Below are 144,179 nucleotides of genomic sequence, written 5' to 3' on the forward strand. Positions count from 1 at the left end.
CCTTAATGAACTTTTAACATTACCGACACTAACCCTGATGACCTGCCCCCCTTGGGTCACGCCTCCAGCTTGTCATAATTACAGGTGGCGATATGCATGTTACACCTGTAATTAGCGCACTACCATATACCGCCACAATGTACACCACGCAGGGGGCGCTAACAAAGGGGATGCGATATTGATATGGAGAGAACATGAAAACAATTGTACTCTCAAGTGTTTGATGTTAAACGCCAATGAATTTCTTTGATACCTTGTTTTACGGTTGTATATTGTGTTAAAAAGAACATAGATATCTACCTCCGCTGTTGAAGACCTGGTGAACCGGAACACCCCGAATACACCAAATTATATGCGAAATATGTATACATATCCTTGTCATCTTTAACGGATATTCCTTTCTAAATAAAAATATGCCTTTTAATGCATTGATGTTGATAGGCATCATTAATTTCGTTTTCGTTTTATGGTACTGAGGAAATTAATGGAATTATTTCCACTGATGCATGTACATGTGTGCTGGCGATTAGGTGCCTGACTCTGAGGGTGTGGGTTCGAATCCCGGATGGGACTCAACCCCAAAAGTACTAGAATCTGTACTTTACAAAGAAAATGAAATCCCAAATATATCATATGTTACATTTGACCACTTTCTAAAATGGCATTGTGTATTTCATGTACATATCAGTCAAAAATGTCATTGATCTCTGTTTTACATGTTTACATTATGTGGCCGGGAACGATATTTGACCAATATACGTGTCAAATTGTTCTGAGTGTAGCTTGAAATTACATATACTTCAGGTCATAACCAATATGTATACGATAAAAAGTGACTTAGGAAGGTTGAACAAGCTAGTTTGATACCAATTTTGAAATACTATGTCAGAACAGCTTTCTGTAAACATTCGGAAAAATACTTGTATATCTCCACAAACTTGGGCTACCTAAATACACGAAAAGTTTATACCAGGATCCTTCTGGATAAGTCCGGGTAAAATGCAAGATTAAACGTCAGAATTGAACAGTTACAGATGAAAGAGAGTTTACACCGTTCTGTTAACCATCAATCATCACAGGTGTTGCCCACTTGAGAATACCCAACGGTTGTTTTTCTTCAGCAGTAATCGGTCTCTGATATCCAATCAATATTGTTACCTTGGTCATAATAGTCAGGATATAACACGACACATTCAAACATAATTAAAAATATCGTGCATGTATTTTGCCTATTTGTTATTGTTCATATATTGTAAAGCTTCTATACTACTCCAATATTGCATTTCTTAACGGGTATATCGCTCCTGTATATTTTGGTTTAAGAACTTCTGTCGTAAACATTAGAATATGTAGGACCTTAGAGCTGAGAACATGCAGGTGGTTCAATTGTATCCTGTTTAAAGCATTCTTCATCAAATCATTCGGTTCGGTGGTTAAGCATGAACACAGGTTCAAAATTGACTCCGGAATAGTAAAACAGTTCTGTTACTTTCTCTGTAGAAGAATGGTGATAATTTTATGGATATACAACTTCTTTATTGTGAAAGGCGACGTTGCGATATAGATTCTAATGTCGTTGCCAAGGTTTCGTTTCAAGTCTGAAATTTTAGTTTTCAGTAGATGCCACTGCGGTGTGGAACCTTCCACAGATTAGAAAAAAATATCTGTGAATCAGGCTACTGTTCATGGATCCCGTGCCTCCGTGAAGACCCATGGTTAGATTTGGTGCCAAAATATTCTGATAGATGTTATGGTGTGAAAGGTTATGCTCAATTGTAATATATATGTATTCCTATATTTCTTCATGATTTGTGATGTTTCAGATTTTAAGTGTTTCAACGTCTCTAATAACCTTTATGATGGCTTATACATGTTAACTCGTTATATATTGTATTTTAAACTCTGTAAATGTATTGGCGAGACGAAATATACAATCGTTTTTCTCTCTCACCTATGCTGGACGTAAAGATACTGAATGTCATACCCAAAAGGCATGCACTGTGGCTTATTTCTATCGCTTGGCTGTCTGATCCAAACTCCAATATTTACAATGTATACTAATATTAACATTACAATATATTATAACACTAATATTACAATATATATTGTATTGCTATGTGGCGTTCATCAACAAAGTTTGAGTACGTAAAAGCTAGATGGTGAATTTCGGTTGAGTGCAACCTGTATCTTGAATGCAGTTTAAACGGAATCGCTTATCTGAGAATTAAATTATGAATATTACACGTGGAAATGATAACTAATTGGCGTGGTCCATATGTGGCTAACACATTTGTTCATAAATATCAATTGTATGCTTGGTGTTTTACAAGCTGTCATAAGTGACATTATCGCTGCTGCCTGAAACTCAGGCGTTTTTTCCGCATCCTGTTGCAGTCATAAACTAGGTGTTATAATTCCTTGTCATCAATCTGTGCTAACCATTTCGTGAATATCCATTTCAGGATTACTTTTTAATTTAATTATATCCATCCAGCTTTGTGTTTTATCGCCATGGTTTGAGGTTATGTGGAAACAATATTCTGATCGGTGTATTGAAGATCGATAAAAGTTTCCCCCTTTGGGGATTCAAGAAACTTAATATTGTTGGGTTGGATTTACAGCTGACATAAACATAAAGAATAATGTTGGGGTGATAAAGATGTTATTTGTGGAGAAAACCCACACGCGTACAGGTAGCCTGTGGTTGAAACGTTCACTCGTCACGCCGAAGACCCCGGTTCGATTTCACATGGGTACAATGTGTGAAGTACATTTATGGTGTCCCCTGTCGTGATATTGCTGGAATATGCTAAAAGCGGCGTTGATGAGACAACGCTTTAGCATCACTCGTTTATTAATCAAAATAATCCACCATCGGTGGTACATGAGTACATACAAAATGTACAACAAGACGACTAAATGATACAAGTTTATGGAACTTTGACAAATTTGGCCAGGAACTATAAGGTTCTTTTAACAACGATTTACGTATGTATGCAAAATAATTACATTTAAACAAATAGTGAAACTCATCTCTAATCAATTGTGAATCACATAAGTTTCCAAATCTGTGTTCTTTTTGGCTATTTCCCATTTTCTATGGGAAGTTTATGGTTGCATGTTGTAACCATAAACGGTTTAGAAATATCATCTTAGAGAAGTAGGTATTGTTCAAATTTGGGAGAGCGCTTCTGAACTTTATAATATATTCCTTTAGAGGAATTTTGCATATCGCTAGTCCATGATTGTAAAAATCGGTCTTTTAAAATTGATTCAGCCTTTGAAATGATCCATGATTTTGAGTATAGATGAGGGTGGTGAAACACATCAGGCAATCCACACTTACAGAGGATATGTTTAATATGACTTAGCCAGACATAGTTATGTGATGTTTCGTTTTGTTTAGTAATATATTGAAGAATAAAAGCTGCTGTTCGTTATTTGGATGTGATAATGTCAATTCACACCAATACGAAATTAGTCGTTTCGAAATTTTAAGCTGAATAGGTTCTCTACCAAGTTCCCAGTACTGAAGTTAATTGAGTACAACCTGTACAGGTTGTGGCGGCGCGTGGTCCTGTGCTCAAAGCTCAGGTCACAAATCGGTGAAGTTAAGCAGCGTCAAGCTCGGAGAGTCCTTGGATGGGTGACCGTGTTTGGCAGCTTGACTCCTGAGAGTTTCTAGGACTTGAGTCCTGCCCCACAACGAAGCACATGTGACACATTGTGGTCTCACCTTGGGCAGTGAGTTTGTTCAAAATTGCCTCTGTTCAACCAGCAGGAGAATGGGTACCCGGTAGAAAAAAGTCATATGACTATAACCTTCTAGCGCCAACAGGCAGCTTGGGTTATCCGGGGTAATAATGTGCTATGAGCATACCTAGTGTCGAGTTTGGCGCTATATAAATGGACACATTAAATTAGGGGTGTTATATTTTAAACCAGTAGCTAATTTAAGAAATTTTAGATGTACTCTTTCTATCATGTCAGTCTTCTCATGTCCCCATATTTCACATCCATACATCAATATTAGTACTACTAATCTGTCAAATGCAGAAAGGAGCAGGTGCAGTGGCAATTTAACATTTCTAGCATGTTTTCGTAGCGCAATTGATGCCTTCATACCGAGATCGGCTATGTGTTTAACAGCAAAATTCATACGACCATTTCTGTGTAGTAAAGTTCCAAGGTATTTATACGTCTCTACAACTTCTATCGTATTATCATATAGTACAAACGATTTCTTATAACTAGCTGCAGGACCGGAACCAAAAACAATAATCTTAGTCTTACTAATATTTACTTTAAGTTTCCATGTAATATACAACAAATGTATTCAGTGTATGTTGTAAGTCATCATGAGTTTCAGCTAAGAGGATTGTATCGTCAGCATAAAGTAGAACTAGCAATTTTAAGTAAATAATAAACTCATCATTATTTGATTCTAATTCAATACCAACACATGCTTGTTCTTCTAGGTGGGATTCTAGGTCATTTAGAAATAAGGAAAATAAAAGAGGAGACAAACTTTCTCCTTCTCTAACTCCTGAAAGACAATCAAAGAAATCTGATCTTGCAGATTCTACCATAACGCAGGATTTTATGTCATTATACATATTTTGTATTTTACACTTGATACCAGTTTGTCTTAATTGGGTGTGTAATAGCTATCAAATATGTTGTTTCATTGTTTGGGGTTGTTGAACGCTGCAGTTCCAACAACATGACAACAGGTGTATAAACCGAGCGGTGATGAGACAATCCTTTGATTTACATCGTGAGTTAGTGAGTATGGTTTTACACCGCATTTAGCAATATTCCAGCAATATCACGGCGGGGAACACCAGAAATGGATTTCACACATTGTATCCATGTGGGGAACCGAACCCGGGTCTTTGGCGTGATGAGCCAAAGCTTTAACCACTAGGCTACCCCATCGCCCCGATTTACATTGTGAGTAAGGACCCACGCTCCGGGGAAAACACCAAGCGAGCCTGACCACCCGATCACTCTGGTCATATCATTCGACCAGCAAAGGTTACTGGGGTTCTATTGTAATCCGGATTCCCTACGGGTGTATTTAATCTGTTCTAAACCACGAGCAGCAGAATACACGTGGTGTCTGGTTTAATCTGTTATTTCATGGCTGTCTCTTGAGCCCTATTGTATCGAAACTTTTCCGTTTATTGATCGTAATAATAATCGATATCATAATAAGTCCATATTTGATATTGGAGATAAATAAAAGCACTATACTTCCTCTGAAACCCGGCAATTGGAGTATGTTCAACACTCCGGTCCGAAACACACACTTCAACATGTTGACACCGACTGGTTTATTGTTTAGACGAGATAATTTATAGGAACTGGTTGAAATAGTTCTTTTTTCTGTTTTATGACGAAGCAGATTGCGGTTTGTTGTGGAGCAGACTGAATATGATATCTCACAGCACCAACCACAATAGTTCTAGCTAAATAATCACTGAGATTACTGAGATAATGAACGATTGGTAAAGACCTGATTAGGTATGCTGTTGTCTGAATCCAGTTCAAATTCATTCACATTTATCCAATTTCTCAAAACCACTCACACTGATGCAGAGTACAAAGAATATTAGTATAATTATTATTATAATCCACTGAATGTCTAGGAAAGTACGTATTCCTTGCAATGAAAAACGTAAATCGTTTGTGTCACCAACTTAACCATGACTATTATTATACCACCTGTCAACTGTGCGGCGTTCCATCAGCATTTATATCTTTGTACAATGCACTGTATAATGGGCCTGTGGACCCTCTACTGCAATAAAGTCCTTCATATAGCGCCGAGTTCTATTTCTATAGCGCCGAGCTCCAGCTCGGCTGCCCACAGGCGCTTTGTTTTTCCCTCGATCACTGGATGTCAATCTCAACGACACTTCGTATTATCAATCTCAACTCCCTAGGGATCATACAACTCTTGCAGCCACTAGGCGTACTGAGTTAATGTGGCTTTCCCATCCTTACGAGGTACCCATTCAGAGCTGGGCGGACTGGGACACATAGTCACAGTACTTAGTCCACGTTTACTGCACGTTGCTGTACCTGCAACAAGGCATTTGCATGTGGCCACCATCTGGCCATTTACCAACCATTCCTGGGTTCTTGTAAGTGTACAGTAATAACTGACCTCAGATACAGAAAAAATGTATGTCAACTTCAGCCGCTTTGAGTGCCTGACTCTGTGGGTGTGAGTTCGAATCCCGGATAGGACTCAACCCAACAAAACTAGAATCTGTACTTTACTGAGAAAGCGTAATCCCAAATATATAACATTTGTTACATTTGACCACTTTCTAAATGACATTGTGTGTTTATATCAACTTCACAAGTGATAAGTGCTGTGGATGGTTGACACACACACGCACGCCCGCGCGCGCACGCACACACACGCACACACACACCTGTCAGCTTATGGGTATTGGGTAACTTCTAATAACATTAAGAGATGTATAAAGATCTATAGAAAGGCGAGAATTTATGGATGTCAACTTCTTTATTTTAGGTACATCAGGTCCTGTTGAAGGAGTAAGAAAATACTCCGAAACGTTGTGTTCCTCTAATAAATAAGTTGATTTCCATTAATTCACGCCTTTCTATGGATTTATAGAAAGTTAAAAAACAGATTTAAAGAAATGTATTTATCACTGCACAATGGGAAGTACACACGCTGTAGTTAATGTTTTCTATCTGTTCAAACAAGTTGTTTTCCATCTCCAGATCAATGTTTATCACTGCTCAAGGGGAAGTACACACCCTGTAGTTAATGTTTTCTATCTTTTCAAACAAGTTGTTTTCCATCTCCAGATCAATGTTTACAGTGTCAACATTTCTACAAGATGTAATATTTTAAGTAAGAGGTATTTTTAAAATATTCGAGTGATAAATATTATTTTATGCCACTTGTTTTACATGGCATACGCCATGGATAAAAGCTATCTGTGTGGCGAGTCTGTAATAGTATCATCCATATACCCACTCCTCCATCCATCCATTCAGCTACCCATCCATCCATCTTTAAGATAGTGGTGGTTGCCGTTATCCGATATACTAATGGGAGGAGAATAGATTTGAAGACTGTTCTGAATACAGAGATATCCCTTATCAGCATATTTATATCATATTTATGTATATAAATGAGAAGGAAATCAAAATATAAAGGTTGTGCATATTTTATTATTTCTGCAAAATGTGGTAAAGAAAACAGCCTTGCCATGGTGGGTGGTCTGAATATTGTGTTCGGTATTCCCTGACAGAGGAACAAAGTCAAAGTTTGTAAGTGCCGCCTAAAAATATATTCTATATCTGCTTGTTTCTCAGACCCTATAGCATGGTGGTAAAGCAAACCTCATCATTTCACTAACACAACACGAGACAAGGTAACACAATATTTCATCTCTGCATGATTCTGCGTTCCCCTTGTCTACACCTCACCATTACACTGACACAACACGAGACAAGGTAACACAATATTTCATCTCTGCATGATTCTGTGTTCCCCTTATCTACACCTCATCATTACAATGACGTATATAACCCATTATACAGTCACAGAATATTTCACTTCTTTAAGAAGTTAAATTTCCAATATTGTTTATGGCCGTCGCGATCTTAATACGTCAATACTCAACGTATTAACTCTAAGAGCTCCTATATTCAGATCTCTGTATAGAAAGAAAAAGAGAAGTCAAAAGCCCTGAGAAAATAGAAGTGCCCAATTCCAACACTTTCACTCACGAATCCTTGTAAAGATGTAAAACTAGGGGTCTGGGACGTCAATAATTCCTTGCTTACATGATAATACTTATTATCATTATTATCTCACTTGTCATACATTCTGTCGAAAATAAACTAAATATTTCCTGCAACGGATGAAAGAATTTTCCAAAACGCATGTAAAGACTTTCAAGATGAAAGGTAAGGTAAATTGTATTTTAATGGTAAAATTAAAGCACCGTACAAATGAGGCATGGCTGTTTCACACCTTGTTCCGTTGGGGACACAGGTAGCCATTGTCCCCATGAGCCTCACCCTCACTCACTCACATCACACACCTTTTGTCCCGCCCTTAACTTGAAATCACAAGGTTTTTGTTACCGCAAAGTGATAAATTGTCTCTAATGAGATCTTCAATACAGCGTCGAAAGGAGAAACAAAACTACCGCGTTGTTGTGTGAAACAAACCTGCGTAAAGTGACGTCATTGGTTCTGAGCAATTAGGCGCGCATATCTATCCCCGTTGTCCGCGGTCAACACTTGACCATTGTAATGCTGATGTTGGCCAAGACGGCGACGTTTGATCTGCCACAGAATCTTCTGTCATCGCAATGCAGTAATAAGCGCACTGATCGAGACGAATCGTTTGAGAGGGACTTATTTAACTTGTTCGAGATTTACAACGTGTTGCTCATTTGGCGGGAATTTGTCCCTCTTCATCGTGAATGAAGAGCACATGGGGGGGACCTAGCCATGTCATCGTCTCTGTACCAGGGATTTATGATCCTCTTCAAATCCCCATCCACTGTTCCACGCCGGCGTTATCTACAACACAAGCACCATGGAGCAGGCGGTGAAACTTTGGTAGCACTCGGGAACTAGTTTATTGGGTTTTGAAGACAGATCGACAGGAATATTATACAGCAACACTAATTTGTTCTCAATGAAATAATTAGTGGGACGATTTATGGGATATAATAAAATGTGTCCCCACACGAACCCTGTACAAAGATCGAACCTTGTGTACATCATTATATATAAATTAACGTGATATCGTGTTACACGTGAGTTTGTATATCTAAAAATAGTTATTACATGATTATAATGATGCTAATAACCAACTTGTCTCCAGTAAACTTGTTCAAAATCGACTTAAAAACACTTCATGCACCAAAACCCATTTCATCACCGCCGTCACTTGAAAACATCGTCTCCACTGCTTTTAAATATTATAGCGACGAGTAAGCACAACACGTGTTATCATTAATATATCTATTGATGGATGGCAGCTACAGCTGTTTCAGTGAAACCATACCGTTCCCAGTTAAATCGCCTGGCTTTCTGATTGAGAGTACGTTGACTGTCTCATTAGAGACTATTTTATATCACTTTCCTGTTACCAAAATTTTGTGATATGGTCATTCACTGCTTATGATATACTCAGAATCTTGCAACTGGTTCTTATTTAGTGGACATTTATTACGAAAAAGAAAAAATAATCATTTTATCTGTGCCATATTATGCTTTTGATATATTCCCGGGGAGTTTGTCCTCATGTATACATCTAGCTGTCCCTAAAGTTTACATTAGAGAGACGGGTTGCTTGATAAACGAGTTGTCACTTTTTCTGTTGTGTGGACAGTGTTATTTGTAAGACATATGGATCACCACCATCAGAACCGACATGTACATAGTGTCCGATATCCGGCGTCTCATGAAATGGTCGAACGAACGATTAAATGTATTATTTTAAATAGATATTCATTTTTTAAATTTTGAAAAATGTCTTGCTTTAAATATCATTTGTGGTTACCATTGTGGAACACACATTCTACTTGTACCGGTATATGATTTCAGATAATCACATTGTTAATAATCATATTTATACTCCGAAGCAAAGTGAGAGACAGACATAAATGTCTATAAAGTCTCACCTGATGTGCAGCTATATACACGCTTTAAACAGATGAAAATACACAGGCCGTTTCCTGTGGAACTGCTTGGGCGATGTACATACTTTGTAACCTAACATTTTTACAAATATAGGCATAAACATGATGGCAGTGTTCATCGTATATAGGTTATTTTGGCAGATATTGTAATATGTCCCTGTTGGGCGTTAAGTACAACACATCTGTACGCCAGACAACAACATATTCGTTATCAAAATAAGTTAAAATGTACAAACTCTCTGTTCAGTTGGTAGGTTATCATTGTACAAACTCTATCCCTGAGCTTGGTCAATGCGGGTCGATCTGCGAGACATTGTCTTGGCAAAAACTAACGCATAGTCTTTGGAAATATATAACTTTGTTTGAAAAAGGTCCTTGTAAATGAAAAGTATGCCCAGTCAGATGGGACCTTCAGAGCATGTGGACAAACTAGACATGATTCATTTAGGAGCAAGAATGACGGCGAGGGCTTGGCTGAATGGATGGAGGTTAATATGGCTCAGGGATTGTAAGATAGACTATTCTGGGAAGCACAATGTTCCACACAATATTCAGTTCTGAGCACGCTATATGTGCGTAACATGCACTATTGTGCACACTATTTGAAGGTCATTGATCAGTTGATCTATGTTTGATGTAATTTTGGTTGTAAAACGAATTGATATACATTACAATTCCCGTTCCTACATTGGCATGACTGACACTGTTCTGGCCATTGAACGCTGCTCTGTTCAATCTGATTTTTATTGACCAATCCCTTTTTTTAACTGAGGGACACAGCTCATATCTCAATGAAGTATTAAAGGTACATTTCCCCATCATCTAAAAAATATCAGCTTACAGTCAATCAGATGACTTCTGAAACCCGACAACGGTTGAGATTGGCTAACACAGCATCTCAGACCTGTCCCTTGGGAGAGGTTGGCGTCCGGGAGAGCTTATACGCTTCAAATTTTGCTGGTGCCGACAAACCGTCATATCATGTTTGAGATGCTAGTGTCCAGTGAGAGTCAAAGCAAATACAATTAACTGTGGATTTAACAAACTCCAAGGGTTGGTTACACGCATTTCGACCAAAACATACAACATGCGTTCTGTCATGCGTCTGTCACCCGACAACAAAACCTAACGCGTACTCCCGTAGCGAAGATGACGACCCATGCCTGCACTGCGAAAACAAGACATCCTCATCCTAACAAAGGGTTGGACCATATGTGAGTGAGAATGGGTTTACGCCGCTTTTAGCAATATTCCAGCAATATCACCAGAAATGGGCTTCACTCATTGTACCCATGTTGGGAATCGATATTGGGCAGGGGCGTGTGTGTGTGTGCGTACGCGCGCAGTTCATTTGCACAAATATGGAGTCACAAGCTCAACAAGGCCGCTAGAAGCAAAAGTCATCCCAGCACACCTATCCCGGGCCATAACCGTGACAGAAAGACTTTTTGCCGGGGTAATTTTTCTCAATTAATCAAATAACACCAGGTGGTAGATACCCACCGCAGTTTATCTATGTGCTATTTAGCTATTTAGCTGTAATAAGATTGATAGTTTGACAAGCTGCGACAGCACATGTTACACATTCGCCGCTCGCTTAACACACTCACTCTTACTTGTTTCCCGTTACACTATGAATCACTTCATCATGGGTTAAGGGTCAATGTATCCTCCAATCAAATGACTGATCTCATGATCGGTTACTGCTAGGCACATAACGGATGAGTGGAAAACAGATTCACATCTAGTAGAGGTTGTGTATCAGGGGTGAAAACAAGCTCACAAGTTGAACGTTTTTATACTCGCAATACATACAGTGGTTGCTACCAGACTATGATTCAGCGATACAAACTGACTTCAGCACAAGACGTATCTCCACTAACGTCAATTCAGTCTCACATCATACACAGTGCCAATCCTTCAATCTCCCCTTCATTTTCCCCTAACTTCTCAATCTCCCCTTCAGTTATCCAGATGTGGGAAGAATAATGACAATTATTATGGATATACAACTTCTTTCATTCTGTGGAGGCGATCCCCGACCGCATCATACCAAAAGACGTTAAAATATGGTACTTGTTGATCCCTGCCTGGCGCTCGGCATTAATGGGTACAACAAGGACTGGTCGGCTCGGAGTCAGTATAATGTGTCTGAGTGGGGTGTTCATGCTTCACTGCGGCATGGTATCTCAGTGGGCTAACACTATAAAACCAGCTTCAGTCTGGGCTAGTACAAGCGGCCGCACACACACATACACACGCATGCACGTCGTCATATGAGTGAAATATTCTCAAGCACGAGGTTAAACCAAATTTCACCTCACCTCACCTGTGGAGGCGACGTTTCGACATAGGTTCTAATGTCGTTGTCAAGCAAGTAATACATGAGTAACAAATTGAGAGAATATATACAGGAGTTGTTGTTACAGTTGATAGGGAATGAGTTGTTTATACAATAGATGAGGTTGATGTACAACGTTTGTATGAGAGATTGAGTAAATTGATAGGAAGCCAATTGTCATTATTCTTCATCAACTCAACTTCTAAAATGCCCATCAAAGAAGTCAGATGTGGGAGTTAACGACTTTCATGTTTTTCAGGAAGGCCAACCGGGCCTTCCTGGTCCCCTATAAAGACTGACAGGTAGGCCTAACTGGGGTGAGGAAATGAGGAATGCCAAACCCACGCAACGCCTCACCGTCTTGCGGTCCAAGGGAGATAACTAGCTACAACGGTTGACCCTTACTGTCACAACGTCTTTTGGCAACATTCAGAGAAGCGTTACGAGTTCTATTCATACTAAACCGTTTTTGATACACTCGGTACGGGATAAAACTATTATCAGTTCCTTGTTTAACATTGATCATTTGACATGTTATAGATTTCAGATATTCTTGAATGTTTTATGTGTTTCGAGGAAAGCGCTTTGACCTCTTCACTTCATGAATTCATAGAAACGTTTCCGTATTTCCTCTTTCCCAGATCGGCAAGGATGATTGATACAGAAACGCTAGTATTCTAGGAGAGATACAGGTTTTGCATTGTGCTGACGGAAACCCACAGAATCTAAACTAGAATATGACCTGAGACATACCAAAGTTTCGTGCAAGAGAAAGTATACACTTGAAAATTAAAGATTTGACTAAAAGATGTAAAAAAGTTATCAAAACGTTACAGGGCTAAAACAGTCGTGGAACACTGCAAACTTGGGTCAAAAACATAACTATAATATTAGAATTGGTTTTCAGCTACCTATCCTTTCGTAAGAAGCGACTAACGGGATCGGGTGGTCAGGCCCGGTTACTTGGTTGACACATGTCATTGTATCCCAATTGTGTAGATTGATGTTCATGATGTTGGTCACTGGATTGTCTGTCCCAGACTCGATTATTTACAGAAGAACAAACAAGCAAACAAACAAAACAAAACGTTCTGCTGTCCTGTAGTTTATACTACGAGGGAAATATTCTGAAACATTACTAGTACTGGGCCCGTCGTAAAGTGGGTATCCAACCAACACCAGGTGCTTGGTCTTACAAACATTGGATAAAATATACCAACATGGTGTATTCAAGATGACTGGGTACTGAGGAAGATGGGACACTTGCGTGCAGTGCTACCGTGGGATGTATGGCCTGGCGCGCATGGTATGTTTCCAAGGGAGTTGAGTCTGGTAAATCGGTTTTTGTATCGTATCATCATAGGAATCAAACAATCATTAGCCATTAGTACTTAAAATAATTTTTTACCCCACAAGTATTGGGTATTGGGTATTTCAAGCATTGAGAATCTGTGTAGGCAGGGCAGGGGGCGAGTTATCTATGATGTGCCGTGTTGATAGAGATTCAATGCTTTAACACAATTGCCTCTGAGGTCACCCTACTTCTGCCAACGATGACGATATGCCTGGATTAAACTGATGTAGAAGTCCTCCACACCAAACATTTAGTCATCATAATTTGCATGATGTTTACCAGACAGTTCTTTCTTCAAGCTGGGAAGACGTGGACACCGACACCGGCACATGTCAAGCTTCTGAATATGATGGACGATCATTAGGTCTAAAGCCACAATCATTCATTGCAGCCGTGGCCACCATCTGCAGTTGACACCATACCCTCATACTCAGTCAGTCCTGCCAGCATTGTAGTAAATACATCTGTAAAGGGCTTAGTATACATCTTTTATAGTTTAGGCTCAGGACTCTTCATCCAGCTAATGTTGCACAGCTGATCCAGGGAAAAGGTACAAGCACCGGCACAAAACATATCCTATGTATAGATGCCACCGATACTGTCCCATTTTGGACATCAACTTCCAGAAAGCATATCTACACGTGCCCCATGGAGATCATGCTTAGAATCACAGTCCTCAGCAACCCATGCTTGTCGAAGAAGCGACCAAGGAAATCGGGTGGTCAGGCTTTTGTTGTTGGTGGTGGTTTGTTGTTTAACGCCGCACTCAGCTTTAAGACCGCGATTTGTAAATAATCGAGTCTGGACCAGACAATCCAGTGATCAACAGCATGAACATCGATCTACGCAACTGGGATATGATGACATGTATCAACCAAGTCAGTGAGTCTGACCACCCGATCCCGTGAGTCGCCTCTTACGACAAGCATGGGCTGCTTTAGACCAATTCTAACCCGGATCTTCACGGAACAGGTGGTCGGTCTCGTCGGTTTGGTTGACGCGGGCCATCGTACCCAACAGATTGATGTTCATGAGGGTCTGTCACAGGACTGGTCCAGACTCGATTACAAACAGTCAGTGAGTGAGTTTAGTTTTACGCCGCTTTTAGCAATATTCCAGCAATATCACGGCGGGGAATACCAGAACTGGGCTTCACACATTGTACCCATATGGGGAATCGAACCCGGGTCTTCAGAGTGAAGAGCGAACGCTTTAACCACTAACCTACACCCCCGCCCCCGATTACTCACAGATATCACTATATGGCTGGAGTATTGTTGAGAAAGGCGTTAAACAACAAACAGAAATAGCTATTCTACCTCGTCCTTCTTGTGATCATTTATTGGCAGGGCTTTCATGTTTATACGCGCATTTTGATCAACATCCTTGCCCAGATGCAACACAAAAACACACATCCAAAATCCACGCATAGATAACGCCTTTGTAATGAATGTCCACATCAATCAACAAGCCCGTGATATGCCGTGGAATTGTTTTATTCAGTGTTAAATACCATTCTTTTCAAATCAGAAAAAGAGGTCAGTCATATATTTGGATATATAAAATAGATTGTGCAAACGGTGTAGATATAGGATTCTATAAAATAAACTTCATATGTGGCGATTGCTTTATATACAGACAGTACAAGAAACATGCAGGACGACACTGGACACAACTGCCTAGAACTAACACGATCAAGGATCAACCCCGTCTTCGTTTACTTCCGGTATCAACCCGCTCAAAGTAAAATCTACTGACTTAAAAACGGCTGGTAACTTTGATACTACGTATGAGTGAGTGAGTTTAGTTTTACGCCGCACTCAGCAATATTCCAGCTATATCGCGGCGGTCTGTAAATAATCCAGTCTGGACCAGACAATCCGGTAATCAACAGCATGAGCATCAATTTACGCAATTGGGAACCGATGACATGTGTCAACCCAGTCAGCGAGCCTGACCACCCGATCCCATTAGTCGCCTCTTACGACAAGCATGGGTTACTGAAGATCAATTCTAACCCAGATCTACAAGGGTATATACTATGTATGGTATAGGGTGTTGCCCGGCAACTCTTGCAAACAGTGGAGATAGAAGTGTGTGAATATGGTTAAATGTAGCTTGTGGCAATGCATGGGTCTTATGGAAGACATCCAAGTGGGGATTCGAACCCAAGTCTTTAGTGTGATAATGCCATTGCCTTTACCATAAAGCTATCTGGACAAATGTGGGAGAAATGAGAACAGGGCCTACTTTCACAAAGCACTAAGGTGTTCATAAGTCACTAAGGTAACATTAGTGCAATGCTAAAGAATGGGAGTTAAGGTTAACCTTGGGAAAGTTTGCTTCGTGAAAGGCGCCCCAGGGTGAAAAGCAGCTGTGTGTGAATACTGGTTGTGATTGGCTGCATAAGCTAAAAAGTACATGTTTGTTAACTGCTGTTTTTGTTGTTCCAAAAAGCAAACATCTCTCATTCCTTATTCATAATCGTGGAATTGTTATGATATCTTAGAGGAGACACGTGACAAAAACCAAAACCATATATTTATGCATATTTGGATCAAACAGGTGATTTAAATGCTGACATAGTTCATACTTAAAAACACCAAAATAAAAATGGGATCATGCAGATCTTCAACTCTGATCTTAAACTTCATACGACCTGTACTTTGTCACAAAGTAATGAGCAAATTCTAGGAAAACAAAACAACAACAAATACTATCAGTTCACATGCACACAGAGAGCATCTGCTCGGCTATATACCATGTATACAATGGATAACATCACTGCTGTATACCATGTATACAGTGGATATCATCACTGCTGTATACAGTGGATATCATCACTGCTGTATACAGTGGATATCATCACTGTATACAGTGGATATCATACTATGTATACAGTGGATATCATCACTGCTGTATACCATGTATACAGTGGATATCATCACTGTCCTGTATACAGTGGATATCATCACTCCTGTATACAGTGGATATCATCACTGATGTATACTATACATACAGTGGATATCGTTACTGCTGTATACCATGCATACAGGAGATATCACTGCTGTATACCATGTACATCGTGGATATCATCACTGCTGTATACTATGCATACAGTGGATATCATCACTGCTGTATACCATGTACATCGTGGATATCATCACTGCTGTCATCATCAACACATGTTCATATGGTTTAAAGTGTTGATATAAATCATTTCCAAAGACACACATGTGTTCTAAATTGGACATTTGGTCATCTGGAAACTTAATCAAGCTGACTCTTATTCTCAGAACCAGGGTTTGCGTGTATTGAAAACATCAAACCTTTTCAGGACATTGAAAATAATTGCAATAACTGATTTTCAGAAACAAACAGGTGAGAGTCACTTTCAGGTGGACAATGACAATATCAAATCCTGGTGAGATAATATAGGGAGACAGATCTAACACTCAACATTCCAGTTCCAGGTGTGTGTGTGTCAGTGATATGGGGTTATCTCCCTTTGAACAGTTACACAGTTGCCTAACATATCTTGGCTTACCATGAAGGAAAGATAAATGTAAGCAATAACCAAGGATAATGAGGGCAAATCTGGGATTTGAACACACAATCCTGGCACCCCCAAGGGACACAACTCAGCAAGCATATATGGTTTCTGAAGGACATGCTTTGGCATATATACATTCAGTTTTATAATAACAACTAGTGACAGATTGTTTACGAATGCATCTTAAATGTTATTTTGTAAAAGGTTGATAAGAGCGCATTACTTACCTACCATAAGACATCATCAGTAAGACAGTAATGCCTGCATTATGCATCTGATTAGACCACAACAAATGTGTCTGCATTATGTGTTACATGGTGATACAGATACAGTCATGAACAAAAATATGTCCCATGAATACAATGTCAACATAAACTAAACAGTATGTTTGTGATCTGTTGGATCACATATCTGTGAACCTTGTTTCTTCAAAACTGAAAAAAATATATCAGACTTTACACATGTTTATCTTGCCTACATGTTAAAAATGAAATAAAAAAACCCGTTAAGAATCATCAAGACAGATCTATTTTTACACTGAATATTATTTAGCCAATGAGTGCTCGCAAAAATCCTTATGTCCCTTGGCCAAAAAACGTCCCGCAGTTGTGTCCCCAAAACAATTTTCATACATTTTCCCCCTTCTACACGGAATGATTTTTGTCAGCTGTTTTAAAAATTTGTATGCTCTCTTCCAACTTTGTCTAAGATAAAACAAATCATTGATACAACAAATGTTTAAATAACGGTCTTATGTTGAGCTGACATAGCAGTAGAGTGAACTACTCACTTTAAGAGTAAAAACATCTTACATACAAATACTATATGTATTTAACAACAGAATAAAAATGTCCACAATCAAAACCAGTCACATCAACATATACATCCATTTATGTTAAAAAAACATCACTCACTGATCCAGAAGTGCAATAGTCCATTAGCATGAAGATCCATTAAAACAGATCCAGACAATTCCCAAACTCTGGAACTCAGAGAAATATTGAAGGTCTATTTTAATTTTAACCTTTATTCAATACTATTCCTTAAAATAATAGTTTCATGTATATTATTGTTTATATTCTATCATGTATGCATTAAATTAATTGTTGAACTTACAATTTACATCTTCAGCACTTACAAAACCATGTGTCCAACGTTAGAAACTAGGGCCAGACCAATATTATTTCTTGTTTTACGGATCTGCTGGTCGTATTTTTTCAAGAATAAGAAAAAAATAATACATTATCCCCCCTCGAAAAATAGAATCCTTCGACTACGCATGGCAGTTTGTTGGACACTAAAACACTGGTATCTGTTCTCAATATTTGTGTTACAAATCAGTGTTTTGAGCACCTCAGTGAGTGTGAACTTGAAAAACAACGCCTTTGAAAAACTCATGTGGGTCTTTGCTTTGATTGGTGATTTTTTTCCCCTCCTGCCTTTAAGTTTTCTGAGGACAAAAATTTGTAATGAAAGAAATTAAATTGGTCTTGCCTAATGGTTCTTTTGTAAATATTTTTCTTCAAGGATAAACATTTGTCAAAATGCTACAAATTGAAAAAACACAAATTATGTTTCAGACACCATCTCAGTGAATATGGAAGAGCAATGGAGTAAGTGGAACAACTGTGTGTGATGTAAGCACTGCACAGAAGGATATCACAGCTGAAGACAAGGAGTCAAGGTGTTACTGATGGGTGGTACAGCCTACTCCAGAAATTCACCACGCTGTACAACAAACATTCACAATACTTTCCAGGGACAGACTTCGCAGATAATATTCATATAGTTCTTAATTCATGTCAAAGAAGTGGCCCCTGAATACAATACAGCTAGATTTTAGGAGAAAGTCTCCCGGACCCCAGAGAATAAATTCAAAAAGAAATACCAACTCAAGTGTAGAATGATTGGGCAAGTCTATGTTGCCTCAGCTGTAGGGAAATAATAACTTGTGCTCTATACTTTAGTAAATTACTAAATACCTTTTTATTAAATAAGAAAGCTTATTTATTTTGACTAAATGTCAGTCTGAGGCTAATGGCTGTGTGAAGTCTGGAATGTACAAATCATTCAAATTTCAAGTTAGGATGAGTTGTCAGACAATTAGTATTATTCTTGTCTATAATTTCACGAAAGTATTTGATTCCAGTAAATGAACTTCATCAAGATTCAACACACTCAAGGGACAACAAGTTATGTAAAAACATATTGTTAAAACAAGTCACTCAAACAGAAAATAAATAAGACTGAACATAAAATAACCAGCAACAGTATGATCAGCCTACCAGTGCCATCACCTACATGGTACTTGCGTATGTAGAGACATTGTTGTTACCTGCAGGACAAGAAAGGTCCACCATACAGTATTGGTTAGCTGCACTAGTCATGTTGACTTCAAATGACAAACTGGCACTGATCAGCATGTACTGGCTGCGATGAATCAATAACCGGAATAAAATTTAATGTTATTGTGCAGCCAATATTTTGATGTTGGAACCTGATGAATTCACTTGGTTGCACCTGGTACAGGTATTGAAAAATAAAGAAATACTACCCTGGTGTTGAGAGCATGAGCTTGCCCAGATGAGTAGGAACTGGTTCTGATGAGCATGAACTGCCTCTGATGAGCAGAAACTTGCTCCAATGAGCAGGAACAAGCAATGGTGAGCATGAACTTGCCCAGAAAAGTATGAACTGGCTCTGATGAGCAGAAACTTGCTCCAATGAGCAGGAACAAGCAATGGTGAGCATGAACTTGCCCAGAAAAGTATGAACTGGCTCTGATGAGCATGAGCTGGCTTTGACAATCATTCACTGGTCCTGATGAGCTCAAACTTGCTCCATTGAGCAGGAACAAGCAATGGTGAGCATGAACTTGCCCAGAAAAGTATGAACCTTCTCTGATGAGCATAAAACATTTGTTCAGATGAGCGTGAGTATGACCAAGCTCTGGTTATCATGAACTTGCTCTGACGAGCACAAATTTGCTCCAATGAGCAAGAAATGGCCTAGACAAGTATGAACCGGCACTGGTGAGCTTGAACTTGCCCCAATGAGCATAAACTTGCGTAGATGAGGATGAGTGAGCCCATAACCATCACCTCACCCTGATGACCAGAAACTTGGCCGGATGAACATGAATTCACCCTGATAAGCATAAACTTGTCATGGTGAGCATGAATTCACCCTGATAAGCATAAACTTGTCATGGTGAGCATGCATTCACCCTGATAAGCATAAACTTGTCATGGTGAGCATGAATTCACCCTGATAAGTATAAACTTGTCATGGTGAGTATGAAGTTACCAGGATGAGAATGAACTTGCCCTGTCCAGATTGGCATGATCTGGCCCTGAAACATTTTCTTTAGCTTAAGTTACCAAAAAGAGTTTTCTGATATTCGCTGTGAAACATACTCACTGAATTCAGTGTCTGGGAAGTCAGAGGTAACAATTCTCTTCCCACAGAGGTTACTTGTCATATCTTCCTACTAACCTCTGTTCTAATGCAACCCTTTCATGGTGAGATGTTCAGGATTCGTGATTGGTTGCAATCAGATTTAGTTGTGCAATCAGCGATGCCGTTTCAAAAGTGATCATTCCCAAGGCCTCTGTAATTTTTGTATGCTTCAGGAATACTAGAACCTCTTCCCCTGTGCAATGCGTAAACATTTCTTCTAGACAGAACTCAGTCATGTAATGGCGGATCAATGGCGTCTCCACCACCCTCGTTGTACTTGCATTAGTCAAGCTGGATCTAAGTCAACGTAACACGTGCTCTGATTGGATAGAAAGAAGGGACATAATTCGTGTTGCAATTTTTTGCCGCTAGGGGATTTTAGGAGAACCGGCAAATATGGCCGTATTAGAACAGATGTTCGTAGGAAGATATGACAAGTAACCTCTGTGGGAAGAGGATGAGAGATAACATGCAGTAACAGTTAAGGTGTGAAATACATAAAAACAAAGAAACTTTCTCCTAGGAACCATGGTCTGGCAAACTGGCAGACATTGTAATTTGCATCTAGGCATTCAAATACCATGAAGCTGTGGTGGTTGAGCAGGTTAGGCGTCTGACTTTGCGTGCTGGCAATTAGGTGCCTGACTCTGAGAGTGTGTGTTCAAATCCTGGATGTGACTCAACCCAACAAAAGTACAAGAATCTGTACTTTACTAAGAAAGTGTAATCCCAAACATAACATGTGTAACATTCAAATACCACTTTGTACGCTCACTCCAATTCTGACATGTTGATCAATGTAACAATCAATAATTACCCTACTAAGAAACACACATTGTCTAAGATTCAAACATTCACAAACCTGTTAACATCTGATTTACATTTGGGACTTTGGTAACCACAGCTTGTCCTTGGAGCAGAGAAACAGGATTGACATTGTCATCATCATACACCAGTTGTGTTTATCACTGCTCATGTTGTCAATAATTTGATTGTCTCATTCAGACGTGACTTCTTGTAGACTGTCATCACATAGCTGGAATATTGCTAAGTTTTGTTTTAAAAAATTACACATTCACAAATCACAACATCTAGTCTTTAGTGAAACTGGGCATCAAACTGAGAAGCTCCTTAACTATAATCATGAACCGGACTGGGACAAAGAAGAAGCGCTACTAACAATCACTTACAACCTAGGAGCTACTGGCAAACAAGGATAAGTTGGACCAGTGCAGAGAACGCGTTACGAGAAGTAAGCGGTGCACGGCAATGAGCAAACCCATTTGGTTTGTGAAAGGTAGAGCAGATGTAGGCTAGTGCACATGCATTACATGATGATGAAATTGATTCCGCACGTAGCTGCACACGCCTTGCTCATAAGACTCTCACATCGGTAAAGAAAGTCTCACTACACTTGATCGCGGACAACCTGGGGCCCCTTCGCTAACAATGGCAAGCGACAGTGGGCAGCACTCATACATGCTAATTCGGGTCAATTGTCAGGTCGGTGCTCAACGTATCCTTGTTTGTCAGTAGCTAGTTGTGGATTTCCACCATAGCACACTATAGAGAGTAAACACATATAGCAAACACTACTGATGAGAATTCCCTGGATTTGCCATGTAAGCATAGTCACTTAGGGTCATCCCAAACTGGTTGGCAAGGTGAGAATAGTATGCATACATGGAGGGCCATGGTTGGGGCGAGGTAGGGAAGTTGTTACTGCTGCTGCCAGATGTAGATGGGTCAGTCCGTGTTGGGGGAGTGTCTGGGGGGTAGGGGGAGGGTCGCTCATCTGGGCTCTCCTGGGGGTACTGAGCTTGTCTGACCCCTCTGTCTCGGTTCACTGAAGAATAGTGGGGCACTCTGTCTCCTCGGTTTGAGGGTTCAGGGTAATGGATCGAGTTGTCAATTTTCTCAGGATCAGACACAAACGTTGCATGGAGACTGCTGCCATCTTGGCAGGTATCTGTTGTGTACTGAGCACCTCTGTCAACATGTGCATCATGGGTGTAGCGGTTGTTATGGTTACTGGTAAATCTGGAATCCTGCTGGAGAGGTAGATACGGATGTGCAGGACTATCTGTTCTACCCATCTGCCCTTCCACAGGTAATTCATGGTCTTGACTCTTCTGCTGCAAAGCTTCATGGCTGTGTGGCCGACTTGGGGTGTCTATGTAGGCTGTCTGAGAATGCTGCTGTTCTGTGTGCGGTGTTTCTAGGTAGGAGCTGGAATCATGTTTATCATGAGTGAAGTCCGGCTTCTGCAGCTGGTTGAGTTCTGGTTTGAGAGAAGGATACCACTGAGATGAGGAGGATGAAGCAGGATGGATGCTTCTGTGACCTGACTGATCAACACTATGTTCCTCCTGTAAACCAGGGTTCGACAGGCTAACATCAGCATATACATCAGATTTGTACACACTGTACCCCGAGTTGGAAGGTCTCACCACCTCTGGAGAGCCAGGTCCATCTGCCAGTGGTAATTCTACAGCCTTAGCTGCTGCAGCAAGAACATCCATCTCAGTAGAAGCCGTTGAATCTTGATGATCAATTTTTTCCTCGATTTCCGATATTTTCTCAACATGGTAATTCAGAGCCCCTTGCACTTTGCATATTATGTCTTCTCTCCATGTTTTGGCATCTTTGTGGATTTTATGAACCAAAATCATGTGGCGACGAATGATTGAAGCATCACTGAAAGTCCTGGAACACAGCTTACATATAAATGGCTTATCTCCCTTGTGAACCCTCTCATGTCTCTGAAGAGCTTGTTTTTGTGTGAACTCACGCCCACAGTCACTACACACAAACTGCTTTTTTTGTTCATGAATTCTCATATGCATTTTTAAACCAGATCTTTGACTGAATCCTTTGCTACAAATTTCACAGATAAATTGCTTAGCACCAATATGAACATATTTATGATCTCGTAGCGCAGATTCGTAACAAAATCCTTTACCACACACTTCACATATGTGAGGTTTAGCACCAGTGTGAGCATTTGAATGCTCTTGCAGTGAATGTTTAGTTGTAAAGCTCTTGCCACACACTGAACACAGAAAGCTCTTCTTCTGACCCAAATGTTCAGATTTCACGTGGCATGAAAGAATGTAATTACTACAGAATGACTTTGGACACATACCACACTGAAATGTCGGCCTCGAGTATCCTTCCTCGTGAGTCTTCTTATGCTCCTGCATTGCTTTTCGGATTTTATACATTTTCCCACAAACATCACAACAATGCTGTGGCTCAACATGAGATGCACGATGACGCTTCATGTACCGACGGTTAGGGAAGACTTTGTGACATATATCACATTTGGTTGGGTTAGCAAGGTGAACTCTATGCCGGTGATCTCCAAGTGTGTTCCGATTTTTGGCAACAAAATCACATTCAGGGCAAGGAAATTCCTCTGGATCTCCTTCAGGGAACTTTCGAGGTCGACCCCTTCCTCTACTTAATTTCACTCCATCATCATGTATAGTTCGCTTTAACCTTGTATACTTTTTCCTGTGATTGAATTTGGATCTGAATTTGGTGAATATTCTTTGACTTGGAAGACCAGGAGAATGCTTTCTAGGACGTCCTCGTTTCCGCTTGACCGACTGCTCGGTCGCTTCAACACTTTCCATGTTCATACTTTCAACATTTTCAGGTTCAGATTCATCAGCTGAACAGTTATTGGTGAAGTCTGTTACATGTTGTGTATGGTTTTTTGTTGTGGTACTAGTGGCAGTTGATTCTGACTTTGGTAACGTGAGTGATTTTATTGCTTTCCTCTTCTTCACATGCTTTCTAAATTTAGCTTTCATGACAGTCTCACCTGTGTCACATTCTCCCTTTAGTTCCATCCTATCATGATTTGATGCAGTAACTTCTGTCTTACTTTGGGTAACTGGAGTGAGTGTGTCCTGTTGTGAAATGTGGTTTTCTTCTGCGGCAGTACATGATCCAGATTTTAGAAATACACTTGATTGGCTGTGAAAATCTTGTGTGGGTGATGGTGAAGGCGTATTCCTTGGGACCACTCTGGCTCCGTACACTGCCAATGCTGTAGCAAGCAGGCTATGGACCTTCTCCATAGCGACCCACACACCATGCAGAGAAATGTGTTTACTATCACCACCATTCCCTGTCTGAATCTCCACCCCAGCGTCCTCGCTGACTTTTCTCACCATTGCATGATAATCAAAGTCTGTGGGAAATTTCCCTTGTAGATCTTTGTCAATATCTGCAACCACATTGGAAAATATTCTCGTCACCATCCTGGAATCTCATTGATTCATTTGCTTCGTTTCTGGTCAACACTGTCAAATTACACTATCGGAAATCGTGGGCGTGTTTCACTGTATGATTGGGACTTGATTTTAGTCTGAGATATTATTCTCACCGCCCATGTAACAATCTCTGATTTCATGGTAAAATGTTGAAGTGTTTTTGTCATCGTACCCGTCTGTACCCTCTCTCCAAATCATATATATATCTTTCAGGACTGTCACACAACTTCTCCGAATACTACAACATTTGCTTTTCGAGTGTTCCCCGGACACATTTATGAATCTCCATTGCAGAAGAGTGTTTGTTCGATTATCTCCCTTGAACGCTATCGGTTCGTGTGACATCTATCGTGTGAATGCTATCGGAAATACCGCTATGTGACATTCTAAAATAAGTACGAGAGTGTTGGCAGTGTATGAAATAAGCCAAAAATCCAGCCAGACATCAGGGCTGGTAACTTCAAAATGTTACCAGCCCAAAATGGATTTAACCAGACCAAATATGGTGAATTTACTCAGATGTATGGACGATCAAATTTTTTTACAAGACCATAGGGCTGGCTAGCTGTAAATTTAGACCGTCCGTCAGAAATCTAGACTGTCTCGGGCGGTCGGACGGGCCTTATTTCATACACTGGTGTTGGGGTCTATTTTGAGAGTATTCAGAGGTGGGGTAGTACCATTGTATTCAGTACGCAGATTCAAGGTCGAAAAACAGTACACATAAATTTATTATATTCTGTTTGTTTTTTCAATATATATTTTTTTCAGTCGTTCAAATTCAAGTCGCACATTGTATTAGAGTGAGTGAGTGAGTTTAGTTTTACGGCGCACTCAGCAATATTCCAGCTATATGGCGGCGGTCTGTAAATAATCGAGTCTGGACCAGACAATCCAGTGATCAACAGCATGAGCATCGATCTGCGCAATTGGGAACCGATGACATGTGTCAACCAAGTCAGCGAGCCTGACCACCCGATCCCGTTAGTCGCCTCTTACGACAAGCATAGTCGCCTTTTGTGGCAAGCATGGGTTGCTGAAGACCTATTCTACCCCGGATCTTCACGGGTCACATTGTATTAGAGATTCAGGGATGAGCCATGTGCTTACACCCACAGTGTATGTTAATTGTGCAATACATAACAGCAAATGTTATCGATCTGGCCCCGGGATCATGACGCATAGCAAAATTTTGGACATCATTCAGCAGTGTTTATTTCTCAAACCGCCGAGGTATTTGCATTTATATTTATACCAACGGATAGGAAATTTAATATGCCACATTTCTGTGTAAGTTTATAGCTGTACGCAGATCCAGGACCACGCGAGCGCAAATCTCGCACAACGTTCACTTTTCAAACCTTATGAAAATGTGCGCCTGAAAAAAAACTCGGCATCAAAAAGGGCTTAAGACTGGTAGGTAGCAGTCTCAGGATTTAAGACAAAAAATTATCTCAGTCTTAACTTTTAAGACTGAAAAATGTACGTGATCCCCGATTTAAGACAATATTTTGAACTTAAGATCAAAATGACAGACGTAAGCAATTTTTAGACTTAAGTCACTTTCATGACCCCGGGGCCTGGGCAAGTTCGGCAAAAGCCTGAGAGATAGTGACTTCTTGGGTGTGATGGATATCGGATGATACATTTTGATGACATAAAAAAACGTACCCGAACGCCATCAGTTAGTCTGTCATGTTTTAAAAAGGGAGTTCAAATACAATCATGAATCACAGGGCAACGCTAGCTCCTGGGCCAGAAATTGAGAACTGTTCTGGGTTCCTTTTAGGTTAATTTCTTTGTATCAATTTATTCTGTTAATTATACAAATATATATGTCAAGTAACTGACTTCGTGTACAGCCTACATCTAGATGTAGCTTACTTGCATGGGGAATCGAATCATGACCTTTACCCCTACCCTCCTCAACCCACCCTCCATCACACTTTAATATTAATTAGCACAGCGACTACTGAACTATTCATATCCTATTTAATAGTGATTCACATACGCACATACACACAGTCCCGGGGAAGACTCCGGTTCGAATTGGTCACCAACAAGCATGATTGTCGTAAGGGTTGGCATGAGGATGGGGTGGTGTGGTCAACTTCGCTGACTTGATACATGCCATCGTATCACAACTGCACAGATCGATGCTCACGATGTTGATCACTGGCTCGTCTTTTCCAGGATCGATCATTCACAGACCACCGCCATATAGCTGGAATATTGCTGATTGTGGCGTTTTAACAACAACCAACCAACCAAAACTGCCCTGTAGGTTATAATCTGAAGGATTAAAAATGTCAGTTACGGGATTGTCTGGTACAGACTCTTACAGACCACCGTCGTATAGCTGGAATATTGCTGAGTTCGGCGTTAAACAACAAACAAACATACGCACATGTTCATAATATAGCCGGACACGTACAATCATGTCTGCTTTCAGCAGAGCCTGGAAAGCAAACAGAGAAAATTGTAGCATAAACTGCTTGTTATTGACACATTCAATACAGCCAATGCATGTCTAGGATATTTGGCTAGGTTAGTTTACTGGAATTTCTGAAAATGAGTCTCATAGCTAGTTTTTATCAATTTAATTTGATAATTGAAAACGTGTGTGTGTGTACGTGTGTGTGTGTGTGTGTGTGTGTTCGTGAAATATGCATATTTCAGAGACCACAGATGTCTAACTGCCCATCAATGCGCCAATCTTGTTCCATTCCGAACTAATATAGCGCCTAATCTATGGAGTTATATAATTGTGACACCAACAAGGAGCCCCAGTGAGATGGGAGATTCAGCCTAAACTTGTGGAAAATGTACATGCAATTGCTTCGTTTGGCGCTAAAGCATCATTGTATGGGACATGGTAAACCCAAAGTCACTGTGTTCTTTAATCTGATGTCTTGTGTAGGGCTGGGTCGGGTCCAAATTTTCTACCAGGATACGCCATCTCCTAATACCCTACCCTACCCGGATGACCGATATGTTAATTCCTGAAATGGCAACATATTCTTCAGCTCGGAGGCTAAAATTTCGAGTTTTTCAATATCTTAATCATGTATTATATTCAAAATATATAGGTGACTGTAGATTATGTCTAAATCTTCAAAGACAATGCAATCTTTTAATCATGAAAGAATAACATATTACATTTTTTAATCTATTAGTCAAATGATCATAACGGGTCCGGGTAATGAGATGGGTACCCGGGTCCAACTCATTACCCACCCATCCCGGGTATCCAGGTTACCCGTCCCAGCCCTATTCTAGTGTATACCACACGGGTGGATAAATTCCAGTTCTACATGTCAGCTTTGCATCCAGACAACTGGGAAATAGCCAGATGGGGAAGGTCGGTGGTGTTTTTACTTTTAGTGAAATGCACGAGATAAGCGAAGATGTTGCCAGGCCATACAAGGATCACAATCGGTTTGAACCTGGGATTCGATCAGCGGACTCTGGTATGACTACAGGAGGAAGCCCTGCAACGAGAAGATGACCGCATCTTCATTAGTAGCATTCATCTAGGCGAGGTCAGTTTTGTACATTGACGTACTGGGAGTATAAATAACCTCATAACAACGTTTTAGCGGTATGAATGACGCACTGAGAGTATGAATGACGTACTGGAGGTAGGTACGACGTACTAGAGGTATGAATGACCCACTATAAGTATAAATGACCTACTACAGGTATAAATGTCATTCTATAGGTATGAATGACGCACTGGAAGTATGAATGACGTACTGGAGGTAGGTACGACGTACTAGAGGTATGAATGACCCACTATAAGTATAAATGACCTACTACAGGTATAAATGTCATTCTATAGGTATGAATGACCTACTACAGGTACGAATGACATTCTATAGGTATAAATGCCGTATTGGAAGTATGAATGACCTACTATACAGGAATGAATGACATTCTATAGGTATGAATGACCTACTGCAGGTATGAATGACCTACTATGACGGTACTAAAGGGAATGAACTACAGGTATGAATGACATTCTATAGAAGTATGAATGACCTACTATACAGGTATGAATGACCTACTAGAGGTATGAATGACCTACTAGAGGTATGAATGACCTACTAGAGGTATGAATTACTTACTAGAGGTATGAATGACTTACTAGAGGTATGAATGACCTACTAGAGGTATGAATGACTTACTAGAGGTATGAATGACTTACTAGAGGTATGAATGACTTACTAGAGGTATGAATGACCTACTAGAGATATGAATGACCTACTAGAGGTAGGAATGACTTACTAGAGGTAGGAATGACTTACTAGAGGTATGAATGACCTACTAGAGGTAGGAATGACCTACTAGAGGTTTGAATGACCTACTAGAGGTATGAATTACGTACTAGAGGTATGAATGACTTACTAGAGGTTGAATTGGCCTACTAGAGGTATGAATGACTTACTAGAGGTATGAATGACCTACTAGAGGTATGAATGACTTACTAGAGGTATGAATGACTTACTAGAGGTATGAATGACTTACTAGAGGTATGAATGTCTTACTAGAGGTATGAATGACCTACTAGAGGTATGAATGACCTACTAGAGGTATGAATGACCTACTAGAGGTATGAATGACTTACTAGAGGTATGAATGACCTACTAGAGGTATGAATGTCTTACTAGAGGTATGAATGGCCTACTAGAGGTATGAATGACCTACTAGAGGTATGAATGACCTACTAGAGGTATGAATGACCTACTAGAGGTATGAATGACATACTATAGCTATATGAATGACGTACTGGAGTGAGTGAGTATGGTTTCAGCAATATTCTAGCAATATAATACAGCATGGACCCAGTCGGACCGAACACAGACCAAACTCTTCTGAGTGAGTGAGTGAGTGTGTATATGTTGCTTTAAGCCCCATCAGCAATATTGTACTTATTCGTGGCGATAATCACTTCTGCTAGAGCCAACTTTGAGAATGTTGAGTGAGTTTAACCACTAATTGTCACTATGCATGTTTTTTGCCTTACTGCACTTCTTGCCCATGCGCGCCACAGTCGGTTCTATTGTCTGGCTGATGGGCCAAGGTTGGTTGGTTGTTGTTTAACGCCACACTCAGCAATATTCCAGCTATATGGCGGCGGTCTGTAAATAATCGAGTCTGGACCAGACATTCCAGTGATCAAAAGCATAATCATCGTACTACGCAAATGGGATATGATGACATGTGTCAACCAAGTCAGCGAGTCTGACCACACGATCCCGTTAGTCTCCTCTTACGAGGAGACTGAGTTACAGAAGATCAATTCTAACTGGGATCTTCACGGGTTTGGTGGGCCAACCGACCAAAGCCAAAAACTTCAAGGCCTCCGTTTTCAAAAACGTTTTATACTACCCAAGAGGAAGACATTTCCAAATTTGACACACAAGTGACAAAAATGATGTCCGGTGTAATTCAGTGCTGTACTATGGTTTCTGTCCTTGTTCAAGTGCACAATTGACTAGCCTTTTCATGTGTTTATGAGGTACAATGCTCCACAATACGCTCACCTTTCCGCAAACTCCTGGTACCATCACAGTATGATGTTGATTCATTTATTCATAAACACATGCTCACGTCAGTCAGAAAGTGTACCGACTCATATGGACTGACTCAAATGGGGTGTATGGTTTGTGGCCTGCAGATAACTTTCATGAAATGCACCCCTAGTTGAGGTGTTGATCCACTTGTAGGAGGATAATACAGCCAATGAATGAGGCTTTGGTGTGTACTAGCTCTGCACAGTGTAGTACACAAGTGGCATAAGTTGGCCAAAATGTTGTGTTGGTATTAAACTGTTTAATTTACTGTGTCTTTGCAAAGATGAATCTGTAAGACTTGGTCTGGCATTTGTCTAACTCTGGGTAACTTTTGAGTTGCCAGTTTAAATACCTGTCTATATATCTACTGAATATTCAACAGTGTTACATTACAGGTAAGCCTGACCTGAGTGGTGCCTGCAGCATCAGGAACGTTCTATCAGGTACAGATTAACCTGTGATTTAGTAGAAGCAGGTACAATCTACAACAGGCGTTATATAGTCTCCCTGGTAGAAGAGAACCTCTGACCAACTCAAAAACAAGGCTATTGTGTATCTCCAGTAAATTTATTCCACATATGCACAAAAAGCTTAATATTGAAATATAACAACAAAATGTACCAATTTCTGGTATAATTCAGACACCACATTATCAGACTATAATCAACAAAAAGATACATGCAAATTTGATTTGATAGGAGATGCATCAACATAGAAGTTACAACATCTCTTCTTTACCACAAACAAATAACATACCACTCACATCACATTCGGAATCTCTCTTTCTCTGCACATTATGACTAAATATGAACCGTGTTATGTCAAGATGAAATATCTTAATGTCTAATATATTGCGAGATTAATATTGTCTAAACAATAAGCAAAATTTATATCCTTGCAAACAACCTGACACCAACATTCAACACAGCATAGCAAGGATATGGAGACATAATGTGATAACTGTTCTATTATCTTTTGAAGACTGACTGACTGACTGAGTTTGGTTTTACGCCGCTTTTAGCAATATTCCAGCAACATCACGGCGGGGGACACCAGAAATGGGCTTCACACATTGTGCCCATGTGGGGATTCGAACCCGGGTCTTTGGCGTGAACGAGTCCTTTGAAGAGGAAATCATACAAAACAATCATTTCTTGACCATAAGAAACTATTTAATATTCATAATGGATTAAAATCCAACTTTTTACTTTAAAGCTTTAAACAAAGACTTAAATTTCATGGATAAATGCCCACATGATTCTGGAAAAGGCATCTTTAAGGTGATGTGGAGGCAAACAGCCATCAAGGTAGCAGTCCTGGACAAGGACAAGCCAGAAGGAAAATTATATAACTGATTTGTGGTCATCACAACATAATGCATGGTCAGTGATAGCTGATCAATAACCCATGTTTCCAAGAAATACACCTTCCCTCAGATATAACATACATACACTCACATACACACACACTCACACAACCACTCAAGCTGACATGCTGTTGATTTATTTCCCCATATTACTGCTCCAGCTAGAAGGCAACCTCAGACGGACGACTTGATCTCACTTGAACAGGAAGCTGAAATCATAGAAAGTACAGTGAGAAAGTGCCAGTATATTACTCATCCATATGTATCAAACAACGTGAAACACAAAAGCTATGTATACAGCTTGATGCCACTGTAGGCTCAGTAAACTGAATCAAACAACGTGAAACACAAAAGCTATGTATACAGCTTGACGCCACTGTAGGCTCAGTAAACTGAATCAAACAACGTGAAACACAAAAGCTATGTATACAGCTTGACGCCACTGTAGGCTCAGTAAACTGAATCAAACAATGTGAAACACAAAGCTATGTATACAGCTTGACGCCACTGTAGGCTCAGTAAACTGAGCCATGTCTGATCCAACTTGGTCATCATCATCTATCGGAATTACAGATGTCTGAAAATCAGAAAGTCGGATGACAGCTTGCCTCATCAGTTTGTGCTCAAAACAGCATCAGCAATATTCCAGCTACAAAGAAGCCTGTAAATAACAGTCTGGGTCAGAAAATCCAGTGTTTGCTATATCAGGCAATGACCCAACTATTCCGGGGACAATGACATCATATCAACCAAGTCACTAAAGCTTATTACTCCTCCTCCTTTCAGTTGCCTCTTATGACCAGCAAAGGTTGATGAGGACCTATTCCAACCTGACACCCCCCACAGATACATCATCAGAGTGCAGGAATATTCAAACAAACCAGTGATGAGCTCAACAGCTACATACACATGTGTCCCACAAGTCCATGGATACTAATAGTCAAGCTGTATGACAATCTGAAATGCCGGACTATTCTATCTGGTGATCTGCAGTGACAATGCAGTACATTCCTTTCAACAGTATTCCACAACAGGCCGTAACACGGAATAAATCTGGGGCAGGAAATCCAGCGGTTATCAAGATCAACACCCTCAGGCAGGACAATGCTGAGAGGCTATGTTGTGACAAACAGATCGTCAGCTACTGTAACATTCCTGGAGTACTGAGGCCAACCCCTGAACATCCTTAGGGATGCTGAAGCCTTACCTGTAAGGATAGCCCTGGTACTTCGACCGGAACACAGAGAGGAGGAGACTGAAGAATATTGCCACACACCCTAGACCGACCAGAGCCAAAACTATAAAGAAAACACACAAAACAATCAATACAATTAGTCCTAAAGAAACATGGCAATAATCAAGTCTTCAAGTGTATTATATATTTAGTTCTTTACGGATCACTCAGCACTGTTCCAGCAATGAGGGCAGCCTGTATTCAGGTTATTGATTTTATGAACAATGAGCAACACTGTTGGGATACAAGGACACATTGAACCAAGTCACAGAGTCTCACAACCCAATCCATTACATCCATGCATGACCATAGATGACTGGAGACTTACTCTACCCAGATTCCCCTGGGAACAACCAGCTTAGGTTGCTTTAAACCTGTTCGCAGTAATAGATGGCTCTGGCACTTAGAAAATGACACAGATGTGAAATTATAAACATGGAGATCAGAGAACAAGCAAAAGTGGAATGATTTTAATGATTGTTAACAATAAATATATGCCCCTTCTACAGTTCTGTTCATGTAACACAGGAAAATACAGAATGTCACATAACTGTAGCAGGGACTTACACAGATTACCTACTGATTGGTCTAGTTGGTTAGGGACTCTCAATAAGCTAAATGTGGAATTGCAACTTGCTATTACTATCTCCTCCATCTCTCCTATAACTTTAAGTCGAACGAGATAAAAAGGCATCATCAAAGAGAATAAGTAATTTTATCACTTTATCAATTCTACTGTTCAGACAAATCCTTCCTTTGAAACCTGGCTGAAAGGTGAACAAATACTTACTCCTCTTCTTCCCAGGGTCCCCCTTGAGAGAGTGAGCTTCGTTCATCAGGATGAAGCCGAACACAACAGCAGTGTCTACACAAGGTCAAGGTCACAAACACATTCAGGTGTCACACTGTCTGCATGATTTTGTCATGTTCAAGTAAAATACAGAATTACACAACAAAATTGTTTTTGAAGCCATTTCCAGTGTGCGAAATTTACGCTGGTCCTGTGGTCCCTGGCTAGTAAAAATTCATAAGGACCAGTAAATGATAAGTTTGCAGTGGTCTTCGATTATTTCAATTAATCGGACCACCACTAGTGGGTAGAGCAAGGATACTGAGAAGCATAACGATGTACGTCTCCATGATGAACTGGCCTTGGCTGCTGCCGTGGATGTAGTGCTTAAACATACAGTAACAATGGTAACAGACCACTGAATATTGGACATAGAGTTTCACAAGACACAAACACAGAAGACAGTATAGGTTAATGCTACTTTGAAAGTTACGTCAGTAATAGCACGGAATGTCAGTTTGACGTGAAAGGCCTGCAGTGGTATATCAGATAAATCCTCTAAATAAAGAGTCTGTATAAACATGAATCCTATTTGTGTAAACACAATCATAGAGCTATACATGCAACAAAAATAGACAATGAACATGTTGCAATCAATGTTATTTTCTTAGATGTACATGATATACAGATTTACATGTTGCAATCAATGTTATTTTCTTAGATGTACATATTATACAGATTTACATGTTGCAATCAATGTTATTTTCTTAGATGTACATGATATACAGATTTACAGTGTTTCAGAAGTGAGTTTGGACTAGAGCCTCTGTGAACAATACTTCATTTGATGTGGGAGAAAGCCCCTAATGATGCATGGCTCAACATTTACAACATTGGTGAAACCCACAAGCCTGCATATGGGGGTTGACATAAATATAACCAAGATGAGCCAGACAATGATGATATGGTCGAAGAACCATAATGCTGGACAGGTGACTGAGGCTCATGTGTCCCTGTTTTTCAGAAGTGATTTATGTCTTGAAATGAACCAATAACTGGATTAATGCTTTGCCACCAATTAGTAAAAATGCTAAATGCTATGACATTTATTGATGTTAAAACAAGTGGAAGTGTTCTGAAGACCAAAATATATCAAGCATGTCAATGGAGAATGACTGAAAAGGACTGAAAAGACTTTTGCAAAACAAATACCTCTTTATGATTCATGTTTGGCATTTAAACATCATAAATTTTCATAACCAAAAAATTGTGACTTTACACAGAAATATGACAGGCCTGTATTTAGTGCAACTGTTTTGAAAAAAGAAAAACAGTACCTATATATTTTTCCCCTAGGTGATGATTATTACCCAATGAGATGACAATTAGAACTTTGCCCAAAATCTTTTAATCACCCCAACATACAACACAAAAAGCAAAGACGAATTTACATGCATGGTGTATCTACTTGCAAACACACAACAATGTGAACTGTCAGACAGCAATCAATTCAACTCATATGAGGAAGGAATACGGATCTAACTCCTACATGGAAAATGCCCATCAAAGAAGTCCTACATGAAACTCAAAATGTATCCTCAACAGAAGTAAACCGAAGAAAGAACACACTGTAATGCTTACTGTTAGTATACAGGAATGGTTAGGTTCATTATAGTTTTCAGAATTCTTTTGGGGGGAAATGTCTGAAATAATTCCAAAACTCTTTTGCCATTTACTATATTTAGCTTGTACTCATTTTCAACAAAAAGTATACACTTTTTTTAAGAAATGTCTGTATATTACTAAATGAAGATTGTATTCATTGTGAATTAGAAATACAGTAACAAGCGACTTCAAAGTTAAGAAATCACAAGTAATAAGTTAGTTGTCATGGCAACAAGTAGATACACAGCGAGCATCCCAGTCTTCTCCTATTCTGACGAGCCAACACAGCTGCTGTCTTTATCACAGAAACAGGGAGGATCCCACAATAGGAGCAACTTAAACATGATACAAACCTTCCAGGAAAACTGGGGCAAATTTAAAACAACGGTTTCATCAAACATGCAAACAAATGCTGACTGTAAGCAATGCTTAAGTATCATGATACATCCACAATATCATATTTCTCTATCAGTGCAAACAATGTTCAAATATACATTAATACTTCTACACAGACACGATGGGTGTTTTAATGCAGCACATGCAGAATATGGCAATACCACAGACAAATTACTGATGACATGAAAACAGAAAATGCCTGTCAGGATAACAATTTAAAGACAAGAACTAATACACATGTGTGAAATTCCTAAAAAGAAATCATTTTTAAATACTTACCATGGCTCCAGTGTGAGGGTTGCGGTGCATGAGAGGAGGGCCACGGATGTGGTTCCACATCTGTCCCGATGTCATGGCAAATATCACAGCCTGGACAGAGAGATGATCACATTTGCAATCAGAACGAAAAGAAAGTGAGCGACTGCCAGAGTGAGTTGGTAATAATATAGCTTTGAACAGTACTCAAGTTGTAATCATGGAATAATATGGAAGAAAGAGCCTGATGTGAAGTTGGGTGAAACCAACAAGCCTGTATATGGGGATGACATAATCTTAATCAATGAAACATAACATAATGTGATGGTACAAGATGACCCCCGGCTCACTCGGAATATTCAACACATGCTCAATGACCCTAGTGTGACAAATAACAACAAAGTCAAACAATGATGGAGCAAACCCTGTGGTTACCCACCCAATGCAATCCGATCCCCATCCCCACCCCCATTGCCATCCCCACCCCCATTGCAATCCCATCAATGTCCTCCTGCCAAACCCAACCACATTCAACACTCTACCACCCTGCAAACTCAACATCACTCAACACTATCCACCAGCAACATACCAATGCTCCAATTCCCCATGATGTTTTGTTGTACAGGAACTCAAGGTTGTTGCGCTTCAGGTACAGCAGTCCTCCGATGAGAGAGAAGAGGAGGGCCAAGGCCAGGGTACCTGAGTAGTTCGGAGGACGGAATACACGGATCTGAAAGAAAACCACTCAGTGTTAACTTGCTTATTTGTCAATCCTCTCTTTATATGAGAGAGTGAGTGAGTGAATTTAGTTTTACGCCGCACTCAGCAATATTCCAGCTATATGGCGTCAGTCTGTAAATAATCGAGTCTGGACCAGACAATCCAGTGATTAACAGCATGAGCATCGATCTGCGCAATTGGGAACCGATGACATGTGTCAACCAAGTCAGCGAGCCTGACCACCCAATCCCATTAGTCGCCTTTTACGACAAGCATTGTCGCCTTTTATGACAAGAATGGGTTGCTGAAGACCTATTCTACCCCGGATCTTCACGGGTTGCTTTATATGAGAGAATACATGGTACATTATTATCCAATAACACAATCATGCATTGTATATATGTTCTGAAGCTCTGTTTAGTTATACAATACCAAACTTGTGCAGTTAATCAGCAGTGACTTACCACCCCTGTAGAAAGCTTATACCTAATCATTTATAAGAGGTACCTGTATATCTGTTCTTTCACCGACCCATCTTGCTATCTGTTCTGCAGCAAAACCGACCCTGGAACAAACATGTTGCATGTGAAACAAAAAGTACAAATTACCAATCAGTCTGTAATTGGTGTCAAGGAATTATCACAAACGGAACTGAAATGATACCATCTTGGACCTGACATGGCATCATGGAAATGAGATACCTATAGCTTCTACTCTCATCAATGCTAAACATACATGAGACAGGAGGATTGGACACTAGTTCAAGACTTGTATTTATCCAGTTGTTGTTCAACACACGCACAGCAATATTCCAGCTAGGTGACGGTAGTCAGCTTAATGAAATCTTGACCACACAATCCAGTGATTGATATAATAAGCAACAACCCATGCCATCAGGATACTCTGACACGGGAGCCACCTTGTCACTGAATAGGACCATCAGAACCAACAAACTCCTTCGCGTATGACCAGTAGGTTGGTGAGAACCAATTCCAATCAGGAAACACCATGGGTTCCAAGACTTGGGAATATCTTGGCAGCTAGTAGTTATCCTGCTAACTGAAGTAACATGAATAACTGGTACTAAATGAAGTGCTGACATCTGGTTCTATCCTCATGGTGTCAACTGATAACCATGCTGTAGACTAGTGGTGGGAATTGGTTAAAATCTCATAATTGATGATTGGTCCATTACAACCGATCAATCATCAAAATAATTGGTTAGCGTCATTTATCAAATGTTCCTGTTGTCTTTGTAAAAAATAAAGAAAAAACATGTAATAATTTGGGTTTTTTGCAAATTAAACAAAATCCATTTGCAAATTTTGCATGTTTAAAGGATTATTAGTATGTTAGGAACACAGATTTCCTGGATTCTTTAAGATAAATTCAATCATGACTTGGAACGAGCTTGTTGTGCTTATGAAATGTAAATTTAATGACACAGACAAAAGCAACCTTTTGAAAAATATTGTTGATGCAAACAAGTGTTCCAAGATTGGTTGTGTTCGATTATGAGAAAACATGTTCGATTGCTTGGTCGTTAAGTCACTGCGACCAATCTTCGATTATTTCAATTAATCGGTTATTTCAATTAATAGGACCACCACTACTGTAGACCCTATACATACCTGTTTATGTCTAGAGAGTCTCCCTTCTTGGGTTTGCCCTTAGGAGGGAAGTGCATAAACACAGGGGCAGTGTTCAGCTTCAACTGAAAGAGACAAATATAACAGTAAGATAGTATGACAAATGCACAACTTACAAAGTCAATCCTTTAACAACATTTAAGAGTAATTTCATTTATTTAAATATCAAATGGACTCAGAATTGGTTAGTGAATGCAGAATTAGGCAAAAGCCTTTGTTGGTATTTTAAATATCTATATCAACATAGTTGTAAGTGTATGCCCACCAATGATAATGCTGTAAATATAATGGTAACCAAGGCAACACTCACATTCTGGAACACATCTGGTCCCTCATCATAGTCAACCAGAGCAAAGAAGAGTTTGTTGGAGAACTGCTGGGAATAGCGCCAAGAGTTGGCCAGGATGGTATACTCCTCGTTTGCCTGCCTGGAACCCAACAAACATTGCCTCAGTAGTCAGTAGATCAACACATAGCTGGATATTCACACGAGTTAGCTTATCATAACATGAGCCATATCCTTATCATGATATTGCAGCAATCCTGCTGGAAAATTACTGAACATGCATAAAACCATTCTAACCATCATCTCAGTAAAAGAAAAGCCAAACTGTACATCTTAAATGTTATTTTACTGTAACTGCCACATCAGCTTTATTTCAGAAAGCATAGGGACTATTAATATTATTATCTATATAGAAAATTACACTGAACAAGAGTACATAACTGTACTACAAAACTTAGGAAAGTCTTTTGGATAAGTTCCTGCATCCTTCCAATGGTGACTCACCTACACACTGAGCACTGTCTCTGTGCCTGTAGAGCTGTCAACATCACAATCACAGAATAGTTCCTAGGTGCCGTCTAAATATCTCTTCATCCAATGATCCAATCGATCTCAAACTGTGCAAGTGGATGTTTTGTCAGACAACCTAATCACATTGTAAATCACCGATTTTATGCATTTCTATTAAAGAATCTGTCTATGTAACTGTCAACAAAATAAACAGCAGAACGCAGACTGCTTGCCGAGGGAGGGAGCCAATGACCTGTAACAGCGTCACTGTTGGGTCATAAAGGTAAATGCACGTGCAGTTCATGATAGTTACCTTTGCACTGCACAGTGATAGACCGTTTGGATCATTCACATTGACTACTTCTAGCTGTCATCATGAAAGCTTATTCAGATGATGCTAAACGTTTCATGAGAAATGTGTTGTATTTTTTTTAAAAGAGAGCAAACGTTGCAAACCAATTTATAAGGTGTCGGATTACATGAAACGTACATAGCTGACCTACATTGACGAACGTTGACCTTTATAACCCAACACTGCCGCTGTTAAAGGTCATTGGCTCCCTCCCTGTGCAAACCGTCTGCAATCTGCTGTATATTTTGTTGACAGTTACATAGACAGATTCTTTAATACAAATGCATAAACTCGATGATTTACAATGTGATTAGGTTGTCTGACAAAACATCCACTTGCACAGTTTGAGATCGATTGGGTCATTGGATGAAGAGATATTTACAAAAAAACGGGTCCACATGCATTTCATGCCAAACTATAGTCTAACTATTTGCGACAGCCCATGTGGCGTGGTAATGTTCTGGCTAATTAGATTAACTCATTAGCCCAGTGCAGCTTCAAGCTGGCAAAGTGAATTCGATCCTCCACGCAGTGCTAACCGCAATACCAAAAGTGAGTGGAGTGCTTACTTCATTCTATCCAAATTATTTCCTGCATATTGCTGTCGAGTGTGCGCGAAATCTGGAGGTATAGACAGGCAATTTGTATTCACGACCAGCAAAAAGGAGGTGCTTGATGACGATAACTCTGCATTTGCTTTTTGTGTTCTACATCTGAATGTGCAATGCACGTACCTCTTTTTTCTTGTAGTTTTGTCCTACAGTTGTCAAACAAATACAAAACAACACCAAAATGCCAAAGCTTGCTCTGGCCTCCATGTTGCCGGCGGATGTTGACGTGGATGTGACCATGGATGCCATTGGATAAAAGTTCGACCCAATCGGTGCTTGCGTTATATAATTCGGATGGAGCGCTAGCGCAGCATGCCCAGGGGCCACACTGAAACTTCTATAATGCTGTGAGTGAGTTAAGCTTATAGTCACATTGGCAGTATTTCAGCCAAATCGTGATCCTTTCAATAAGAAAAAAAATCTACTGGAAGTAATGGTTTTTTCTGTAACTAATACATTTCCTACATGCATGATGTTTCATTTTAGTCTCTCATTTCCCATTTCATATCATTGTGTTTCTAAGACAACGTGGGCTACGGGTGATATGTTCTGAGTGAATATCACGTCACGTACGTTACTTTGGGCCCCCTTCGCCAACAATGATGAAACTTCTAACTAATAATTAGGAACCAAAGCTGATACTGCTCAGTGAGAATTACAGAAAATTTCATCTCCGTGCCCTTACGGGTGATATTACTTTCCGAAGCGATTTTTACTACTTGATAAATTCTACTACACAGTCTAGAAGTAAAAGCTAGGTCCTTGCGTATTCATATTAGTAATATAGTAATGGCGAACCACAGAAAAGATTTTGATTAGGTCCTATCAGGTTCGACACAACGATGTTTAATAGTACATGTACTATATATGCTTTTTGGTTCGTTTAAGCTCGTCAGATACGAAATCATTAACTCTTGTAATAAAAATGGTATTTCACGGAAGCGAGTATAGTAATAGAGATTATTACACGAGCAAGTGTGTCATACACCAGCATATGACCAGGTTGTATGACACACTTGCTCGAGTGTAATAATTTCTTTATTATCCATTTTATTCATGTACATTTGTGCAGTAAAACACGGTAAGCAAGTGTGACGGCCCTGTTAACTTACGTCACGTTCAATTGTTTAATGACGTCACAGACGACGAAATACAGAAGAAATGGTTTGCTAGGCAAAAGTGATATGAGCACATGTATCGCATGCAGTATGCAGTATATCGAGTGCAATATACTGTATACCACATACAGTATACTGTGTGCCACGCGCAGTGTGCGCCGGGATAATAATTCCCGGCTGGGTTTATCATCGATAGTCTCCCTTCCTCCCCTTAGCTAACACCGCATGGGGATGTAACGAGGTCAAACGATATCAGGCATCCTAGGTCATCGTGTTTGGCCGCTGGTGATAATGGGTGCATGATTAAACATACCCTGAAAATGAGACTGTGACTTTCTGCTATGGTCTTATTAGGCTATCGCTTAATCAAGAGTAGGATGATCCTGATGACCACTGCACGAGAGGCATGTGGGTTGTGGACGAGGTTCCACATGGTCTTGCCAATACCATTTAAGGAAGACAGATTATCAGATCTGAGATATAGTCAAATTAATGAGCGTTGGTTAGTTAGTTTAGAACTGGGAGCTGAGCACTAAGCTCCTAGTTAAACACAGCTCACAATAAAACGTTGTGGACCCGCAGACGGACTTGCGTTGTCACTTTGAGGAATATCCGCCAACACACAACAACAACCAACGCCTACAACAACATAGTAGTAGACAGCCTGAAACGTCTACGGACTGGTCCTGCTACGGCTGATACATGTGCACATATGATATATATGACACTGGTTATGTTTCACCATATGGGTAATAATTCTGTTTATTACTCTCCAACTTAAATTGATAGAAACTGCCTACAGTGCTCAGCTTTTGTGACAGAGTTATTAGCATTGTGACGTCATAAATGTAAACCATTATGACGTCATACGTCTAGCGGTATTACACTAGCGTAATATTGCCGTAAGAATATTACACTGCAGTATCTTCCACGGGCGAGTAATATAAACACGAATAGATCTCGAACAAAAGGATTATTTATTACCTATCAGTACGAATTTATCTCCCTTCGTCCATTTACAAAAAATTACTAATCACGACCACCGACTAAGAAAAAACAATCATGACGTAAAACATCTTCAGCTATGGCGTCGTTTCTAGTGTGTCGTTACTCCAACCTTACGTCACAATCACATACGACCAGGCATATGACCAAATTTTACCTTTGAATACCTTAGTTTTCCGGTCAAAAACTATAAAAACAAGCGCACATATGATTTTATAAACGTGGCATGATGCATGGGTTACAGATATAACAAATGATTTCTTCAGGCGCATAAGCATTAACTATACAAAAACAATTGATTCCAGACATGCTTGTCAGTTTTGTTTTGATAGGAGACCCTGGCATAAAAAGCCCATGCAAGTCTAAAATATGTGGCAAGTCTAGATTTCCACAGTTTTGGCAAAAAATATAAATGAAAATGAAGAAAATCGCTGGGCTCCTTTTCATTATATTTTATAATTATATTTTAGGAACCGTTTTTTTTAATGTAAAATATGTTCATGTGAGAGACTAGATGTTATTATAGTGTTTGTCGTGCCTGCACAGAACACCGGGAAGGGATTAAAGTTAAACACCAAAACTGTGAAGACCAACAGATCTGCAAGAGAAAGAGTGCCTTGGGGAAGCCTTGTCGTTAAAGCGTTCGCTTGTTACTTTGAAGAAACCCGGGTTCGATTCCCCACATTGATACATTGTGTGAAGCCAATTTCTGGTGTCCCTCGCCGTGATTTTGCTGAAACATTGCTAAAAGCGACGTAAAACCATACTCACACACGACTGAAGATACACTTCGGCCATCTATATTACGAGGCGATCGCTGAGTTAATTTGGCGCCTTTGTTCGACATGGAAACGAAGTGATACACGCCTTACCACGACATTTTGGAAATATATTTCGTGTTAAATCCATATATGATTTCAAATCTGTTTGTGTCTCAATATCCATGTTTTGAATCAAAGATATTGAATATATTTATACACCTTGCATGCTGATTGCACCTTCGGTTCGGGTATAGAGAAACGCTTAGTCTCTGAATATGTATAATATTGATAGAAAAACAACAACAAATAATTCCATTTAATTTGAAAAGGATCCCTAGTGACAAGGGAGATTTCAGAATGTAGACTTGTTCATTTAGGGCTTTAGCATTGTAGAAAGGGCTGGGCAGAACGGGAAATAATGCGGTTCAGGGACTGTGCGACAGACAAGTTCGGGTAATTATCTTCACCCAGCTGTTTTTTCAAGTACAAGATCTGCTTTTGCGGCAGGAATTTAATTAATAATTATGTCTCACCTACGGTGTACCTATATCGTATATCATGGTAAGGACCTTTTAAGTTTTTTTTATAAAAAAAAAAATGTTTATTATAAAACTGTGCTCTTTCGAAATTAAGCGTCAGTTGCGTACCCGTGAGTAACCTGCTTTCATCTGTCAAAACCTGGCATCGTCATGATCGTGTTACGAACGCCTTGTGCTGACCGCTCGCACCATTCCTCCGCTCGCAGCATCTGAGACGGGAGGGGGAGCACAGAGAGGCGAGAGGAGAGAGAGTGTTTACAGATACCAGCTTGGGAACATGGATGCCGTGATACCAACTTGCCGGAGTAGCTAGACAGCACAGGTTAGTGCCCTGAATCTACCTCCCTTTTGTGTGTGTTGATGGAATATAGAGATACCATACCTTAGGGGACGTTCAATCTCGTTATGAGGTGTATTTGGAACTAAAGACTTCGGTGCTAAACTTTTATGGTTTCAAGATTTTCGTGACCTTTTCGCTTCTTGGCAGATATTCCTGCTATGTTATATATTGCTGTGGTGAGCGTTTGAAGGGAAGGTGGAGGTAGCACGAGGGATATTTTGATGGTAGGCCTTATCACACAGAACGCAATTTGTTTCTTTATGAAGTTTAGGGTTGGATGTAATTCTAGGCTATCTCCAACACACTACGCAATTAGAAGGAAGGATGAGATATTGGTTAAGAATGAACGTTGGAGTTGAAAGAAAGTTGCAGCTATGTTCTTGGTGAGGAGCAAGGCAGAACACATGTCGGCTCTGTTCATTCTCAAACCATCTCACGCCCAACACTGTGCCGAGATGAAAGGTGCCCTAGGGCGTTGGAGGAATCAGGGCGTCTTGACCATCGCCCCGCCCCCATCAACTCACCCCCCTCCTCCAAACTCCCCATCACTTCATGCAGGTGTTAGTGTTTAGGTTTGTGGTACTGGTAATGACTTCACAGACCCCCTGTGTCAGAACATCCTGAGCTTCCAAAATGACATTTTATGACAAACCTTTTGTTCTCAGTCTGTGTGGATTTCTGATGTACCACAGATGAATCTTGGTGAATGTTTGCAAGCAGGTGAATATTTAGTGTAGTGTTTGAATTGACCATCAGACTAGTCTGTCTCACAGTCCCTGAACCACATTATTTTCTCTTCTACCCAGCCCATTCTCCCATGGCACTGGTGCTTTGTTTCATTGTAAATAGAATTATTCATTTTATTAAGATTATATATATATTCAGAGACTAATTGTTAGGCTAGTGTTAAGACATTCAACAACATGGGAGTACCTTTATGAGGCTATCTCAGAGTTCCTGAAAGAAAATATTTATGCTTGCAAAATCAATAAAGAAAGTCTAAATTTTCATTTGGTACACTCACATTGGGGTTACTTTTTAATAATTTTCTAATTGGAGTTAATTGTTTCTGTCAAAATTAAATATTTTCAGAGACTAAGCGTTAGCCTGCAGTTTGGCTAACAACACATTACCCAAGTTTATAGTGGTGGTGGACAACTTAGAATTTGCAAGTTGTAGATTTATATTACATTTCACAGGAAAGTTCCAGTCCATATTATTCCTGTGAACAAAGTTTTAAAAAATGCAACCAAGATCATTTGTAACTGTGAAATTCTGAAGGTAATTTGCCAACCCTGGTGCAGCAGAGCAAGGCTGTATGGAGAGTGATTTCCAGGGGCACTGTCAGGAGTTTACAGACTCTTGTTAAGAAAGGTATTTATAGATTGTAACAAGTTGTGTGGCAGGCAGCATATGTTATGTAATTAGTTTAGACAGTGATAGTACTATTTACAGAATACAGAAAGTGTGTGTTTGTTGTGGGGGTGGGGGTTGTGAGATAGATATTTTATTTAAGTCTCACCTCACATTATTATATACATAGAATACAAGACACATAAAATACATAAACGTGTGAGCCACCCATTCAGGATTACGAGAGACTATTAAAACAAGATAAAATACATGATATAATGCAGTAAGAGAATAATACAAAGATATTTACAAACATACTAAAACTAAGAACCATATTAAACACTCTTTTGTTTTTGTAATAGAATATTGCAGGTTTGGGCACACACATACATCACAGATGGGCTGGAGAGAATAAACCACATTTTCTGTAAATCATTAAGATCGTTAAAACTATCACAGTTGGCTATACATGTTTCTAAAAGCGTTGATCTGATTTTGTTGTATATCGGGCAGTGTAGTAGTTGTGTGAGCCTACAAGGAACAGTAAATAATGAACATTTGGTGAAGGATATTTTTGTAACAAGATTGAGTTGGTTCACTACTATAAAATAAGCCACAAATATACAAATGTTCATGTTATAATAAACAACCTATAACAGGAAAATGTGACAGGAAGATTTTGATTATGATGATATCAACGTATATATATGTCTGGAGGTCAGTAACAAAAAAGTTAAATTGGAATGTTTAAAAGCAAAGAAAACAGGAAAATATTAATATTATCCAGTTGTCATTAGGTCTATCGCTAGATTAACAGCTATTCTCTGAAATGAACATATTTTTTCAGAAAATAAAAGTTCTTAAATTAAAATTGTAAATACAATAAAAAGGAGCCCAGGGACTTTCTTCATTTTCCTGAAGCTGTGGAAATCTAGACTTGCCACATTTTCTAGACTTGCGTGGGCTTTCTTGGATATATTTGCTTCAGGGTCTGTACGACAGACTAGTCTATCGCTTGTTATTCCAAAATCCCCTGTTTGTACAAAAACTCTAAATAAAAGTTCTGCCAATGGGATGTGATTTAACATATGCAATAGGACTGCATGGTATTAACGGTATACAGCAATATGCTTTTCACATGATTCATATTGGATTACTTATTTTGAGAACTGGTATATTAGGTAAAATATATAAGAAGTTTTGTGATTGTCTCTTTGGTTTAAGTTAAAATCTACACAGACTTCCATTTGTAACTGCTGTTTCCCTTTGTAATTCATTGACAAAACAGGATACTTTACATGCTATGAATTGTATAAAACAGAAAATAGAATCCCTAACTATCCAACCTCATTTTGAGATTAGTCAGAACTTTTTGTCAGAACCATAACATTTACTTTTTAATAGGGCCTTGGTATGCAATAAAATAGGATCTGCACATACAATGTGTCACTGGTTGCCAACTTATTAGCTTGGTCCTCAATGGTCTTTATTTTGAAATTAATTGCTTGGCTCCAGTAGTTCAGGAGGAAACAGATAAATACTAAGTCGGTATAAAGTACAGGAGTTTTACAATGGTTCAGGGGTGGAAATAACTTTAAAATTGCTAGTGTACTCCGGTACAGTGGCACATGTAAAATCACTTGCCCTGATAATTTTTCCACTATACTGGACGTTTTCTTCTTGATTTTTAAATAAACAACATAATTAACATTGGAATATCAACTGGACATAGGTACAGTGTGATATACAAATTTGCTTGCCCGAAGAAAAAAACACTGGACTCGGGCGTCGGGCAATGGGTTATTTCCACCCCTGTGGTTCATAATGAACAGGTAAATTTACGAGTCGAGCGTATTTAATTCTACGAAGACTCTGTTCATGTTTTGATAAGTTTGTAGTTGACAGAATACATTTGATAATGGAATTTATATGTTCATTTATTAAGTTCTTTAAATTTGTATGATATTGTTATATTTTTCTAATCCGTCAAGGAAGGGACAGGCAACAAAAATACATTGGTACTAATGGCAAATGCAAATAGCAATTTATTTATGCTGACATTTATTGATAAAACATTAATTAAACGTTATTAAAAACCAGAAACATGAAATAATGTCTTTTTGTATGAGACATTCATAACATTACTTTTGAGATATTTTAATATTTTTTCAATGGATATATCAGCGTCTGCTAAATGAAGAACAAACCAAATGAGGACATCAATTGTTTATACATTGACATGATCAAGACCTACACGTTGGTATGTATACAAGTACCCCAGTTCTTAGATCTGCTGCCATGGCGACATTCCATTTGTCATGACTCCCGTTGCCACGTGGCCCAAGTTTACTCAGAGCTGTGTGATCCTGCCGCAGATAGATCACACAACCCTTTTTTGTACCTCTAGTTAGAGCCATGTTGACAGATGGCCCTGTGCCCTTCTTGCCAGGCAGCCATTATGCCGTTTTAACGATTGTGGAATGACTGGCACTTGCGCTGGTGTTCACACGTTGACTGGTGATGAAATGCTGCGTCAACCTTAACTTGGAGTTTCCGCAGCTTCCACAGTTGCCTGCAAGTTTATAGCAGCCTGGGTAAATTCAAAAGCCTCTTTCAGAATCTTTTTGTGAACATCTTTTTGATTCTGTTGACAAGAATGTTGGATATGTTTCTGAGCTTGGAAATGTAATACTTTGTTGTCAAAAGAGAAGGGTTATTTCCTTGAGATATATTTGCAGTTGATGTAGCGCATTGCTGAAATCAAATAAACAGCCATTAAAGTGATGTAGGAGAGTTGACAGCATGCCATGTAGTGAACTATGAGGTTTATTTGGAAAACACAGATTGTCAAACTAAGCTAATAACTGCAAGATGTGGAAATGCTGAGAATAACAGATAAACATACATACACATGGACACACGTACAGACATATACACATGGGCACAAAGAATACAAACACATGGCCACACACATGCACACACACTCTCACTCTCTCTCTCTCTCACACACACACACACACATAAAAAAACAAAGCTAAACAACAATCAACAACTTGGCGACAATCTATGTACCCCTGCTTTAAAGTGTCATGGCCTTTTGACATCCCCTCTGAACCAACAATTCTAGTATGAATGACACCAGTTGTGGTGTTTCTAATATGGCTGACAGAGTTACGATCTGATGTTAGAAAACAACAAACTAAGCCTTCTGACTGTAGATTGCTATTTTCAAAAAATTCTCATTTAATAATAGGTTTAAGGAAACTAAAAAAAAATGTATACAAAACAAACTGAAAACCTATTCTCTCATACAGACCCTGTACAGTCCCTCCTGGATTCCACGGCAAATTTTTAAGAATTCCCCAGTAAATTTAAGTAAATTCTGCGTGCATCCCATTTTTCAAAATTCTGCAAAAGATTCTGCCTTTATATACATGAAAAAACAACAATATTTTAAAGAATTTCAAACTTTAATTCTTAGGCACAAAGCTGTAAATGTTTTAGATTAGAGCTTCATGACATTCAAGGTACAGCTGGCTCCAGGAGTTTTTCTGCATGAAAAGGTATTTTCCACAATTTATTCTGCAACCGCGAAATCACGGAATCCAGGAATCCAGGAGGAACTGCCTGCAGCAAATATATCCAAGAAAGCCCAAGCAAGTCTAGAAAATGTGGCAAGTCTGGATTTCCACAGCTTCAGGGTCTCTAAAAAATGAAGAAAGTCTCAGGGCTCCTTTTCATTATGTTTTATTTTTTTTAATATGAGCTTTTTTCTGTAAAATATGTTCATTTCAGAGACTAGTTGTTAGTCTAGAAAACCTAGTCTGTCATACAGACCCTGCAGCGAATATATTCAAGAAAGCCCACACAAGTCTAGAAAATATGGCAAGTCTAGATTTTCAGTCTCAGGGGCTCTTTTCATTTTATTTTATTTTTTTTACTTTGAGCTTTTTTTCTATAAAATATGTTCATTTCACACACTAGTCATTAGTCTAAAGAAAACCATATGGCTTATGAAAGGCTTGTAAAGCTGAAAGCCTTGTGAAGGAATATAGCTGTCATCATAAAGTGGATCAAAGGCTTTTCAAAGTATCATGATAGAGACATCAAGTTTACTGTATGAAACACGTCAATCAACATGATCAAATTAAACAGCTTATAATTAACGTTTTGGTGTTAATTGTTAATTAACCCTGCATGGTGACTCCAATACATAGCATTTGAATGCATGATAACAACTTTTTTTTCATGCATAATACATAGGGTTACATGTTACAAAGGTCACTTGGGATGCACTGACAATATCGCAAGTGTTACTTAGTTGCAGATTCAGGTAATTAGGAGGAGTAATTACTTTGGGTTGTTAATATCACTGTGACATGTGGCAAACCGCTAATTGTCATGAATGTCAGTGTGTGTTTGAAAGACGTTGGTATACCTTGTAACTGTAGACATGGAACTAGCATACCTGCAGCTAGTTTGCCACTCAAACATATTTTCCCTTCTTGGCAACCCTTGATGTAATGATAGAGCTCTAAATGAAGCTTTCTAGATTTTCAACAGGTCTGGTTCCCGTCTCCTGGAGCTCCTTTTCAATTTACATTTACTTGCTTGTTTCTATTGAAGTTATATATATTCAGAGGCTAAGCATTAGTGTAATATCCTACAGCCAGTGCTACTCTCTGCACAACTACACACATTCTATGCATTGCGTCTACTAGGCTGTGTGTTATGTGAGCCTAATTGTGGCAACAGTAAAAGACACATGTGCATGAATGATGTTGTTTGGAAAACGGTATTTGTCAGGATATACTTGCTTGGATGCTGTGTCAAGGACCATGGAAATCAAATGAGATGGGAAAAATTCCATTGGTATTTTGTGCCACAGTCATTTCACAGACAGATGTACACAGGTACTATTTATATTCAACTGCTGATAACAGTAAGACTCTCATAGCGTTTTTCAACCAGAATGTACACAAACAAAAAATGTACACAAAACAAACTGATTCCAGATGTTATCATCAAGATGATTCATGTTTTTTTTAAACATGCATTAAGTGCCTCAGCTTTTCCGATTATTTAGGTTGCATTGGTTTTTTAGACTTTTTGTAATATATTTTTAACCTTTTGCAATTTGACATATCTACCTGCTGCAACACTGATTTATTCTGTGGATGTCAAGAATAATACATGAATGATGTGGCTACAACAGCCTTTGTGGTGTTGTGATCAGCCAAGATGGCTGCCAGCAGGTCATGCAGTACGAATCAGCAGAGCTATTGCCAGGGCGCAGGAAATTGCCTGTGGTAAACTCATGACTGTGCCTCTTTATTTAATGTAATTACAACGGTTATGGATATTGCATACATGTAGAGAATTGCTTCCATCTTGTATTGGAGCCATGTGGTATTAAGAATTCTGGTTGAATTTCTATAAAAGATTTCTTGTCATAAATTCTGTATTTGTGCACAACACGCATGAGATCCAGATATCAGATCGGGTGTATGGGGAATAGTATTATCAAGCAATGATCATGATGATTTTTAAGTGTTTTCTTATTCAGGGTAATACTCAATCATCATTTACATTAAGTTGGGGACAGTATTTCTCCTGCCATGGGCCTAAGGTAATAAAATGTGTTATGAAATAACAGAAACTAACTGTAAAAAATTGAATAATGATTTGAAATTAGGAATATCCTGTTGATTTGAATGATTCAATTAAGAATAGGAACAAGATTATGATCATGGAGAATACGAGAATTTGAAGAACATGATACTTAAAGGGATGTCCTGAGATTTTGGAAAGTTCGGACACCATAATTTATATTAACAGGAAACATGCTTATCAAGAACGATGGTTATAATAAAGTGTTGTTGTTTCTTATAACATTAATATATTGGCATTACCATTTCTATGTTTAGTACAAATTATAGTAGTTTTTTGGGTCCGTCCCATCTGGGATTTGAACCCATGCGTTCAGAGTATGGCACACAAAGTGAGCGATCTAACCTGTTCCAACACACCATGCTTAGAAGTCAAACAACGCACCTAGATCACATACTTTGTGTACCCAACTTTAAGGTTTTAATTAACTAAAATTAGTAGCTCTTTGAGTTTCATGTAACCATAGTTTACTGTATTGTTAACTAAATTATTTCTATTGTCCAGAAGGTAGTGCTCTTGATTACATATTTATTTAACAGCAACCATTTACAAAAGTGTGAAGGAGATATAACTACCTTTTGTTTTTATATTAGATGTACCCGTGAAGGTCCGGGTTAGAATATTGATCTTCAGTAACCCATGCTTGTCGTAAGAGGCAACTAACGGGATCGGGTGGTCAGGTTCGCTGACTTTGTTGACACATGTCATCGGTTCCCAATTGCGCAGGTCGATGCTCATTCTGTTGATCACTGGATTGTCTGGTCCAGACTCGATTATTTACAGACCGCCGCCATATAGCTGGAATATTGCTGAGTGTGGCGTAAAACTAAACTCACTCACTCACTTATATTAGATATGAAGTGTCATTATAAAGGGACCAGTGAAGTATGTCTCTAGAAGGTATATGCCACAGTAAACTGATAGAAAGAATTATGTCAATAATGGTTAATAAATGAGACTGTTTATCGTGTTTATACCATATTGCTTTGTGATCCTGTTTGATCAAATGTTTTGAAAAAATGTAATTTTCTGGGCAGTCATTACTATAATTATGCATCTGACTATCCATCCATGCTGTCATTGTTCCAGCGAGGCGATATGGGGTGCGGAAGGTCGACTACTGCGGAGTACACCCCGGTGTCGCAGCCTGTGGGAATTTATGGTTGGCGGAAGCGGTGTCTGTACGCCTTCATCCTCTTCCTCATGGTGGTGATGATCATGAACCTGGCTCTCACCATCTGGATCCTCAGAGTCATGAACTTCTCCATTGTAAGTAAAACATACGTGATGTTAACTATTGTGAAAAAAAAATTACAAACGAAAATGTTTTGTTTTACCTTAATATTTCATTTATGAGATTACACAGGCCAGGTAATTACTATTAATACAGTATGTGCACAATAATGATGACCAAAAACAGTGAAAATGGTCCTTATTCATCATGAAACACAGTATTATCTAAGGCTTTAACGATTCACTCGCATATTCGGTGAATCGAACTGTAGCCCTTCATGAATTCAATTTGTTATTCGTGGTCACCAGAACCGAATATTAACGAATATTTACGATTTTTTGAAGGGGGCATGTTTTACTTGAACCCTTGTGTACTTTTGGAAAGTGAGATATGCAAGGATTGAATATGTACTAGCATTGTGGTAGCCCAAGTTTAGCAAGTCATGTTAGTTTGCCAAGACTGCACGTGGTACTGTCGACTATAACTATTACATACCAAATTTGAGTGTCATGAGATCACTGGTTATTGCTGTGACAAATCAAAACTCTCAACATGGGCGTTCCATATTGTGCACTAACTACAATATTGTATTCGTGAATAATTATTCGTATTCGTTAGCTAATATTCATGATACGTATCATATTCGCCACATAGTGTATTCGTTACAGCCCTAGTATTATCCAATATTTATTTAATAATATTGATATATTGATATATGTTAGGTGATCCATAGCTGTTGAGTATATTTTGAACTATATTCGTTTTGAAACACAATAATCTCTTGATTATAGTGCACACCTCTTTCAACAAAAAGGCTTGTAGAGACTTGAGCACACAGTGCATGCCCACACTGAGTATTTTCCCACTATGCCGCAACACTTGGCCCACTGTGAGCATGTCACCCTTGAAATCATGTCAACAAATCTGAAGAATGCAATTTATTTGTTTTATTAAACTACTTTATTATAATAAACGTCAACTGTGTGTCTGGGCTTCTGTTTAGAGTGAATTTTTCAGCATCTTTGTACAATGTTTCATTCGATATTGTTTGCAACGGTTTTGGCAAAACTGCATTTGAACTGACATTCAGATCGCACCAAGTCACCGTTTTGATACCACGATCAGATTACCAGTATTATTAATACCTTGCAACAAGCCTGAATCATTAGCTGTCCCCTGTTGATTCAGCAAAAGCAATTCAATGACGCTCTTGACTGCTCATAAGTAGGCAAAATCATTTTTGTTGCAAAATATGCATAGGTGTACAATATAATCACGAAGGTATGATATCATTCGTGTGAGATCAGTCAGGATTTGTTGAAGACATATCACTCTCCTTATCAATTTGTGTTCAGCTGACACAAGCTATATTTAGTCTTAAGTATATATGATGAGATTTTGCCCAATGTTGTCAGTTGCCTAATAGATGGTCAGTGATTTGTGCACTGAAGAATTCAAAATTAAAAAAGCTGAAAACAATCTGTTCATTTCAAAGTCTGCACAGTTGTATGTATTGTGGCAGGATGGTATGGGACAGCTAAAGATAACTCCATCAGGGGTGAAGGTCGCAGGTGAAGCTGAGTTTGTCAAGTCCCGGTACGTCGAGGACATTGTGTCCAAGGAAAACGAGCCCCTGTTTATTGAGGCGGCCCGAGATGTGCACATACAGGCGAGAGACGAGAACAACAAGGAAACCGCTAGCTTCAGTCTGGGTGAGGATTGAGAACATAGAGGACGTTACACAGCATGTCATAGATAGAGGACGGAAAATGAGACAGCATGTCATAGAGGACAGAACATTACACAGCATGTCATAGATAGAGGACAGAACATTAGACAGCATGTCATAGAGGACAGTACATGACACACCATGTCATAGAGGACAGAACATTAGACAGCATGTCATAGAGGACAGAACATTAGACAGCATGTCATAGAGGACAGAACATGACACAGCATGTCATAGAGGACAGTACTTGACACAGCATGTCATAGAGGACAGAACATGACACAGCATGTCATAGAGGACAGAACATTAGACAGCATGTCATAGAGGACAGTACATGACACACCATGTCATAGAGGACAGAACATTAGACAGCATGTCATAGAGGACAGTACATGACACAGCATGTCATAGAGGACAGTACATGACACAGCATGTCATAGAGGACAGTACTTGACACAGCATGTCATAGAGGACAGAACATGACACAGCATGTCATAGAGGACAGTACATGACACAGCATGTCATAGAGGACAGTACTTGACACAGCATGTCATAGAGGACAGAACATTAGACAGCATGTCATAGAGGACAGAACATGACACAGCATGTCATAGAGGACAGAACATGACACAGCATGTCATAGAGGACAGAACATGACACAGCATGTCATAGAGGACAGAACATTAGACAGCATGTCATAGAGGACAGTACATGACACAGCATGTCATAGAGGACAGAACATTAGACAGCATGTCATAGAGGACAGTACATGACACAGCATGTCATAGAGGACAGTACATGACACAGCATGTCATAGAGGACAGTACTTGACACAGCATGTCATAGAGGACAGAACATGACACAGCATGTCATAGAGGACAGTACATGACACAGCATGTCATAGAGGACAGTACTTGACACAGCATGTCATAGAGGACAGAACATTAGACAGAATGTCATAGAGGACAGTACATGACACAGCATGTCATAGAGGACAGAACATTAGACAGCATGTCATAGAGGACAGTACATGACACAGCATGTCATAGAGGACAGAACATGACACAGCATGTCATAGAGGACAGTACATGACACAGCATGTCATAGAGGACAGTACTTGACACAGCATGTCATAGAGGACAGAACATTAGACAGCATGTCATAGAGGACAGTACATGACACACCATGTCATAGAGGACAGAACATTAGACAGCATGTCATAGAGGACAGAACATTACACAGCATGTCATAGAGGACAGAACATCACACAGCATGTTGTAGAGGACAGAACATCACACAGCATGTTGTAGAGGACAGAACATGACACAGCATGTCATAGAGGACAGAACATGACACAGCATGTCATAGAGGACAGAACATTAGACAGCATGTCATAGAGGACAGAACATGACACAGCATGTCATAGAGGACAGAACATTAGACAGCATGTCATAGAGGACAGGACATGACACAGCATGTCATAGAGGACAGAACATGACACAGCATGTCATAGAGGACAGTACATGACACAGCATGTCATAGAGGACAGAACATTAGACAGCATGTCATAGAGGACAGTACATGACACAGCATGTCATAGAGGACAGAACATGACACAGCATGTCATAGAGGACAGAACATGACACAGCATGTCATAGAGGACAGAACATGACACAGCATGTCATAGAGGACAGTACATGACACACCATGTCATAGAGGACAGAACATTAGACAGCATGTCATAGAGGACAGTACATGACACAGCATGTCATAGAGGACAGTACATGACACAGCATGTCATAGAGGACAGTACTTGACACAGCATGTCATAGAGGACAGAACATGACACAGCATGTCATAGAGGACAGTACATGACACAGCATGTCATAGAGGACAGTACTTGACACAGCATGTCATAGAGGACAGAACATGACACAGCATGTCATAGAGGACAGAACATGACACAGCATGTCATAGAGGACAGTACTTGACACAGCATGTCATAGAGGACAGAACATGACACAGCATGTCATAGAGGACAGAACATTAGACAGCATGTCATAGAGGACAGTACATGACACACCATGTCATAGAGGACAGAACATTAGACAGCATGTCATAGAGGACAGTACATGACACAGCATGTCATAGAGGACAGAACATCACACAGCATGTTGTAGAGGACAGAACATGACACAGCATGTCATAGAGGACAGAACATGACACAGCATGTCATAGAGGACAGAACATTAGACAGCATGTCATAGAGGACAGTACATGACACAGCATGTCATAGAGGACAGAACATTAGACAGCATGTCATAGAGGACAGGACATGACACAGCATGTCATAGAGGACAGAACATTAGACAGCATGTCATAGAGGACAGTACATGACACAGCATGTCATAGAGGACAGAATATTAGACAGCATGTCATAGAGGACAGTACATGACACAGCATGTCATAGATGACAGAACATGACACAGCATGTCATAGAGGACAGAACATTAGACAGCATGTCATAGAGGACAGAACATTAGACAGCATGTCATAGAGGACAGTACATGACACAGCATGTCATAGAGGACAGAACATGACACAGCATGTCATAGAGGACAGAACATGACACAGCATGTCATAGATAGGGGACAGAACATGACACAGCATGTCATAGAGGACAGAACATTAGACAGCATGTCATAGAGGACAGAACATTAGACAGCATGTCATAGAGGACAGAACATTAGACAGCATGTCATAGAGGACAGAACATGACACAGCATGTCATAGAGGACAGAACATGACACAGCATGTCATAGAGGACAGAACATTAGACAGCATGTCATAGAGGACAGAACATTATACAGCATGTTGTAGAGGACAGAACATTAGACAGCATGTCATAGAGGACAGAACATGACACAGCATGTCATAGAGGACAGAACATGAGACAGCATGTCATGTGCAGAGGACAAACATCACACAGCATGTTATAGATAGAGGACAAACATCACACAGTGTGTCATGTGTAGATGACAAACACCACACAGCGTGTCATGTGTAGAGGACAAACATCACACAGCATGTCATGTGTAGAGGACAAACATCACACAGCATGTCATGTGTAGAGGACAAACATCACACAGCATGTCATATGTAGAGGACAAACACACACAGCGTGTCATGTGTAGAGGACAAACATCACACAGCATGTTATGTGTAGAGGACAAACATCACACAGCATGTCATGTGTAGATGACAAACATCACACAGCATGTCATGTGTAGAGGACAAACATCACACAGCATGTCATGTGTAGATGACAAACATCACACAGCGTGTCATGTGTAGAGGACAAACATCACACAGCATGTTATGTGTAGAGGACAAACATCACACAGCATGTCATGTGTAGAGGACAAACATCACACAGCATGTCATGTGTAGATGACAAACATCACACAGCATGTCATGTGTAGAGGACAAACATCACACAGCGCTGTCATGTGTAGAGGACAAACATCACACAGCATGTCATGTGTAGAGGACAAACATCACACAGCATGTCATGTGTAGAGGACAAACATCACACAGCATGTCATGTGTAGATGACAAACACTACACAGCATGTCATGTGTAGAGGACAAACATCACACAGCATGTCATATGTAGATGACAAACACCACACAGCGTGTCATGTGTAGAGGACAAACATCACACAGCATGTCATGTGTAGAGGACAAACACCACACAGCGTGTCATGTTTAGATGACAAACATCACACAGCATGTCATGTGTAGATGACAAACACCACACAGTATGTCATGTGTAGAGGACAAACACCACACAGCGTGTCATGTGTAGATGACAAACATCACACAGCATGTCATGTGTAGAGGACAAACATCACACAGCATGTCATGTGTAGAGGACAAACACCACACAGCGTGTCATGTGTAGATGACAAACATCACACAGCATGTCATGTGTAGATGACAGGGGGACAGTGTTGCTGTAATTGCTTATCGCTTGCATCTGGTAATGTTTCAGAGAAAAACAAGGCGACAGTCAAATGTGACAGTTTCGAAATCAAGGACAACAATGGTGCCTCACGCTTATTGGTCGATAAAGATGAAATCATCTTCGGTGTAGATGAGGTCGTATGCTCTGGTGGGTTTTACATCCTTTTGAAGAGTATTTTGTAGTTACATGATGCATCATCTTGCCGGTTAGTGACGCAGGTCCCAGACATTTACTACAGCCAGGTGTACGTGTAGCACATGCACAAGTGCCGTCAAAGTTATCGATTCATTTACCTGTGCTGTGCTGTTTCCATCCTTTCTCGCACACCTGGCTGTCCCTTTCTTTGCACTCCCCCCTTGTATCAAACAGTGAACTGTGTAAATATTTTAAAAAACTTTTTTATTTTTAGGACATAAATTCAGCAAAAAAATCACAGAGTTGGTCTGATGTTTTGATTAACAAGTGTTTCATTGAGTATTATATGTTTAGTACTTTTTCGAGTTAGATTGCAATTAATCGGTCCGATTTTGAGCGAAACAGACTATAATTGTGATTTACCATCTTCCTGTTCCAGGGAAGGCTACTTTTGATGGATCCGTGGAGACGCCATCATTGCGGGGACCACAATCAGAATCTCTCGTGTGAGTTCATAGTCAGTCCTGGTACAGTCCGTTGGAGTCAGAAACGGACCGATGAATTGCAAATTTTATCATTGTACAAAATTGCCACATAAATATAAATATTGCACATGTTTATCATTTACTAATACCCAACAGCTTTCTTATATTTGAAAATTTTCCGGACTCCACCGAAAAAGTTGTTTAAGAAACTATCATCATTGAAAACGCAAAAAGTTGTTATATGTCGTGGGGGGTGAAACCAAGAGAAACGGAACAGCCACTATCTCGCCGCGTGCATGGGATACACATGCCTGATGAAAAATGAAGTTGAATGCTGACGGAAACAGTTGATGATTAAAGTGTAACGATTTTTTCCATGCTGAAGCCGAAAGGGCAAACCATTTTATGCTATTAATAAATTCCGTAGCCGGGCAGCAAAAGCTTTAGGAGTATCAGCAAGGGTACTGACAAATGTTCTGGAACACAAACATTGTGAGGGTGATGGGCTAAGCAGGTAGGGTCGCGGTCAAAATCACACAAATTAAAACATTTGGACAACTTTCAAAAGAACCTTGTAAGGCAGTCTATCAACAAGCTCTATTCTGAAAACAAATACATGTCGCTGAAAATTTTAAAAAGCATTTGAAGTAAAGAACACAACCTCAGAGTATCAAAGTACACACTCTGGCTTAATTTTACACTCTTCGGTATCGCTATAAGAAAATTTCGGGGAGAATAGGTCAGTACTCTGTGAACGCCTCTGATATCGCCTCGCTTGAGAAATAATTTTTCAGGGTTATATAGAAGAAGCGCCGAGGAAGGGTTCAAGCCAGTGTAATTTGGACGACCTGGGTCATCGCCTCGCGACACCGCCAGCAGTCAGTGGGTACCAGATGGGGTTGATAAGGGGTCACGTAGAAAGCTGCCTCTAGGGAAAGGAGAGAGACTAATCATTCTCCATGCTGGTTGCTCCAGCAAAGGCTTTCTCCCAGGCTGCTTAATTTGGTATTCAGGGCAAAGTCCACAGATAACAGAGACTACCATTCCGAGATGAATGGTGCGGTTTTCTTCGCTTGGGTTAAAAACAAGTTGGTACAAGCTCTACCAGAGAAGTCTTTTATCGTAATGGACAATGCCCCATACCACAGCGTGCAGGACCCCGACAGTAAAGCCCCGACATCGAACAGTCGAAAAGGTGATATGATATCATGGCCCGACAAATTTCAGATCGCACGGCCTTCAAAGGCAACGAAGCCTCAGCTATATGAGATCATAAAAATCCATAAAGGTGAACCTCTCTACAAAGTTGACAGTAACATAAAAATTAAGGGTCACAACGGACGAGGAACGACAGGTCTCCCGGAATAGATTTTGAGATGTCCCCAGCCATGACTGGCTGTTCCGTTTCTGCGGTTTCACCCCGCCACGACAGATAACAACTTTTGCGTTTTCAATGATGATAGTTTCTTAAACAACTTTTTTGGTGGAGTCATCAGGCATGTGTATCCCATGCACGACGAGATAGGGGGCTGTTCCGTTTCTGTGGTTTCACCCCGCCACGACATATAACAACTTTTTGCGTTTTCAATGATGATAGTTTCTTAAACAACTTTTTCGGTGGAGTCCGGAAAATTTTCAAATATAAAAAAGCTGTTAGTAAATGATAAACATGTGCAATATTAATATTTATGTGGCAATTTTGTACAATGATAAAATTTGCAATTCATCGGTCCGTTTCTGACTCAAACGGACTGTAGAAGAAGTGGGGAAACTGGGTATAACAAGTATTTGAACACTGCTCCTGTTGCATGGATGTGTGACTACAGCCTAACGTGATGCAGGTGGTCCTGTAGGAAGGATTTTCACAGGGGGTGGGCTAATCCTGAACCCAAATATCATTTAGTCATGTTCGTGGAAGAAAGCATGTATGCTACGTTACGCGTGTATGTGCCTGTCTCTATGTGTGTGCATGAAAGCCAAATACCCCAGTTGTTAGACGATAGTGTTTCCCCCAGGCATTTTTAGCAGAGCGCAGCACCCTGCCCTTTATATTTGACACCCTGCCCTTCTTTTAATGCAATAATTGATATCAACACTTTGTTGTTTTTATTTCTTTTTCATGTTGAAGTTAAGTGAAATAACTGTGCTCTTTGAGTCTTTAAGAATCATAACATTACATATAAGACGAGTATATGGATGGCAGGGGCAAGAAATAGCCCAGAAACATTGTGTTATAAGTGGCAATATGCTTTCATCACACATTGAGTTGATAAATTAATTTGTTTTGTCATAATTTTTCTAATCTACTTCTAAAAAGATACTCAACAGGATAGTTTGTGCAATATTATTTTGTAAAAACAACTTGGGTAATAAGCATTAAATAGAACTGGAATTTTTAGGCATCTCACATGTAGAATGTCCTGACAACACTGGTGAGACCTTCAATAATTACTTTGAATTATGTGTTTAAAAAGTGTTTAAAGTGTTTGTTTGTCAACCTTAAGGTGCAGGTTTGGTTCCCAAAATGGGGACAATGTGTGAAGACCATTTCTGGTATCCACCTGCTGTGGTATCGGTGGAATATTGGTGGAATATGGGTGGTGGTGGTGGTGGAATTGGGTTTAACGTCGTACTTGAGAATATTTCGCTCATATGACGACGTGCATGCGTGTGTATGTGTAAGTGCGGCTGCTTGTACTAGCCGAGACTGAAGCTGGTTTTATAGTGCTAGCCCACTGTGATACCATGCCGCAGTGAAGCATGAATACCCCACTCAGACACATGATACTGACTCTGAGCCGACCAGTCCTTGTTGTACCCATTAATGCCGAGAGCCAGGCAGGTACCAACAAGTACCATATTTTAACGTCTTTTGGTATGACGCAGTCGGGGATCGAACCCACGACCTTCCGCTCTCCGGGCGGATGCTCTAACCACTACACCACGGAGGCGGTCTGATGATGTAAATGATGCAATCAAAAACAAAAGCTGCAACTATTAAAGGAAGTTTGTCTCGATGTTTTCTAAAGGCAAAGTTGGTCCTAATTTGTGAACAATCATCTTCTTTGTGACATAGATGTGGCTTCTACTGGATGAGTGAGTGAATGTGTCCAGCCACTAGGCTACTCCATCGTGTACAGATATAATGAGGCTTCTCAAATGGGGTTTCTTCAAGACTATGATTACCCATTGCCATTTAGAAAGTGGTCAAATGTAACGTATGTTATATTTGGGATTACACTTTCTAAGTAAAGTAAAAATTCTACTACTTTTTGAGTTGAGCCCCATCCGGGATTCGAACTCACACCCTCAGAGTCAGGCACCTAATCGCCAGCACACAAAGTCAGACGCCTAACCCGCTCAGCTCAGCTCAGAAGGAAATTCTGGAAGTCTTGGTAGCTGAGCGGGTTAGGCGCCTGACTTTGTGTGAGTTCGAATCCCGGATGGGGCTTAACTCAAAAAGTAGTAGAATTTGTACTTTACTAAGAAAGTGTAATCCCAAATATAACAGATGTTACATGTTCAAGACTAGCCCACTTACATGGCCATGTATGCATTTGTTATGACACAACCAGATTCGAACCCCAACCTTGTGCTCTCAAGGCAGAAACCTATTAGACCATGGAGGTCATCACGTCTGAGAGAATTAACATTCATTATACTATATGTTCAATAATGCTGGAACTGGGCCCTTATTCTCGAAACGTTCATAGCCCTAAGAATTCTTAACTTTGATTGCAGCCAATGTGTTAAGAATTGGATTAAGAAGTTTGTAGGGCTACAAATGTTTCGAGAATAGCTAGCCTGGGATGTTGTCCATGTTCTTTTATAAGTCGCTTCCTGTTCCACAGTTTAACATTTGTCTGCTGTGATATATTTGACATGGGTTATCTCCCTTCCTTAGGGTGGAGTCCGAGAGCAGTGCCGTGAAGCTGTCAGCACCAGGGGGCGTGTTCCTGCATGCACCAGCCGGCAACATCGATATCAACACAGCTGATGACATCAGGCTGCACAGTAAATATGGCTCTGTGAGTATTTGGCTCCATTCACACAAAATGGTCAAGAGACAGAACAATTAAGCTGCTAATGGTTGCAAAATAAGGTTAAAACACAGAGTACCCGGAATCATATTTCTGGTTGTGTGAATTCTTATTTTTTAAAATTTTGAATGAATCTACAAGGTGCAGGTAACTCATTCAGCTGCCTTGTGTACATTCATTTTGTGTATGTGGAAGAGGAAGATCAAAGTCAAAGGCGTTGATTTAAAACTTTGCAACTACATTTTTCCTCCAGAGTACAGAAACAGCTAATGTCATGCATATGACTTTGTGTCCCTTAACCAAAATAAAAACAATATATTTTTTATCCCCCTCAACGTGTTTTGCGGGGGGTATTAAAATGGACTCCGTCCGTGCGTGCGAGTGTCCGTCCGTGCACATTTGTCTTTTCCGGAGCAGAACTCTAAAACCGTTCACTATTTCTTCACCAAACTTGGCACATAGATAGATCTGGTGGTGAACTGGTGCCTTTTGGTAGTTTTGGAATTCTGAATAAAACATTTTGGCTTTTTCCATGGCAACAAGTTTGACATAGCCTGAAATTGGTGGTAGTGCACTTTTCCGGAGCTGAACTCTAAAACCATTCACTATTTCTTCACCAAACTTGACACATAGATTGGTCTGGTGGTGTACTGGTTCCTTTTTGGTAGTTTTGGATTTCTGAATATAATATTTTTGGCATTTCCATGGCAACAAGTTTGACATAGACTGAAATTGGTGATAGTGCTCCTTTCTGGAGCAGAACTTTAAAAACCTTTCAATACTCTCCTTCCACTCTTCTATGTACACACCTAAATATTTGACATAATCATAACTCGTAGACATAATCATGAAGAGTATTTTGCCATTGCGGGGGATATTGATGACTTTGTCTTCTTGTTTTAAAAATGGAATGTCATCGATCCATGATGTGGCCTAGAGCCTGTTTTTTATGTCACCTGCACATCCAAGCATTGGCTGCCTCTGTTTTGAAAAGAATTTCGTCTATTTATTTGTATCTTCCCACCTGTATCTTTAAATATCTTAAGACTACCACACCATGTTGACATGTTGCATCACACCATCTCCCTCCTGCAGATCCTGCTTGACTCCGCAGACATCTTCCTGAAGAACCTGAAGTTGAGTAGACCCACGGGCACAGGGCGTGAATACCCTGGGGTGCACCAGCTGTGCATGTGTCCCAGCGGGCGCATCTTCCTGGCCGCACCCAGCGGGGACTGCCGGGCAACAGGAGATATATGTAAATCCAAGAGATAGCAGACATGATTGCCAGGTTACAAGACTTGGTAACCATGGTAACACTCTGTATGGAACTATTAACAGAGTGAAGAGTGCAGAAGGAAATTCTGGAACAAGACATTCAGATGTATGCAAAGACTCTTTGGAGATGGGTGCATATGATCGGCAGAACTCTTATAGTCGTGAAATATTTTCTTGATAATGGTGTCTATTAAGAGTGCCTTATGAGTAAAACAAAGGCAGTTTGTGAGCTGTCTGTTCTCCATCCACTATGCAGCTCATTTACTCAGATTTGTAGGAATGATTGACAGTGTTTACGAAACTCCCAGGTTTCCAAATCAACTTCCTGTCATGTGCAGTGCACTATGATCCTGCCCTGTTGGTATGAGTTGGCATCACTGAGAGGGTGAATCCAGCAGGAACTTGATACTCTATAGGAGACTTCATGGTGGACACTCTGGAGGTATCAATGCCTTGGTTGTTCTTCAGTGGGTTTATAATAACTCTAATTATTAGAAGATAAAGCTCCTATATATTCCTTAAAGCCTGTGTGACTTAAGATACAAACACATTTTCAGGGCTCCAGATAAGGGCCGTATCAGCGTATGCACGGTTAAAAAATATGCACGATACGGCAGGAAATAATTTAGAAAACGTAGCAGATACGCACCACAGCAATGGTGTACGGTCTTAGAATCATTTACAGACGTATTTATCTGAAAAAAAGTATTGTTTTATTGTTTATTGACCTGTTTACACAAGAGTATCAATATTGTGGTGCATATATGAAACGAAACACAAGATTACTGATAGTCCATTAATTTCCATTCAGTTCTCTAAATGTACACTTAAGGTTTTCCAGTACTCCTATATTGAACAAATAAGGAGTACGTACTCCTGATGTTGAAAAATTATCTGGAGCCCTGCATTTTAATGTAAATTTTTGTGTTGGGACTGGATGAAAAATGAAGATTAATACCATCTGATCATTTTGAACGAAACTTTTGGGTAGTTTAGTTTGGAACACATTTTCATGGGGAGTAAAACAATTTGTACGAGGGAAATTTTTAATTGGGCTTTGATTGAGTTTCTTATGAAGGGAAGATTTTGTTTTTGATGTTAAATATGAATTGGCATTTCATTTTTCCATGTGTGCAGATTTCAGACTGACTGAGTTTGGTTTTACGCCGCTTTTAGCAATATTCCAGCAACATCACGGCGGGGGACACCAGAAATGGGCTTCACACATTGTACCCATGTGGGGATTCGAACCGGGGTCTTTGGCGTGATGAGCCAACGCTTTAACCACTAGGCTACCCCACCGCCCCGCAGATTTCAGAAGTCACAGAAACAGTTTATGTTGTTCGATCTGTTTGCCACGGAATACAGAATCTCTTGACGCTGCTTTGTCACGTCATGTCAGTTATTCACCTTAAGAATTTAGAATATATGTATGTGGTGAGTCAAATATGGTCGTGTTGAATGTGACATCAACATAGAAAAAACATCATCTTAATGTTTGAAGTGCTACAGCATCATATTACAACCACTACAGAACATTGTGTGTTTGATTCAGCATCAAAGCATCAGTCAGCTGATTTGGGTCTCCTGGTAACCATGGCGATCATATAATTGTGGAGATGACTCAGAACAAGACACCAACATATGGTAGTTTTTGTGTTGCAATACCAATCAGCCATGACAAATGAACTACAATCATATGACATAACCAAGTGTCCTCGTACCTCTTTTGAGTAGTGCTCATGCTGTTGATCACTGGATTGTCTGGTCCAGACTCAATTATTTACAGACCGACGCCATATAGCTGTAATATTGCTGAGAGCGGCGTAAAACTAAACTCACTCTTTTGAGTAGTGTATGTGTATGGTATATGCTATTGTTGGATGACAATCCTTGTAAAGACCAGAAGATTTTCTGATCGATCCAGCTGTGTTCTGTGGATAGGTCCTTGGCTATCTTCACAAGGCAATGTTTGCACTGTAATTGTTCAGTCTATGCTAGATTATGTGAGTTACACCTTGGTAATGCCACTTTGCCTTTGTGTAGCCAAGTGCTCACTCCATGGAGACATTTTAGAGCTATGGCTGAGGCAAGCCTGTGTCACAGAATATGTTCTTAAACCTATGACTGCTATATGAGAGAGAGGTCCCCGTTCCACTAGGCAATCTTAGAGCTAAAGTAGTTGTAACTGCTCTACTTAAGCATACATTTACAAAAGACATAGCGCTAATATCTCTTTGTGGTAGGGGTCTAGGGCTTCATCCACAAAGTGATCTTTGCACTCTGCAAAATCATGAATCTCTTCGAGAAGGTCTCTTTGGCTTAGTTCCACATAGTGATGAGTGCTATTGTGAACCTCTCATAACATGTGAACAGGAGCGCCATAGAGAAGGGAGCCTTGGATGGTAAAATCATTCATTATCTTGATACAACTAGCTGATTCATCATTCATTCACTTGTAGTCAGGCATGTTACAATAAAACATTCACATCTGGGTGCAAATCTTAAGTCTTAATCCGCAAATTTAACTTTGTAGATGATATTACTTTTCAGGGTTTTATGGACGTTTAAATATATGTCAAAGAATTTTACCCTCAAATTATTGTTTTTCAAGAATTAGTTAACCTGGATGAATTTATTTGAATTTCGATAAATCAGGTTTCATGTCGTGGGTCTTATGTTGTATGGTACCCGTGTTGGTATCCGTGTTTTCCTATACTGGTATCGGTGCACTGGTGTTGTGTTGTATATAGTAAATAGTATCACGCTGTCATCTACTGGGATAGAACTCACCTCTAGTTCACAAGATTGATGTTTTGGCTTATGAAGTGTCTGGCACTGTACAAGTCACCATTATGAAAGCTTCTAGACCGTAAGACTTTCCATATATATTTAGCAGCAGATGTTGTGAAGTATATATTTATATTAATATCTCACCAATATTTATCAGCAACTTTTCTCGTATTCACCAGACACATGTAACAGTATGCAACTATAATTATGTCAGGCTGGTAAACCGGTGCAATTATTTTCTTACGAGCACTCCGTATTAGGCAAGTATGAGCTAAAGGATTACAGACTTTCGACATTTGATAATTATCGAGATGTTACCTATTTATGAGCTTCCATACATCAATTTCTATTATATGACTTGTGGAACTATGTAAATACTTGTCATTGTTGTCATTGTCATAAAATATTTAGTTTGAATTTGTTAGTTGAAATAAAGGTTTATCTCAGTCCCATGTTGCCTTGTTGAGATACCCATCACAACCAGATAAAACAGTCTCAACCAGAACGATGTCACTCTGTATAAGGAATCAGTGTCTTAAGATACACACATCAATCCAAGACAATATGCTCTGTCAATCACAGGAACCTTACACTGTAAGAGGACTCAGCCTCTTTCATTTGTGAGATCATATCCAAACAATTTCCACGTCAATGCTAGAACTCTAGAATCTAAATCCTCACACTAAGTAGCAAATGACAATCGTGGGATAATGGGGGTTCCTGATGTTCAGCTGTTTCGCAGGACACCATATTTTTTTCAGAATGATTAAGTATTTACTGACTAGCATGCAGACAAACACACACACACACACACACACACACACACACACACGTATTGCAGTTATATGACATCCTGTAGGAGCCCACTTTGACGAAACCTACATGGATATGGCCTTCAAAGATAGGAATCGTGATGATGATCAGTCTTGGATATGAGCTCCAAAGTGATCTCAACAATCTCACTAAGGGAAGCAACTCTGATGGCTCAGTCATACATCATCCTCTGTATGTCACTGAAAGGGTTCACAGAAAACAGGAGAATATATCATAGTTGGCACAGTTTTATTTGCTGCTAGCAACCAGGCTAGTATGTATGGCTGATATCAAAGTTGCACATAGTTTTCTATATACACACACAGGTGACATGGTCAATGCTAATATCATACTGCCTCATGGCTTGTACAAGAGTGGACATGCCATGTGGCTTGGTAACATTGAAACCACAGAACTACTCGAATCCCTTAATCAGTTTATATTTTGCATTAAATGCTTCACCAATTCACAACCAACTGTGGTAAGTTTCTACCTAAAAATGGTTTGTTTTGTCAATATCACTCAATTTAAATAACTAGTTAACAATTCAATTCTTTGTATTAACGCAACTGATATGTCAAGTCGAACATTGAGCTGAAAAACCTTGCTAACACTTTTTTTTGGAAAACAATGACATATTCAGATAAAAAATCACAAGTATCTGCACAAGCACTATAATCATAAACTCCTGTACTTGAGATTTGATTAAAGCTGTTTGAAAGACGACAACGACACGAGAGCCAGTCACACGTCGGGAGATACTAGTGGGACACCACCAAGCACTGACACCATGTCACAGAATGCACATACAAGATGGTTCATGGATTTCTAGCTATACAGAAAATACTTGTACAAAGAGCACAGGTTCCAGCTGATAACCTTAAGGTGTACCTGTGGTAACACATGCAGACTCCTAATCTAACTGTAATGTAACGCCTAAGACGGAGGACGAGCGTACATAGATAACTTTGTCCTTGCTGCAGGGATTCCTCTATGTTTTCTGAAACAATCATTCTTAAGAATATTCCCCATACTTTTCAACAGATCAGGGGTGGAAATAACTTTAAAATTGCTAGTGTACTCCGGTACAGTGGCACATGTAAAATCACTTGCCCTAATAATTTTTCCACTATACTGGACGTTTTCTTCTTGTTCTTTTAAATAAATAACATTATTAACATTGGAAAGTCAACTGGACACCGGTACAGCGTAATATACAAATTTGCTTGCCCGACAGAAAAAAACACTTGACTCGGACGTCGGGCAATGGGTTATTTCCACCCTGCATATAATTTCTATTTTCTCCATTTTTGGAAAATATAACCATCAGCTATGACAATCTTTAAGCCTTTTATGAATAATGTAAAGTGTAAAGAAACAAGATACCAATTAACCCTTTACTTACAAGAGAGGTCTTTCGCCCAACATTTACCTTCACATAAATACAACAAACATGACATGATTCAGCCTTAATAGTCTCATGGTCAGTACAGCATCTCATGTGCCTGTTCTGTATAGCGGGGAAAAATATTATGACTAGAGAATGATATTTACAACAAATAAATATCCACATAATAAATACTGGTTTAATACTCAACTCATGGAATATTTACATCACAACATATGTCAGTATTCATAAATACCAGAGTTCCATTATCAAACTCCAGCCCCCAGTAAACTGTCCCACCCACCCACTGAGGTCTATATTATTGTTTTAACCTCACTTGTAACAAGTCTACTGCAGGACAAGGATGACTTCCTGTACAACTATTCTTTGCACACACAACAACATGTCTCCCATAAACTAAATGGTTTTGCAACTTGGACAGAGCAAGACGCAATATCAGGTGTTTGTTTGCTGCAAGTTGAGAATTAATCTAGAAATCAGTTATAATGATGGACAATGAAAATGATTAATCATGTTTTCCAGCAGTCAAGATATGTTTTTCAGCTCTGAAACACATGAAATGAGATTCAAACCTAAATGACATCATTGTTGTGTTGAGGCCATGTTCACAAACATCAGCAAAAGAAAATCAAAGTGTGTCAGTATATTTCTATTTTTAAACTTCCCTTTTATTCTCAGCAAGAAAACACAACTGTCACGTTTTCAGTGTAAATGTCGATGTCTAATACAAGATAAATATAGTCTAAACACTAACATGGCAAAAATAGTGCACATGATTTGTAAATATTAATTTACATATTTCTGCTACTTTGATATCAATGGAGACTAAACTTCAGAAACTCATTATGGCCAACAATTGTAGGTTAAAATAACTGGTCACCATTCATTAATTTTTCACATTTGGAGCACATAAAACTGACTTCTAATCTCAAAGACCACCGAATAACAAAGCATTAACAAGTTTAAAATTGTATCTTGCACAGCATCTACTTCATAATTTAATATAATTCATCTTCAGCTACAACAAGCTACCTGACATCAAACATCAAATATTTGTTGAACACAAAGACAAAATATGAAAGGATGTTGACATACAAATAGCTGGTGTTGATCCAGCTCCCCCTCCCCATGGAGAACGAGTGGTCCTTACACTAACACGCTCTCAGTTGTACTCCATCCAACATCTCCTGATACACACGATACAGGAGACCAGCCTCAGCAGCATAGACCCACCCTACACACAGTCACAGTGACAGGAAAGTTGGAAAACACCATCCAAAATGAAAAACAATTTTAATTTTCATCCTTATTCTTTATCCCTTTAACACTTCGCAGAATAGTTGAACCTAATTTTAAAATGGTCCTGCCTCACTGATGAAAATTATGAGTTGTAACATTTTGATTGAAAATTATAATGAACACTACTCCATTGTTAAGTTCTTGAAAGTTAGAAAAGTTGGACAAACATGAATACATGACACGTTTTTATGGATAACTTCTTTTTTATTCTTTATACGTTTCAGAGCTAATTCTTTCTTCTTTCTCCTCATTCAGGTGAATGAAAACGACGTATAAAGAATAAAAAGAAGTTATCTATAAAAACGTGTCATGTATTTATGTTAGTCCAATTTTTCTAACTTTCAAGAACTTGGGAATGGATTAGTTGTTATCCATAAAAATTTGTCATGGACTCCGTTGTTAGACAATTTACAGGTGAGAGTGTTATATGACTTTGTACAGCTGTTCTCAGTGATGAGGAACAAAATGTCCTGTGCGTAGAGCTTGATTGTGAAATCAGATAAGTAGGAAACGCGATTGTCGTATAATCAGTGAGAATATTACCACAATGCGTCATGTGACATACATCCAGATTGTCGCCCCTAGCACAGTTTTCATGTACGTTATTGCACACATTGCAATTACTGTATTGAGCACTTGTTGACACACACAAGCAAAGCTTTTCCACTCCCACACAAATATCAACAATGTCAGTAGATAATTCATACATAAATAAAGTGGTACAAAGAATTTACCACTCTGTAAATTTGTATATAAGAATAGTTGGTAATTCTGTGTTTTTACTGCCAGAGAATATAATGAGTATCTTGAGTGCAGTGCTTTAAAAGGCTTACTTCATTCTCCATGCTGTAGTAAGTCTTGGTGTAATGCTGTCGATTGATTTAAGAATCAAACAGTTAACTTTCAAATCATTCATTCGTCAGCTTCTCTCACATGAAGAGCACTGCCACAGTACAGAGTAAGTTCAGTGAATGACTTACAATTTGACAGGTCAACCCAAGCACGTCACACACAATAGACAAGTTACGAAATGCCAGGTAGAGTTTCGTTGAGCTAGCTTGCACCATTTATTGAGAATTATGCACTGATATGTCAACACTTGAGTCCATTCACCCTACCACAGGCCTGATGTCGCTGATCCAGTTTCATCAGCAAACCGGACTATGATGGCGCGTAACCCTCAAACTTGACACAAGAAAAACCTTGTTTGCTGTGTGGATCCAGGAAAGTCTTTTTTATAACATTATTATGTAAATATCAAGGGGTAGTATAAATATCACCATCTTGTACCACAACTGTCTCAGGTTCTAAATATATATGTTTATACTACATGTAAAATGAAATAAAGATATATTTATTGCTGTTATTAAATCTTCGAGTTCAATCTAAGACTTCTAAAAATAGTTTGATAATTGTTGATTATGGCATCAGGAAGGTGAAGGACTTCAATATCACATGCACCGGTATTGTCTGGTAACCTTGGTAACCAACTTGCAGGTCCCAGTTATCACATAAAATCTATTCCGAGTTCTTGTCATGCTCCTGTGATAATTCTGTGATGGTCCTAGCATGTCTCTGGAAAAGTATAGCACAAGAACTGTACCTCTTGGAACTCAAAATTTTATCCTACTTACAACATACTAGGTAGCATATTATCTATCACTTGTGAAACTTGCACTATTATATATCCCATGAAATAATTCTCATATTATCACAGTCTGAAATTTAACATTTAAATAAAATTATTACCCAGTTTAAAAATTCTTGATCTCTGTCATTATTATAATCATGAAATCAACTACATAAAATCTGATTTCACCAGGATTTTTTTTTCCGAAAAACATCTCAACAACAATCGACTAACAACATACACCACTGAAAAAGGTAATGTATATAATTCTTTCACAACAACATGTATCCTGTCATGCAAACAATAAACAATAATGGATGGAAAAGTCTGCATTCATCACAGCAGAATTTGATTTTCAAGTTGAAAGAGGACAAAGCTAGAAGCACACTAAGCTGTGATGGGTGTGACCTTGGAAAAATAAATACAGGTGGAACTATGTCTACTAAAAACCCATAGCTAATGACATTTGGTCCTTGCTGTGCTTCAGGCAACAATAAACAGCCAATACGTGTACAGCAGACATGGGGAACTGTGTGTGGAGGGTGTTGAGTATGTCTGTGCAGGGATGAGTTCTGGGAGTAGTGATAGATGTCCTTCAGGACAATCAGATGAACCTCAGTCATCATGTAGTCGCCATCTTTAGGAGTCCTGTTCTCCATGGTCATCATAGATGATGATATCTGCTTCAACCCTGTCCACTTTATCCCATGAATGATGGATCTTCTGTACAATAACTCCAACAAGGTGAGTAGAAATGGGCATCTGTGGTGTCGTCTGCCACCTCCACCAGGACCTCTCTTGCCAAGACAATGTATCATTATCTGTAGACTACCTCCATCATGTTGTTTGTATCAAGACAGGCTGCCATTTTTCCAAATGCCTCATTTTGATGTCCCGCAATATTTTGGGCATGTTTGTTTGTGACACATCAGACACACTGTAGACGCTCCAGCATCATGCCTCTCATATATTTGCGGATAGTTTTTAGTGGGCTGTCACAGAAGGCAACGCCTGCCCCTGCCCGATACTGTTGGATCCCTCTCACAGACGACCAGCTGCAACAAAGGGAGCAAACTCTGTCACAACAAGCAACAATAATGCCAAATGATAAAAAGCTAATGCACAGCAAAATAAAAGTAAATCAAAATTCTGTGATTTACATTAATGATGCACCACATTTTGTAAAAAGCTTCCTAACTTGACCTCGAGACAACAGGTGTTGATGCTGAGGAATTAGACTATAGCCTAGGTACTACATATTGGGTTGTATCCAAACCAGTGCATTTGAGCATGTTGAGCTAATTGCCACACAACTCTATACACAAGAATACACAATAATAAAAGCATATGCATTGCTGCAGCCTATTGGACAGTCTTGAGTAGACGGACAGAATTTGATATTGTGAACAACCATTGTAGGGTATATCGACACACCAGCATAACATGTTAATCATTGTGCAGCCATGTTGACCATCTGATCCCCTGTCCATTGGCTCCTATACAATGCAGCAGCAGCAATATTTAATGCCTTGCTGTCAGGTCACTGTAATCTAATTTCATTATACATGTATCAATGTGAAATGTGCCATATCCACTATTTCTCTATGCTTGCAGCACAATATTTATGACACTAAACAATTGTTGCTACTGGATATATAGACGATGCTTTGACTGTAGAAGTGTTTCAACACAGACGTTGGTACTGATGACACAGGTGACAGTCAGTGCTGACGAGAGCATCATAGTGAGTTGGGGGGATATAATACAAGGGAAGGGTGATGTGTTCATATTCAAACCACATTCTATATGAGTACAAGAAGATGCAAATAAGATGCAAATGGTTCGTCAAAGTATGTCTGTATGAAAGAAATCCTGTCCTAATGCTGTTCCATCACCAGTTTGAAAAAGATTTGCTACACTACTAGGGAAGTCAACAAAGGAATGAAGGAAAGGATCAAAATACCTCCGTGTCTGCTTCAGTGAGTCAGACGCCCTCGACAGAGTTGAGATAGTTGCAGCCATCATGCCCCCCACAGCATATATAGCTTGCCCCAGCATGCCTGACTACACCACCTATCGACAGCAGGACATGCTATAGTGATGGGACTCCATGTGTCAGTCGATGGGTCAGATGACTGGAGTCCAGAGGTGCTTGTCATCGAAAACCCCCCTGCAAATACAATATTACATCAAAATTACATTCAGTGACTTTAATTCTCTCATACAATAATTGTAAATTTCATTGTAATCATATACAGTTACCATCATTCATTAATTAGCACCTCTTCCATAGAAAATCTGATTCCAACATCTACATTTGGTTCCTTGTATTTTAAATAAAAGGGAATTCACAGATAATCCAAGTTACCCTGTGCAATTCCTACATGTTACAAAGACGTTGCCTGCCTCCCTATGTGGTCCCTAAGGCCAACAAATATAGCCTCACATCTGCTACATATATAGCACCATCAGCCCGAACCAAGACTACTGCCTCCCACAAATATAGCCCCATCCAAGACAGCCCCTCTAGCCCCTGCCTCCCACAAATATAGCCCCATCCAAGATAACCCCTCCAGCTCCCCTGCTCTCCTACAAATATATAGCCCCATCCAAGACTCCTCCCCTGCCTTCCACAATATAGCCTCTATCAAAGATACAGCCCTCCAGCCTCCCTGCCTCCCACAAATATGCCCCATCCATCCAACCCTCAGCCTGCCAAATATAGCCTATCCAAGAATATAAGCCCCATCCAAGACCCTCCCCTGCCTCCAAATATAGTAGCCATCCAAATAGCCCCCTCCAAGTGGCCCCATCCAGCCTCCAGCCCCAGCCTCCCTCCAGCCCTGCCTCCCACAAATATAGCCCCCATCCAAGACCCTCCAGCCCCTCCCCAAATATAGCCTCCATCCAAGCTCCTAGCCCCTGCCTCCAAGACAGCCTCTCCAGCCCTGCCTCCCACCAAATATAGCCCCATCCAAAACAGCCTCTCCAGCCCCTTAGCCTCCCACAAATATAGCTCCCATCCAGCCTCTCCAGCCATCCCAGCCCCTCGCCCCACCAAGACAGCCTCTCCAGCCCCTGCCTCCAACAAATATAGCCCCACCAAAGACAGCCTCTCTAGCCCCTGCCTCCCACAAATATAGCCCCATCCAAGACAGCCTCTCCAGCCCCTGCCTCCCACAAATATAGCCCCATCCAAGACAGCCTCTCCAGCCCCTGCCTCCCACAAATATAGCCCCATCCAAGACAGCCTCTCCAGCCCCTGCCTCCCACAAATATAGCCCCATCCAAGACAGCCTCTCCAGCCCCTGCCTCCCACAATATAGCCCCATAGCCTCTCTAGCTGCCCATCCAAGATAGCTCCCATCCAAGACAGCCCCTCCAGCCCCTGCCTCCCACAAATATAGCCCCATCCAAGACAGCCTCTCCAGCCCCTGCCTCCCACAAATATAGCCCCATCCAAGACAGCCTCTCTAGCCCCTGCCTCCAACAAATATAGCCCCACCAAAGACAGCAATGACAGCATCTGCCTCCCACCTCCCACAAATATAGCCCCACCCAAGAGAGCCCCTCCAGCCCCTGCCTCCCACAAATATAGCCCCATCCAAGACAGCAATGACAGCATCTGCCTCCCACAAATATAGCCCCATCCAAGACAGCCTCTCCAGCCCCTGCCTCCATCAAATATAGCCCCATCCAAGACAGCCCCTCCAGCCCCTGCCTCCCACAAATATAGCCCCATCCAAGACAGCAATGACAGCATCTGCCTCCCACAAATATAGCCCCATCCAAGACAGCCCCTCCAGCCCCTGCCTCCCACAAATATAACCCCATCCAAGACAGCAATGACAGCATCTGCCTCCCACCTCCCACAAACATAGCCCCATCCAAGACCCTCCCCTTGCCTCCCACAAATATAGCCCCATCCAAGACAGCAATGACAGCATCTGCCTCCCACCTGCTACAAAAATAGCCCCATCCAAGACAGCCACTCCAGCCCCTGCCCTCCGCTTGTTCATGCTTGCGATGGAGGTCCACTTGTTGGTGAAAGGGTCGTAACGTTCACACTTGTCCAGGGAGCTAGTGCCATCATTCCCGCCAAGAGCATACAGTTGACCCTGAACAGATGAAGAGTACGGACAGATAAGAAAATCTGTATAAACGATGCATCAGCCAAACTATTAGCTGAAGTATTCTAATCCCAAGGAAAATGTAAACTCAAACAAAAAACTTTCATTCAGAAACAGCCATTCTCTATGCTATTAGATCATTTTTACTGTATGTAGGAATATTATGTTCTTCACGTCACATTTGTGCCAAATATGGTCCTCATATGCATATATGTTTTTCAATGTATTGTAAGAAAGTTAACCATAACCGTTTTGCACAACCCATTCCTCCTAACACAGCAACAACATAAAGAGCACACGAATCATCATCATAATATTTGCTACAATCCACTGATACCAAACATGACATATAGTATGTACTACAAATCTTCCAGCTATTACTGAGAACATATTGAGATGCCTATGTACAAACTAATGACATCTCATACAGCGATAGACTTTCTCTAACAAGTGTCCCAAGGCCTCACCTTGAGGGGTGCTACACCCACACCTCCCCTGGGTATGTTCATGGGGGCCACCTGGGTCCAGCTGTTGGTGGTGGGGTCGTACCGCTCCACAGTGTTGAAGCAGGTGGAGTCGTCCAGGCCACCAAGGGCATACACAGGTCCTCCCAAACACGATAGCGCTATACCTCGTCTGAAAACAAGGGAGGCTTCATTATTCACACTGTCCTATATAAAGGTGACAGCTATATAACTCAATCTTACACACAAGGACTCTATGAGTAACTAAGCTCTATTCATAATTTAAAACTACTACAGCAAACAATATTGCTCATGTAATACCATTACAGTTCTTAAAACATGCAGCGAGGACAAAAATATCCTGTATATTTGTGAGTGAGGGAGCACAAAACGATCTTGTTCCAGTACATCTATTCTGTTGTTTATGATACTAGAGGCTATTTTACCTGAGTGTGCTCATGGGTGCTATCTTCTTCCACTTGTTGGTCTTGGGGTCGAAAACCTCTCCACTACTGAGATGCTCATTGCCATCATGTCCGCCAACAGCGTACAACACACCTGAAACATGTGGTTTGTCTGTATGCTAGGTAACACCTCGCTGTATGGCGGAGACAAACAAATAATCCAGTGACTAATACTATGAGCACACCCATACTGTCAGTGATAACACACTAAACAATCAGTCTTCCTGATGATCCTGGGGTGGTGGGTTAGCCTAGTGGTTAAAGCATTCGCTCGTCACGCCGAAGACCGGGTCCGATTTCCCACATGGGTACAATGTGTGAAGCCCGTTTCTGGTGTCCCTCGCTGTGATATTGCTGGAATATTGCTAAAAGCGGCGTAAAACCAAACTCACTCACTCACTAACTCCTGATGATCAGATCCTGTATTGCCTCTATAGGAGAGGCTGGGGATTGTTCTAATGCTGGACAAATGCACATCACATGTAACACATCAGGCAAAAACCATGGTGACCACTGACAGGTCACGATCAACTTGATGTATCAGCTATTCAAATGGTCTTCATGGGACAGTGTAACCGGAATGAGATAAAAATAATTTAAAAACCCGCAGATAGTCTGCAATACACCTTTACCACTATTTCACATGTTTCAGGTATTGTAATTGTCCTGAAGAATGACATTACCTCATATGTTCTACATCACAACTGTATCATAACCAATACTGACTCTCCAAGACACAAGCCAAATTTGTTGCATAAAAACTGACGCACCAAGACTAATCCTTTAGCAACTTGTTTCATAAACAACTCTACGACACAAAACACTACTTACCATTGGCAGCACATACACCAACATGGCGTCTGCGTGTGTGCATCTCTGCAACGTGAAACCACTTGTTGCGGCAGACATCATAGACCTCAATACTTTTGAAGGGATCCCCAGTAGCTCCACGACCTCCCACACAGAACAACACACCTGCACAGATATACAGATATGTTACCATGGTTACAAATTAAAACAAAATACCATACTTATCAGAATATCATCAACTGGAAATTGATAATATTTGGAAATACATTGGAAAAACCTACTCTTATGCATTAGAGAGTCTGTATTAGCAATACTAACCCGAATAGCTCTTTCTCTCTCTGGTTCGAGGAGTGACCTTGACCCCTGGTACTAAGCTGACTTGTGACATGCGAAAATACTTGGCCTCATCCAGGAAGTCCCGACATGCAAGACTGTTCCTCATCAGGTCTTCCTTCTCCACGGTCTCCATCAGGTATGTGGCCGAGACCAGGGGCAGCTTTACATGTTCCAGCAAACTCGGCAGAAACTCACATCGAGTGTCAAGGTCGTTCTTCACCCAGCTGATCACAGCCTCATAAACTTGTACTTCATTTTCAACATTCAGATCAAACGAAGATATCAACTTCTCCAGCAACTTCTTGTTCATGACCTTGAACTCTCCACCTTCCACAACCTCCAAGAAATGACTTAACAAATAGTCCGTGGCTGTCTTCATTAGTTCAACACGATTATGCTGTTCAGCGAAGTTATGCACATCAATACAATTTGACGGGGTTAGTTGAGTTTTCATGAAGTCACAGCACGCTTGAGCAACTGCCTCCATCTGTAGTATGGATGGCTGGCGTGCAGAAGCTGCTGGACTGAGTCTATTGTCAAGGTTATTTTCGAAGTGTACGCAAACTGGATGAGCTTCTCCATTGCATGAGCATCAATGTCATGGATAGTGGCGGTTTCCTGTTTACTTTCCGCCATCTCCGGACATGAACATTGCCCTGAAATACAAACTGGCACATGCCAGAACTGTTCGATGACACTTAAATGACCTCTCTCCAACAATAATTTCAACATCACACAACTGTCCATTCTCATAAAATTCTAACAGTGTCTTGAAACTGTCCTTCCATAAATTCTTTTCTTCGTGGGTATGTGTTGATGTCATGTCAAGGTTCAAACGCTCTGTGACAGAGTCATGTGACATCTTTCTATTTGTTGGTGGCGCAGCAGATGCACCACGTAAAGGAATGGTACTCAGAACTTGGCCTTGGGGACTTGTGGGAGTGGTTCCTCTTGGAGGGCTGGCCGGGATTGGTGGTGCCTTTCTCGCGTGGTTGGGCAGGCTGTCCTTAGCAGAGGAACAGGAGGATTCTGAGGCATACTAGAGCTGTGTGACCCCGGGTTGGTGACCCACCCGGCCTTCACCTCCTCCCAAGCTGAGAGCTGAAGAAGCCATGCCAAAACAAGCTGAGGAGTCTTCTTTGCTCTGAAAAATACAAGATGCACGCTCTGTTAGTAATAAGCACAATCCACCCAAGCTCATGTGCTCCATGTGACCTTACCAGTGAGTGAGTGAGGGAGAGTGAGTTATTGTCAGTGTTCTGAAACCTGTGACTGTGGAACAGGCAGGCTCAAACCTGCTGATGAAACTGACCAAATAATATATATCGACAATCATTCAAATGGAATCAGCAATCAAATGTTAACCAACATTGCTGAAGATTCTTTGCACTTTGTAAACACAGGACATTTTTTATGCCGTCAGTCAGTTTTCATTAGTAGGTCTGAGACTGTGGATTGAAATCTCTGAAATATATCCATCAACAAAGGGAGCAACTCCATTGACTGGCAGAAGACAATCACTGTCAAAATCACCATGGACAGGGTTCAGAATTAAAACCAATAAAAAATTCTTCTTTCTCACGATTTTCAAATCTGCATCATTTTGGTCAACTAAACAGAGGTACTGTATAATTGCCAGTGTTGAAAGAATATAATATTAAAAGTGACAAGCAGACATGTTCAACACGTTCACTGTACTTTGTTTCCCTGTCGAGGTATTTGTTACTATACACAATACAATGTGCACAAATCTGGAACCTGTAATCATGGAACAGAGAAAGAAGTTAATAGGAGCCTGGTGGTATTCAGTGAAAGAATGTTGTTTTATCCAACAATCCACACTATTCCAGCTACTTAAACAACCCAAACTACAGGGGAACAATGGCACAGAAACATACACGACACACCTGATAGCTTCCTGACCTCATTAGTCCAGTGTTAATGAGCATGGGGTACTTCATTCTGCTCCAAAAATCAACATAAGCTGACATTGTGCATTCATTTGTGAGAACACTTCTAGTTGATAATACATGATTCCAAACTTCAGTGGTATTCAACAGATCAAAGGTGATAGTTCCAGTTACTTAAAAATTTATAAATTACATGTCTTAGGTCTCAAAAGTTTCTCATAATTTATAGTTTAGCAGCATTAGCATACCTGTACTGACAGGCTGTCAATACAATACTGATACTTTTTGGGGTCATCACGGTAAACAATTTTGGATTTTATACTATTTGTCAATGTCTGTCAGTCAGGGAAGATGCTTTATAGATGACAATTTCTCAATTACATTATGATTTATTTTGGTATAGATTCTTATGCCATTGTAAAGTAAAGCAAAAGTGAAATATCCTGCGATAATGCCATCCAGTAAGCATCTTGCCTTTATTATAACTAATAAACTTCCAAAATGCCATTCAAAGCAATAATACATATACCATGTGTGCACTTTCCAAACATGTCACACTGACAATGACAATAATTCAGTAACCATGGTTGCGATGACATTTGCAATTTATATGCTGATATTTTGAGAATTTTATCATAGTTTATCATGATTTTTTTAAAAACCAACATCATTAGTAATCACTGACACAGATATAAAGCAAGTCAGCTGAAATTGATATTTGGGAGGAATGTGGAAAAATACATAAACATTGCCTGCCGAAATGTTCACAGATGAGTGCTGGTATTCACATCTATCATCAAACAGCATATGGTAACAATCACCAGCTTCAACTGGCTTATTTTTGTTTTCTAAATCTAAGCAGTCACCTTTTTTCCCACAGTTAGAAGGGAGAAGGTTCAGCAAGAGAGCTTAGCATACCTCCCTCAAGCTACCTGTTGCATGCCAACACACTCGTCTATCGTCATCGGCAGTGTGTACAGAAATACAGACTGAGTCTTATCTAACCTGACAGCATCAGGTGCTAAGGTCTAGCAGTGGCTGCCACCATCATACACAGCCCACTGGCATTACAACGTCAAGACACGATCACTTCCATACACTCTCGCGTACTGTTATTCTCATCATAAATGAAACAAACAACACATTCTGTAACCATGGAGCCTTGTTTTTTGTGCGATGGTTTATGGATGCATCCTCATCCCCATAACTATAGGGTAGAGGGCAAACTGAAAATATGATAACTCTTGAAAAGAAATCTGCTTTTGTCTTGTTATGTGGCCCCTCAAACTTGTGTCATGTCAGGTAAAAACAGCACTAACCATGATGATGACTCCTTCCTGCATCTACTTGACCTGGTTCACATACATGAAATAGGTCACCCAACAGTCATGATTTATAGTAACTGACTGACTGACTGACTGAATTGCTGTTTTATGCCGCTTTTAGCAATATTCCAGCTACATCACTCGCGGGGACACCAGAAATGGGCTTCACACAATGTACCCATGTGGGGATTGAACCAGACCGGTATTGACGTGACGAATAGCGCTTTAACCACTAGGCTACCCACTTCCCGATTTATAGTAACAATTAATGCAAAATATGCAAAACTTTTAGCCCTAAGATATAGTGTCAAATCTCATCCATCATAATTTCACTTTCTGGATCGATCATTTTTTCTGAAAGAGAGCATTAATCAGAACTCCACATATTTTCTCAGGTTAAACAGGTCAACTGATGGTATAAAATGAAACATGTTCATTCTACTGTGCCACAGAGTGAGTGAGTGAGTGAAAAACAGCCAGAGTTATCTTCCACACTTGTATGCGTTGTCTACACACAACTGCTACAACCAATGAGCACAGGTATGAGGCTGACATACTATTAACACTAACGAAGATCTGTGTTCAAAAATAAGCATGAAAGTCAACGGGTCATTGTCATAACCTAATTTTAAAAACCAAATGTTAACAGCATTAAGGAGACCTTCAATTCACATAAACCGTAAGAACCCTTAATTAGGATCACTAAAATGATTCTGGAATTCTACTCAACAACTAATTGATACAAAAAGAATCTTAAAAGAAACAGACTGAATGTCACCTTGACATTCAATGTGAAACTATTTACTGATAAGCCAAGCAACCCCGAGCTGACACATTGTGATACTGGACCTGTGTCACTGAAGTCAATGGGGACAATCGGATTGGACACAATCAGGACAGATTTGTCTTCTTCAACATGAAACAAAGCAGGTTAAGGCCAACAACTGACAATATCAAGCATCTTTCTTCAAGGTCACTTATCACACAAATAAGACCTGCTTCACACTGCACAAAACCCGATGACAAGGAGGAAGTAAGAGCTTGCAGTGAAACCAGTTACATCTCCAACCCTGGAGCTGTTGACCTACTTATTGCATAACATGCTGAACAGAGTGAGAATGCATTCTGATATACACAACCTCTGAAAATGAAACTATATACTTGTGTTGCAATGACAAAGCAAATTTCATACAACTAATACACTAATATACATTAGGGGTGGGTATTGCAGGGAATTTTCATATTGCAATATTTTGCGATGCTAAAGCATATATTGAGATATGTGTTACAATATATTGCAAGAAGTATTTTAAACAAAACTACTTATAATCGAGTTAATGCTTGATTTATAGCATAAAAACACAACAAAATAACTATGCTTGATTAAATTTAACAACAACTTTTAATCATGACACAAAAATATGTAAATAATATTTGACACAAATGAAACAAGGATATATCCAAAGATATCGGTGTTACTAAGTTTTCCAAAGCATAAGTCAAAATACCGTTTTTGATCAATATCGCTATCGTATCGTGATCGTTTAGGTAAATACCTGGCTGTTCTACCAGCAAGTGGTATCCCCTGGTACAAAATAGCGAAAAGTGACAACAAAATAATGATCGTTTTGTTGCAATTGTTAGATTTTGTGTTAGTGAGCAATTCATCGGTCTTAAATGAAATCAAACGGACCGTAACTGAACAACAGCCCCTGTCCTCCTGTTCCACTCACTGTACTCAACATAAACCATGAACAGCATACACACTAACATGGAACTGACACTAGTCTGTCTCACAGTCCCTGAACCACATTATTTTCTATACTGCTTAGCCCTCCCTACAATACTAAAGTCCTAAATGAAGCAAGTCTAGATTCCATCCGACTGGGGCTCCTTTTCAGTTTATTGGGTTTATTACATATGATCAAAATTATACATACTGTATTCAGAGACTAAGCGATAGTCTAGAGAATGAATAGCAAGACTAGCATATTGAGGGATGAAACAAACAGAGGAATAAGTTCTTAACTTTGAAGTAAAAGATGTACATAAGAACTAAACAAAAGAACATTTTTAAAGGAGTGAGTGAGTGAGTGAGTTTAGTTTTATGCCACACTCAGCAATATTCCAGCTATATGGCGGAGGTCTGTAAATAATCGAGTCTGGACCAGACAATCCAGTGATGAACAGCATGAGCACGACGCAAAAGAAGTAATTGGGAACCGATGACATGTGTCAACCAAGTCAGCGAGCCTGACCACCCGATCCCGTTAGTCGCCTCTTACGACAAGCATAGTCACCTTTTGTGGCAAGCATGGGTTGCTGAAGACCTATTCTACCCCGGATCTTCGCGGGTATTTTAAAGGATGGACAATAGTTTCATTACAACTTCTTGGCTAGTGAGAACATTAATAAACTACAGCAAGAGTGAGTGAGTGAGTTTAGTTTTACGCCGCACTAAGCAATATTCCAGCTATATGGCGGCGGTCTGTAAATAATTTAGTCTGGACGAGACAATCCAGTGATCAACAGCATGAGCAACGATCCATGCAATTGTGAATAGATGACATTTGTCTTCCCAGGTAGTACAGCAAGATTACTTAATACAACAGAGAGTTCTCTAAGAAAAAGGTATCCTTGACTTCTTCCTGAATATCGACTTTCCCTGACTTGTTCAAATTCCATGAAAAAATATTTTTCACTTACCTGTGGCTTCCCTGATATCATGTGCTATGTTTGTTGTCATGCAATATATATCAGGAACCATATTGTATTGATGTTATTATGTTCAGTTATGGGGGAATTCTCAAATTCATGTTTTGACTGTGAAAAGTGACAAGTCAAAACTGTATTAAGAGACAAAACAAAGGCAATTGAAATAAGGTTTTGACCTTAAATGCAAAGATAATAAATAAGCTGCAAAATATCAAATGCATTTAAATTACATGACTTTTCTTTCTTTTTCCTTTGTTTCAGTATTTTTGTTTTGTTTTACATATTTTATTTCCTCATTCCTTGTTACATATGGGGTAGCTCACACCCAGGGTACATGTACATGTAATACTAGTGTGTTTCCATGGGTGTTTATAGGAAGAAGTTTTTTTCAATGAGGACAAACACTCATTCACATACTTACACACCTACATTCACACACAACTGGATAGTTCCATGTTTTGGTATTTTTGTGCATGCAAGATGCCTGATCTACCTAGTCTTGTTGCAGAAATCACCCTTGGTTACGACAACTTAACCACACAAGGCAAGATTTACTACAACTTAACCAGTAATAGGTTAGGCTAGACAAGTTATTATTTTACATGACTAGAGGAAGTTAGAAACAAAACACATTTATCTGTAATAACTATCCAGGAAATAGAAAATCATTTTCTATATAACAAGAGTTCAGTGGCACTAGATGTCAATTATGCAATAACAAACAATATCTACCTTCCAGGGAGAGATCGTCTTTCATTGCCAGCAAACAGGCTGAGAAAGAACTGGGAGCTATAAAAAGACACAGATTTGAAACAGATTTTATTCCCCAGCCCTACGTTTTATGTGAGGATGGCCTGCTACCCCGAACCCATATTACACAACTATGTCAGTGCGTGGCTCCGAGATAGTGCAACATCCAGGTGCTGTTATCATCTGGGTCTCATACACAAGGTACAAAAACCTAAGCTTTATCAACAGTGTGGCACAAGCATTATATGTCAATATATCATGGTTCGGTATGCATTGTATAGGCAGCAAAACACATGTACAGCTTAGGTTATATCGCACACCAGTCTCTAAAGGTCTTGTGGATATGTCTTGGCACACACAGTAGTTTAATATATGTGCCACACAAACCAGTGATGTGAAAGTCGTGCTGTGATTTTGAAAAGAAACATGCATAAACAAACACAATATGGGGCCCTCATGCACAGTATTGTAACAGCGGCACCAAGTTAAGCGCCATCTTTGTTTACCTACTGCAGAACTCATTCATACAAAATGTTTGTTTTTCTAATTAGATCCCAAAATATTCGAATTACATTATCATTTGAATAAGTTACTATGGATTGGACAAGTTATAGTAAGTCCAAGTGATTAATCATCATATGAAAACTATCTGTGAAAAGACATTTCATCACTTACAACCTGTGACCTACGACAAGAGCTTGTCTTACAAAATACCTTCCATCCAATATCTTTACCTCATCAACACGGCAATACTGATGTGTGCAGCTCCCAAACACCTTCCATCACCAAACTGATCTGTCTGAATCTCACCAGGAACTGCCAGACAGGGTGATGATGGTCCAGCCAGACCTTACACAGAGTGAGGACAAGGCACCTGTCAGTCAATACATGACTGATGGCTGTCTGACAACAACTGGTGCAGGTGGCAAGGTCCCTGTCATAACAGACCTCACTGGTGCCATTGTTCTTGTACACAGTACCACATATATCCTGTCTGGCCAAAACTTGCTTTGACAAAATGTTATGCAATGTCATTCAATTCATACAGACACCTCACCTACTCAAAATCAAGATCTTTTCATATTTTACATTGTACAAGTCTACTGTTAAGATAATTCTGGTTTTGAATTAATCTAGTTCATCAATTCACCGAAACAATAAAATAACCAGCTAAAAATCTGCCAAATATTTAATGGTCTTAGTGGAAATCCACAAGTCACTGGACTTTCGTTAATTTGGTAAACCTTGAACATGCAAAGCTATTAAAATCATGTTTATTCATGTAAAATCATAAGAACCAGGTTAGAACTGGTGTTCAGAAACCCATGCTTATCTTTTATGAGGTGGCAGGATTGGGTGGTTTGACTCGCTGACTCGGTCACACATGTTTTCTCAACTCTTGTTCATGATGTCAATCATTGGATTGTCTGGTCTGACCTTGATCATTCACCGACCACCATCATAAAGGTGGAATACTGCTGAATGCAGTGTCGACAACCTACATTCACTCACCATTGATACACCCCTATACAGGGCAAGTCGGAAACATACAATCTACTTTACTTTGCTGACTCAGGTTGACATGCTTGAAAGATGATCCTTGACTACATCAGTCTCCCAGACAACACAGAATAAATTATGAAATTAATCCATCTCATGTCTGGAATAATTAAGCTGACTGAGTTTGGTTTTACACCGCTTTAAGCAATATTCCAGCAACATCACGGCGGGGGACACCAGAAATGGGCTTCACACATTGTGCCCATGTGGGGATTCGAACCCGGGTCTTCGGCGTGACGAGCCAACACTTTAACCATTAGGCTACCCCACCGCCCCCTGACATGCTTGAAAGATGATCCTTGACTGAATACAGTCATGGTGACATGGTCAGTCTCCCAGGCAACACAGAATAAATTATGAAATTAATCCAACTCATGTCTAGAATAATTAAGCAAATCTAAGCAATGTGAAGCAATGTGAAGCAATGTTCTTGGCTCCATTTGGAAGTTTCTTTATTTCAAAATTTCATACATATATATCTTTGAAATAATGTTTTCTGGGACTTTCTTTCACAAGCTCAGCATCCTCTTCTTGGCTAAACTACATTGCTAAGCAACCTAAAAACACACCTGTGAGAAATAAACTGCACTAAAAACACATTCTTTCTCCATGATCTAAATATATCCAAAATCACAGATATCGCTTCACACAGAAGTGCGTCACTTGATAGGATGATACAATCTGTTTAACCCTGTTTTAGTTTTCCTGATGATAAAGACATGCTTTAGCAACATGCACAATGCCATGGCTACCATGGAACCTGATCTACTCCGGGACAAATGATTGTTTCCCCTGAGTGCAGCAGGATCAAGTTTCATCATTCTACCTGAGAACATCAACAGGATGTGAACGTAGTGAACTCATATAAGCAGGGAAAGAAATCTTTCAAAATTTGCCACTAGACCAATTGACCAGTGAGTCGACAGTAATTAGTGGTCATGTCTGTACTGGTCCAAAATAACACTCAGAGATTTTAACTACAAAATTCACTGGCCACCAGGACCACTGCAAACTTATCATTTAGTGGTCCTAATGAATTTTTACTAGTCAGGGACCACAGGGACCAGCATAAATTTCACACACAGTATAAGTACATGAAACAACTTAAAACCTATATGGGGGCTGTGGGGTAGCCTAGTGGTTAAAGCGTTGGCTCGTCACGCCGAAGACCCGGGTTCGAATCCCCACATGGGTACAATGTGTGAAGCCCATTTCTGGTGTCCCCCGCCGTGATGTTGCTGGAATATTGCTAAAAGCGGCGTAAAACCAAACTCAGTCAGTCAGTAAAACGTATATGAATAAGTACCTAAATATCAATAGATCCAGTTCATACTTTATCCATGCAGCGTTCATGAATGTTTTTTTGTAAACTGATGTAAACGGTACTCTGTATTTACACAAATCTCAATCCAACAGCCAATTGTCAGTCTGACAGAATTTAACAGGGAAATTCGAACCTCTTCATCAACGTGCAGGATACATCTAGATTCTAACCAATAAATCTGTTTTCTCATCTACCTGTACATGAGTACAATTCACCTATCACTATCAGTTGTGTATTACACAGAACACATGACGTAATGGTACAATAGTGAACATGTAGAACTGTCTGGTCCTTGTTTACAGTATTAAATATCAATTGTGTCAAGACATTTTTTCAGTACCTTTGTCAACAGAAAAGTAGTTATTATTTACATAAGGTGGGATAGGTCATGTAACTATTAACCTTCTAGTGCCTCACAGGCAGCTCGGGTTATGCGGGGTAATAATGTGCTGTGCTATGATTAGCTCTCTGATTCATTGTGAGCGCTACTAACCTGGTGTGGAGTTTGGCATTATATACATGGGCACATTATTATTATTAAAGTAGTTCATAAACAATAATATTTTGTTAATGTTTTGATGATTCACATTCGAGGGCATTACATTTAAATGGAATAAAAAATTTCCTCTGCAAGAGCAAGTGAATGACAGTTAAGGTAAGTTTTATCCTTGTGGAATGGGACATGCTATCAGCCAGATTCTACAGGAATATTATGATTTGATCTTTAAATTAAGTGGGATAGGAAATGATTTGGAGAGAATTAAATATTTTTCAGAGAATAGTGGGTTCCCTTGACATACTCAAGGGAAACTAATTATTACATTAGATTCCAAACATTTTACCAAACAAAGTGACATGTCATTGATGCTAAGTGTCAACTTAATGTCAAGCCCTAATACAAACAATGGCAGTGAACTACATGTTGAACAATGTTGCACACACAACAAACCAAGGATATATGAGGACCATGAACGTGTGTTTAGTGTATAAACACTACTGTACACTAGAGAAGTGACTACATTTCAACGCTATGAGTTTTGTTGACCTTACCAGCAAGCACCCTTCTGTCACTACAGGCCCCACTTGGTTCTCACCGCTCCCTCAATCATATCACCTCAAACACTAAACTTTGATATTTGATAAAACCATCAAAGAGATATCTTGGCTCGGGTTCAACACTGACAATGATTGTAAATGCTAAACATTCCTGGTATCAATAGGTGTAGGAAATATAGGACGTCCTAGTGTTCTAGAGATTTTCTGTCACACTATTTAGAATCAAGACACTCTCAACCCAGCATAAATACTGAAGCTATCACATTAGAGTCATAAGAAGGACCTCTTAGTGCTAATGATAATTTGAACACTGTCAATCACAAGCACCTGTCTCAACCTGCCTTTGTAGATATCCCACACTGATCAAGTATGTGACAGAGAAGGTATGACACAATATCACAACTGCATGTTTAACAAACACAATCTCACCTTTCTGCTCTGCTCATGCTGCTAGTTATGCCAGTGACGGACAAGGTAGATGCAGGTAGATATGTGATGCTGGTTGTCAGTAAGCATCTGATATCAGGGTATCCGTGAGGTCAGACACTCAAATGCCATGTGTCCCCACGCGCCTCTATATGTAGCCTGGCCACCACCACCTCCAGGCTAGGTCTAACGGCTCACTGTGGACTGCTACCTCACCAAGCAGGCAGGCTAGCAATCAGCTTCAGACAGCCAACACAAACATCTCCCAGCTTGTGGCGTAATGGAGATAACTTGTACTCCACACAAGCAATCAGAGAGAGGGTAATCTTACAGCTGATTGAGACCTCCAAAAGCCTCAGGGTGGGAGAGGTGTGCCTGGGGTGGGGATAAGCCTAGGTGAGGGTCTTCATCATCAAAGTAGACCTATGGTAAGCAACAGACTGGGTCACTTTGTTCTTTTTGTGCTTTTGAGCTTATAGAAGTAGATCCAGAGAGTAGACCATACACTGCAACTTATTTGTCTGCGCTGAAGTTATTTTTATTCCCTTTCAGTCATTTCAGTGGACTCTTGATATTACCAGTGGGGAAACTTTATTGATTATTGTCATGGAAAGTTTTTTAAAGACTTACCAGAAATGAGAATGTTGTTCCTTTATGTGTCTTGCCTAAATCAAATTTCTTGAAAATAGCTTTTCTGTCCCAGAGGTCTCTTTCTCATTTGTCAAATGATTTTCCAGATAATTGGATTTTAGATATTTGAAAGATATAAAAACTGTTTCCAATTAGAAACTTGAGAAATTTGTAGCTTTGGAAGTTAAACTTTGGGCTTCATCTGATATTATCTAACATGAAACAAACCAGTAGATACGTGTTACAGTTACGACTGTGACTTCAAAAGATCTAGACACAAACAGGATAGACAGTTGGTCAAGACATGAAAGGCTGAAAAAGACTCAGCACATTTCTGTGAGGTTGTCAACGGCAATTAACAAATTACTTCCACAAACAGATCACAAAAAGACTTGAAGGGAGATACACATCTATCCCACAGGGCAGCTATTGAACCCAAATCTAAATTTGCATCTACATTGAAGGGATGAGGGTGGAAGGGGGGGTGCTGGGCTCTGTTAAGCACGAGGGATAATCTGTTGCCTCAATAAACATTATAGAAGTGTGATAAGAGGTTTTAACGGGCTGGCGGATTACACTGACAAGCAGTTGCTGATCTTTTACCATAACACCCATCACAGCCATTGGATAAAGCCCATAGGAAGTGACTATCAGGTACACAACAACATGCTTCTCTTGGGTTCAATAGTGACCAATCACAAAGGTTGTTCAAAGGTTAAGATTATTCTTTCTGAACATGGTTTAAAAAAGTCATCTGTGTTTGAACATGAATAAGGAACCATTTTGACAGTATTTCATTCATCAGTTATACGACAGTATGATGCGTCGGGAAACCCAGAAAAAGTGTAAGTCTCAAATCATGGTGAAATCTAGAATCATGGGTAGTATAATTGTTAGACACAGGATGTTACATGACGCGTGATTCCAGCGTATTTGACGCAACAATTTTCTGAAAGACTCTGAAAATATTACCATACAAGTCACATTTGACGCAAGTTTTATGAGTGACCCTCAGATTTCAGTTCAATAAAATCGATTTGATAAGCAAACAATAATAATATTTATGAACTAATCATATACATGTAAATGACAATACAATACAAAACAGCAAAATCTTTCCAAAACTATTGCTTTTATTTACACAAAGCACCACTAAAATCTTCATGACTCCCAAATATTGAAAATGTCTCCCAAAAATAAATACTGGGTCTTCTTGACTCCCATTTTTCAAAGTCTGTGTAAAACCCTATATACACGAAAAAATGTAACTCTCTATTTAAGTTTACTTAGAGAATAGTATAGTGTCATATAATATGTATACATGATAGTCAATATCGCTGAAGTCCATCCTTCATTTCATTTTGTATTATATGCTGTTAAATAATGGGAGCAGTGTTAAGATAAGCTATAAAGTTTGTTCACCAATCCCTATTCATTCTAATGAATAAAAATATGTTTAAACCATAATCTGCCACTTGTACATCGTGTTCATCCAGCAAAATTAGTCAATATAGGACAAAACTATTTTTGAATTTAAACAGGGATCAGTTTTTGGGTCTTATCAATTTGATGAGAACACTAAAACAGTATCCAGTTTAATACCTCATTTGTTTTCTGTCTACCAAGGTATCTTCAAAACCATAAGAGAAATAAACCTGTCTCCTTCAAAAGCGAGTGGGAACATTTTAAGGCAAATCTGTTATAACATACATGTTGTTTAAGGAAAAACTACTTTTAAACATATATGGCTTGATGAAAAAACCTCTCCAGGAGGTTATGGCTAAGACAATTTCACAAAGTTATCTGCAACAACAATATGTTTCAGAGACATGAAAAGGCCATGGATTAACACTTGACTAAAGACACAGGCTGAAAATCCTCAGAGGTGTGATTGGTAATTTCGTTATGTATCAATCCCCAGGTGGTGTGATAACCTAAGTTATATCCCTGCAGTGCTGTATTGACAGTATGGTAAATACGTTGTTGCACCAACAGTGAAAGACAATCAGACAAGGTAAAGCTGTATAATGACTTAAGAAAACAGCAGATATGATTAAGGTATAGGAAACACCCACTGTACATACAAACTTACACCAATCCAATTGTAATCTGATTAGGATCCTGTCTAGACAGAAGATTAAGCTACAGCTAGAAGCAACGTGATGCTGCACTCCCAGTAGACAGATAACAGTTAAAACTCAATACAACTGGTCTAGCAGCAACATATTGAAACAAAGCCCCTACCAGTGAAGAAAGACAACAATACTGAAATGTAATCCATGCTTAAAATTTAATGGTGCATAAACCTTCCACATGTTGCACTTGTTTGGTCCTAATTGCAGAAATGAAAATTTATGAAGTGAGGGAGTGATGCTTTACTCTAGTTATTGCATCCCCTCCATATCCTGGTCATATCAAACCCAATCCACCGCAGTAACAACAGATTTATACAAAACCGATAGAATATATCCATATCCAAGCTATATCAAGTATATCAGATATCACAGCTATATGAGACCCAAGCTGTATGATATCTGTAGTTATACGACATCCATAGCCAGGCTATATCAAGTATATCAGATATCCCAGTATCCCAGCTATATGAGACCCAAGCTGTATGATATCTGTAGTTATATGACATCCATATCCAAGCTATATCAAGGGTGTCCTCCCACTACTCCCACTACACAGACAGGCAGTTCGCAGATGCCTTAAAACAACATTTAAGGTTCAATGAACATATTAGCTACTACCTGTTACCTACACATTATAATAGAATAGTTCATATAAAAACACAAGAAAAAATCTATATACAAAATACTATTAAATAGAACAACACCAGTTTTTCTTCAGAATTTACACCCACCTGTACTAGGCAACCGGACAAGCTATGAGTTCAGAAACTCCGATGATTTTAGCCAACCATGTACAAGACTGAAGTACTCAACATCATCTTTTATTCCATCAGCAGTTAAAATGTGGAATAATTGCGACTCTGATACATCATTTAAATCTTATATCCATGTGAAAACAAAAACTGTACATCTAAATATTATTCATATGGAATAAAGATGTTAAATGTTTGGCACACAAGAATAAGATAAAGGACGACTACACTTAATTATGATTTATTTAGTAGGGTTGTAACGAATACACTATGTGGAGAATATGATACGTATCATGAATATTAGGTAACAAATACGAATAATTATTTATTTACGAATACAATATTGTAGTTAGTGACTGATGCACAATATGGAACGCCCATGTTGACAGTTTTGATTTGTCACAGCAATAACCAGTGATCTCATGACACTCAAATTTGGTATGTAATAGTTATAGTCAACAGTACCACGTGCAGTCTTGGAAAACTAACATGACTTGAGCTACCGCAATGCTAGTACATATTCAATCCTTGTATATCTCACTTTCCAAAAGTACACAAGGGTTCAAGTAAAACATGCCCCCTTAAAAAAATCGTAAATATTTGTTAATATTCGGTTCTGGTGACCACGAATAACGAATTGAATTCATGAAGGGCTACGGTTCGAATATGTGAGTGAATCGTTACAGCCTTATTATTTAGAATAAATATATAAATGACGCATCATGTCAATGTGGCCATGGATGTGAAAATGTTTTTCATTACTTCCTTGAATGTCCATTGCATACTATTCAAAGACAAAAACTATTACACTCTTTTGAAAATATTGTTAAAATTAGAACACTGATTGGTATTAATCTTATCTTACATGGCAATGCAGGTCTCTCAATTACTGAAAATCAGAATGTTTTCAAATCTGAACATATCTATCTCTCTCAAACAAAACATTTTCTCAGTTAACTTCTGTTGTACATAACCTATTATTGGGAGAGGGCTTTTCTAAGTTGGATAACTTGTGCCAAATCTTTTTCCTGAATGAATGAAATGTTTCAGTCAATAAACACAATCAAATCTCTCAGTGACAAACCTGTATCTTTATTCGATATTAATTGATAGTAAAAAACAATTTTGAGAAGAGAAGACAGATTATCATTTACAGGGTTAGAAATCTCTTTGAAAAGTCTACTAGCCATGAGGACTAGTGACTCTCACCAAACTACTAGTCCTCACACAATTTTGGTAGTCCTCAAATTTCAATCTTTAATAAACCAAATAATTAATTTGACTTCGTCAAGCAGTATTGGCAGAGGTGTGGTATCATAACAAACAAACACACAATATGTTCTGGCATAGTTTAATTCAGTCATGACAGATGGATATGATCATATTATTCAAATAACACAACTACAACATAAATAAGTTAATATTTAATGAAAATGCAAGCTTATACATTTATAATGTCCAGATAAAACACGAAGGAAGCAAACAATGCAGCGATTCTTTCCATTTGTAACATGTCATAATTATCCCCTTACGTTTTTCTTTTCTATTTTTCATGTTTACGCAATCGGAAAACTATTATAAAGATATTTCTCAAATAATATGTATGGTCGTCTATTTCCTGATAACATTGGCTTTCCGGCTCGTTAGCATTGATACAACAGTGGGAAATACCTCCGTTTTGAAGCCCATTATAAAAACATGTGAAGGCGATTCGTTTGATGAATGGTATCGTTAAAGCTCTGAACATCAACTATATCACTATACCCTTGCCAAGAGTATTTTCACAGTTGTAAGAAGCGATTTGATTGGTTAAAGATTGGTTTCTAATGGCGCTTTTCTTTCACAGTCTGCTACAAGTATCATCGTGATTGGTCAAAATCACACCACGTGACCTAAGGCAGCCAATCATATTACAGCAATGGATACCGCCCTAAATGCGAAAACTTTTAGATTCAGGCGAAAGTTTTGGGTAAATTCATGCTATTCTGGGCGTGTTACGCACAAGATCACTACCTATCGTATATTCTGGACCTTAGTGGACGATATCGTGCTAGGTTATGACCTGTGACAAAATGCTTCATGCATATATTTTAGCATTAAACATCGTGTCGAGTACGAAGTTCGAGATGACGAAAGCCGAGATGTCACTTGAATTACATCACCACGATCGCACAATAAAGATAGGAATAGTAAGTTATAATGTAGGTTTGACAACTTTTATGAGTACCGTTATTGAATATATTCTTCAATTTATTCAATTTGTTTAATTATCATCTCGAAACATCATTACTTTGCTCTTTGACAACTTTGATGCGGACCCGTTGCCGAAGCATGTGTCCGAGAATTGTTTTTTCCAATAACATTGCGAAAAATAGCTTTTAATTTTAAGTTTGTCGATAAAATATGGTCATTTGAAATGTAATAAGTGTTTTCAGACATTGTTAAAAGTGATAGATTTAATTAATGTTAGTTAGGTTCCTAAAGTTATATATCATTTTGATGCGACTACTGCCTGGTAGCCCGGAGGACTAGTACTGTTAGATGTTTTGGTAGTCCTCCGGGAGATTTACTAGCCTTGGGCTAGTGGACTAGCGTAGATTTCGAACCCTGATTTAATCAGAACAAAGTTCTGTTTACACACAATAAAACTTCTCAGTAACGAACCTGTTTCAGGCTCACTCATCTCTACTCACTGGACAGTGGACTGTTCCATTATACCCGTAGGTGTTACCCTAATTAACCTTCTAGTTCAGTGTCTGTCAATTGACTGTCTGTCAAATGGGTGCCTGTCAGTTGGGAGATAACCATATATAGTATATCAGACATCCCAGTATCACAGCTATATGAGATCCAAGCTGTATGATATCTGTAGTTACATGACATCCATATCCAAGCTATATCAAGTATATCAGATATCACAGCTATATGAGACCCAAGCTGTATGATATCTGTAGTTATATCCAGGCTATATCAAGTATATCAGATATCCCAGTACCACAGCTATATGAGACCCAAGCTGTATGATATCTGTAGTTATATGACATCCATATCCAAGCTATATCAAGTATATCAGATATCCCAGTATCACAGCTATATGAGATCAAGGCTGTATGATATATGTAGTTATATGACATCCATATCCAAGCTATATCAAGTATATCAGATATCCCAGCTATATGAGATCCAAATCACAGTTTTATCAGATCCCAGCTTTAACAAATTAACATCCCAGCAATATCACATCCATATTATAGCTATATCACATCCATTATCCATATTATAGCTATATCCAACGATCAATATCAGATGCAATAGTGCATGGGCAGGTATGGTTTACTACACTGTATCCTCATGTTCATTACAGTTCCACACTCAAACATAGGCAAGCTGTCTACCAGTCATTCCTGTCATTATATTACATTTTCTCAGCTGTGCCCACTAAAGCAGAAACATTGCATGGCTTGTTTGTTTAATGTTACACTCAAGAATATTACAGCTACAGTTAGAAGGTGGGCAATCTGGCCCAGACAAACCAGTGGTTGATAATATGAGCACAATTGAAACAATATAATTAAAACAAGTAAGTGAGTATTACCACTTGATGCGTATACTGGTTTAGTAACCTTTAATAACCTTTCTAACCAGGTATCTGTACAGGTAAGCCAGTACATGAAGTAGACTTACCTAATAACAGTCAATGTGTGATAATGGAAATCCACTGAAACTGATTCCCAGTGGCAAATTAGGGCTTGAAGGAGTCGATGCGATTAGGGTCGAGCTTTACAATAGGAAAACGGTTGTGAAAAAGCGTGGGGCAATGTCTAACCTATTATGAGTGCTTCATTAAATAACTTACTACATTCCTAATCTTGTTATGTTGCAAGATTGGTAAGTTTTAGTAATCACTGCTTCAAAACTGTTTACAGTTAGTTTGCATCATTGTATAGCAGAATCTGGGAGATCATGTAGTTAATGAAAGACACTGTTCATGTGACAGCCAAACCTAGATTAGGATTGCAAATATCTAGAAAAATTTCATATTAGATACACCAAGGCTTCATTTGGATCATGTAAAATTTGGTCACATTTTCAGCCATGTGCTTTTTATTTGTTGACAATGTAAAAGTCTAATAAAGATAATGCACTATACAAAAGTCTCTCATAAAACAACATGAATCATATGTCTACTGAAAACTGACCTTTTGTCGAAAATTCAACTGCTCAAAGCACACAGTGATAGCAGTTACGGCTGGGACGGGTCCAAATTTTCTACCCGAGTACCCCACCCCTATTACCCCACCCCTATTACCCTACCCTACCCTACCTGGATACCCATATGTTAATTCCTGACATTCTTCAGCTCGGAGGCTAAAATATCGAGATTTTTAATATCTTAACCATGTATTACAACTAAAAGAGGTGACTGTACTTATGTCTAAATCTTCAAAGACACAACAAGCTTTAAATCATGAAAGAATAACATATTACACTGTTTAATCTATTAGTCACATGATCACAACGGGTCCGGGTATTGAGATGGGTACCTGGGTCCAACTCATTACCCACCTGTCCTGGTACCCGTCCCAGCCCTAATAGCAATCTAAAACAAGGCAAAAACAATTTAAGGCTCTCAACATCATTTTCTGCAGAGTATATTTTCATAGTCATGACATTCTGTGTTCCCTTTAGCTGGGCTTGCTGGACCACAGTTAGTTTTCACTCTGATAAGATACAGGGATAAGACAAAGATTGCATATTGGGTCAAATGTATGTTCATTGTGTTTCCCATTTACAATAGATGGCTTTTGCATATTACACATACTGTTTTCTCACATCGAACTTCACGCACCCCTGCTTCATAGTAAGCTGGAAAAGTATTTCCAAAAATATTTTCAAAAATGAAACTGAAAAAATTCAATGGCAGGTTTGCAAACTCGCCTTGTGGAAATCTGTGATGCTACTTTCTGTATCCATGCAAGGACATGCTTTTTGATGTTTCTGATTGGCTACAGGTGTTAGCACGGTCTGGCCTTATCCAATCATATTTGGCATAACGTATTATCTTAGGCAGAATAGTAAAGCTATCAAAGCTTGTCATCAGGGCTGTCTCACATTCATCACAAAACTAAAAAGATCATAAACAAACTTTAGAAGAAGGTTTTATATGAGATAATAGCGCAACATCAAAATAATAATCGATATATATATGTGGAAAATATGAATCAATACTAACACAAATGAATCGTGCATAATATCCCACAACTGAATTTGCAATAAAAACGACAAGTGGAAGAAATGCAGAAAAAAAATAAAAACAGATTGGTACATACAGTAAACTACAGTTACAATGAACTGAGGGGCGGTGGGGTAGCCTAGTGGTTAAAGCGCTCGCTTGTCACACCAAAGATCTGGGTTCGATTCCCCACATGGGTACATTGTGTGATGCCCATTTCTAGTGTCCCAAGCCATGATATTGCTGGAATATTGCTATAAGCGGCAGAAAACCCAAAACTCACGCACTCACTACAATGAACTGAAAACTGAAAATCTAAGTTTGTTATAGTGAGTGAGAGAGTATGGTTTTATGCCGCTTTTAGCAATATTCCACCAATATCAAGGGAGGGACACCAGTATTGGGTTTCAAAGTCATACATTGTACACATATGTGGAATCAAAGCTGGGTCTTCGCATGATGAGCAAATACTTTAACCAACAGGTTACCCCACCATCCCTTTAGTTTGCTATAATCATACTTCATTATAAACATTTCGAATAATATATACAGCCAGAGGCCAGGACCATACAAGTTTGTCATATCCATTATTTTGTTAGTTAGACAGACAGCTACTGTACACTAACAGAAATTCAAGTGTAATCCCTCAATTTCATTTGTTTTGAGCTCCACCACAAAAGTACCAAAAGCCTTTAGCAGGGGTGGAAATAACTTTCAAATTGCTAGTTTACTCCGGTACAGTGCACATGTAATATAACTTGCCCTGATAATTTTTCCACTATACCGGCCGTTTTCTTGTTGATTCTTTAAAATAAACAACATAATTAACATTGGAAAGTCAACTGGACACCGGTACAGTGTGATTTACAAACTTGCTTGCCCGACAGAAAAAAACACTTGACTCGGACATCAGGCAATGGGTTATTTCCACCCCTGCTTTAGTCATGTTGATCAGATTATACCAGACAATGAACACGGAAGAACCAGAGACATAATACATATGTATCATCTCTGAAACAGGGATTTACGGGATGCAAATTTATCACTGAGTTTGCTACTAGCTGGGTTTTGGTATCATTTCCAATTTAATTACCGTAACAATGTGCCGATCATGATACACAATATATCCAAGTGTCAGGGGTTTTCAACGAATGTAAGACAAAAACGTACTTTTTATCTGTTATGTCATTTAAAGTTTTTATTTTACTAACCTTGAGAGATAAAGGATAAATTCATTTATTTCACACAAAAATATCAAGTGTTTCCTACAAAAAATAGCATTGATGACATCGTATTGGCGAACCGACTGCCACTCACCACATGCGGGGATTTTGTATGGGTTTTCGAAGATGAGCCATACTTTTTATTCTGCACTGTGACTGAGGGAGTGTTGTGATCACGATATATGGCTTCCTATTTATATATTGCCTGTCACTGATAATTAAAGTGCACGACTGATCTTACTGAATTTTTGCAGGCAAATTTGGAATCATCTCTGCTCTGCGTACCTAATTTCAGTTCAGTTTTCCGACCACTACTTAACGAATGACATCACATTTATCAACTTACGTATGGTTCGGAAAGATTTCCACCCGTATCCCCCCTTAAATTTAATTTTAGTCAAATCATATCACCTGAATATATATTCCTCATCTGATAAGGATGGGTTTTTCACATGTTTCTTTAATTGTATTTGAACATACTGAAAGACATATTCAACTTCTAATAATGCCACTCAAAGAAATTTTTCCTCATTGTTAAAATTTTGGGGGGATACGGGAGGAAGTCTTACCAATTATTTATGCTACACTAAATTAACATGTATTAATGTTAGTCTATGGAAATTACGTCAAGTGTCCGAATACCTTTTGCACGACTCTGTGTACATATTTCAAAGAGCGCCCCCGAGTAATACCGGAGCAGCAGTTGAGCGCTTCCTGTGTTGTTTGCAAGAACAATATTAGTTGTTTCCAGCACCCACCGTTACGTTTTACAATCAAGCCCAATCAACAAATAGGGTACCGATGTAAACAGCCATACACCTTTATTCAGGAGATTCTACCTCAGTCTACAGTTTTTGTACCGGTGCATGCATAAGCGACTTCTAGGCTACCAGTCTTGTTTTACAAAATTGCACTTACTTTTTACCAGTTCTCCGTGTTGTCATACAGTTGATATATCATTAAATGATTAAATGCAGTCACATTTTAGACAAATATGTTTTCTTTTGCTCAGAAACATCGTTTTCGTTGGACTTTTCGAAATCATCGTTTGACAGGTGCACATTTACTTCCTGAGCATGCGCACCTTGCCGGATGTTGACAAAATTTGCAGGAAGTGTACTTTCTACCACGGCAATAGAGCAGCCGAGAATTCCATTCCAGCAAATTATGACTGTCTAATGTCCTCCCTGATATCTAGCTACATTTGTGATGACACAATTTAACACGATGGATATCGCTTCGGAACGATGTGAGTTACAATCACGAGGCTATGTCGGTAGTCGATTAAGAATTCAGGGGAATGTTACTAGCCAACATCGCATTGTTGACAAGTTTGACAATTTTGTCACAATTTGTGCCCTGATGCATGCATCAATGGGTCAGTGAAGTCATAAATGACACTTTCGGTGTTCACTGTAAAGCAGAGTGAATGAAGCGTAACTAAATGAAACCCTGACGGTTTATTTAGTTTATTGAATAATGATCAACTATTTCAAAGGGAATAATTAGGAAAGCCATGTCCAAAATACATGGCAGCAATTGCCAGACTTTGGCATACATTTCAAATCCTGTGTTCTTCATGGTTGAATTGAAAGATCTCAACCAACAATAACAGGAATTTGTCGTGTTTTAATTGAAATGTAGTCCCCATAAGGAATGTTTTTCCCCATCCAGGGATTATCAGAACTAAATTTGGTGAGTAACTTTACTAGGCTGGTATTGTTTACAGTGTTCAGAGATTTCCAATAATTCTACAGGTGTCATGTCATTAATTTTGAATTAATTAGTTAAAGAAAAGGAGTTTCATTGTTTCAATCATGACAGTTATTATCAGTATTATTACAGTAGGATGTATGACTCACAAGTAGTATATATTTTAATGACTAACGTTTGTTAACAACCAACAGTGCAAATATTGAAGTCTTGGAAACTGTTGGAGTTTAGTTGGACGATAGCTTCTATATATGGCTATTGACACCCTCATGATTATCTGAGTTAATGATGATACTTAGTAGTGGATATCTGTAGATGAATGTATCTCAAATGTGTCAAAGTGTGTTAGCTGCCTTGGTAATTGTCATCAGTCTAGCACCATATCTATTTCATCAAGGACAGCAAGACCAAAAATGTTAATTCTTTCTGTTTTCCAGCCTTCATGTTCTAATCATGATTAGCCTCAACAAATCATTAATTGCCACTTTAAGGAATATACATGGCAATATCATTTACACAGCATTCATAAGTAAAGTCACATACTACTAGTGGTGTGACGATTCATCAATACGCATCGATGCATCAATCCATGAGCCGCCGATACAGTGAATCGATACAGAGTTTTACATTGTCATATATCCCGATACGATACTTCAAATGGGCCACGATACATCAATGTTTAACTTTGAATATTGTCGAATCGCGACATTTGTCAAGAAAAAAAGACTTACTTTTGTTTAATGATTAAATATATGCTTACTTATTTTCCCTTCGTAAGTAAACATTTTCTTTGAAATTCTTGCATCAAGAACTGTGTCAGACAAAGCGTTCGCATGTATTGACATTCACAAAGTCCGCTTCCGAATGAACATTGAAAAACGCTGGCGGAATTTGATGAAATACTTTAAAATGGTTTTGTTTTGATCTTAAGGTGTTTAATAGTTGGTGTTGCAATTAAAGATTTTAGTATCGTGATACGTATCATATCGCCATCCTTATATCGGGATTCGTATCGTATTGCACAATACTTTAGCAATATATCGTCATGACTAAAATTTTAGTATCGTGATATATCGTATCGCAGGTTGTATGCCAATATCAGTACTACATACTACCCAGTGTTGTTCATGTGACTATGGTTTATCTGTCTTGTGCTGCCAATGGCTGGTGCTATTTGCAACACACAACCTTCTAATCATAACTAAGTGGTTTATATAATTATCCTTATTATATTTACATCAACTCTGTTATGAGAATGATAAGTGTAGTGCCTTAGGAAATCAGTCTGTTTTAGGGCAAATGAAAAACAACTTTCACTTGTCCAGAAAATAAGTAGCTTGTCCTGCTTGATAAAGAGAAAACTTTTTACAATTTAATTTTTGTTTTGTCAGTGTATTCAGTTTTATTACTTCTAATGTGTATCAAAGCTGAGACCTTGAGAGCTGATTCAGAAATATAGCCCACAAATGCTACTAGTCAGTGAGGACTATATTTTCATCATTTAGAAAATCTGAGTAATGTTTTGTTTGTCATGTTTACAGAATGATAATTTCTACAGGAAACAAAGAGCCATGGATAGTGAAGAAACTGTGTTGGTAGTTGGGAGCGACATTTCACTTGCTGACCTGCAGGCAGAGATGGAGGTTGGAGAAGATGGGGGAGAAGAGGGGCAAGATGCATCGTCAGCACCTGAGGAGGAAGAAGACCTAAGCTCTTTTGAATTACTTCAAACACGTAATGTGTTTTGCTTCTTTGATGAAAATTTGTTGGATTCCAACCCACATGTGTTACCTGGTAATGCACAAGGCAATAAGGAGGATTCTATGGACAGTCCATGTGTCGCATCTGCTGACTGTGCTCATCAGAGCTTATCACACCAGTTGCACTCAAAAAATCAGAACATCAAAGAATGTGATATGAAGTCTCAGGAATTGTTTCATGACAGTGAAACATTGTCTCCTTCTGTTAGTGGTTTAAATCAGAAAGGTGACCCCTTGTCAGACAAAAATGATGGCGTAAATTGTGATACAAATTCCCTCAGGCTAGAAAGAGATAATAAATTCCCCTTTATGAACGATGTCAAGTTTCTCCATCATTTCCAAATGGTGTCCATCAAGGTGAGCGATGGGCACGACCATCACACAGACTGGCCCAGCATAAGCATTCAACTTTGACAAGACCATCACAATGTGGTAAAAAAAGTGCACTGGAGTCAGAGACATGTGGAGAGCTGCCTTTCAAGGAACCAAGTGTTATTGAACTGAGACTGAATGGAGCATCAGCTGCCCATCCAGCAGCTTCATCAACTGCCACATCAGCAGCTCCGCAGAAACCTGTGATACACACGACTGTGATAGATGTTCACCCAGGGCATGTTGTACATAAACATGATAAGAATATGCTGGAGTGTGAGTTATTGGAACATTATAGTGCTTTGCAAAGTCTTCCAGAAGAAATGTTGCTCAAAATATTTTCTTACTTTTCACCCAAAGAACTGTGTCAATATGTTGCACCTGTATGCCGTCGTTGGCGTGTCCTTGCTTACGAGCCTACATTGTGGACATGCTTAGAAATCGACCCTTCGTGGGAGGTGAGTATTGAAGACATCACTGCACTTCTTGAACGTGTGTCAGGGGTGAGGGACCTCTCACTCCACGCCAGGAATGATGTTACGTATTTGGAAGTCTTCAATTACCTGAAACACTGTGATCACTTGACGGAGCTTGACCTTGGGTTATGTGATAGTATTAATATTCATGTCATCCAGTGTATTGTCAAGTTCTGTCCTTTAATGAAGAACATCAATGTAGAAGGATGTAGCAAAATCGACTTTGAGTGTGTGAAGCTGCTGGCTTCCCTACGTCACCTGTCCCACCTGAACCTCTCGCACTGTCGTCTAGAGAATGACAGCATCCTTCTCCTGGCGTACTCCATTGACAGCATCGTCAGCTTCAACGTCGATGGTGTGTCGTGGATCACAGATGAGTAAGAATTGTTTCATTCAAGCATTGACAATAAAATAATAAGATGTCAGTTGAATAATAAGGAGTGAGAGAATGAGTGAGTGAGTTTGGTTTAATAATAAACAGAATTATCATAGCTTCACATGGGATGAAAGCCTGAAGGTAACAGGCCATTAACATTTGTCCCTCCAGTGAAACATGGGAACATTGTTATACATTGAGGGGCCAAATATTAGAGGTGTGACGATACGGAAATGTCACGATTACGGAAATGTCACGATACGATACTTACCGCGATATCTTGGAACGATACGGTTCGATGAATATCATGATATGCTATCTTTAGTTATTTTCTTTAAAAAAGTATACTTTGATAGGATGTAACAGTGTAAATTTTTACATAACCGTAAATTTCTAGTGAACATTAACATTTTTTAGGTCAACGATACATATCACGATACGAACAAAAGTATCGATATATATTTAATCGTCAGATAAAGTATCACGATTATCGATACTATGATATATCGTCACAGCTGTACCAAATATCACTTGCAATTAGGACCGATATTTAGGGCATCCTTCTGCAACTGGGATCTGAACTCTACACAGCGAATTGCCTAGCCATGAAGCTGTGGGCCTGTTATGCCACAAAGTATTAATGGTACTTAATCAATGTTTACTCATATTCACCTTGTTGTTTTGGTCCAGTTTGCATTTTTTAGGAGATGCGTCTTCTTTGTTTTTAATTTTGAGATAGGTAAATCTCGCAATGTCTACTTTTTACATGCTGACAGTTAGACTATTTCTAAAATTTAATACCACTGATCAATGCTCAAATAGAATCAAAAGTTGGATTGATAAATGGGTTCTCATACTGAGTGTCACCTTGTCTTATGAAGGTTATCAATAGCCAGTGATTTGTTGCGTCTGTTGTAGCGGTGTTGTGCCCCTCTGTGAGCGACACAAGTCCAGCCTGAAGCATCTGGAACTAGATGGGGAGGAGCTGACCGATAGGAGCATGTCAGCCGTGGCCAAGTGCCAGTCTCTTGTAACACTCAATGTGTCCTTCTGTGACCTGCTGACAGATGCCAGCCTAGAGTATCTCAAGGTACTGGGAACACCATCCACATGTTGTACTGTGTTAGTTCTTAACTGTAGTAAATATCCTGAACCCATTCTTCAGCATAGGGGTGGTGGCATAGTCTAGTGGTTAAAGCATTCGATCGTCACGCCGAACACCGGGGCTCAAGTCACCACATAGGTACAATGTATGAAGCCCATTTCTGGTGTCCCCCTCTGTGATATTGCTGGAATACTACCAAAAGCGTCGTAAAACTAACTCACTCACTCCTCACTCTTCAGCATAGGTTCAATTAGGGTCCAGTACTTATGTCTCACTGCTATGACTATATGCCCATTCAATCACTTTTCTTTCAAGTATCAATATTGGTACTCAGTTTCTACTGCATGAGGATTTCCCTCCCCCATTCTTACTTGAGTATTCCATGCTTGTCGTAAGAGGCGACTAACGGGATTAGGTGGTCAGGCTCGCTGACTGGGTTGACACATGTCATTTTATCCCAATTGCGTAGATTGATGTTCATGCTGTTGATCCCTCGATTTCTGGTCCAGATTCGATTATTTACAGACCACAGCCATATAAATGGAATATTGCTGAGTGTGGCGTAAAACTAAACTCATTCACTTAATCTTACATGAGTGAATGAGTGAGTGAGTATGGTTTCATGACACCTTTAGCAATATTCCAGCAATATCATGGGACGCCAGAAATGGGCTTCACACCTTGTGCCCATGTGAGAATCGAACCCGGACGCTTTAACAATAAGGCTACCCCACAGCACCCCATTCTTAAGACTCAGGCCACTATTTTGAATGAAGCGGTGTCATTTTGATTGGTTGTAGAGGTTGCTGTGTGGGGATTCCAGGTTAGAATTAATCCACGCCAACCTGTTGAAAGTGGCAACCAAGAGTGAGTGAGTTAAGATTTTATGCCACATTGGCAATATTTCAGCCATATTGTGACGGCGACCAAATCAGGTAGTCAAGCTCAGTAAATGGTTGATTGGACATCATTCTACCTCAATGGCAGGGATTGTTTGGTCCAGATTCTATTACAGACCAATGCTGAATGATGCAATAAATAACAAACGATTTGATACTCAGGAGACTGCATTGTTGCCTTCATTTTATGCTTTGTAGGCTGAGTTTGTCTAAAGTCATGGGAACCTCACAGTGAAATAATCTCTTCTTTATTTAGGAACTGACAAAGCTGAGAAAACTACGTCTTCGGAAGGGTTTGGAGTTTTCTGAAGAAGCTGTAGAGAAGTTCTTTAAGCATGGCCACCTTCACAGTGTCACTGACCTTGACATGTCCGAGTGTGCTGGCATGAAGGACATCAGTCTCCTGTCTCTCACTGCGTGGTATGTTCTGTCACATGCTCGTCCCCTTTACCACGATCTCATCTGGACAGGGATGGCATATTTACGCTGATCCGCAGATTTCCGCTGATATTATTTCAAATTGTTTAATTGTGAATCGTCTAAATCCATTGAGAAACCCTCAACTCGCTGACACAATATTAAGTTTTCCGCTGAAAATAGATTTTCCTGTTGCCATCCCTGTCTGGATCTGATCAACATCTCTGTGTTTGAGAGACTTACAAACGCAACTTGAAAAGCTGACATCAGATTGGCTCACGAAAACTAACATTCCAGCAAATTTCGCTACACGTTGACATAACATGATGTCACATGAAATGTTTGTTAGATCTTCAGCTACAGAGGTGTCAAAGTAAAAGATAATATTTTCTGACACATTCAGACAGACAGTGGTACATATCCAGAACCTTTCCATCGCATATTGTGGTATATTTCTATGACCTGTCAGTCTCACACAATGGCATATATAGAGAATACTACACGAGGTCTCATTACATGCGAATTATACAAAACGCTTTCGCTCGGTCAGATACCATAGGATGGTCACGAGTTTCGTATAATTCATATATAATGAGACCGAGTGTGGTATTTTATTTATCAACCATGTCTTACATGCATTAAATTGACAAAATAGCGTATTTTTGTTATTGTTATGGTTTCGAACCGAAACCAGCTTCATAAAGAGGTTGCGGAAGAATTTTGTTCTGTAGTACACTTTTGCATGACGTCACACTGTATTGACGTCACTACTCTATTCTCGTTTGTCCCCTTGGTAACCGACGTCACGATGCATGTCAGTTGTCATCGCCTCGTACAGCCTCCTACAGTAAACTACTCCATAGCACCCCTTTTGTTGGTTTGCAATTGCTTCACTCGGCTAACATCATTGGTGGAAACATTGCGTTTGTTTTTCGACGGATATAATGTCTCAGTTCGACCCACAATTAAACAGCAATACAGCAACGTTAGCAATGTTTACATTCCCACAATGCATATAAGTTGTAGAATGAATGAATTCACGTGTTTGTTATGAATGAACAAGTAGTTCCGTCCCAACGTGACCTAACTGAGACGTCATCGGTTATCCAATCAAATCTTTAGAATCTCAGGTCAAGTCGTTACGACACAGGTCAACGCGATACGACACTCGTGTGACGTACGAGATTAGAATGCAACTACCCATACGCTGACCACGTGGGTAATAAATCTGGATGTGACACAGTGATTTGTTTTTTACTTAAGTTGTGTATTATTCAGTTAATATGGAAACGATTCTTGATACTTTTGCTGTAAGTAAGCACGTAATATATAGTGAATGTATATTCTGTAGTGAAAATGATAAAGAGTTTCATTGGGAATACATGCCATGAACTGTGATTTAGTCAGAGTCAGATTTAGGATTTTTCAGTTCTTCTGACCACACTGCTACATATCGAGAAAAATTATTAAGTTCTAGTGAATTAAACAGTTACCATGGTTACCCTGTCCCCAACATTGTCCCTGAATGGACATTTAAGATTGAGACTTTGTTGACAGTTGTGGCAGCAGCCTGATAGAGCTGGCTCTACAGTGGTGCTGGTACATCACTGACATTGGCCTGGCTTCTATAGTGGAGTGCTGCAGGTAATACTGACACAGATGTCTTGTTTCGTCTTGGTTTAATATAGGATAATATGATGGTTTGCTTGCCAAAACCTGCTCCAAATGCAACAGGATTATTCTAGTTCTAGTCAGTGGATTACTGTGTACTGAATTTTCATGTTCAACTCCCTGGGGAGTGTACAGCCTGAGTTGTTTCATTTGTTGAACTGTTTATGAAATATTGAACTTCTGTTCCAAGTTTAGACCCGTGAAGATCTGGGTTAGAATTGATCTTCAGCAACCCATGCTTGTCGTAAGATGCGACTAACAGGATCGGGTGGTCAGGATCGCTGACTTGGTTGACACATGTCATTATATCCCAGTTGCGTAGATCGATGCTCATGCTGTTGATCACAGGATGGTCTGGTCCTGAATCGATTATTTACAGACCATATAGCTGGAATATTGCTGAGAGCGGCATAAAACCAAACTCACTCACTCACACTGATCCAAGTTTCGTGTGCAAACTAAGAAGATCAAAGACTCACTATCTCAGCTCAGAGCAAGTAATTATGATCTGAAGAATCATGAAGGTATATTTCAAATGTCTTATCTGTACATCTTATACCCTTAATGTTGTACGAATGAATATAATTTTCTGCTTGTTTTAAAACTTTATCTTCATTGAAGCAAAACATAGTCCGAAAAACCGAACATTTTTCTACATTGTCCAAATACCAGTTTGTGTTAGGTACTCATTTCAACCACAAATGTTAAAACAGTTAAAAGTTGCACGTACTTATTGCTTGTCAGAATAGTTGATGATCATGCTCACTTACTTGGTTCATGCATGTCATCATATCCCAGATATTTTTATCAATGATCATGATGTCAATCACTGGATTGTCTGGTCCAAATCTGATTATTTGTAGAATTAAAACCGAGTTGAGTGAACAACAAACAAATCTTGTGAAGATGTTGAACTATGGGCCGATTGTCTGTTTGTCCAGCTTGAACAACAAATATTAAATTGATACATATATATCCACTGTGTCATTCCTGACCTTCATGCTTCAACTCAATCCTAATGTTAATGTACTTCTCATTCAGCAACCTGGAGCGACTTGACCTGACGGGGCTGCACCGCCTGTCGGGGGAGTGTCTGGATAGAGTGCCAGATGATATGGTACATCTCCGCTTCCTCGACCTCCGGAACTGTAACAATGTAAGTCCATCTTCCCCGTGAATCAAAGCTGGTATGTTCTGATATAGAGAAATGAGAGAAAATGAAGCAATTGTAAGTAATGATCAACAGCCTTGACTCCACCTGGAATGTGTTGAGACACAGGTGATGACATTACCAAGGATCAAAGCATATTTTGCATGTGTTGGTTATGGTACTCGGCAGTGGGTTAGCCAAGTGGTTAAAGCATTCACTCATTACTCTGAAGACCTGGGTTCGATTCCCTACATAAGTACAATGTGTTAAGCCCATTTCTGGTGTGCCCCTGCCGTGATATTACTGGAATATTGCTAGAGTGGTGCAAACCTCAATCACTCTCCACCCACCCACCCACTTGAAGTGTCTAATTGATTTCATATTTTTGCAATAAAGTAGGTTTAAATCAAACCTATCTTTTTCAATCTTTAATTCTCTTAGATCTGGTTCATTTTGTTATTCCAGATGAATGACAAGTTGATTTGTGAGATGATCCGGTCGAAGCCTGACCTTCAGGTGATGAACTACTACGGTGAAATGTTTGTGTATGGAGAAGGGAGTCCATGATGTGTCTCGCCATACTAGGAGCCGACATCACAATCATGACATCCATTTTGAATAAAGTATTTTGCCTGAAATCAGTTCTGTCAGTTAAGCCAGGTTGGTATTATGGACAGAAGTATGAAATGAACTATGAGAGAAGTAAGACCTGTTTAGTAAAAATACACCACAATAGTACCTGAATGTGACTCTAGATGTCTACATGTGTCGGGAATTACAGAGCTAGTGGCTGATAAAAGCAGTTAATTATTGGAAGTCACCAGTTGAAGCTGTAGGTTGTGTATCTGATGTTGTTTATTTTGAGACAGGAACTTAACTGGTGGTGCATAAGTCCCAAAATATTGGAACGTGAAACATATGCACAGTTAGATAATTTGATTTTGTGGGATATTATTTGTTAAAGTGGAAATCATGTTTGATGTGAAACAGAATTGTTGCAGTTTAGTTTTAAATGATTGTGTGTGTGTCCAGTCGACTTTTGTCATATTTCAACACCGAGCCTCTTGTCAGGCAGTTATTGACATCACAGTTTGTGTCTATGTGATATAGATCTTGATTGATGATTCATAAAAACTAGGATATGATTTGTATAATACAAGATGACATCTTTATAAACCAATCAAAACCTCAGTTTCTGCGACAGTCGGCAATAAAAAGCGTTACCCTCTTTGCACCGGTAACTTAAATGTACTGTCATTTTGTGGCGGTGGGGTAGCCTAGTGGTTACAGCATTAGCGTCACGCTGAAGACCCGGGTTCGATTCCCCACATGGGTACAATGTGTGAAGCCCATTTCTGGTGTTCCCCGCTGTGATATCGCTGGAATATTGCCAAAAGCAGCATAAAACCATACTCACTCACTCACTGTCAATTTGTTGCTTGTCCCACTCATGAGTACAACTACTTAGATTGACAGCTGTACAAACAGATGTGATGGGTCAAAGCAATTAATTTTAAGAATTGACAATTTTAGTTGTCAAGTTTTGTCTAGGGAGGAAGGATGGATGAAAGTTATTCTTTGTGCTTTGGGCTGCAACGGACACACTATGAGCATACAGTATAAATTATTCATGGTAAACTTTGGGTTTCAATGAATACATTATGAGTATACATGACAGTGCCAAGTGGGGGCCACTTCAGAAGAATAAGTCGTAAATATTAGATTCTAGTAACAAATTGATATGAGGGTGAAGGTTCAATCCTCAACATCGGCTTATGCATGGGCGGATCCGGTGTGTGTGCGCGTGTGTGTGTGCGTGCGCGCGTGTGTGTGTTGTGGCGCATGCGTGCGTGCGTGTGTGTCCCCGCCTATGTTATGATTGTCAAAGCGATAAGATCACTCTGTGGAATGAACTCAAGGAACACAGACCAAAGTTAGCCAGTGGCGTTGAGTGTTGTGAACTCACTTAACTCTTTCATTCACTTTAAATTGAGTTGAACTGACTGAGTTCTCTAGTTTCTAAAGTTATGTTGGTCATTCAGTGTGTGAAGTTTATTTTTGATGTTGGTACTGGCAGGCCAAGTATTTTTGTCCCAGAGCAGAAGACGTGGGGAGTTTTTCTTAGTAGTCGATGTTTGAGAACCATGACTCAGTGAGCACCATTTATCTGTTTTCATAAGATTATATTTAAGTTGTCCATACTTTGAGTTATTAATGATAAAGTGACATTATAAGTCTTAACCAATGTGGAGGACTTTGTCTGTTTTATGCACCTTGCTGATCATTGCTAATAAATACACCAGGAGAATAAGTACTGGTACCTGTTTTGTAGGTATGTATTATTGGATGTACTGAAAAGGCAGCTCTGAGTACACCTTCAGCCTCAGTTTCTTATTTCAGTTTGTTTTCTCTGAGTCTGTTGTGTTTGACGAGTATATTTTGACATCAGCCAGATGCCAAAGGATTGTTGGTGAAGTCTGTATGGAATATTTCAGAGATATTACAAACCAATGCAGAATGTCAGTATAGTCACATGTAGTACTCCATTGTATATAGTAGGAATAAATTATGTCAACTCATCGTGTTGTTGTTGTTCAGCATGAGTATAGCTGCCTTATTCTTACTCTGACAGTTACTGGATTTGTGAGTGAAGGGGCTGCTCTTCAGTTTGCACTTTGACAGAAACGTGGGGTTGCTCTTGAGTTTGCACTTTGACGGAAACGTGAGCTGCTCTTGAGTTTGCACTTTGACAGAAACGTGGGGTTGCTCTTCAGTTTGCACTTTGACGGAAACGTGGGGCTGCTCTTCAGTTTGCACTTTGACGGAAACGTGGGGTTGCTCTTGAGTTTGCACTTTGACAGAAACGTGAGCTGCTCTTCAGTTTGCACTTTGACAGAAGCGTGGGGTTGCTCTTCAGTTTGCACTCTGATGGAAGCGTGAGCTGCTCTTCAGTTTGCACTTTGGCGGAAATGGGGTTGCTCTTCAGTTTGCACTTTGGCGGAAGCGTGGGGCTGCTCTTCAGTTTGCACTTTGACGGACACGTGGGGCTGCTCTTCAGTTTGCACTTTGACGGAAACGTGGGGTTGCTCTTCAGTTTGCACTTTGACGGAAACGTGGGGTTGCTCTTCAGTTTGCACTTTGACAGAAACGTGAGCTGCTCTTGAGTTTGCACTTTGACAGAAATGTGGGGCTGCTCTTCAGTTTGCACTTTGACAGAAACGTGGGGTTGCTCTTCAGTTTGCACTTTGACAGAAACGTGGGACTGCTCTTCAGTTTGCACTTTGACGGACACGTGGGACTGCTCTTCAGTTTGCACTTTGACGGACCGATGGGACTGCTCTTCAGTTTGCACTTTGACGGACACGTGGGGCTGCTCTTCAGTTTGCACTTTGACGGATACGTGGGGCTGCTCTTCAGTTTGCACTTTGACGGACACGTGGGGCTGCTCTTCAGTTTGCACTTTGACAGAAACGTGGGGTTGCTCTTCAGTTTGCACTTTGACGGAAACTGGGGCTGCTCTTGAGTTTGCACTTTGACAGAAACGTGGGACTGCTCTTCAGTTTGCACTTTGGCGGACCACGTGGGACTGCTCTTCAGTTTGCACTTTTTGACGAAGCGTGGGGCTGCTCTTCAGTTTGCACTTTGACGGACCGTGGGGCTGCTCTTCAGTTTGCACTTTGACGGACACGTGGGGCTGCTCTTCAGTTTGCACTTTGACAGAAACGTGGGGTTGCTCTTGAGTTTGCACTTTAACGGAAACGTGGGGCTGGTCTTCAGTTTGCACTTTGACAGAAACGTGGGACTGCTCTTCAGTTTGCACTTTGACGGAGACGTGGGGCTGCTCTTCAGTTTGCACTTTGACGGACACGTGGGGCTGCTCTTCAGTTTGCACTTTGACGGACACATGAGCTGCTCTTGAGTTTGCACTTTGACAGAAACGTGAGCTACTCTTCAGTTTGCACTTTGACAGAAACGTGGGGTTGCTCTTCAGTTTGCACTTTGACAGAAACGTGAGCTGTTCTTCAGTTTGCACTTTGACAGCAACGTGGGGCTGCTCTTCAGTTTGCACTTTGACGGACACGTGGGGCTGCTCTTCAGTTTGCACTTTGACGGACACGTGGGGCTGCTCTTCAGTTTGCACTTTGACAGAAACGTGGGGTTGCTCTTGAGTTTGCACTTTGACGGAAACGTGGGGCTGCTCTTCAGTTTGCACTTTGACAGAAACGTGGGACTGCTCTTCAGTTTGCACTGAGACGGACACGTGGGGCTGCTCTTCAGTTTGCACTTTGACGGACACGTGGGGCTGCTCTTCAGTTTGCACTTTGACGGACACGTGAGCTGCTCTTGAGTTTGCACTTTGATGGAAACGTGAGCTGCTCTTCAGTTTGCACTTTGACAGAAACGTGGGGTTGCTCTTGAGTTTGCACTTTGACAGAAACGTGAGCTGCTCTTGAGTTTGCACTTTGACAGAAACGTGGGGCTGCTCTTCAGTTTGCACTTTGACGGACACGTGGGGCTGCTCTTCAGTTTGCACTTTGACGGACACGTGGGGTTGCTCGTCAGTTTGCACTTTGACGGAAACGTGGGGTTGCTCTTGAGTTTGCACTTTGACGGAAACGTGAGCTGCTCTTGAGTTTGCACTTTGACAGAAACGTGGGGTTGCTCTTCAGTTTGCACTTTGACGGAAACGTGGGGCTGCTCTTGAGTTTGCACTTTGACAGAAACGTGGGGTTGCTCTTCAGTTTGCACTTTGACAGAAACGTGAGCTGCTCTTCAGTTTGCACTTTGACAGAAACGTGGGGTTGCTCTTGAGTTTGCACTTTGACGGAAACGTGAGCTGCTCTTCAGTTTGCACTTTGACGGAAACGTGGGGTTGCTCTTCAGTTTGCACTTTGACGGAAACGTGGGGCTGCTCTTCAGTTTGCACTTTGACTGACACGTGGGGCTGCTCTTCAGTTTGCACTTTGACAGAAACGTGGGGTTGCTCTTGAGTTTGCACTTTGACGGACACGTGGGGCTGCTCTTTAGTTTGCACTTTGACAGAAACGTGGGGTTGCTCTTGAGTTTGCACTTTGACGGACACGTGTGGCTGCTCTTCAGTTTGCACTTTGAATGCAAGTACAGGTAGGGGGCTGCACCACAGTTTGCACTTCCACAGCTATGGCAACAGTAGGATTGCAGTACAATATGTACTGTGACATCAGTTAACAGTCCGTAATGCAGTGAAACATTAGAGCAGGGCCAGCCAGAGCATAGGTGTTTAACTATGATACGGTGTGACAGTTACTTTGAATGAGGAGGTTGCAGTGTAACAGGTACTGATTGGGGGTAGTTGTGATATTAGGGTGTACGTATAGTATAGGCGGAACAAAGGAGGGTTCACCCCACCACCCCCTTTCTGAACTGTGCACCCCTCCTCCTTTCTCAAAAAGCTGTATCCACCCTTGCTAAGAAAGCTGCTGATGTCTAGACAATGCCGTTATCGGTTCACGTCTATCGTGAGAGGAGGCGGTATACGGTGGTTTATTTTACGAACGCTTCAGTTAACGAATCTCAATAAATTAGCAGCACTTGAAACTACGCCTGGATTACAGTATCTGTAAACAACAGATCTAAGTAGAACATTTATGAGGTGAAACAGTCCCTAACAGAATTAATTCTAAGGGAAAATAGAATTCTATACTATTTTATTTAGTGTTTTTGTTTTTTTAATTTTTTACTGAATGACAGAGTCATGCACGAGTTATGTCCCGTACACCACTAACTGCTACTCTGAACAACCTGGCGATCGATGGGACGTTATTTAATGCGACTGACTATGTTTTTACGACATTTTTAGCAATATCACGGCAGGGAGCATCGGAAATGGGCTTCGCACATTGTACTCATGTCTTCAATAATAGGCTATTCATTGATCAAACCCTGGCCTTCGGTGTGACGGGGATTGTTTTAACAACTTGTCAGCCCTTATGTTCATTGATCTATGCCACTGTATTATTTTCAGTACACAGTCACAGCCAGGTTACAGGAACATGCATCGCTCCCAAATCTTACCATTAAGGAATCCTGAGTATGGTGTGACACGCTTTAGGTATTCCGGTTATATTACGGTACGTCAGCTCAAAATCCCAAGTCAGTCAATGTTAAACGTTTTCCATATGGGGTTTGCTTGCTTGTAATTTAACGCCGTACTCAGCAATATTACATGTATATTTAAATAATTGCATTTGGACCAAACTATCCAGTGTTTGACAATCACGAGTGAGTGAGTGGTTTTACGCCGCTTTTAGCAATTTTCCAGCAATATCGCGGCGGGGGACACCAGAAATTCGCTTCACGCATTGGGGAATCGAACCAGGATCTTCGGCCTGACGAGCGGACGCTTTAACAATTAGACTACCTCACCGCCCCTTCACATCACAAGCATCAATGATCGCGGTTTGGATATGAAAATGAAAGTGGGAAAGTAAAATGATAGCAACGGATAATAATAAGGGGAATCAGGGATTCAATCATGATGATCGGATCTTGGCACGTCAAAGGGATGCAACTCCTCTCCTTTCTTTCCTTATGTATACTAAATACGGGATGTCATATGATGTGTCTTATATTCATTGTCATCTGACTGAGTTAGTTTTAAAGTTAACGTCACATAGGACAAATTAAACCCAATAGGGTTCTCCGACACCACGATTACTAAACATAGGTGTGTCCGTCCCTGTGGTGGATGAGAGGCACTGTACCGCACGCATCTCCACTAGTTTCGAGCTGTGATGACGTCATACCGGCACACACATGATCAATCTGGTACCGGTCACTTTTCTCGGTCACATTAATATTTAACACCCAGGGGATGTAGCTCAAACTGGGTCATTAATTCAGAGATAACAGAATAAATTATATCCTATACCTATCCAGCAGTAGAAATATTTCCGCGGACTCAAGATATTTCGCTGCTGTATCGGGTGTGGTTTTCCTTCTAGCCATATTCCACCAATAACATCGACCAAGGACGCATAAAATAGGCTTCCAACATGGCATGCATATAATTTAGGTTTCGTTTAGTTGTTAAATGCCGCACTCAGCAATATTCCTGCTATATGGCGGCAGTCAGTAAATACTCTAGTCTGGACCAGGCAATTCAGTGATAAACATCATGAGCATCGACCTACGCAATTGGAATACGATCGAGCCTGACCCCCCTAACCCGTTAGTCGCCTCTTAAGACAAGCATGGGTTGCTGATGACCACGGGTATGTATTCATATGAGGCATCGAACCCGAGCCATCGGCGTGACGAAGAAAGAAATAACTTTTAGGCTACCACTCATCCCCTGTTAAGTACTATCAAACAGTATATCGCTGCTTATAACAAAGCTTCTTTCGATACAAAACCATTGCCTCTAACCAGCAGTCTCAGTAGGCATTCGTTCATCATCTTTTTAGATTATAGTGAGTTAAAACCTCCGATTCCAGTCACGGCGTGCCGTCGTAATGTGGGAGGAAAGCCCGAAGCAATGCAAGCCTCTGACGTTTGTCACCTTACTGCAACCAACGAGTGAGTGAGTTTAGTTTTACGCCGCTTTTGGCAACATTCCAGCAAAATCACTGCGGGGGACACCAGAAATAGGCTTCACATATAGTACCCATGTGGGGAATCGAACCCGGATCTTCAGCGTGTCGAACGAACGCTTTAACCACTAGGCTACCTACTCCTCTCCCTCCCCTCCCCCCCCCCAAAAAAAAACCACAAACAAACAAAACAACACACCAACAAACAAACAACAAAAAAACAACGAGCTTGGCTGTGTTGCTGACAAACACGACAGGCCGAGTCGATTTCATTTAATAAGACGTTTAATATTTCAATTACTCAAATCTTCTCAATTCTTAATTTATCTTATTAATGTGTATACATACTGTTTTGATTATATATTATAATACATAATGTGTCGTATTTGATTCGTGAGGAACGGTGCCGCTGACAAATTCATTTTTCATTCAGCTCTTCAAAACACAAATCATGGGAGCAAAAATTTTTATTTAGCCCCTCAGTAATACGTTTTCAGAGCATTAAACATGTCCTGTCACTACATATTTTTATGCGTAAACTCCAAGAATAACATATTTCCCCAATTTTCCATCGAAACTGGCTATATGAAATAGTCAGCCTTGATTACCCGTCAATCAGTCGCCCCCTCGCTGTTATGTGGAGCAAGGCGTCGTGTATACGTACATTGCCCCGGGGGTGCCAAGTGGGTGATTAATTCACCCAGACATGTTTGTCAGGGGGGTAAATATGTAGCTCATGAGTCACTGGCTCATAAAAACAGATTCTGCTTGCTGGAAAAGAGAAATTCCAATGATATGTTTGTTTTAATATCCTCGCAGGTGTTTGACCTGTGTCACTAAACAAACCTACATTACGGGATTCGTATACTCCCATTTGTTCAATACATTTTATGATCATCATTTACCATTACTACTTGTATTTCCTCTTATCCATGTCATGTTTGATAGTTGATGTTGTTTTATAGAGTTAGGCTCAGTGTGTGCTCAGTTGATTTTGGTGGTGAGGTGAGGTGAGGTGAGGTGAGGTGAGGTGAAATTGGGTTTAACGTCGTGCTTGAGAATATTTCGCTCATATGACGACGTGCATGCGTGTGACACATTATACTGACTCCGAGCCGACCAGTCCTTGTTGTACACATTAATACCGAGCGCCAGGCAGGGACCAACAAGTACCATATTTTAACGTCTTTTGGTATGACGCGGCCGGGGATCGAACCCGCGACCTTCCGCTCTCCGGGCGGATGCTCTTACCACTAGAACACGGAGGCAGTCCGGATTTTGGTGGTAATGTTAGAAGACAGATATGGTAATGAGTGCGGCGTTAACCAACAACCAAACCAAACTTCATCGAGGAACGGTAGGGTGTCCAAATGGTTAAAGTTCTTGTCACGCCGACGACCCGGGTTTGATTCCACACAATGAGTGAAGCCCATTTTGGTGTTCCCAACCACCTCTTCCCTTTCCGTGAAGTTTCTGGAATATTGCTAAAGATGGAGTAGAGCAATACCTACCCACTCACTAAATTCATGAACACATCTAAACATCACTCAAAGATAGCGAACTTTGGTGTCGATTTCCATTTCATTCATATTTATTTGTACAGTTGGGTAGCCCAGTGGATAAGGTTGCTTGTATGCACGCCGGTTTGATTCCCAACACAACATGAAAATCCCACACTTGTGTTCCCTGATTTGATGCGGCTGGATATTCCATTTGGTTTGAGTGAGAGATCTGGCGATTGCTGAAATAAAGTGCTCATATTCCTTAAGACGATGAAGTTTCTACACAAATCAATATTTTACGTACTCCTGACAGATCCCTGAGTGACTGACTGACCGCAGAGTACGCCCTGTCCCCGTTGTGAAGAAATGCCATGCTATACGTTTGTATCTTCAGACTTGAATTGCATTCAGATGTGTCAGCATCGCTTTGGTCCTGCATGTTCTCGTTCCCCTGGGAGATCTCGCGCGGCAGACGAGACAAGAGTAATAAGATTATGACACGGTGAGTAATATTGTCTGGATGGCGATCCGCATTACACAATTGTTCTGGGACAACCAGCACAGACGCGAAACATATACAGTAACCATTTAGAAGGATAGTTTCGTGAAGACAAAGCTACGTATTTCAACGACAATCCTAAGTGCCCGAACGCAACATGAAGGAGGGCGAAGCAAATAGTTAAAACGACAAGAAACTCCATAGCCATTCCTCCATCGCTGTCTATCTGGACCATAACTTCACGTACAATGATCCGCAAACCAACGGCTGGATCTTGCTTCGTGATTGGGTACAGTTACGACAGTCGAACAGGGCACAGATCGCTCCCATAACGGGAACCTGACGCTCTCTCGACCATTCCCTGGAGCGACATGACAAGTTTTAATGGCGGGAATATTGAAGCATGTCCAAGCGTCTGTCTAGCTTGACTGGCTCTCTGTTTCGGCGTCACGACTACTTGGTTGCGCTCTGCGTGAGGAACGGCCCTAGTCTGACAAGAAGAAGCATGAATCTCACACAACGAGATAATATTTGGAAAACCAACTCGAATCAATCTGCACGTGGCCATCTCAACTGACGATAATTTTGACGAATGGGCTAGCTTGTGAATATTAAGTCCGGACAATCGGGGGCTATAAATAATGGCGGTGGCGCCACTCGGCGAGTTTGTGTAATGAATGAAGCTCCGAAGACGAGCGGTTAGCCCAGATTTTCATCAAAACTTTAGTGAGGCGATTCATTGGGCCAACAGCGACAGCCGGATCCCCGTAAACAAACAATAGCTGTATTTGTGAGTCCGCTCATAGCGCGGACTTGCCGATTCCTCAATGAAGACCCCCATCACACATTGGTGGTGTGGAATTGGGACCAAATTAATTCTTCAACTGACAAGAGACGCGGTAATTGCACTTTCGATCCGAGAAGATTATAATCATTTTATTGCAGCTCTTTGCTGACTGGGATGCTCAGTTAATCACAAGTATGGAACTGACACGCCAAATGATCGTCTTTCTGTCTTCGACGATCTGAAGCTTGATTTAAACATGACAAACATGTACTGAACGCCATTGTAGCAAACATTTTTTTTCCACAATAAAAAGAAAGAAATGATTTTACGATCCTCTGCATTTACACCTCTCCAGAAGACCCCTCCCCGTTGTTATCGTGGCTTTGTCTGTCGTAAACCGTTTGTGTGGATGTCGTAAAAGCTGCGTTCATCACCCCGTGTGTTTACAATGGCCGCCGTCTGTCACGAGATTCTCGTTTTGTGACGCTTTCATCACATGGGTTGTGTGAGGATGCATGTTTCATACTCCACCTCTATAGAAAATGTGACATAAACAAGGGTTGAACGTGGCAACGGCCCCATTATGATGTCAGCGCCGCTGTCAACTCACAGATACTAAAGTTTACACAAGGAAATCCCACTTCTTTGACATGTGCATATTTGCAATTATTTGGCTTGCTCATGACTGGAAGATGAAGAGAAAAGTCGTCTTGACAATGAAATGTTGGATGTTTTTGTCTGGTTTGTTTACAGAGTTGTTCCCCTTTACACACGCAACATGACTGATCGAGCGATATATCTCCGTTGCCTGTGCATTTTCCGTGTATCACGATAACAGTTAAACGCATCTCAACTAACTTATTGTATTGGGTGGTAGACACAAGAAAATGTTAAGAAAAGGTCATTTTGGTAAATGCACAGTTCTAAATAAGGAATGATATCCATGGCGCCCCGGAACAATAATATGATTGATATTAAGGACGGGTACAATTGTCTGTTAAGATAGGAGTTAGAAAACACTTAACATGGCGAGTAGGATGTCATCTTCAAACTACGAACACTGGTGAGGTTCAAACACTGTATTCCTATGTCACTACACCAAGAGACTAGACAGTTACCCAGTTTGACACAGAGCAATACTTACAGGCACTGGACCGTGAGCCTGAACAAGAGATTTGTCTCGGGTACTTAAAACGGGTATTGATTTCACACCCTTTTTGTTTATCTCAATAAACTACTGTCCTGGGTTATCTTTGTTTGAGAATTTTTTTGGTTATTTTTATTTTTTGTCAAATGACACAGACTATTATTTTCTTGCAACGTCTGTATCGTAAGACAATGGCAGCGTTGTCATTGAGGTGGTATAAACGCAGACATATCAATGTACGTGACAGTGAGAACCCGTTCTTCTGGAAAACCTCTCCCTACAATTAGTGTTACGTGTACGCATAGACATGTTACAGAGCTGTTATATTGTCACTCACAACGTTATACCCTGTTATATTGTCACTCACAACGTTATACCCGGTTATATTGCTGCCCGCGGTTATATATAGCTGTTATACTGCCGGTATATATAATATGTATATCGCACACCGTGATATATTGCACCTTGATATAATGCTGTTATATTTTCGACAGCATACACTACCTGTTATATTGCCAGTCTCTGTTATTGTATATAGTTTTTATATTACTGCCCACCAGATATTGACGTTCGCGCTTATATTGCTGTTATATTGACGTTCCCTGTGATATTGCTGTTATTGACGTTCCCCCGTTATATGGCTGTTATATTGACGTTCCTGGTTATATTGCTGTTATATTGACGTTTCCTGTGATATTGCTGCTATATTGACGTTTCCTGTGATATTGCTGATATTGACGTTCCCCGTTATATGGCTGTTATATTGACGCTCAATGTGATATTGCTGTTATATTGACGTTCCCTGTGATATTGTTGTTATATTGACGTTTCCTGTGATATTGCTGTTATATTGACGTTTCCTGTGGTATTGCTGTTATATTGACGTTCCTGGTTATATTGGTGTCATATTGATGTTTCCTGTGATATTGCTGTTATATTGACTTTTCCTGTGATATTGCTGTTATATTAACGGTTCCTGTGATATTGCTGTCATATTGACGTTTCTTGTGATATTGCTGTTATATTGACGTTTCCTGTGATATTGCTGATATTGACGTTCCCCGTCATATGGCTGTTATATTGACGCTCAATGTAATATTGCTGTTATATTGACGTTTCCTGTGATATTGCTGTCATATTGACGTTTCCTGTGATATTGCTGATATTGACGTTCCCCGTTATATGGCTGTTATATTGACGCTCAATGTGATATTGCTGTTATATTGACGTTCCTGGTTATATTGGTGTTATACTGACGTTCCCTGTTATGTTGCTATTATATTGACTTTTCCTGTGATATTAACGTTCCCGGTTATGTTGTTATCTTGACGTTCCCTGTGATATTGCTGTTATACTGACGTTTCCTGTGATATTGTTGTTATGATGACGCCCCCTGTGATGTGATATTGCTGTTATATTGACGTTCCATGTGATATTGCTATTATCTTGCCGTTTTCTGTGATATTGCTGTTGTATTGACGTTTCCTGTGATATTGATGTATACTGACGTTCCTGTAATATTGTTGTTGTATTGACGTTCCCTGGGATATACAATTGCTGTTATATTGACGTTTTCTGTTATATTGCTTTTTATTGACGTTTTCTGTGATATTGCTGTTATACTGACGTCCCATGTGATATTGCTGTTATATTGACGTTCTCTGTGATATAAAATTGCTGTTATATTGACGTTTTCTGTTATATTGCTTTTTATTGACGTTTTCTGTTATATTGCTGTTATATTGACGTTCTCCGTGATATTGCTGTTATATAGAGGACACTAAACGACCTTTAGTTTCCTTTGATCTTGCTCTTATAATATACACGGTGATTGTACTCTCACACCGCTGACCACACAGTTCACTCACTCACCCTTAGTTTCCATGTAATTATGTGATCATATTTCCAGTGCATAACCACAATTATTTATGTATCATTTTCTCTCACCAATTCCAACTTTTCCAACATCTGTAACTGTTCGGAAAGATACATCACTATAGACATGTAATTCGAATTTTTACATCAAAGTAAAGCATTCGTGATAAAGTCAATTAAATTGGTGTCCGTCCTGCGTCCCAGGCCGAATCATGCATTTAAATGTGATCATGAATAGACAATTGATGGTGCTAGGGAGGGACCGTGGTGTCATCGCTATTATTTGCATCCCTGGAAATACTGCACTAATCTCTAATGAGACTTGTTTTTATGAAACCAGAAATATTTCAGCTATTTTATGCTCGAAGCAGATATTGAAATGTTAATTTTCTTTGTAATAAGATATCTGAGAGTGCGAATTGCGACTCCTGGTCAGCGCTAGGGAGCGGGGGTGTTACTGATGTCTTTATCGAGGCCGTTAATACCCAGCTCCCAATATCAAAATCGACTCCAGTTCGTTATGTTCGCTTTTACACTATAGGGACACAGATGCTACGTTTGTCGATGGCACCGGGGCTCTTTGTGAACAGTTGCGTCGCTAGCCGTGCCAGAATCATGTTCCGTGTTCGAATCCAAAATTCGCGCTGATTAGGATTCTTGGGTTTTTCAGCGATATGCCTATGCTCGTGAATTTTTACGCCGCACTCAACAATATTCCAGCTTTATGGCGGCGGTCTGTAAATAATCGAGACTGGACCAGACAATCCAGTGATCAACAGCATGAGCATCTCTCTACGCAATTGGAAATCGATGACATGTGTCAAACAGGTCAGCGAGTCTGACCACCCGATCCCGTTTGTCTCCTCTTGCGGCAAGCATGGGTTACTGAAGATCAATTCTAACCCGGATCTTCACTGGTATCGCGGTTGTAAGGGGCAAACATCTCAGTCCTGCATCACTTTGGGCTCTGCGCCGCGTGTACCCACGTACGACTGCTGTCAGACTATGGTTTGACTGTAATAATGTTCAAGCGGGCACACACACACTCACTCACTCACTCACTCACACCAGTACAAGGTCGTAGTCCGCCACCATCGACGACCTACGAGACTTAAAGGGGATTCGCGTCTTTATAATTATCAGTCCCATTACATTTGGCTCAGCGGGTGCCAACAGCACGGTAGTTACGTGAATAAATTCTATCATGCATAGCAGTCAAGCTTATAATTATCATGAAACTGTCATTCAGGGGTTTTGTAAGAATTAGTCACCTGGCAACTGATTGTTGTGTATTTGTTCTTTAACGACATACGTGTATGGTTGTATGACTGTGTGGCTGTATTGATGATGTATGGCTGTTTAGCTGTAAAGCTGTGAATAAGCTTGTCTAAAGAAGAAGAAAAACAGAGCTTGATATTTTGAGCTACGTGCCTTTCCGTCCGGAAACGCTGACACAATTAACAAAATCACCGAGTCGTGACCACCCGATACACAAAGACAAGCAGAGGTTGCATGGTGTCATTGACGATATTAATGCATATGACATCGAAGAACGTTGTCATGATACGGTCCCTCTACAAAACTTCTAGATGTTTATTGTACATTGACAAAAGCCATTGTCATGACACGGTCCCTTGACCGTGGAGCTCTTCTCCAACGTATATATTGATAAAACATACTCATACGGCCCCTCTGAGGAGCTGTCCAGTGTTTATATTCACAATGACAATTGTTATGATACGGCCCCTCTATGGCGCTGTCCAGTGTGTACATTCGCCCAAAAATATGGTGATGATACAGTCCCCCTACGGAGCTCTCTTTGGTACATATTGACAAAGAACATGAAAGCTGACTGGTGATATCAGTGTTCGCCGAGACGTCAAGACAGTCAGTTGAACAACAGTAAAGCACGTTACAACTGACTTTGTACACCGCACAAATCTCAGTCGCTGAACACACTGTCCTGCAAGTAGGGTGATTCCTCGTCCGTCAAAATCATCATTCTGACATCGAATTAAAAACAGATTCATGAACTAATCATTTCATTTCTCTCAACACTCTGACAAAAGTCCCCGCAACATCTCGCAGCTCCGCGAGACCTCATCACAAACCAACCCGCCAAAGTATTTAATTGAAGTCGGACGTATCATTTGATGGGCACACAACATGTATAATCCACGTCGTGTTGTGCCGCCCAGATTCACGTCGATGCGTCAGCCTCAAAACCAACGACTCCTGTAACATTTCGTCTCTTTCATCACACTTGTGTACTTGTGACTTTAGATCGACAGTAGTGTTTTTATTACAGTTGAAAAACAACGGATTTGCCATGGTAGCAACCTAGCAACAAGAAAATGACACCAATATTGAAATAACGTAGGGGAGGTAACTGTTGTAGGGCTGAATATGATTACAATTACGATGGAGTTTTCCGATAAATATCTTAATCAAGGAGAGGGTTTGTTGAGGGGCCAGTTTTAGTTTTGACAGTTAATACATCATGCTTCGATTACAGTTACACATCCATGGCGAGAGTCGGTGTCGATCAAACTAAGAGATTCTTCACATAAAAAGATTATTCATTTCCAGAAAAAATAACTCTTCCAGCAGGGACCTCCGTTAGAAGTCAGCAGTGGGTGAGAGAGGGAGGGAGAGCGGTCGCGTCTCGCCGAAGGGCGACAGTGTACAATTTCTGCTATGATTCCAATGTGGTTGGACACACGGTAAGATCCAATGGTGGAGCTATATTTGATCACAATAAGATCTGTTAAAGGTGGCAAAGCTGGTGATACCTTTGACTCGAGACAAGAAATACCAATTGCTTTGATTGCTTAACACTTAATGGTTGTATTTTTGGCCTGTGTTCCTGCTGACCAGGCCGCGGTGCCTGAAACGCTGACAGACATGTTGCTGGGATCTGAGACGGTTTACATCAGCGACCTATTGTGATCCAAATGGTTTTTGACAATGTCTGTCATCCAAAGCGTGTAGGCTGCCACGCGACATGGATTTTGACTTAAATAAATCTTACAATCATTTTACCAGTGAGATGGGAAGGGATGGGCCGAGTTGATCACAATGAAGGATGCTCGACTAATGGTGTGTAAGACTGACGGGGAAGAGTCCCGCGATCAAACCATTTGAGAGAGACTGACCCTAGTCAGTTGTAGCTTCTCAGCACCAAAACAGACTATTTTAAGTTTATCTGGTGCTGGCACAGCATCAATTCATCGCCAGGATCCGAACATATTTTGGCGACACGGAGGAATATTAAGGACGTCATCAAGCGATACCCAAAGGCTTGAAGACTTGAAGTAACACGTGGCCCAATTACATAACAATGGAAATCTCTTTCTTGTGTCTACAGCACCAATGTTTTAACCAACAAGTACAACTCCCATGACGCTGACCAAATAGCACGAAACTAAGCCCGTTGTGGTATAGATAAGATGCGCTTGGATTCAGCGCTCATTGGCTAAACTGTCCGCCATCTTGACCAACTGATTCGCAGTCAGGTTAGACAGCTGAGGTCTACTTTAGTAGGGACAACTGTCATTGTGCTGTCAGTTATCGCCAGAAGGACGGCAGAAGGTCTGATGTTTTATTCAATGGTGTTTCTGAACTACATATGGGAGTGAAGATCTCTCCTGTCAAACCGTAGATGAAAAGGCTATGGGTTCTGTTAACATTACATAAAGGATAATTCCAAAATGATTTCATCCTCCAAACAGGAATTGCAAACGTATTAAAATATGTAAGTTGAGATAATCCTAACGCTAAGATCGCTTTGAAGAAAGGCGATCAGATAATAGCTTGCCGTTACCCACTTGGAACTTCAGCTACGACTTCTTGTGTGGTACACTTACCATCCATCCCGAAACTGAATCCTAAGACAAGTTTTTGTCTGATTATTGAAAGCCAAAAAGACTAAATAAGAAAACACAACCCTAACGTCCTAATACCGTTTCACTTAACCCTAACGACTGCTCAGGTAGCAGTAGCAAAGACCAGCGAAGATCCGGGTAAGAATTGGTCTTCAACAACCCATGCTAGTCGTAAGGGGCGGGATCTAGTGGTCAGGGTTGCTGCCTTGATGTTTTATGAGTAGCAACTCTGAGGGTGGGGTGTGGTTAGGTTTGGGTTTGGGTTCCGGTTGTATGTCTGTTGGAGCGGGAGAAGGGGAGGAAGTGGGTTCTGGCTGTATGTCTGTTGGGGCGGGAGAAGGGGAGGAAGTGGGTTCTGGCTGTATGTCTGTTGGGGCGGGAGAAGGGGAGGAAGTGGTTAGGTTTGGATTTGGGTTCCGGGTGTATGTCTGTTGGGGTGGGAGAAGGGTGGAAGGGAAGTGGTTAGGTTTAGGTCTGGGTTCCGGATGTATGTCTGTTGGGGCGGGAGAAGGAGGAAGTGTTTGGAAGTTCCGGTTAGGTTTGGGTTTGGGTTCCGGGTGCTAGGTTTGGGTTTGTGTGTTGGGGTGGGTAGGAGAAGAGGAGGAAGTGGTTAGGTTTGGGTTTGGGTTCCGGGTGTATGTCTGTTGGGGCGGAAGAAGGGGAGGAAGTTGGCGTTACATAATGTGTAAGAAATACAATTTCACTGAAACATTTCAGAGTTTATTCAAGCATTGCTATAGTGTTTCTCGAGGCCATATGTTGCAGTGACTGTGGTCAGATGAGCCATCATATGTAACAAACATAATCATGTCTGATGTAAGCAAGCAGCATATTGTTGACATTCCATTGAATTGTCGCTATTGATGTTTGTAGATAAGAGGGACCGAGTGAATACAGTTTTACGCCGCTTTTAGCAACATTCCAGCAACACCAACATGGGATTCATACATTGCACCCATGTGGGGAATCGAACCCGGGTCTTCGTCCTGACGCGCGAGCGCTAAACAACAGGGCTACCTCTGCCTTGATGAGATGTACAGTACATGCTACACTGCGAAGATACCTCATTTATCATCCAAAACTGTGTTCCACAGGAGATATCGCTTGTGTGAGATCATATGATATCTCCTAGGAGATTTCGTTTTGACAGTAGATTTTGTACAATGCCCTGACAATGCTATGACGTCATCAACTTCATGACGTCACAATGCTATGATATCCCTGCACTGCAAGTCTAATGGCAGTACAGTGTGGAGAGATGAAGAATGATTTTTGATGATAAATAGAATCTCACCCTCGTGTCTACTGATATCAATTATATCAACACTCGTTGATAAAGGTTAAAATATCCTCGGCAAGCCTCGGATATTTGTAACTTTATCAACTCGTGTTGATATAATTGATATCAGTAGACACTTGTGTGAGATTCTCTATATGTAACATGCACTAGACACACATATTCCACCAAGAGCCATAAGTCATATTCACATGTTTGACAAAGCTGTTGAAGTTGACAAAGTCTTGTTAACTAACTTTCAAAATTTGTTATTCACATTATGTTCCTCCAAAAACACACAAGTCATATTCACATATTTGACAAAGCTGCTAAAGTCTTGTTAAGCAACCTTGATAATTTGTTTTCCAACAATTTGTTAAACATATGTGTACGTTACCGAACTTTTTTTATACCTTTATTTTAAAAAAGGACACGTCATACAAAACCACAATATCAAGTCACTAATTCGTTTAAAAGTTCAAGAACTTGGTGCTAATTGGGCACGGCGGAGACATTTGCCTTATATTACACGGCGCACGTGCGACCACACAGCGCCATGGTCCGATTTGTACCAAATTCAGGCTCGCTTTCCCGTTTTAATTGAATATCAGTTGTGTGTTTGCAGCAACACCCCCGGACCTCATTAGCAAGGTATCTGAAACAGGGCTCATCGATCTTCGGTGATTGACTGATTGGAAATCAAGCTAGTCTATCGATCTCTACACTCGGCGAGAGGAAGTCGGGAAAGACCAAACAGAATCTGGCGCTCGAATAGCGGCTGAGTGACAGCACAGTAAATTAACCACGGCGGTCTTAATTTAAACGCTTTGATTGGCGAGTTACAAATGGATTACTCAATTTTACCTTTTTAACTAGAGAGCTACAATTGGGACGTGTGGCTTGATGCTTTGACCTTTGGACTAATCTGTTTCGTTGCTGTTAATCAAATACCTCATGATGAAACGATTCATACTCCGTTTATGGGCGTCCGAAACTCTGATTAGAATTTAGAAACATAATAAAGAGTCGAGCGTCTCCAGATCGATGAGAATAAGGGGATAGGTACTGGTGAACGCTATCCGTCAAGGGGTCGATGGTGAAACGGGAGAAGAAGGAACGTCTACGTCGTCCGAGGGTACTGAGGCGGCAACGACATCGTTACAGCGATACGACAGCGATCTTCACTTACCATCAACACCGTTTTGTAATTTCATGTTGAGACGGAACCTCGTTTGCTCCCTATTATATACGTGTGCGCTGTTTCGGTTTACCGTGCGGGACAATCAGATGCAGACATATTGCACCCTTGACGTTGCTGGATGGTGTTTGTGAAAGGATGTTGGAAGCAACTGCCTCATCTCCCCGGTATAGCGCGACAATGGAACTACACAACACAATATATTTCCAGAAAACTTCAAAGACTTATCAACACCTTTCAAAGCAATACCTCGACAATGAATTACTCTACCACTACACGTTGAGTTCCTTCCGTCCCCATCCTACCAAGAATCTACTATCCTCTACTACCCCACCCCGTCATATTACATTCCTTCCTTCCCTACCCTACCTACCCTCTACTACCACACCCCGTCATGCTACATTCCTCCCTTCCATACCCCATCCACCCTCTACTACCCCACCCCGTCACCCTACATTCCTCCTTTCCCTACCCCATCAACCCTCAACTACCCCAATCCGTCTTCCTACATTCCTCCCATCCCTACCCTATCTACCCTCTACTAACCCACCCCGTCATCCTACATTAAACGCTTCCCTACCCCATCTACTCCCTCTACTACTCCCACCCCTGTCACCCTACATTACTCCTTTCCCTACCACATCTACCCCCTACTAACCTACAAACTCCCATTATCCTACATTGCTCCCTCCCTACCCCATCTACCCTCTACAAATCCCACCCCACCATCCTACATTCCTCCCCTCCCTACGAAACATTTACCCTCTACTACCCCACCCTGTCATCCGAGCGCGAGATGCTGGATGATGGAGGATGATGAGATGGAGAGTGAGCGGATGGAGGATGGAGGACGGAGGATGGATGGATGGAGGAGGAGGAGGAGGATGGAGGAGTGGAGGGAGTGGAGATGGATGGAGGAGGAGGATGGAGGAGATGGAGGTGGATGGAGGAAGGAGTGGATGGAGGAGGAGGAGGAGGATGGATGGAGGAGGTGGAGTGGATGGATGGAGAGGAGGAGGATGGAGGATGGAGGAGGAGAGGAGGAGGGAGGAGATGGAGATGGATGGATGGAGGAGGAGGAAGGAGATGGAGGAGGAGTGGATGGAGGATGGATGGAGGATGGATGGAGGAGGAGGATGGAGTGGATGGAGAGTGGGATGGATGGAGGGAGGAGAGGAGGATGGATGGATGGAGGATGGAGGAGGATGGAGGAGTGGATGGAAGGAGGATGGAGGATGGAGGAGTGGAGGAGGAGGAGAGGATGGTGGAGTGGATGGATGGAGGAGTGAGATGGAGGGAGTGGAAGGAGGGGAGGGATGGAAGGAGGAGTGGAGGAGGAGTGGAGGAAGGAGTGGAGGAGAGGAGGAGTGGAGGAGTGGATGGAGGAGGAGAGTGGAGAGGAGGATGGTGAGATGGAGGAGATGGAGTGGAGGATGGAGGAGAGGAGTGGAGGATGGAGAGTGGATGGAGGAGGGAGAGGGAGAGTGGAGAGTGGAGGAGTGGAGGAGGTGAGAGGGAGTGGAGGAGGGAGAGAGAGTGGAGGGATGGAGGAGGGATGGAGAGGAGGGATGGAGTTTACCACCCCACGCCGTCATCCTCTACATTCCTCCTTCCCTACTCCCCATTCACCGCCGCCAACCCACCCCGTCACCCCATTCCTCCCCTTTCCCTACCACCATTCCGCCTACCACCCCACCTGTCACCCACATTCTCCCCTTCCCTACCCCCATTCCATCTCATTAACCCACCCTGTCACCTACATTCCTCCCTTCCCTCACCCCCATCTACCGTTTACTAACCCACCCTGTCACCCTACATTCCTCCCTTCCCTACTCCACCCTTTCATTACCCCACCCCTCGCCGTTCCATTCCTCCTGTTCACCACATCTACCCTCTACTAACCCACCTGCCACCCTCCATTCCTCTCACCACATCACCCTACCAACCCACCCCATCACCTCCATTCCTCCTGCCCAAATTTATCTACCCTTACACCCTACGCCGTCATCCTACATTCCTCACTTTCTCTCACCTTAATGCACCCTGTACTAACCCACCCTGTCACCCTATACCTTCTTCTGCCCTAGCACACTCCACTTCCCTAATTAAACCACCCCAGTCACCACATTCCTCCCTTCCCTACCCCATCTACCCTTTACGCCCCACCCCGTCACCCCACATTCCTCCCTTCCTCACCACACTCCACCCCCACCACCCCCACCCCGTCACCCTACATTTCTCCCTTCCCTACCACATCTTAACCCTAGTACCCCACCCCCTCATCCACACCTCCTTCCCTCACCCCATCATCCTCTACTTAACCCAATCTCCCGTCACCCTCTCCATTCCTCCTTGCCCTACTCATTATCTACCCTCTACTACCTCCCACCCCGTCACCCTGCATTCCTCCCTGCTCCTACCACATCTAATGTACCAACCCACCCTGTCACCCTCCATTCCTCCTGTCTACCACATCTAATCTCAACTGCCCCACCCATCACCCTACATTCCTCCCTTGCATACTCCATCTACCCTACTAACCCACCCCGTCACCCTACATTCCTCTTGCCCTACCCCATCTTACCCACCACTAACCCACCCTGTCACCCCTCCATTCCTCCCCTACCACATCTTACCCTCTAATTTGCACCGTCACCCTACATCTTTTCTGCTCCTAATTACATCTGTACCTCTACTTACACAACCGTCACCCTCCATTCTCGCCTTAACCTGCCCTACTTCACCCCACCCTGCCACCCTATTCTCCCTTTTCTACCCCATCTACCCTACTAACCCAATTCCCGCCTCCTACATTCTCCTTCCCCAATTCTATCTTACCTTTTACTGCAACACGCCGTCGTCACCCTACGTTCCTCACTTTCCCTTACCCAATGTACCCTGTGCTAGCCTTAACCCCGTCACCCTGCACGGTGTCCTTCTTGCCCCTACTTTTACATCTACCCTCCTGCTAAAACCACCCCGTCACCCTACATTCCTTTCTTTGTCTACTACACATCTACCCTCTACTTCACACAACCCCGCCACCTCCATTCCTTCTGTCTCTACTCACATCTACCCTCTACTACCCTACCCTGTCACCCACATTCCTCCTTTCCATACTCCATCTACCCCACTTCAACCCACCCCGTCACCCTACATTCCTCCCTTCCCCACCCAATCTACCTCTTAACTAACCCAACCCCGTCGTACCCTCCATTCCTCCCCTGCCCCACCATCGATCTACACCCCACCCCACCCTGTCACCCCATTCTCTCCTGCCCTACCACATCTACCGTGTACCTGCCAACCCACCCCTGTCACCCTCCATTCCTCCTGCCCTACCACATCTACCCTACTTAACCCCACCCCATCACCCCTACATTTCTCCTCCTTCCATACCCATCTACCCTCTACTAACCCACCCCGTCACCTCCCTGCCATTCCTCCTTGCCCTACCACATCTACCCTCTACTAACCTCTACCCCGTCACCCTCCATTCCTCCTTCCCTACCACATCTACCCTCTACTACCCCACCCTGTCACCCTACATTCCTCCCCCTGCCCTACCACATTACTACTCCTCTACTCACCCCACCCTGTCACCCTCCATTCCTCCCTTGTCCCTACCCACCCTTCTACTACCCCCACCCTGTCACCCTACATTCCTCCCTTCCCTACCCCATCTACTGTTTACTAACCCCACCCTGTCATCCCTACATTCCTCCCTTTCCCTACCACATCTTACCCTTTACTACCCCACCCCGTCACCCTCCATTCCTCCTTGCCCTACCACATCTACCCTCTACTAACCCACCCCGTCACCCTCCATTCCTCCTTGCCCTACCACATCTACCCTCTACTAACCCACCCCATCACCCTCCATTCCTCCTTGCCCTACCCCATCTACCCTTTACTACCCCACGCCGTCATCCTACATTCCTCACTTTCCTACCCAATGTACCCTGTACTAACCCACCCCGTCACCCTACATTCCTTCTTGCCCTAGCACATCTACCCTCTACTAAACCACCCCGTCACCCTACATTCCTCCCTTCCCTACCCCATCTACCCTTTACTACCCCACGCCGTCATCCTACATTCCTCTTCCCTACCCCCGTCTACTACCCCACCTCGTCATCCTACTCCCCCAACACACACACACACACACACACACACACACACACACACACACACACACACACACACACACAAACACACACACACACACACACACACACACACTACTCAATCCAGTTATGGTCCATTGCTCCCCACCGCTGTAGTGAATATACACCACCAGATTGTTGTCATGAGGTTTCTTCCACGCACTCCTCGCTTTCGTTCGCCGTGCTGGCGATTTAACGAGCGCTTGCATCCACTGCTGACTGTGCACTCTAATCTTACTTCAGCCTGCTGATAGGGAGACCATATCCCAAGATCACATCACTTACACGATCTCTCACAGTATGAACACAAGCCTACCTGGAGTCAACTGTACTCTTCACACAACCCAACCGCCGCCAATCTCACCCTGTGCTCTACACACAACCCACCCGCCTTCAATCTCACCCTGTACTCTACACACAACCCATCCGCCTCCAATCTCACCCTGTACTCTACACACAACCTATCCTCCTCCAATCTCACCCTGTACTCTACACACAACCCAACCGCCTCCCATCTCACCCTGTACTCTACACACAGCCCAACCGCCTCCAATCTCACCCTGTACACTACACACAGCCCATCCGTCTCCAATCTCACCCTGTACTCTACACACAGCCCATCCGCCTCCAAACTCACCCTGTACTCTACACACAGCCCATCCGCCTCCAATCTCACCCTGTACTCTACACACAACCCATCCGCCTCCAATCTCACCCTGTACTCTACACACAACCTATCCGCCTACAATCTCACCCTGTACTCTACACACAGCCCATCCGTCTCAAATCTCACCCTGTACTCTACACAAAACCCATCCGCCTCCAAACTCACCCTGTACTCTACACACACAACTTACCCGTCTACAGTCCCATGCTGTACTTCTGGCCCACCCGCTTTCAACCTGAATCTGTACTCTTTAACCCTGTCACCCTCTCCGCTTATCGCCATTGTATCTCTGCGTACCGAAACTCTAATTCATCACTTTTATTACCTTTAATGTCTCTCAGCGTCTCTGATGCACGTCCTTTTGTAACAACGAAAAATTCAAAGTTTTTTGTAATCTTTAATGTTGTCGTGCCAGAGGTAATTATCCCGCTCCCGCCGTGCCGCCCGACGATACAGACCACCAATCGTCGAATAATCCTCATCAGATTTCACTTGGTATACTCCTAAGAAAAACCACTTGTGTATACATGTGTCTCACCGACATGAGTATTTCATGACCAAACGAACTTCTATTACCGAGTCGTGTGATATCGTTAGCCGGGTATTTTTCAATCTGTAGATGGCCCAACAACTCAGGTTGCAAAAACTACATGAGAAATGCATAAAACGCATGCAGATAAACCCTTGGCTTGAAAGATTGTCGGCTAGTTATTATTGTTGTAAACAAACCATGAGGACGCACAGTTGTTGTGTGTATGGGTGCCTGTGATACCAGCGTGAGTCACCCAGCAGCTATTTAGTATAGGGGCCCACTATTGCAGAATAGGGGACGAGTTATTGGAGTACAGTGGTCAACTATTGCAGAATAGAGGACGAGCTATTGCAGTATAGGGGCCAACTACTGCAGAATAGAGGCCAACATTTGCAGTTTAGTGGCCAACTATTGCAGAACAGGGAACGAACTATAGCAGAATAGGGGCCAACTATTTCAGAACTGGGGACGAGCTATTGCAGAATAGGGGCCAACTATTGCAAAAGAGGGACGAGCTATTGCAGAATAGGGGCCGACTATTGCAGAACTGGGGACGAACTATTGCAGAATAGGGACCAACTATTGCAGAACTGGGGACGAGCTATTGCAGAATAGGGGCCAACTATTGCAGAATATGGGACGAACTATTGTAGAATAGGGGCCAACTATTGCAGAACAGGGGCCAATTATTACAGAATAAGGGGACGAGCTATTGCAGTACAGTGTCAAACTATTGCAGAATAGGGGCCAACTATTGCAGAATAGTGGTCAACTATTGCAGAATAAGGGGGCGAGCTATTGTAGTACAGTGTCCAACTATTACAGAATAGGGGCCGAACTATTGCAGAATAGGGGATAAACTAATGCAGAAGAGTGGAAGAGCTATTGCAGTACAGTGTCCAACTATTGCAGAATAGTGGTCAACTATTGCAGAATTAGGGGCCAACTATTGCAGAACTGGGGACGAGCTATTGCAGAATAGGGGCCAAGTATTGCAAAAAAGGGACGAGCTATTGCAGAATAGTGGCCAACTATTGCAGAACAGGGGACGAACTATTGCAGAATAGGGGCCAACTATTGCAGAACTAGGGACGAGCTATTGCAGAATAGGGGCCAACTATTGCAGAAAAGGTACGAGCTATTGTAGAATAGGGGCCAACTATTGCAGAACAGGGGCCATGCAACTATTACAGAATATGGGACGAACTATTGCAGAATAGGGGCCAACTATTGCACAATAGGGGATAAACTAATGCAGAAGAGTGGAAGAGCTATTGCGGTACAGTGTCCAACTATTGCAGAATAGGGGCCAACTATTGCAGAATAGTGGTCAACTATTGCAGAATAAGGGGGCGAGCTATTGTAGAACAGGGGCCAACTATTGCAGAATAGGGTCCAACTATTGCAGAATAGTGGTCAACTATTGCAGAATAAGGGGGCGAGCTATTGTAGTAGAGTGTCCAACTATTACAGAATAGGGGTCGAACTATTGCAGAATAGGGGTCAACTATTGCAGAATAGGGGATAAACTAATGCAGACGAGTGGAAGAGCTATTGCAGTACAGTGTCCAACTATTGCAGAATAGTGGTCAACTATTGCAGAATAAGGGGGCGAGCTATTGCAGAATAGGGGCGAACTATTGCAGAACTGGGGACGAGCTATTGCAGAATAGGGGCCAACTATTGCAGAACTGGGGACGAGCTATTGCAGAATAGTGGCCAACTATTGCAGAACTGGGGACGAGCTATTGCAGAATAGGGGCCAACTATTGCAGAACAGGGGACGAACTATTGCAGAATAGGGGCCAACTATTGCAGAACTGGGGACGAGCTATTGCAGAATAGGGGCCAACTATTGCAGAACTGGGGACGAACTATTGCATAATAGGGGCCAACTATTGCACAATAGGGGATAAACTAATGCAGAAGAAAGGAAGAGCTGTTGCAGTACAGTGTCAAACTATTGCAGAATAGTGGTCAACTATTGCAGAATAAGGGGGCGAGCTATCGTAGTACAGTGTCAAACTATTGCAGAATAGGGGCCAACTATTGCGGAATAGTGGTCAACTATTGCAGAATAAGGGGGCGAGCTATTGTAGTACAGTGTCCAACTATTACAGAATAGGGCCGAACTATTGCAGAATAGGGGATAAACTAATGCAGAAGAGTGGAAGAGCTGTTGCAGTACAGTGTCCAACTATTGCAGAATAGTGGTCAACTATTGCAGAATAAGGGGGCGAGCTATTGTAGTACAGTGTCCAACTATTGCAGAATAGAGACGAACTATTGCAGTACAGGGTCCAACTACTGCAGAACACGAGACGAGCTATTGCAGTACAGTGTCTAACTACTGCACAATAGGGGATGAACTATTGCAGAATAAGGGGAAGAGTTATTGCAGCACCGTGTCTAGCTATTGCAGAATAGAGGACGGGCGATTTCAGTACAATTTTTTGCAGAAAAGGAGACGAACCAGATATTGCAGTACAAGCTATATGTTGCAGTACATGTTAACTAAATACAGGGACCAACTATTGCATGCAGTGTATGAGCCCGCTATTGCTGTTCAAGGCGGCCAAACACACAAACATGAAATGAACGTGCCACATGGATTGGATTTTTTGCTATGAAAAGCAGAGCGTTTTCATTTGTCTGTCATCAAAATTGCACAGCAGGGGAAACGTGTAAACACGTTACGACTGAAGAAGTCTCAACGCAACAACGCCACTGGCAGACTCGGCATCGGCCGTAGCCAGGTTTTTAGACATCACCAAGCACCATTACAAGACCTTGGAACCGTTATCAGACGCAGATTTCAACACGGTATCTACCCAAGATCCGGTCGACCCAGTGTCACAACTACTGCGCAGGACCGGTTCATACTTTCGTGACAGACTCACCACGGCCACCCCTGAAGTGAGGTGAGGTGAAATTGGGTTTAACGTCGTGCTGGAGAATATTTCGCTCATATGACGACGTGCATGCGTATGTATGTGTATGTGCGGCTGCTTGTGCTAGCCCAGACTTAAGCTAGTTTTATAGTGCTAGCTCACTGAGATACCATGCCGCAGTGAAGCATGAATACCCCACTCAGACACATTATACTGACTCCGAGCCGAGCAGTCCTTGTTGTACCCATTAATGCCGAGCGCCAGGCAGGGACCAACAAGTACCATATTTTAACGTCTTTTGGTATGACGCGGTCGGGGATCGAACCCGCGACCTTCCGCTCTCCAGGCGGACGCTCTAACCACTACACCTCGGAGGCGGTAATAACAGGATTGCGTTAGAATTCATCCCAGTTACTGAGGAACCTAGTGGCGGAACTAGGTTCGGCCACACATCCTTCCCCTTATGCAAAAAGCAAATGTCCACACGATAACGCCCGACCGCACAACGAACTTTTTTTAGCAGCCACGATTTCCATGTACCGTCATGGCCGTCAGGGTATCCAATGTAGCCCCCACCAAACATTTATGGGATAATCTTGATCAACGTCTGCGATCACGTCTGCGTATTCGGGAAGAGATGATGGACATTCGCCAGGCCAAAATTCGTAGTCTGATTGGTTCCATGGGGCGACGATGCCAGTCGCAGTCCTGGAATCCCATGTGGGACAGTCAAGATATTGAGAACATATGACCTTCACCTTGACATTTGATTGTTTTATTTGCGCCATGATGGACCTGGACAGTGACAATGACTTGTGCCAAAATTCTACAATTTATTATGACCTGTTGATTATCTATACAGCTGTATAATACATAAAGTATACATCTGGAAACTAGTTTTGCGTTTCTTTTTTTGCAGAGTATATTCTTATTATATCTGGTAGTTTTGTTTCTTTTTTCATGAGTATTGTAATTCTTTTTATGCTGTAAGTTAATTCTTCTCATGGTGTAACCTATTTTGTCTTTGTGTAACACACTTCTCACAGCAATGTTAACTAATTCTGCTCGTGGTGTAACCTGTTATGCAACAGCCCAGTCAAAATTGATCCATCCGTGCGGGGACACTCCTACCAGGAGAAGCTAATGAAAGTTAAGTTTGATTTACAGCAGCAGGTTAACTTGATTCTGAATTAATGGTTTTAAAGATAAAAGTTCTAATAGTGTGCTTCAGACAATATCAGTTGTCATCACAGCAGCACGGCTATCCTTGAGTTTAACATAGACCTACGGCAGTTGTAGCGCAAGGGCGCTTTGTGGTGGGGCGTAGATTACCCAGTTTTAAACTAACATTAGGCTTAGGTGAAAACTTATCATGTATTTTTAAGATAACTCAGACGGAGGTAGTGGAGTGGTGATATTGAATGTCTACCCTCTGTCGATGTGCGTGTAAAGAAGACATTTTATCAACAAGTGCAACTTCGTGATTCGAAAGTAAATGAGGACATTTTACCGAAAAGTACACACACGTGTTTAGAAAGTAAATGAAGACATTATAAATTTATATAAATATAACTTCTGATTCTCACTCTGTAATATATCTTATCTGAGAATTTTATATCCTTACCACGTCCGGTGTCCATTCACAAGGTATTTCTATGATGTTGGGGGCGGTGAGGTATAGCCTAATCGTTAACCCTCTCTCTGATTTGCCTATCATGATGCATGATGTGTAGTGTGCAACATATGCCTTCTCTGGGTGTATCCTGCTTCGTCTCACAGTGTAACTATGTTTTGTCAGAGTGTAACCTGTTTCGCCTGAGAGTGTAACTATGTTTTGTCAGAGTGTAACCTGTTTGTCCCACAGTGTTACTATGTTTTGTCAGAGTGTAACCTGTTTGCCTCACAGTGTTACTATGTTCTGTCAGAGTGTAACCTTTTTGTCTCACAGTGTAACTATGTTTTGTCAGAGTGTAACCTGTTCGTCTGAGAGCGTAACTATGTTTTGTCAGAGTGTAACCTGTTTGTCTCACAGTGTAACTATATTTTGTCAGAGAGTAACCTGTTTGTCTCACAGTGTAACTATGTTTTGTCAGAGTGTAACCTGTTTGTCTCACAGTGTAACTATGTTTTGTCAGAGTGTAACCTGTTTGTCTCACAGTGTAACTATGTTCTGTCAGAGTGTAACCTGTTTGTCTCACAGTGTAACTATGTTCTGTCGAGTGTAACCTGTTTGTCTCACAGTGTAACTATGTTTTGTCAGAGTGTAACTGTTGTCTCACAGTGTAACTATGTTTTGTCAGAGTGCAACCTGTTTGTCTCACAGTGTTACTATGTTCTGTCAGAGTGTAACCTGTTTGTCTCACAGTGTAACTATGTTTTGTCAGAGTGTAACCTGTTTCGTCTGAGAGTGTAACTATGTTTTGTCAGAGTGTAACCTGTTTGTCTCACAGTGTAACTATGTTTTGTCAGAGTGTAACCTGTTTGTCTCACAGTGTAACTATGTTCTGTCAGAGTGTAACCTGTTTGTCTCACAGTGTAACTATGTTTTGTCAGAGTGTAACCTGTTTGTCTCACAGTGTAACTATGTTCTGTCAGAGTGTAACCTGTTTGTCTCACAGTGTAACTATGTTCTGTCAGAGTGTAACCTGTTTGTCTCACAGTGTAACTATGTTCTGTCAGAGTGTAACCTGTCTCACAGTGTAACTGACAGTGTAACTATGTTCACAGTGTCATGTTTTGTCAGAGTGTAACCTGTTTGTCTCACAGTGTAACTATGTTTTGTCAGAGTGTAACCTGTTTGTCTCACAGTGTAACTATGTTCTGTCAGAGTGTAACCTGTTTCGTCTGACAGTGTAACTATGTTTTGTCAGAGTGTAACCTGTTTGTCTCACAGTGTAACTATGTTCTGTCAGAGTGTAACCTGTTTGTCTCACAGTGTAACTATGTTTCTGTCAGAATGTAACCTGTTTGTCTCACAGTGTAACTGTGTTCTGTCAGAGTGTAATTTATATCCTTCACATAGTATTCAGCCCCATCTTCACCAAATGTAACGTGTATCCACTCACGATTGAACCGGCAAGCGTAGAATGAATTTGACCCGAGTGTCATATATATACTATCACATTGTTTATGTTGTGAAATTACCCATCATTCGGAATTTAGTTTACTCCCCATAACGACCTCCTAGAAACTAAAGTTATGACTTTGATATTTAAAAACTATGGAAATATTCCAAAGTTATTCTTGAACAAAGCCTTTGGGCCTGCGTTAATGTCAGCACAAGGGATACCCACATTGGCCTCGAGACATTGAACCCATGTGGGACCTGTACGTTTCGGCTTGACGAGAGAAGGCCTTCAGTTTCCCCATTAATTTAATTATGGTATTTTCAGCATGCTAGTTACTATTACTGCCTCTTCTGGATTTCCCTTGCTCCATAGGGTAGTACAGTGGTTCAAGCGACATTCCGAACGGACGGGTTCAATTCTTCATATGGGTAGAGTGTTTGAAGAGTATTTCTGGTGTTTTCCTCCGTGATATTGCTGGAATATTGTATAAGGGACCGTTCATAATTTATGGCCAGGGGGGGTGATGATGCTTTTTATGGAGAAGCATGTACAATGTGAATGCCCCCCCCTAAAATTTATGTACAAAGTAAGTGACCCCCTGCATGTCATGTACAAAATCAATGACTCCCCCTCTCCCTTCCAATATTTTTAAGCATAATTTTAAAATATTTACTCCCCTACCTCCCCATAACAAAATGGGTGACCCCCCCTAAAATCATCATCACCCCTCCTAGCCATAAATTATGAACGGTCCCTAAAGTCCCATGAAAACCTTGATCGTCCACTCACACTCCAAAACCTCCAGGCTCTAAACACCGTTATCAATCTTTATTCATACTGAAGGCCACAGGCCCATAGTATACAAGAACATAGTACACAATATCATAGAAAAGAATAAAAATAGTCAAATCACAATATGTCATATCACATCAAAATGTATCACATCATATAACATCGCATTACACATACTTTGTCGTATCACATCATATCATAACACCCCATATTACATCATGTCATATCATACCATGTATCATATCATATCATATCATATCGCACCACATCATACCATATCGTAACAAATAACAATATGAGTACATACATTCTATGGATTATTATGTTTATTTCTTAGAGACAATGCTTGATAGATAAAGGTTGACAACTTAGGGATAAGAACATTGTCATCAGTACTCATTAACAAAGAAAATTTCATTCTATCAGGATATACAGAATAATATCTTGGGACATTGTTTTTTCTTAACTCACAATATAATGGGCAAATTAAGAGGAAGTGATATTCATCTTCTACACAATTAAGATCACAAAATGTACAAATTCTATTTTCCCTCTCTATTTTATGATATCTCCCTGTTTCGATTGCCATGTTATGTGAGGAACACCTAAACCGAGCAAATGCCTTTCGAAATTTCTTGATATTTAGTGACAGCAGATAATTCTCTGTGTATATATGGGATTTAAACATTCTATAATAGAAACACCGTCACAAAGTCTACACATTGTAGGATTCGTTATGAGTCGCTGCATGGAGGCAGGTGCACGTTGCTTCAGAACCTGAGTGAAGGCCTGGCACCAGATTTACAATGCATCAGCATTATTACGACGGTCGTAAGTCAATTCTAAACAATTGAATTTACGATCATCTCAGTGCTACGTTTGATTTGTGAAACGGTGCCCTTGTTTGATTTTTGTATACATGAACTATTTTGAATGGCATTCCGGTTGTATTGCCATCTTGGAAGAAGGTAGGGTATACTTGAACTTGGTTTAGGATTTCTGTCTTAGTACTGAGCTACTCGCTGTGACATGGTGCTGGGTCCGTTAAACAATAATACGTAATTTAATAAGTAATTGTGGTGCAGGTCCGAGTATGAGTAAGTGAGTGTGGCTTTACGCCCTTTTAGCAATATTCCAGCAATATCACGACCGGGGACACCAGAAATGGGCTTCACACATTGTACCCATGTGGGGAATCGAACCTGGTCTTCGGAGTGAGTGAGTGAGTTACGTTTTACGCCGCTTTTAGCAATATTCCAGCAATATCCCGACGGGGGACACCAGAAATGGGCTTCACACATTGTACCCATGTGGGGAATCGAGCCCGGGCCTTCGGAGTGACGAGCGTACGCTTTAACCACTAGGCTACCCCAGCGCACCGGTCTGAGTAAGAATACTTTTAGGTCACTTTCAGACCAAATCAGACAATGGTTGTACCCACTGGGATTCGAACCCAGTGGAACACATTGACCACTGGGGCATCTGCACCCACATTGTGCGTTTGTATAAACAATACAAAGAAACAGTAAACAGTTTGAAAGACACCTGCAACATCAGTCTTGCAATCATTGAAATTAAAATGTCGATGCAAGAACTCCTGGTGTCAAGCTTGTTGGAGATCTGTTTGTTTCGAAGTGGTTACTTTTGTTATGTCGAGATTTTTCGTATTGTTATAATATATTTCCAACTTTATTATAACATATTTCGATCTTTGTTATAGCATATTTGCAACTTTGTTATGTCATATTTACAAATTTGTTGTAACATAAATTACGACTGTGTTGTTGCATACTATAACATTGTTATAACACATTTGCAACAATGTTATGACATATTTGCAACTTTATTATAACGTATATGCAACTTTGTTATACCATGTTTACAACTATGTTGTGGGATGTTATAACTTTGTTATAACATATTTATGACATATTTACAATTCTGTTATGGCATATTTGCAACTTTGTTATAACATGATTACGTCCACAGTCTTTGATTGTACTGGTTCCAAACTGATTACTTTGGCGGTGATATCTGACACATTATGTGTTATTTATGTGTCAATAGATCCCTCCGCTTGATTATTTGCACCAACCTTACCAAATGAAATTATTTTCACGATAAATTCACAGGCAATTATATGCAGATTTATTAACAAGTGAATTACTCCTTTCTGGACACAGCTGGAAATCGATGTAATCTGGTATTAACAGCCTAAATAGCGTCACAATTCATAAACCTTACCAGTTTGTAGATAAAGACTACACAATAAACTTCATATGAACATTCTCAGCAAAAACAGCGCATCTCATCAAGAATACCAATCTGCGTCGCGATGTAAGATCTCTGTTATGCAACTCTTTTTCTCGAAATTCCAAAGCATTCCTAATGATTCATGTTAAAGTACCCATGTAAGACATATCGACTAGAACATGCAGATACCGCCATTGTCGAAACTCCTGGAGTTTACCGAATACCACTTCTCGCCACGAGAGAGCTGGTATATTTGTATGGGGTTGGCGGGATAGCCACACAGTAATTCCTTGACATAGAGGGCTTTGTTTCAGGGATAAGACACACAACGCGATGGAGTGATTATATCGTTCACAGGCCCCCAAAATAAACAGCATGTCGGCAAATTGTAACCTGATATTTATAAAGTCTGTGTATGGTTTTGCTCAGCGCTGCCAGCGACGGTGGATGTCGTGGTGACGATGTTGGCGCCCGACGCCCCCTCGGTTCTGCTTGCAGGGCTGACTGGAGGATGATCAGATGTTGGTCTAAACTACGACACCGTCTTTGTTAAATGTCTCTTTAAACAAATATTCAACACCCTTTCGTATTTTTTTTCTATTTATTATTTATTTTTGCTTGGTTAGAATGACGAAGAGAAGCATATACTTCACATAACACAACAAATGTTCACATAGCGTCAAGGACAGTGTAGGGTCGTCTTTCCGGATTTGGGATAAAAAGGGTTACAATAGGTTTCCTTGTCTGAAACTATTTTAACAGATGTATGAGCATGTTAAAACTATGTAAGATTTGAGATTAAATAAATAAGTTATGTATGTCCACATTTAATGTTCTATTAACATTACAACATTCTTGTGTCAAGAATTCTCATTGGGGAGTGACTATTTGATATTAGGGCGGGGGTGGGGTCGAGAGTTGTGGGCACAGGTTCTTGTAAAAAACATCAAAGTACATATTGTCACTGTCGAGGATCCATGTGCTATATATTCGTTAAATCCGTTTCCTTTCATACACAGCTAGGACCCCAGCAGTGACAATATATACCTTGATGTTATTGTTTTGGTTGTGGAGGGAGAGGGAAGTTGCTAGATTTCGTTCGGAAACCAGATATATGTAAAAA

At 40.6% G+C, this 144,179-nt stretch overlaps 7 protein-coding genes across 13 annotated transcripts; 3 read left to right on the forward strand and 4 right to left on the reverse strand.

The window, feature by feature from the left end:
• Positions 1 to 21,843: 21,843 nt before the first annotated feature.
• On the reverse strand, positions 21,844 to 25,132 carry LOC124289486 (zinc finger protein 624-like). The gene has a single exon (XM_046726116.1). The coding sequence runs from the start codon at positions 24,686 to 24,688 to the stop codon at positions 22,010 to 22,012; it is 2,679 nt and encodes an 892-aa protein (XP_046582072.1). The 5' UTR covers positions 24,689 to 25,132; the 3' UTR covers positions 21,844 to 22,009.
• A 6,264-nt stretch (positions 25,133 to 31,396) lies between these two features.
• Positions 31,397 to 39,217, reverse strand: LOC124289474 (tumor suppressor candidate 3-like). Of its 2 annotated transcripts, XM_046726096.1 has the most exons (11): positions 39,142 to 39,217; positions 38,662 to 38,779; positions 38,334 to 38,416; positions 37,210 to 37,267; positions 36,572 to 36,712; positions 36,007 to 36,096; positions 35,685 to 35,696; positions 33,989 to 34,052; positions 33,667 to 33,741; positions 32,850 to 32,940; positions 31,397 to 31,851 (listed from the first exon to the last, which is right to left on the reverse strand). In XM_046726096.1, the coding sequence occupies exons 1-11, from the start codon at positions 39,183 to 39,185 to the stop codon at positions 31,836 to 31,838; spliced, it is 792 nt and encodes a 263-aa protein (XP_046582052.1). In that variant the 5' UTR covers positions 39,186 to 39,217; the 3' UTR covers positions 31,397 to 31,835. The 2 variants fall into 2 exon arrangements, with proteins under 2 accessions (XP_046582052.1, XP_046582053.1); XM_046726097.1 differs by lacking the exon at positions 35,685 to 35,696 and having other exon boundaries at positions 31,400 to 31,851.
• Positions 39,218 to 43,701: 4,484 nt separating this feature from the next.
• Positions 43,702 to 64,371, forward strand: LOC124289473 (zeta-sarcoglycan-like). Of its 2 annotated transcripts, none has more exons than XM_046726094.1 (7): positions 43,702 to 43,855; positions 51,986 to 52,165; positions 53,653 to 53,842; positions 57,913 to 58,032; positions 58,460 to 58,526; positions 62,410 to 62,533; positions 63,641 to 64,371. In XM_046726094.1, exons 2-7 carry the CDS (start codon positions 51,995 to 51,997, stop codon positions 63,818 to 63,820), a joined length of 852 nt encoding a protein of 283 aa, XP_046582050.1. In that variant the 5' UTR covers positions 43,702 to 43,855; positions 51,986 to 51,994; the 3' UTR covers positions 63,821 to 64,371. The 2 variants fall into 2 exon arrangements, with proteins under 2 accessions (XP_046582050.1, XP_046582051.1); XM_046726095.1 differs by lacking the exon at positions 43,702 to 43,855 and adding an exon at positions 50,118 to 50,139.
• A 4,365-nt stretch (positions 64,372 to 68,736) lies between these two features.
• Positions 68,737 to 89,490, reverse strand: LOC124289462 (kelch-like protein 8). Its single transcript, XM_046726078.1, is given in 10 exon segments — positions 68,737 to 72,821; positions 73,734 to 73,936; positions 75,725 to 75,884; positions 76,364 to 76,532; positions 76,807 to 76,918; positions 77,656 to 77,799; positions 77,953 to 78,469; positions 78,472 to 78,609; positions 78,611 to 79,114; positions 89,040 to 89,490. Coding segments are annotated over 8 exon segments (1,611 nt in total). The 5' UTR covers positions 78,833 to 79,114; positions 89,040 to 89,490; the 3' UTR covers positions 68,737 to 72,821; positions 73,734 to 73,787.
• Positions 89,491 to 100,109: 10,619 nt separating this feature from the next.
• On the forward strand, positions 100,110 to 111,527 carry LOC124289480 (F-box/LRR-repeat protein 2-like). 5 transcript variants are annotated; one of them, XM_046726107.1, is made up of 7 exons: positions 100,110 to 100,258; positions 102,264 to 103,707; positions 104,625 to 104,796; positions 105,967 to 106,130; positions 107,685 to 107,771; positions 108,840 to 108,954; positions 109,414 to 111,527. In XM_046726107.1, exons 2-7 carry the CDS (start codon positions 103,121 to 103,123, stop codon positions 109,513 to 109,515), a joined length of 1,227 nt encoding a protein of 408 aa, XP_046582063.1. In that variant the 5' UTR covers positions 100,110 to 100,258; positions 102,264 to 103,120; the 3' UTR covers positions 109,516 to 111,527. The 5 variants fall into 5 exon arrangements, with proteins under 5 accessions (XP_046582063.1, XP_046582064.1, XP_046582067.1 ...); XM_046726108.1 differs by having other exon boundaries at positions 102,281 to 103,707; XM_046726111.1 differs by lacking the exon at positions 109,414 to 111,527 and adding an exon at positions 108,178 to 108,322 and having other exon boundaries at positions 108,840 to 108,943.
• A 227-nt stretch (positions 111,528 to 111,754) lies between these two features.
• On the reverse strand, positions 111,755 to 112,854 carry LOC124289466 (sialidase-like). The gene is made up of 2 exons (XM_046726081.1): positions 112,590 to 112,854; positions 111,755 to 112,407 (listed from the first exon to the last, which is right to left on the reverse strand). Exons 1-2 carry the CDS (start codon positions 112,852 to 112,854, stop codon positions 111,755 to 111,757), a joined length of 918 nt encoding a protein of 305 aa, XP_046582037.1.
• A 341-nt stretch (positions 112,855 to 113,195) lies between these two features.
• On the forward strand, positions 113,196 to 113,939 carry LOC124289467 (the record flags this gene model as incomplete). Its single annotated transcript, XM_046726082.1, is given in 3 exon segments — positions 113,196 to 113,281; positions 113,369 to 113,535; positions 113,833 to 113,939. Coding segments are annotated over 3 exon segments (360 nt in total), but the record flags the coding sequence as incomplete, so codon positions are not given.
• Between the last annotated feature and the right edge of the window lie 30,240 nt (positions 113,940 to 144,179).

Source organism: Haliotis rubra, unplaced genomic scaffold (genome assembly GCF_003918875.1).
Source record: "Haliotis rubra isolate DU_JTF1 unplaced genomic scaffold, ASM391887v1 Scf442, whole genome shotgun sequence".
NCBI lineage: Eukaryota > Metazoa > Mollusca > Gastropoda > Lepetellida > Haliotidae > Haliotis > Haliotis rubra.

Excerpts from the sequence above, each read along its gene's own strand:
- LOC124289466 (XM_046726081.1), bottom strand. The coding sequence starts at position 112,854 with ATGTGTCCGTCAAAGTGCAAACTGAAGAGCAGCCCCACGTGTCCGTCA. Across the intron at positions 112,408-112,589 it reads CAGCCCCACGGTCCGTCAAA|TGCAAACTGAAGAGCAGCCC; the intron begins GTGCAAACTGAA and ends TTTCTGTCAAAG.
- LOC124289486 (XM_046726116.1), bottom strand. The coding sequence starts at position 24,688 with ATGGTGACGAGAATATTTTCCAATGTGGTTGCAGATATTGACAAAGAT.
- LOC124289474 (XM_046726096.1), bottom strand. The coding sequence starts at position 39,185 with ATGTTGACAGCTCTACAGGCACAGAGACAGTGCTCAGTGTGTAG. Across the intron at positions 36,097-36,571 it reads CATGGGGAATTGGAGCATTG|GCTGTGATATTTGCCATGAC; the intron begins GTATGTTGCTGG and ends CTCTCTGTCCAG. Across the intron at positions 33,742-33,988 it reads GTACATCGTTATGCTTCTCA|ACACTGCTGTTGTGTTCGGC; the intron begins GTATCCTTGCTC and ends GACCTTGTGTAG.
- LOC124289473 (XM_046726094.1), top strand. The coding sequence starts at position 51,995 with ATGGGGTGCGGAAGGTCGACTACTGCGGAGTACACCCCGGTGTCGCAG. Across the intron at positions 52,166-53,652 it reads GAGTCATGAACTTCTCCATT|GATGGTATGGGACAGCTAAA; the intron begins GTAAGTAAAACA and ends GTATTGTGGCAG. Across the intron at positions 62,534-63,640 it reads TGCACAGTAAATATGGCTCT|ATCCTGCTTGACTCCGCAGA; the intron begins GTGAGTATTTGG and ends TCCCTCCTGCAG.
- LOC124289480 (XM_046726107.1), top strand. The coding sequence starts at position 103,121 with ATGCTGGAGTGTGAGTTATTGGAACATTATAGTGCTTTGCAAAGTCTT. Across the intron at positions 103,708-104,624 it reads GTGTCGTGGATCACAGATGA|CGGTGTTGTGCCCCTCTGTG; the intron begins GTAAGAATTGTT and ends CGTCTGTTGTAG. Across the intron at positions 107,772-108,839 it reads TCTATAGTGGAGTGCTGCAG|CAACCTGGAGCGACTTGACC; the intron begins GTAATACTGACA and ends CTTCTCATTCAG.